This window comes from Chelonoidis abingdonii, chromosome 21 (genome assembly GCF_003597395.2).
Source record: "Chelonoidis abingdonii isolate Lonesome George chromosome 21, CheloAbing_2.0, whole genome shotgun sequence".
Taxonomy (NCBI): domain Eukaryota; kingdom Metazoa; phylum Chordata; order Testudines; family Testudinidae; genus Chelonoidis; species Chelonoidis abingdonii.
In genome coordinates, this window is record NC_133789.1 from 4507916 (window position 1) to 4651525 (window position 143610).

The following is a 143610-nucleotide window of genomic DNA, read 5'->3' on the forward strand; positions in this document are numbered from 1 at the left end:
TTTTTAACATTTACCCTGGGGAAAATGTAACTTTTTGACAGCTGTGATGATTTACCTTGGGCAGATGGCTAAGCACTGAAGGGGCCAGGAAGATTGCTGGCTTAGTCTGTGCCATTTTCCAGAGGAATCAGATGACAAAACATGTCAGGGCTTTGCTCTTCTGTTCACTCTGCTGTTGTCCTACTCCTGCTCTCAAGAGCGCTCACCCGGAAGAGAGGGGTGAGAGAGATCACCCAACGCTGGGAAAAAATAAGCAGATGAGGTGGCCTGGGCCTTTAGTAGTTAGTCCTCTTTTACCTGATTCAGGAAAACCTCCTGCATCAGGACAACATTTAAGCATGTGTTTAAATCCCACTGAAGTCAGTGAGAATTAAGCATGTGCGTAAGTGCTTTCCTGAATCAGGGCCGGCGTCAGAACTGAACCAGTGGGGCCCAGCATGGTTTTGGGTGGTGTATTGCTGCTGGAGCTGCCTCTTGTGGTTATTACAGACCCTCAAAGGCATTTTCCTCAAGAGAAGCAGGAATTGCTGTACCAGATCAGCCACCTAACCTTGTTTCCAACTGGCCAGCTGCATCCCAACAAGATGCAAGAAACCCTGCAGCTGGCAGTTTTGGAATAACCTAGCCACAGAACAATTAATCCCTAACTCCAGTTAGACATATGAGTAGAAGTGTTAACCTGAATCAGATAACAGTGTAACTATGTTCTGCCTCTCTAAAATTTCCCCTTAGTTTCAATTGGATAGGTCACTAACCTTTTGTTCAGTGTAGCTGTGGGCTGTTAAACAGCTGCTGTGCTCCACTCTAGAGCTGGCTGCATCTGAGTAGTCGTGACTTTTTCTAGGAATGCTTTATACGAAGTAGATCCTGCTAGAAAGACACCATGTTATTCCTGGACTGTTCTTGCTGTGGCAGAAATGACAATTAAGTGAAAAAAATAAAATAAAATACAGAATTCACTTTTTTTTTGGTCCTACTTTTTATTTTTTGGAAATAACTTGTTTAATAAAAGAACAAGGACTGCAACAATTTCCTGGTTGTACAAATACATTAATGATACAAAGACGCTCTTATCTGCATATTACACAACAGAGAGAATATGAGGCCCACTGAATTCTTTTATCACTGACGGCAGAGGAAGGGTAAATAGGAGCAGTTTTCTGTCAAAGATATTCCACTGCTATTTAGCACCTGAAGTGGGGTTTTGTCCATAGAAAGATTTTTTTTTAAAAGAGTGTCATCCCAGTGAACGTTCTCCAAGCGAAAACGGAATATGCCTGGTTGATGGCAGTCATACAAACATTATAAGAAAGTTAGCATGCTCCTGGCTATGACTCTGGACCCAAAATGAAAACCTTTTTTAGGGAAAAGAATCACCAAAATATCTGCTTATGGTTTAAGCTTAAGCATAAGAACATAAGAACGGCCATACTGGGTCAGACCAATGGGCCATTGGAAAATGGTCCTCTGGAAAATGGCACAGACTATCCTGTCTTCCGACAGTGGTCAATGCAAGTGCTTCAGAGGGAATGAACAGAACAAGTAATCATCAAGTGATCCATGTGCTTGTGCTTAATTTTAAGGATGTGTTTTAGTCTCACTGAAGTCAAAGGTCAGAACACATTTAAGGGCTTTCCTGAACAGGGATGGATAAGGATGTCCTTATACGTTTTCCTGAATTGGGGCTTTTGCCAGCAATGGAGATATAGCTAGTTGGGGTCTCAAATTTGGATGGACATAGTCTGTAGTATGCAATGTGATATACAAATAAGGCCCTGTCTACATTAAAAAAAAAAAAATCAAGACCAGAGTAATTCCTAGATTTTAAAGCCAGCAGAGGCCATTGGATTATCTAGTCCAGGGTTTCTCAAACAGGCCCAGAGCAGCGGACGGAGCAGGCCAGTGGGAGCCGCGATCAGCCGGACCTGCGGACGGGGCAGGTAAACACACCGGCCAGACCCACTAGGGACTTTTCCTACACAAGCCGTGACCCGTTTGAGAAACCCAGATCTAGTATGACCTCCTGTATAACACAGTACATGGGATTTCACCCACTCACCCCTGTATCGAGTGCAATAATTTGTGTTTGACTAAAAAAAATGAAATAATCTACAAAGGCATCCAGGTTTGTAGCTGAGTGCAAATCACACCATAGATACCCTGACATGGTTGACTGGGTTAGATTATCAGATTAAGCTGCAGAGGCTGTAAACCTGCTTTTGTGTCAGTGCGAATGTATCTACATTAGGGATTTGCCCTGTTGTAACTGCCTCAGGGAGATTACAGCAGCCCGAACTTCCTTAGTGATGTAGACGGAGCCTATTGTATTTGATGTCTGGGATCAAACTCAGGACTTAGCGTTGGTCTACGCTTTTATTTTCAGTCGTATTTTCACATGTTGACTAACCCCACTGTCAATTCCACTGTAGATGTGAAACAAACACTTGTTCCAGGACCTGAGGTTTACGAATTTTCAAAATTTAAAACAAAAATTGCAAATTTTTCTGTTCCCATTTTTTTCAGCCCACGGTAAAGCTGGTTAAAATTGTTTCAAAGTCTGACAAAATTTAAAATTTAAAAATAGTTGAGGGGAAAGAATTGCCTGGAATTTTTCTTCCCCAGTCGTGACCCAGTGTTTGTGCCCTCCCAGTCGATTGCAATTGGCGGAGATGGGAAACCAATGTTGCAAATGCAGCTCACGGACTTCCCTGTGGGATCCATTTTAGATGAACTTGAACCAAAACTCTGTTTCACAGCTCACAGTCCTCTTGGAATGAGTTTCAAACACAAAATACTTTTGTTAATTACTTTACCCCTGCCCAGAAAAAAATGGGAAGGCGAAATTTAGGAGGAACAATCCCAGGAAAAACAAGCTATCCATTTCCGAGGCCTTGGCTACAGAAAGCTGATTTAGTTAAACCGGAGCAAGAACCCTCCTGGATGCCCTTATATTGGTTTAAAACTGATCGTATGGGTTGAGCTTGCGTCTGTAAATTGACATGCGCAAGCTAAATAGATGTAAGACAGGTTTGAACTCCTGTTAGAGTGTTCACAAACAAAAAGACACTGGTTTTATGACATCGGTATAAGATCACATCTTCAGTTACACTGGTCCAACTTTGTGCCTAAAGTAGGCCTACTCCTAATTTAAACTGAAATAAGAGTGTCCACACAGCATTTGGCACCAGTTTAACTAAATCGGTTTAAAAATCAGAGTATGTCTACACTAACACCACCACAGTGGCACAGTTGCTTCCCTGCAGCATAGACACTCACTACATCAATGGAAGGTGCTCTTCTGTCATTGTCATAAACCCACTGAGGGGGAGACAGGTCGATGGAAGAATTCTTCCATTGACCTAGCGGTGTCTACGCTGGGGTTTAGGTTGGTTTAACTATGTCACAAAGGACGTGAAATTTTTCACAGCCCTGACTGGTGTAGTTTGGCCAACCTAACTTTGCAGTGTAGACCAGGAGCCCAGTTCTGTGTGTGGCTAACGCTTTATGGCAAAACACACTTGGAGTTAAGATGGTGGATTCAATGGGCGAGCATAAAAAGCAGTGATAGAGGATGGGTGTGTGTGTGTGTGTAAAAGAAAAGAATAGGAAAATTCTGGGGATAAGAGGATAGATGACATAGTGGCTAGGACTTAGGAAAATGAGGTCCAGTTCCCTGTTCTCACATACGCTCTGGAAATCCTTGGGAAAGTCCTTTGGCCCAGATCCTCTAGGGTATTTAGGCACCTAGCTCCCATTTAAAGTAATGGGAGTTAGATGCCAAAATACCTTTGAACCTCTAGGCCTCAGTTTCCCCATCTGTGCAAGGGGGATAATAGCCGTGCCCTATCTCAAGGGGCAAAATACATTGCAGCTTGCGAGGTGGTAAAGGGGATCTAGATTAGTACCATAGAAGGATGAACACTGTGGAGACCACAAGCGTTTGGGTCTGAACTATTCTCCCACTAGAGTGTGTCTAAGTCCGGAGGTTTGTTCTGTGCAGACACAGGGCTGGATATGCACAGGCTCTGCCCCCACCATCAGCACCAGATTTCCTAAGAAGACCAGTCCTTTTAGAGGCACCTTAATAAGCAACCAGAGCTCAAGAGAGCGCAGCACCTGACATGCAGGGCTCTTTGGAACAATAGGGCCATTTGTTTCACTGCCTAATTGGAAGCGGACTCCTTTGGAAAACCAGGTACAAGGGCCAGATATGCCAGCAAGGGTTTAGTTTCAGGCCCATCCCAGGTAGTGACTGCTCTTTCTTCTGTGGGGACTGGTCCACCTGCATTGGACCGGGCGTGGTGCTGAAGGGGGCCATCCCCCCACTTTTTAACAAAAGAAACGTTAAGTACAGAATTCATGTCCCCAACAGAATAGATTCTGCTGGGGAGGTGCACAATTACATCTTTTGCCCACCAGGGGCTGCTGTGGCACTAGAAGAGAGGGCAGCTGGCTCACTGCAGGAGCAGCCAGCTGTGGAGAGGGAGGGGGCATTTTGGTCTTGCCCTCACTCCCCCTCTACAAAGGTTCTGGAGCCTTTGACTGGGTCAGAGTTCAGGCTGTCTCCCTCCCCAGCCAGGCGTAAGATTAAGCCCGCAATCTCAGGACCACATGACTAAGCTGCACTCCTCTTTGCTAGGGGACAATGCTCTTTTCCCTCACCAGTTCAGTAGGCCAAAGCTTTCCCAAAAAGGCGTGCTACTTTTGGGTGCTTCCATTTTGGAGCTCCCAAGGTTAAAACACCTCAGATCCGATTCTCCTGAGGATGCCAAGAAGCCACAGCTCCCCATCACTTCACCCGAAGCTGCCTGGGTGCAGAGTGCCTGTGGAAACCAGGCCTATTGCAGCTCAGAGGTCAGCACCCAGCTAGCCCCAGTAAAGGCCGCACTCCCAGAAAGCGTCCCATATTCGGGACAGCGCTTAAGCAGGTGTTCAAGTCCCACTGTAGTCAATGGGACTTCAGCACCTCTGCTTGAAGTTAAGAATGTGTCCAGGTGCCATCCTGCAGAGGGATGGACTTAAGCATATGCCTAGGTGGTTTCTTTAATTAGGGTCTAAGACACATTGTAAATCAATGCAAAAGACCCTCCCCTGATTTCAACAGGCTTTGGATCACGTCCCCAAAGACCTCATTCATCACTTGAAAAATTCACACTTGGCTTTTTAAAAAAAAAAATTAACAATTAGCAGACATAACATTTTGGTCATACTTTATAGTAAGGTTTCATTTATCAATAGTTCGTAAGCGGTGTCATAAGGATGAACAGCATGTTTTAGAGAGGGTTATAAACACACCAGCAGAAGGTGCTACAGCTGGTCAGAAGCAACCTATTAACTCACTGGACTCTAAAACAACAAATAACAATTGATTAATCCATTTATTAAAACATCTATAGAAATGGAACCTTAAAATAAATTAGGAGCAACATTTTTTTTCCTTTTACACGGATGATTCAGACACTGTTGGTAGCTTTAACGGAAAATAAGATATTTTTATATTTTGCCTCTCCAATACACGACCCCCTTCCTTAGTTAAAATCTGAAACCCTAAATGTATCAAAAAGGTCTTCAATATTAATATTAATATTATTTATTATAATAAAGAACAGTCAAGCAGCGTGAAAAAAATATATCTTAGCTACATTACCTTAAATTGCCAAAAATATACACATTTTTCTCTTTTATTTAATAATAATAAAAAAAAGACACATGCAACATACTAAATGTGACATTAGCCTTAAAACGGGTAAAGAACCGTGTACCCCAGTGCAACTGAAACACAGATAATCTTTAGCTTTTATATTTTTTTCTCCTCTTCCTCTTTTTCACGCAGATACAAAGTTTAATGTTAACCTTCCAATAGTGGCCCTTTAACTCATCCTAATCTCCTGACAAGACCAGGCAAGGAGTTTACTTTAAAGGGACCAGGTGCTTTTCGAAGCCAAAGAAATCTTTTCTTTAAGTGCTATCTGTCTCTTCCTTCCTCTAATCCTCAACCTCACTCATGTCTGATCTACAAAGCTGCCTTAGAGCTCGGAGGCTTGGTTTGCCAACAAAAAAATATGTGTCAAATACACACAGGGGTAGTTAGGAATCCACCAAACCAGGCCTTGAATGGAACCAATACCAATGGAGACGGTGGTTGGGAAACAGACTCCTTGGATTCCCTTTCATTTGTCCTGGAGAATGAACTTGTTGCATCGTGAGTAGAACTGGCTGGAATGAAAAAGGGGCCAGGAAGTGAAATGCTCCCCCCACTGTGTTAATGGACTGTTGTCCTCACAGGGGGGTAGATGGCAACCTGGATCTGGAGTTCTACAGTAAAGGAACAAACCAGCTAGGGTGACTAGACAGCAAGTGTGAAAAATCGGGATGGGGGTGGGGGGTAATAGGAGCCTATATAAGAAAAAGACCCAAAAATCGGGACTGTCCCTATAAAATTGGGACATCTGGTCACCCTAAAACCAGCCCAGGATGGCAGCTGGCAGAATATTTTGGGGCCGGTTTTTGGCGCAGCCAGCCTCTGAAATTGCAATTTTGCACGTGCAGCTTTTCATGGGTGGGATCCCACAGGCCCACTTGGATCCTCCCACGCGCACGCCAGGTCGGCATCAGATCACCCAAGCTGCATGTGGAAACATGGCGCCCTGTATCACTGTTCCAGTGGGGGGAGGGCTTGCAGGAGGGAGTCCCCCACTTGCAGACGGGAAAAAAATTACACATAAAAAAGTGCAGGCACAGAATCGTGCAACTCGGGGTTAGGGGCAAACAAAAAACAATCAGGCGAGTGAAAAACGGAATTCAGTGTTCCAGGTTGTGACATGTACCAGGCCGATGGAAGTTTGGCACATCTTGACTCAATCAGGAGGTGGCTGGGGAGAGAGAAGGAACATTCACTTGAATCACATTTTGCAGCCTCTCCTATTGGTATTGCAGAGACCATAAGGATGACAGCAAAACTACCCTTTTTCTCATTTTCTCTTTTATAGCTGCCATCTCCATCCTTCCAGTAGCTTCTTCTTGTTTTTAAACAGTAGCTTAAAAAAACCCAACCCAATAGCTTTCCGAACAGAGAGTATTGTTCTGTCCGGTTCACAGAACAGAAAGCGAGACCCCTGGGGGGGCCCTTTCTGCTATTAGTTCTGCTCAGCCATTGGGGCAACAATCTTTAAAATCAAATCAAAGAACAAACGTGAAATGGGGTTTAATAGATGGAGTTGAACGGTGATGAGCTTTTTCCACCAGCATCAGCACAGACCCACCGCTGACAAATTTGAATAGTGCAAACCAGACGAGGCGGTGGGAGTGTGCTGAAAATCATCTGTATCCAGTAAGGTCTGAAAACTTTTTTAAGAGCCTCAGTGTTTCCAGTTGCTGGAGTCTTGATGTCCCCGTCTCCATGAGATCCAGATTTAACCGGGGGAGGGGGAATTCAAACGTTTGACGCTGATTTCCCCTCCCTGAACTGTCCTTCAAAAAAACCCAACCTTGCATTGTCCAACCTTAGAGGAAGCAGGTTTCTTTGCCACAGGTTCAGGTCTCAATGGTGGAGTTAAAACCAGACAGTGTGAAGCAATGAAGCTATCCAATGCCCTAGACTGGGAAGACTGGCCCCATTTCCAGGGCCTGGGCTATCTAGTGCCAGTGATGGGGGAGAAAGTTCTCTGCCAGAGTAGCCACATTCAGGAGGTGGGTAAGGAAGCAAAAGTAACAGATTTCAGACCCTCTCTTCCTCTGCCTCCTTGGTGCCGTTTTAGCCCTGGGAGAAGACAGCCTGGTTAGAATTCACCCCCTGTGGCGGGGAAGGCAGTGGGCAGTACTGGTGTTAGCCCTTTTCAAGTGGCAATGCTGGGCCTGTAGACTCTTGGAAGGACAGAACGAGAGTGTGAGAGGGAGGAATGTGCTTCTCATGTGGAAGGGACAGCACCCAGCTGACCAACCGGCGTCCGCCCTGCAGCTGGCGTAGAGGTCCCAGTAGTGTCTTTAAGGTTAATCTTTAGCAGAGGCACCCACCACAGAGGCTGGGGTAAGAAGAAGGTGGCATTCACCTCTGATGCCCAATCCCCTTCCAGAGCTCTGCCATCCACCTCTTCCCAAGCTGGATTGGGATCCAGTGGCGTGGTGGTTCCCGAGGGCAGAACATCTCCTTGAGGAATCACAAGGCGACAGGCAGGAGCGAAGTCCCTGCTGTAGGTTTCTGGCAGGGTTTTTACAGCTCATATTCCTCTTCGTTTCCCCATCTGATGGGACAGAATCTTGACTCCCTCCACCCCCATGGCCCTACCCCACTTTTCCAGCTGCGTCATATCTGGCATCCCCCCGGAGGGTGGTGCAAGCTGTCTGAATCTGTGCAGAAAACAAGCAGAGATGACTATTCAACCACAGTCTTGGCCTAGGATACTCTGTGGTCTTGGTTCAGGGCCCCATCCCGGAGGCCTCACACCCACGCACACTCATACACACACACACGCACTGGAGAAGAGGCCGGAAGGTGTCAGGGCACAGGCGAACTCTCGCCCTCTGCTTAGCAAGGAGAAGTGTAACTTCGCTTTGTGCAAGTGCGCCACAGATCAAACCGGCAGGGACTTCCCCCTGCCCCATCTCTCCTCTTAGAAGGGTACCCAATACCAGGTCTTGGCCGGAGACATGTTATCTTCTAAAGCACCACCTGGCACTTCCCATGGTCGGGAAGAGCTTCTCAGAAGCCTTGTGCTCATTGCTCTAAAGTATCCAAATGTGTGACCACGGAGAGCCGTGTCCCTGGAGCAGAGAGGAGCGGGCCGCTGGTCTGTTTGGGACGGCTTAGCCCTTGTCCTGGGTGACAGCAGCTCCCTTTTCACTCATGCTCTTTAAAAAAAAGACACAGAGAAGAGAGTCATCAGACAGGCAGCGACCCACAAGTGAGCGGAAATGAGAAAGCCCTGCCACGCTGCCGGCCTGCCTCTGCTGGGGCACGCAGACTGAATGAGGAATGCCTGCTTCTCTCCTAGGCTGAAATCAGCAGGGACACTTGATTTGGAGACCTCCCCACTCCCAATTTAAACAGACTCCTTGACTCTGGCATTTGCTCCCCGGCGCTCCACCAGGCTGGGCCTGCTAGGCCCTGTCTACAAGGCAAGAGCTGGATGGAGGTGGTGAGTTTGATGGGGTTTTGTCATAGCACATCACACCACTGGCCTCTCAAATCTGGAGTCCTGCCTCTGACAGCAGCCAATACCATCCTGTTTTCTCTGTGCCCCTGACTCTGCATATGCATCCCCTCTTGACCCCTGCTGCTCAAGAAAGCAATCCCCCTTGTATTTTACCACATGAAGCCACTAAGGTCAGCGCCTGTGAACAGTGGCGGATTAGCCACTGGGCCAACAGGGTCCTTGCCCAGGAGCCCCAGCCAACTGGGTGCCCCTGCACCCTAACCCACTCCGCCCGCCTGGCGCTCCTTCTGGGGAGTGAGGTCAGGGCACAGGGGCTTCCTCCACTCCCCCAGCCTGCCCGGCACTCCAATTTCCATCAGCAGCGATGGGTGGAACAGAGCAAGCCTGTGCGCCCTGCTCCCGCTCCCTGGCAGGAATGCCGGAGGGAGGGGACAGTAGGGGGACTGCAGGCGGAAGGGGCCCCCACTTGCTCTGGCCCAGGGACGGTGTTCATCTTTCGAGGAGGGGAAAGACCCTATTTGGACACAGACTGGCTAACCTAGTGAGGAGGACTTTAAATTAGGTTTGACGGGGACAGGTGAGCAAAGCCCACAGGTAAGTGAAGAACATGGAGACCTGGGAGATGGTCAGAAATAGGAGGGAGCGTGGCCTATAACGGCAGGAGAGAAAGGGGGATCAGGGCAAAACCGGGAGGCACAGAATCAAACCAGGATGTTAGATGCCTATATACAAATGCAAGAAGTATGAGTAATAAGCAGGAAGAACTGGATGTGCTAATAATAAATACAAACTATGACATTGTTGGCATCGGCTGAAACTTGGTGGGCTAACACACGAATTGGAATGCTGGTGTGGATGGGCACAGCTTGCTCAGGAAGTATAGACAGGGGAAAAAGGGAGGAGGTGTTGCCTTGTATATTAATAATGTAACACTTGGACTGAGGTGGAGATGGACATAGGAGACGGAAGTGTTGGATTCTCTGGGTTAGGCTAAAAGGGTAAAAAAACAACCAGTGATGTTCATGCTAGGAGTCTACTATAAGACCACCTAACCACGTGGAAGAGGTGGATGAGGCCTTTTTTTTAAACAACTAACAAAATCATCCAAAGCCCAAGATTTGGTGGCGATGGAGGACTTCAACTATCCAGATATATGTTGGGAAAATAACAAGCGGGGCACAGACTATCCAATAAGTTCTTGGACTGCACTGCAGACAAACTTTTTTATTTCAGAATGGTGAAAAAGCTACTGAGGCGGAAGCTGCTTCTAGACTTGATTTTTATAAACAATATAGGGAGGAACTCGTTGAGAATTTGAAAGTAGAAGGCCAGCTTGAGTGGAAATGATCCAATGAAATCATAGAGTCTGCAATTCTAAGGAAGGGATAGAAGTGAGTACGCAAAAATAGAGACAATGGGATTTCAGGAAAGGGCCGGATTTTTGGTAAGACTGCAGAGAGGCTGATAGGTAAGCAGTCCCATGGGAATCAAGGACCTGAGGGGAAAAACAACTGAGGAGAGTTGGCAGTATTTCAAAGGGACACTTATTTAATGGGCCCTAGAAGCAAGCTATTCCGCTGGGTAGGGAAAGATAGAAAATTGGAAAGACCAGCTTGGCTTAACCACGATATCTTGGTATTGGATGATCTAAAATTAAAAAGGAGTCACTATAAAATGGAAAGTAGCGTCAGAGTAACAAGGAGAATATAGGCAAACCACCAGGAATGCAGGGGCAAGATTAGAAAAGCAAAGGCAGCAAAATGAGCTCAAACTAGCTACCAGACATAAGGGAAACAAGAAGAACTTTTTATCAATACATTAGAAGAAAGAGAAGACAAGGAAGGGCCAGACCCTGACTCAGTGAGAGAAGGGAGAAACAGCTAACAAGACAAACTTGGAAATGCGCAGAGATGCTCAATGACTTCTGGTGTTTCGGTCTTCACTGAGAAGTCTGAAGGAAGGCCTAACGGAATAAACGTTTAATGGAAGGTGGTTTGGAAAGATGAAAAAACAAAAAAAGAACAATGTTAAAAATCACTTAGAAATGTTAGATGCCTGCAAGTCACCAGGGCATGATGAAATGCATCCTAGAATACTCAAGGAGCTAATAGAGGAGGTATGTGAGCCTCTAGCTATTATCTTTGGAAAATCATGGGAGACGGGAGAGATTCCAGAAGACTGGAAAAGGGCGAAAATAGTGCCCATCTATAAAAAGGGAAATAAAAACAACCCAGGAAACTACAGACCAGTTAGTTTAACTTCTGTGCCAGGGAAGATAATGGAGCAAGTAATGAAGGAAATCATCTGCAAACACGTGGAAGGTGGTAAGGTGATAGGGAATCGCCAGCATGGATTTGTAAAGAACAAATCACGTCAAATCAATCTGATAGCTTTCTTTCTTCAGCTGGGTGTTACCGTAATACTCCTAATTTACGCACCGTTCCTTTCTGGGCACTGCTGTCCACCTGGAGGTTGAGGAAGGGGTTGGTTTGTGTGGAAAGGACTGGTGGGACTCCCGCCCCTGAACTCATCAAGCTGTTCCCCGGAGCACTCAGGGGCGAGGCTGTTGGGGTCCCCATCAGGCTGTTGCCGGGGTTGAGCTGCTGGGGGGAGATGGATGCCAGGAGGGAGCTGCTGCTGGGAGGGGGCGGGGCGGCGGAAGTCATCAGGGCGGTGGCGCTCGAGTGGAGGAGGGGTGTGGAAGTGGCTGTCAGCAGATTAGTCATGGGCAGCTGGGAGGCGCCCGTCATCTGAAGCCGATGCAACTCCCTCTTCTGCTGGATTTGCTGCATCATCTGGAACACCAAGGCCTGCTGCTCCTGGAGTAGGGAGAGAGAGTCAGGCTGGATAAGGGGATAGGGCATATGGGAGGCTCTGCATACATGTACCTCACACCCGATTCATTGAGACAGGAGGTGGATTTGCTTGCCCCTCGGCCTCTCTTAGCTCTTATCCCATGGCTCCTCGCTGGTCTAGCGATGTTAAATTGTACCCACTAGGTTAATCACGACCATCTGGCACATTTTTAAGCACAACATATTCCTGTCCACATTGGGTGGCTAAGTCATGTTGAACATCTTGTGTTCGTGATCACGTTTTCAAACATGATCCATTTTTCTAGAGTAGATATGGTCCTGGGGAGGGAATGTGCTTGGTATCCTTCCTGACCTCTTCAGCCATCACCAGGCACCTTGAAGCATGAGATTGGATGACTACTCTTTTAGGATCCCTACAAATACACTGGCCCACAAATGTATTCAGCCCCCTTTCAATTTATCTGCAGTATTTAATCTGATGTCCAGCAGCCTGTGGCGTTCATTGCTATGAATTCTCAGACTGGCTTTCAGTTCCCCTCCCTTCTCCGAAACTGACCTTGTTATATTTAATCTCCTCTGGTGGAATTAATTACTCCAGGTGAGCTGAATCCTGGGGGGATGGAAGGGACCCAACTCACCTGGAGCTGGCAGAGATGTGCTCCAATCAAATTAAACCACTTTAGCTTCCACGGAAACCATCGACCAACAGAACACACCCGTGGAGTGAACTACTGGTTCCCACACACACAGGGAGCAAGGGGATGACATGGTGACATCAGCGACCATAGAAGAGAATCCCCTTGAAAAATATTGTTCTGATTATAAATAGTTAAACTGGAAACCTGTGTGTATCATGTAAGCCTGGCACCTAATAGGTGAGATTCTAAGCTGATGTAAAGCTGCATAGCTCCATTGACTTCAATGGAATTATGCTGATTTACACCAATTGGGAATCCGCCCTGAAATATTTTACACACTCACAGATCCTGATTGTTAACCCAGGATTAACTCTACTGACATTTCATGAGTGTACAGGAAATAGGAACCAGATCAATTATGCCCAGCACATGATGACAGGGTTGTTTGTGGTTTATATGAGTGCCAGTGAAATGTGGGGCCCGGCTCGGCAGTGACGTGAATGAGGCTATCAGTTACACACCAGCTAGCCAGAGAAACAAGTGAAAATGGAGAGGCCGTGCAATTCACACTCCTTTTTGCACACCACTGGATGCCAAATTGATGCAATGCCTGGCGAAGCAAATGAGACAAGATTGTAAGGTAAATAGTCTGGCCCCGCTCCGACACAAGGCCAGATCTCATTTACACGAGTGTAGAGCAGGGCTGTTCCCCACTGGAGTCAGTGGAATTCAACTGCTGTAAGTGAGAGGAGAATCAGGCCCTTGTTAGGCACGGACTTTCCCCCTTCACCAACTTTCCAGGCTTGGCGTGTCAACTGCACTGGTTCTGCCCACCTACCAAATGCCAAGTCTAGGTGAGCTGCATTGTTTTTCCGTTCATGGCACATGGATGCCTCATGTATCTGCTGACTTAGGCGCTGATTCCGGGGCTGGAGCACCCATGGGGAAAAATTGGTGGGTGCTCTGCATCCATCAGCAGCTCCCCACCCCCCACTCCTCCCACTCACCTCCAACTCCTCCCCTGAGTGCGCTGCATGCCTGCTTTTATTCCCTAGCTAACAGCGCTTGCGCCATGAAACAGCTGTTTTGCACGGCTGGGAGGGATGGGGGAGCAGGGAGAACGCAGCATGCTTGGGGAAGAGGTGGGGCCGGGATGGAGATTTGGGGAAGGGGTCCAATAGGGGCAGGAAGGGGGCAGAGTTGGGGCAAGGGGTCCAATAGGGGGAGGGAAGGGTGGCATCGGAGCAGGGCCGGGCACGAGCAGACACCGGCACCGGGGAAAGTTGGCGCCTGTGCCTGCTGATGGCTTCCTGGGACCTGATCAGCACACAGAGGGCACATCTACACTGTGATGCGAGCTGTGACTGCAGCATAGATAGACATTATCGAGCTACCTGTCCCTGAGTGATTGTCACTGCTCCAAACAGCAGTGTAGACGCGGTGCCACAGGCTAACAACACCCTGGGTTCCGGTTTGGCTTTCACAGCATGCGCTGAAATCCACACGGCCCTGTCTACACTGACAGACCCCGGTCATCAGCAGGTGGGATCGAACCTGGGACCGCTGAAGCTTAGCGCATGAGCCTCTACTGCATGAGCTAAAAGCCACGTGGCCCTTAGCTAAGGCTGTAGCAGAGTCATTAATCTCTAAGTGATTTTGGTGCCACTAGAGGGGATGGAACACCACACCCAGGAGGTGTGTGGGTTACACAAACATTGGCTTCGGTTTAACTAAGGTGTGAGTATAAACTGAGTTACTCAAAGTGGTGGAACTTTGTGTGTGACTGGGAATCAGTTTAAACTAACCCAAAAAAGAGCCAAAATGAGCAAGTCCACACAGGGTTTGCATTGGTTTAAGAACTGATTTTAGGGCTCATCTCCACAGCATTGGTCCCAGTTTAAAGATGTGTAGATAAGTCCATAGTTAAATTGGCGCAACTTGTGCATGTAGACAAGACCTTTAGCAAACATAGCGACGGATGCGCCAAGCCATGGTCAGTCTTTCTTCACTGGACTAAATCTCCCCCAATCCAAACTTCAGGTCAGGCCCTTGCTGGAGGGGGCAGAAACCCGGCACAGGGACACTTACCGGATTAAGCGGCTGGGACGTCAGGAGTTGCTGCAGCTGCTGCAGCTGGTGTTCGTGTTGGTGCAGGACGTGCCGCTGCTGCTCCGTCAGGGGACTCAGGCCTGGCATGCTACAGGGAAGACGGGATGTTAGCATAGCCTGCTCCTTTGCATTCCTGCTGAGGTATTTCCACACCCCCCACGCCCAGCCCCGAGGAGAGCAGCAGGCACAAACTATGAGCCAGGCTTCTCAGTAACGATACACAGCTGAAGTCATTTAAGCTGAGCTTCCCTTAGGGGTCAAACTAAGCTGCCTCTATGAGAGGCAGTGCAGTCCAGTGGGCAGGACGCTAGCTCTGACACTGACCACTTGTGTGACCTTGGGCAAGTCAACTGCCTGCTCTGTGCCTCAGTTTCCTCTCCCATCTTTTGTCTGTTTCTATTGCAAGTTCTTCAGGGCAGGGATTGTCTCTCTCACTAGGAGCACACGTAATTGAGCACAGTGCCTAACACAAGCAAAAACAGTCATACATGCGTCAGTATGTACTGTCACATGTTGCTTGGTGCATGCTTCGGGGAGTTAATGCACCCATAGCGGTTTGTGTGGTCTGGGATGTACATGTTTAGTTTGCCATGGACACACCTAATTTTGTGAGCATGCCTGTTTTCGTTTGCACAGAGAGAATTGCAGAGAGGCTGCAGTTCTGGAGGAAAGAGGAAATGAAGGGCTGGGGATCATAGCCCCGCAGGGAGACAGAGCCTGTGCTGTGGGGAGGAGGGTTGGACATGCAGGGATGACGGCGCTGCTCCCCCTCGGGATACCTGGGGGGCCCCTCTCACCTGCTCAGGCTGTTGGAGAGCTGCAAGGCGGGGGGCCCGCTCGCCTGCGTCAGAGAGTTCTGCGGCTGGGCAGCCGGAGCTCCATTCAGATTCCCCAGCATCCCATTGATAGGCACCTGCTGGCCTCCCGCCAGGTTCCCCAGCAGGCCATCCACCCCGGGCCCTGTGGACAGGCCATGACTGGCTGCCGCACTTCCCCCCAGCGAGCCGGTTGTCACCCTGGTCAGGCCGTTGACCTGCTGCTGCACCCCGGGAAGGGGCAGTGAGGTGGGGCTCTGTTGCAGCAGCGGCAGGGGAGGAGGGGTGCTGTGGAAGGAGAGGGACGAGCTGCTTCTGCTGGGGCAGCCGGAGTGCGGATCCTGGGGGAAGAAGCAGGGAAATGGAGAGAGGGTGAGAACTGAACCTCGGGTGCTGTTTACTGGCTGCTCAGTTCCCCTTACTGCAGCTGGGGTGTGTGCCCAGCTAGAGGCAGTAATGCTGCATGTGGGGTGAGGCTGGCGGGCTCTCACATGTCTGGCTGGAAGCTGACACCAAAATTGTCAGCATTCTCACTTCCCTTTGTACAGCACCTAGTGCCCACCACCATGGCCCTCCATGCCCTGGGTGGGGGCGGATGCACCATGGAGATGAGTCAGCAAAGCTTAAGGACCCCCCTGTTGCCCAGTCCTGGCCTCGATTTCCCTGACTCCACCTGCAGAAAGCCAGCCCCTTAGATCACAGAACACCCAGGGCAGTGGGTACGGGCTGGTTTCACCTTGCCGGACTCTCCCATTCAGTGCAGGGGCTCTGGCCATTGCTGTGTGCTGCTGATGGGGAACAGCGATATAGTGTGGGGGGGAGTCCCTGGGCCCCACTGCAGGGTCTCGGCGGCCACTGTACCTCGGAGGAGGTGGAGAGGGAGTTCTCGATCCCAAAGCTGTTCTTGCAGGGGGAGTTCTTGTTGATGCTCAGAGAGTCGCTGTTGCACACTGCAGGGGAGAGGAGGGAGTCAGGGGAAGAGCCTAGCATCACCACGGTAAAGCAGAGGGACAGCAGGTGCAGCCAATGGCTGGACCCGGCGTGGTTTTATGCACCATGATAAAATCCCTCTGTGGCAGGCTCCCGGGGTGGTGGGACCATTATGGATGAGCGCAGGGGTACCCCCCTAATCCCGATCCCAGAGGCCCTGGGCGAGGCGGCCCCTCACCATTGGCAGGCAGGATGTACTGGGCGTGGCCAGAAGGGCCGTTGCTGGTGGTCACCACTGGGAAGGGGACGGAGAGCTGGACGTTGAGGAGCTGCAGCCGCTCCTTCTTAGCTGTCAGGGTCATGATCTGCTCCTGCAGCCGCTGGTTCTCCTTCTGCAAGGAGTGCAGGGCCTTGAGCATTTCTACAACTGCGGGAAACGAAAGGGGGGAAGGGGGACGGGGCAGGGGGGCAGAGAGAGGAGGGGGGCAGTGGAAGAGGGAAAGGAAGGAAGAGGGGTGGGAAGGAGAAGAGGGGGCACACGGGGGTGACACAGTTAGAGCATCTACTGTGCAGGGACAGGGGCGTACCAGCCCCCACTGTCCTCTCCACCTCGGCACAGGTTAGCATGGAGCTCCCCTCCCCACCCTGGGAGGGGCTGTCTCAGCACCTCTCTACCCACCCTGCCGAGCCCCTTGTCTGCGGCCTTCCCAACTCTTGCCCCCAAACAGAGGGGAAGAAACCCACCCCTGTGCCAGGCATGGCTGGCCATGAAGCTGGTGGCAGGTCTCTGGAAGACCCAGCCCCATAGGGGCCCCCCAGCCCGCTCCCCGCCCGGCTCACTGTTTACGCCGGCTTCTCCGTTGCCTTGCTTCTCCAGAAGCTGCTCGATGTTGGGGGTGGCCTGGGGGACGTTCTCCAGCTGCCCGCTGCTGCTACAGGACACAGTCTGGTCGAAGAGGGTGGGGAGGCTGCTGATGGGCGACCTAGGGAATGGCCCCGGGAGAAGGTCTGTCAGAAGATGGGACTCGGATCCTTCACCCCTTTCTAGTCCACACTGGGAGGGGCTATCTCTGCACATCCCCACCCACCTGAAGACCCTCGGCCCACATTGGGAAAGCCTATATCTGCACCTCCCTCCCCACCCAAGCCCCTTTCCCCTGCCCTGCACTGGAAGTGACTGTCTCTGCATCCCTCTTACAGCCCCACGCAAGGAGAGTCAGTCTCTGCCCCTCTCACATCCCCTTTCCCAAGCCCTTCTGCCCCACACTGGGAGGGGATGTCTCTGCAGCACTCCACTCCTTCTTAGCCCCCGCCCACACATCTGCCCCACACTGGGAGGGGATGTCTCTGCACCGCTCCACTCCTTCCTATCCCCCCCTCCCACACACACTTCCGCTCTACACTGGGAAGTGGCTGCCTCCCTTCCCCGCACCGTGTTCCTCAGTTTCTTCTCACCCACTGGTATTACCTATAGCTCACCCTACACCTTGGTGGAGCCCTCTACCCCCCATGTCGGAGGACAGCCAAAAGGCACTCACATGGAGGAGAGGCTTTCCTGCGGGGAGGTTCCGCGGCAGCCAAAACTGCAGTCTTCCAGGTCGGGCTCTGGGAGGGGAAACAGAGGCAGACAAAGCATTTCTCCTCTGCCTCTAGCAACTATTAGCCTGGGCCAAAGGGCTGCTAGGGCCACAGCCTCCACTAGGTGGCAGCACAGAGCACTTTCCCCCCCACTGTCCTTACGTAACAGCCCCGTTAGCCTGTCTCGTGGTCTGGCAGCAGGGTCTGTAGGCTGGCCAGGTGCCCCCAGAATCACTGCCCCCCTTCACTCCTCTGGGTCGGGAAAGGGGCAGTGGGGCAGTTCAGGGAGCTGAGAGGAAGGAGAGCCGTTAGGGCCCTACCCTAGGACTTCAGAGGGCTGCATTCAATTCCCTGCTGGACCCCCGACTCGCTGTGTGATGTTGCCCAAGTCGCCGTGCCTCAGTTTGCCATCTGTACAATGGGGATAATAGTCCTGCCCTACTCCCCATCATCCCCAGGGGAGCTGGGAGGGTAAATACATTCAGAGATTGTGATGTGCTTGGATGCTGTACGTACCAAGGAGAGACAGGGCTCTCAGACATATTCTAAGTTGGAGCCACCCCCTTTCTGAGCTGGACAAAGCACTGTCCATTATACCTCAAAGGTCACTGCCCAGAACCACAACCCCTCCCTAGGAACGGGCTAACAGAGCCAGATGGCATGGCACTCAGATACGACAGAGAACAGCCCAGATAGACTAGATAGGATGGATTGTGGTGCCTGTTCTGGGGCAGATTGTTATTATTATAACAAGGCCCTCCTGGCCCAGCCAGTATCAGGTATCCTTGTGTGCTAGGCGCTGTCCAGAGAGCAAATGGCACACCCCTACAGTCTACTGCCTTGGTTGCTAAGGTCTCTCTCCAACAGTCTCATAGACTTTATGGCCAGAAAGCACCATCGTGATCATCTACCTGACCTCCTGCATGTCGCAGGTCACAGACCTTCACCCCCCTGCTTCTGTACTAGACTCCTGATCTCTGGCTGAGTTACTGAAGTTCTCAAATCGTGATTTAAAGATGTCAAGTTACAGGGAATCTGCCATTTACACTAGTTTAAATCTACAAGTGACCCGAGCCCCATGCTGTGGAGGAAGGGGAAAAAAACCACAGGGTCTCTGCCAATCTGACCTGGGGAAAATTCCTTCCCAGCCCCAGATATGGTGATCAGTTAGTCCCTGAGCATGTGGGCAAGACCTAAAAGCCAGCCACCCGGGAAAGAACTCTCTGCAGTCACTCAGAGACCACACTGTCTCTTTAGACCTCAACCTGTCTGGGAGGGATGTGTGGTCTAGGACTGACAGCTCTGAGAGTCAGGATTCCTGGGTTCCTTTCCTACCTCTGCTGGTGGCTTGCCTGGGAACAGCCAACAGCCTTGATCTGTAAAATGGGGTGTGAGAGTTTCCCTCCCTCAAGACTCTGTGTGTGTGGTGTCCCCAGCCCCCCAATAAAAAAGCAGATTATAATCATCAGCCAGGCACTTTCTCTTCCCCACTCCCATGTCTGCCACTCAGCCAGCGTATGTCCCCCATCACGCTGGTATGTGTCAGATGCTCTGAGCACCAGTCTGTGCCAGCTGGCCTCCTTGCGTCTCCTCTTCATCTCAGGAGCCTTTCTTGCACACAAGGATCCAGGACCTTTCCTGTGGGAAGCACTGCAGGGGTTGCAGGAGCGGGGTGATTTATGGTGTAATGCCCCAAGCTGGTTACTGACTGCAGCCTCCCAGGCAGCAGCCCTGTGGAGTCCCCTTCAAGAGGCCTTCCTGGAATGGGAGGTAGAATGGAAGTCCCACCTTCCCATACAGATAGGAGTCTTTGACTGTCAGTCAAATTCAACTGGCTCCTCCTCGTTGGGGAGACGTAGCCATGTTCTGAAGGTCACTCTGGAGGACATGAAGACATTTGAGCTACCAGAGAAGGTGCAAGACTGAAGAGGAGATTCGGGAACAGTTGCAGCAGAAGGTGGCAGTTGGGTCTAATTCATCCCCAGAATGCAGCATCAGGAAGAAGGGTGGCCTGGTGGGCAGGGTGCTAGCCGGAGACCTGGTTTCAATTCCCTCCTCTGCTAAAAGCCTCCTGAGTGACTTCAAATGAGTGATTTAGTGTCTCCCTGGCTTGGTGTCCCAGCTGTAAGAGGAGGCTAGTGGCACTGCCCTACCTCACAGGATAAATAGATGAACAATTCCTAGGTGCTCAGCTGCAACAAACAAATACCTAAGACCGATCAGGAGGAGATGGGGACAAAGAGATGACAAAAGGTGACAAGCAAGAGGTCCCTGTGGCAGCTGCTCTAAGAGGAAGTGTTTAGGGCCCTGTGGCTGAAGACACTGCTCTGGGATCATGCAAAGATCTCGATGAAGCAAAAAGAGCAATGCCAGAAGTTGACATTGAGAGTCAGATTTTAAACAGAACTCAGGATATCGGAGGACCAAAATCGAGCCCTAAGTGACTTGTCCAGGTCCCCCGAGTCCCAGCCACAAGACCATCCCTGCAAGTGAGCTCTTCTCCTTCATCCTTCTCTACCTGGCCAAGTAAAGGCAGAAGGGAGCGGATGTGCCGCTTCCTCCATCCCCCATCATGTTAAGAGGAAATACATGTTCCTGGACCATCCTTTTCTCCCAGACCAACTCTAGACAGGTGCTTCGCAGGAGGAAGGCTTATTCCATTGGGCCTTTAACTCTTGAGCTAACGTCAGCACCATTGTTACGCTCCTCATACACTCAGGGTACGTCCAACCGTGGAGCCAGAGGGATCATTTCCAGCCCAGGTAGACATACCCGTGCTAGCATGCTAAAAATAGCAGCGTTAGGGTTAGCCGCCCCAAGTACGTACCTAGGTTTCAGATGGGATGGTACCCGGGCAGCTAGCCCATCTCACCGCCCACGCAGTCACAGCTACATGGCTATTTTCAATCAGAGCTAGCGTGGGTATGAGAACTAGTGTGGGCACAGGAGCTGGAAATTACACCCCAGCTCCAATACAGACAAACAGCTCCCAAGGCACATGGACAGCCTCCCCCTCTACCCCTACTCCATGGCATGCACATATATGACATACCTTCTCCATGGGCTTACAAGTATGGAAACACAGGAGTAAATGTTAGTACATGCTCCTCACATAGACATGCGCTCTCACGCAGACAAACCAACGTGCGGCACACACAAGGGGCCCAATTTTCAAAAGGGCTCAGGGCCAGATATTCAAGGGATCAGCATGGGCAATGGGGTTCAACCCCTCAGCAAGTCCCCGCTGTGACACTTACTGCTAGATTTTCCCAAGAGTTCAGCATCCAACGTACTGAGCTCCTGAAAATTCTGGCCCCGAGGAGCGTGAGATGGTCACAACAGCCAAAGGTAAAACCAAAGGCTGGAAGTCAGGAGTGTGTGGACCCTTTTTGTGCATTTTCTTGCAAAGTACAAAATGGGCCCGCTGGGTTAGAAACATTCACTGCAATGCAGGAGGCTTCCCCTCATGAGATGGCCTTTTCTCAAAGCAAATAAGCCTCTTTTGCAGGGGGGAAATGAACCATTCCAAAGTCAAATTCAGCACCAGAATATTTTCAGTGTGACCATAGCTGGTTTTGTTGCATTTCACAGAGAAGCCAGAGTCGAAGGGGGACAAAATCACCCCAAAACAAAAGATGAACATTTGTAGTGCAAAATTTTGTGCCAACTTTCCAAAAAATGTTCACTACATTTGCACAGCTCGAGTGTGTAAAATGACAAAATCTCAAACCGGTCACATTTTTTCACCATTCTAGTACACACCCAGAGACACAGAGTCTCCCACGGACAATCCAGCATGTGTGCTCTCATCACAGGACCACCCCCACAGCTTGCTAGCTTCCCAGCCAAGTGCTCTGCTAATGCAGACATAGCATGAGCTGACAAAGACGCCACTGATCTCAACAGTTCATTCTTCCCAGCACACACCCTCAGCCATCCAGCTCTTGGGATGGGGAGACAGCAGGGGAAGTGGAGCTCAAACTGTGGACCTGGTTGTCTCAATTCTTCTGGGGAGACTCCTTCTGAGTTCTGAACTCACAGACCTTCTGATTCACGTACCTGCCCGGCTGGTTTCAGACTGGTTCAAAAGAGGGTTCATAGACAGGCCAGAGGTCAGGGGGCTTCCGAAAATGTGTGAAGAGGGGAGACTAAAGGTGGATCCTGCCAGCGAGAACACCTGCAGGTGGGAAATTAACAAGAGACACAGAAAACTTGCTGAACAGCCTGGGGAACCCGACGCTGCATTCCCACGCCTCCTCTGAACTTCCAAATGGGTCCCAGCCAACAAGGAAAGTATTAGAAAAGAAAGGCAGGGAGTATCACAAGAGAGCCTGCTTTTGACTGAGCTTCCCAGTCCAAGCAGTTCAGATGAACAGCTGAGTATCAGGCTGGTTTCTGAATTTAGAGAAGCAATCCCTTTGGTTAACACATCAGACAGCATTCCTGGCTAGGACTTTCTCTTTGTCTTAGGTACTTATATGGTCCCCATGACTATAGCATCTGTAGTACCATGAATTAACATTTTTATCCTCAGGCAGCTCAGGGCTATTAGCCACATTTTACAGATGTGGGAAACTGAGGCACAGAGCGGCTAAGGGAGTTAATGAAAGTCACACAGGGAGCTTGGCAGAGCACTGGGGCTCCCAAGTGCCAGGCTAGCCTCCTAACCATGGGATCATCCTTCTTCTGGATAGTCTGTGATGGTCTGGATGGTCCCTAACCATGGGATCATCTATCTTCCGGGTGGTCTGTGAAGGAGGAGGAAGGCCACCAGCAACGCTCCACTGAACTGAATCCCCGAGTCAGTGGGTGCTGGCAAGGTGGATCTCAGGGAGCAGCGGTGCAGGAAGTGAGGTCTCCATGCTCCCGCCCATCTGGTTGTGCAGCAACAGAGGTCCCTCCTCAGTACTGCTCCTAAGAGGGGGAACCCCTCCTCCCCAGGCTGCATTGCACTGCTAGGCTACTGGGCCAGTCCAAATCACCTCCTGTATTATAACTCCCCCTCTCTCCCCAGCCACATGCTCTTACCTGGGTAGTGGACACCGCGGAAGAGGAGGAGGCCGGGATGGAGCTAGCAAAAGGGGAGCGGTTGAGCTGTGGGAGCGAGGAGGTGCCTTGGTGTGCAAGGAGGCTGGAGGAGAGTGGGGTGCTGCACACGGCCCGGAGCACCCCACCCCCATGGGAAATGGGGTCCTTGTTACTGGTGTAGATCCCTGCATGGAAAACAGAAGAGGGTGGAGCAGTAAGAATTCCCTGCTCAGCATTCAGAGCTGCATGGGGATTAAGGCCAGAAGAAACCACTAAAAGATCTAATCTGACCTCCCGCCTAGCACAGGCCAGAGAACTTCCCCCAGTTTGCCCTGTACTGAGCCCCATAACTTGTGCTGGGCTAAAGCATCTTCCAGAGACGCATCCGGTCCTGCTCTGAAGGCCACCACTTCCCTTGGGCGTTTGTTCCGATGGTCAATCACCCACAATGTGAAAAATGTGCACCTTGTTTCTACTTCAAATTTCTCCAGCTTTCACTTCCAGCCGTTTGTTCTCATTGGGACTTTCTCCCCTAGATTAAAGATCCTTTTAATACCCGGTCATTTCTCCCTAGGAAGGAACGTATACACCATAATCAAGTCACCCTTTGATCTTCCTTTTGATGAGCTAAACAGACTAAGTTCTCCCACCGCAGTGGTCTATGACTGCACCCCGCCTGAGGAAAGACAGTCGGGGGCTGGAAGGTTATTGCAGGCAGCTTAGACTAGAATCCTGCTGGCCCCAAATCAAGTGGGAGATAAGCAAAACAGTCCTATCCAGGGACATGGAACCTCATTTTCATTTGGGGCCTAAAGTGTTTGTGTGTCCACTGATTTTGGGTGCCTCCATTTTGGGGTCCCCCCCGGGGTATGATTTTTCAGAAGGGGTCAAACACCCTCAGCACTTGTCAATTCATCTGGAACTCTGGGGGTGCAACACCCCCTGAAAACCAGGACAGAGGTGTCTCCAGCTGGGCTCCCCAAAACCTAGGGCACCCAGTAAAGAGTGGACACTCGAAAACTGAGGCCCAAGAGTGCCCCCTGCTGCCTGAGACCAGCTGCACTGAGCATCTTGTTTACTCTCTTGGACTCTAGAAGGAAGGGAGGGGAGACCTTCCGGCTCATGGTCATATACGGCCAGGCTTGGCATCTCCAGCCCCAGACTGCCATGAGCACTGGTGCCCCTTCAGCCCTGGCACACAGAGTGAATAGCGATGGAGCTCAGTCCTTCCACCTGAGGATGTCAAAAGTCTTTTGCAGCCTCATGATGCTCCCATTCTACAGACAGAGAAACCAAGGCACAAAGGCCCAGAATGGCGACTAGAACCCAGGAGCCCAGATTCCCTGTCTCCTACTCTCGACATGTGACCACGCTCCCATGGAGAAAAGCCAATGTGTGCCCCAGCTGACGCCCAGACGGCAAGGTGCGGTGAAGCTGGATAAATGAGGTAGAAAGGTGAGGAAATGACTGTCAAGGGAGGGGTTCCCTCTGCGGCAGCCAGTGGGCCCCAGGGCTTGGATCCTGCAGAGCCCCTGCCAACATCCTCTTCCACGAGGAGGAGAATGAGGTCGGGGAATGAGCGAATGGGAGAAGGGAGCCTTGCAACCGTTCCCCCAACTGTCTCTTTGTTGTTCCCTGGGGATGAGGGAAGAGGAGAAATATCACCCAAGGTTATGACTAGGGAGGTTGCATCAATTCCTGAGAGCTTCTCCCCAGACCACCGCCCCAATTCACCTCCCCACCACAAACTCTCTCAGGCAGCCCAGACAGAAAAAATCCTCCCCCCCACTCCATCTAATTTGACCTAAATAGGAGCATCTGCAAACAACCCACAATAGACTGACTCTGCTGCCAGAAGTGTCAAGCCTCAGAAGCAGGCTTAAGCGCCAGGCCCCTCCTCCTGCTCCCTTGCCTTAACTCTTTCCTGCCACAGCTCAGCACCACTGCCCTCCATTCTGGCAAGGAGGGTTGTAGGGCTGGGCAAGGCGACTCCAGTTTTGTCTACACATAAAAGTTGCACCTTTTTAACTATACCAGTCTACCCCTAGTGTGGGCTCAGTGGGACTGGTTAGTCATGTCGGTTAGTGAGAGGACTGGTTAGCCAGGTTATACTAGTTAGGCGTGTTTATGCCAGTATTCCCATAAGGGAAGGCGTATAAGCCAAACCTTTCTATCAGTATAACTTCCTCCAGGCCGCTGTAGCGCTTCAGGGTAGATATTTACTACAGCGACAGGAGTAGTAAATCCATCGCCCTGAGAGGCAGTAGCTAGGTCAATGGAAGAATTCTCCCGTCAACCTAGCGCTGTCTACATGGGACTTCAGTCTGTGTAACTACCCCACTCACGGGGCGTGGGTTTTTCACATTCCGGAGCGACGTAACGGGGTCGATCTAGTGTACATCAGCCCTCGGTCAATTAAAAAAAATTCACCTCCTTATGTTAAACCAGGCCTCAATGTCTAGCGCTTACTCACCCCGGGCAGCAGAACAGGTATTTGCTAGTTTAAAAAGTGGCTTTGCTTTAGAAAGGGGGACAATGTAAGATCTGTTTATCGATCCTCAGTCTGGCGCCCAAATCTCAGCTAGCTCTGGTTTTGATGCTGACCATCTCGTCCCTTCCCGATCTACCCTCTCCTTTGTTTATAAGCTCCAGTCTGGTTAAATCTGATGGCACCTGTGCAAATGTGGGTGTGAAATGCCCATTGGGCTGGATCTGCAGGAGGAAAACTTGGCCTGGATCCTCCTGTTCACCTGGAACGGATCCCAGGTAATGGATGGAAAGTAGGGCGGGAGAGGAAAACTCGAACTGGATTTCTAGGGCCTTCTGGAATGGATGTAGGACAGCGCTCCTCACTGGAGATGAACCTGACATTGGATTGAATCCTGTGCTCACCTGGGAGGGATTCTGAACCCCGCCTCAGAAAGGAGAAAAAAACATGAACTGGATTTCTATGGTCATTTGGAATGGATTTGGGGCACAGGCCTAGGTGGAGCAGGGGGGCTGGAAAGGAGAACTCGAACTGGATTTTTATGGACATCTGGAATGGATTCACACCAGAGCCCCCTGAGAGGAGAAGAACCTGAAGCTGGACTCCTCTGTTCACCAGCTGCCAACGCCCAGATCCTCAAAAGACATTTAGGGGCCTAACTCTGACTGATTTCACGTGCCCTGGGACGGGTGCTGAGGGGAACACACCTGAGCCCAGCAGGGGGGACTCCAGGCTGAGGCTGGGCAGGGTCCCGGTGTGGCTGAAGGACCGGGATGAGTTGCCGATGCTGGAGCTGACGAGGGAACCCCCGGAGAAGGGTGAGGAGGAGGTAGACGTGGACCCAGCCAGCTGGGTGCCCAGCATCTCCTTGTTCTTGCCTCCCTTCGGCCTGCCAGGCCCGTGCTTGCTTTTCTTGCTTCCTTTGTGCTTCTTCTCCTTCAGCACCTCCCCATCCTCGATGCTGAGGGAGGGCATGCGCTTGTGGCTGCCACCGCCAGTGCCACTGCCTCCCCCCGAGGGGCCGCTGACTGGGTTTGAGGCCTTGTAGTCCACAGGGGAGGCAACGCGGCCCCGCTGCTGGCTCACCGCCGAAGTGGAGAAGCGCATAATAGAGCCGAAGCCCGAGAATATGACCTTCTGCTCGAAGACGTCCCCTTTCTGTCCTTCGTACAGCGGGGAGCAGTGGGAAGAGGAGGAAGAGGAGGAGACGGGCTTCCGGTACTTCTCTTCTTCCTGCTCGAGCTTGGGGAATGTCACAAAATCCTGGGAGCCCTGCAGGGAGCTGCATGAGGTGCCTAGGGGGAGCAAAGAGGAACAAAGAGGTGGGGGCAGCAATTCAGAACTCAAATCCTCCCGCTGCAAAAGCCCGGATGCCTGAGCTAAAGGAGGATCGCCATCCGCAGTATAGGGTATAGGACACACCGTGCAGCAGTTCTCTCCAGCAGAGATATGTGCTAGCAGGCTCATTACAACAGTAAAGATCCCACTACATTCTTCTGTCAGAGGAAGGAGTTTGTCCCCAATTCCTACTCCCATCATGCAGGGCACTGTCTGTGGGGAGGCGACCGCCCCTCCAGCCTGGTTTGGGGTCCCATGGGATAAGAGACGCTAGAGGAAGTAATTTTTATTACAATGGTTCTGGTGAGGTCAGAGCTCCTGAGCTCAGATCCAGATCCAAGGCTCAGGGTGTCTGGATGCCGGGTTTTGGTTCAGGCCCACCTCGAAGTTAAGGAGGGACACCACTGACTCAAGGGGGAAAGGGCAGGTGCTGCACAGGCCTCCTCTGTGCATTTTCCTTTTTCTCTTCCCTTTATTCTGACAGATGGACTTTCCTTTCCTTGTAGTGAAGACAGGCTCATTCAAGAGGGCAACTCCAGTCCACATCTGGACCTGATTATTCCCTCCCCACATGGAATTAATAATAGTAAAACTCTAGTGGGACCTCAAGGGCTTTTAGAATCAGTAATTAATGAAGTTTTCTAACTCCCCCAGAAGGTGGCTCAGGATAATTTTAGCTGGGGGGAAACTGAGACGTGGGGGGAGGGGGAGCAACTTGCTCAAGGTCACCCTGGGCAAAGCCAAGAATAGAGCTCAGGTGTCCTGACTCCTTCTTAGCTCCTGGCTAGATCACACTCCCTGAGTTTTCTGGCTGAGGGGGTATTTTCACTTGTGTTGGGGAGCCTAAGCCTGCATGGATAGGGGTTCTCAGTTTGTACTCAGACAGCAACAGGAATTTAATAACGGGGCCTCAATTCCCCTCCACCCCCACCCCCCTGCTGTTCATTTCATTTAGCCCAAGAAAAGAAAGTCCAGGGGGGCAAACTGCTTCCCTGAAGCCGTGGAGCTGCACCAGGGATGAGTCTGACTGTTGCTTTTAACTCTTTATAAGCTGATCCACTCTGGTAACTAGAAGACCAAGAACTCTATGAGTGTATCTGCTCTCCACACTTTATATGCTGGACTTCTACAGTTCCCTCCTGCTTTGCCTTGTGAGCCATCCTTGCTCCTTTTGGCAGCATGATGCATGATCGTCTCTCTCTCCTCACTCAGTCTCTGCTCTCCTTTCTCCCTGCCAACTTTACCCGCACACCCCCTTACCTGCAGGCTGGAAAGTGCTGCTGGAGGGAGCTGAGGTGAAGCTGGTGGAGCTTTTCCCACTTCCTGTCTTTTTCCCCTTATGGCTGGTGCCATGGCTTGAGGACTTCTTCCCTTTCACCTCTGACCTGCTGACCTCCGAGGTCTCTTTGCTACCGTCATGGTGGCCAGTGGAACCCTGGAAAGCAGACAGACACAGGGGCCAAGAGTCAGGCCAGATGTGCACGCAGCTGGCTCTCTCTTTACCGATTTTCCATTTTATGTCATTTATTCCAATAACGGGATAGTCCAAGCATAGCTCATGACCAATTCTTTCTCCCCACTCAACACCGGGGAGAAGAGCAATATTCTCACATTCAGCTATTTTGGGGGCACTTGTTTTGAGAGTCCCAGGGCTTGATTTTCAGAGGCGCTGGATATTTGCAGCTCCTCCTGGCTTCAGCTGGACTTGTGGGTGCACAGCCTCTGAAAACCAGGCACTGCCCTCAAACTGGTGGCCGCCAAAGCTAGGGATCATTTGAAAATCTGGGCTTGTGTGACTTCCTCCAGGTCACATTCTGCGGGCCAAATTTAGAGGTGATGTGTAAGGTGACGTAAGTGATTGTTATTAGCAATATAATATTATTAACATTTTATTATTGATAAGTATTTGTTTTTATCCGTATCGTGGACCAGCACCCCACTGTGCTCGGGGCTGTACAAACATGGAACAAAACGACAGTTCTTGCCCCAATCCAAGGGTGAGAGAAGAGAGAGATGGACACAGCCAGATGGGGGAGCATAAGGGAGTAATGAGACAATACTGGCCTGCTCTTAGCTGGACTCCCTTAACCTTGGTAAGGCTCCCCTAGACTTACAAAACCCACGCTGCTGTGAATGGTGCCAGGGCATCTTCCGGAGCCAAAGGGATCTATTCGACTGGTAACAATTCCAAAAGGCTCAGAACATCCCGAGGCCTTTTGCCTCAATCCCGGTTATAACCATGGCTCAGAACTCAGCAGTGCTGTCTTTACATGCCCCAGCCAGAACAGACATTATGAGCACAATAAGAACCTCTGGGCGATAATTATCTCCTGTTGATTTGCAATTTGTGGGGCTGACAGCACTCAGAGCCACGGACTTGAGAGATGGGGCATTTTAGCCTTTCCCCTGGTGGAGCCAATGCAGGGCTGTACCCTGTTGCATGTTTTCTAATGCTTTGTCCAAGCTGCTATTAAAAATTCTCATGGATCGGATTGCCCACCACTGTCTTTGACAGATTCTTCCACAGTTTCACAGTCCTTGCTGTCGGGAAGTTTGATATTAACAAAAGGGAATGTCCCATTAGTCCTAGCTCTGCTCCCTTGTAATCTAAATAGCCTCTTCTTCCCTTCAGATGTTGGGAGACTTGCGGTCTCGCTTAGTCAAGCCATGTGTATTTAGGCTGGGATATTTCAAAGGGACCTATTGAAATCTAACGGGATTTGGTCTTCTAACTTCTGTATGCACCTTTGAAAATTGCAGGCTCAGGGCTTTAATTTTCAGAAATGCCGAGCAGGCCCCAACTCCAGCTGGAGTCCACAGGATCCGGGCACATCTCAAAATCAGCCCGTCAGCCCTTTCGTCTCCTCAGTCCCTTAGTCTTTTCCCACACTCTTCTCTGAGCTGGTAGCCATATCGTTCTTGCTATCTAGGTGCCCAGAACTGAATGCAATATTCCACATGAAGCCAGGCCTACACAGGGTGGGACTATGAAGTCCCTGCTCGGTGACATGATACCGCTGCATGTCAAGCCCTACGCTGCTCATCCACCAAGCATCCATTAATGCAGCTCCCTTCATGTCTCCATTGCACTTTGTTGCTACCATTCTGCGCCAATGTCTGGTCTGCCCAGGAACCCCAGGCTGGCTAACCTAGAAGATACCTGGAGCCTTCCCACTGTGTACAGTGGAGAATGCTTTTGCAAAGCTAAATTGGCAGGGCAGCTTTCTATGCTGCAGTGACCGATGCTAGAGAAAAATCCCAGAGAGTGAGTGAGAGAGAGAGAGAGAGAGAGAACCTGTGGTGTCCATCCACGTGAAATGAAGCAGACTACACAGATGCTAGGGAATCTGGGAGCTTGGAAGGATGGGCCAGGAAATGCAGTGGGCTGAACAGGAGGAAAGTCTGGTGGGTCAGGAACTGGATCTCTCATGACATCCGCAGTGAGATGTGGTGTTTTCAACCCTTCGCCAGTTCGAAGGCAGCCGCAGCCCAGTAATGTTTGCAAGTCATTAAGGGCGAGATTCTACTTCCACGGTCACTTTTCTGGCCACCACTGCAATATGACAGTCCCAGCCCAAAATAAAACACCAGTGATGCGACTGCAAACTCCCTGTATTGCCCCAGAGCTTGCTGAGGGGCAGATTTGAGCAAGATCTTGGCTCCACGCTCCCTGACTCCAGGGGACCTCCTCTTGGAAAGGGTAAAAAATAGGCCTGTGATGCAGACACATGGATGCTTGGATAAAAATCTATCCCTATTTCCCCCGCTTGGTCTAATCACTCCACACAATGCAATGGCTGGCAGCCTAATGCGGGCCACATGTGTTGGGAATATGAAAGACAGGAGGAAGGGAGTGGTGGAAATTGGGAAAGGGGTGGGGTGGGGGCATCTGTGTTTTCTCATCACTAACTTCTGGATGTTGAAGATTAAGCTCTCTTGATTTATGATCACAGAGGGAGCAGGAAAATCTTTCCGATCTTCCCCATCTGCGAGCTGAGGGCAGAAGGAGAGGAGGAGCGAGAGCGGAGTCTGGGAGCAATGAGATGCAGTGAGGCCATTCAAACGCCACAGGGAAAGCACACCTCTTGTCTCGAGCAGCTCCACCAGGATGCTGACACATGCCCCTTGAAACAGGAGTCAAAATGGGTGCAAAGCCCTCAAGACTGCCTCACTAATCCATCTCTTCTGATCCTCCTACCAGATGCACCAGGCTACCAAGGGGCAGAGAGAGGGAGATAACCCATATCAAAGAGCCTTCTTCTTAATCTAGCAGGCCAAGAAGGAGTGCAGGGAGCATCATGGATTAGCAGCACGGCGGGGTGAAATCAGCGCTGGCAAACAAATCTTGGTTGCAAAATTAAACACACAGATACAGTTAACAGAGGGGCCGTGCTGGCTCAGGGAACTGGCAATGGGCTACAGAGCCATTCACCTGCAGCACTGAAAGCCTGGCCCACAAGGAAGTACTGGATATTAGGAAAAACTTTTCCACTAGGAGGGTGGTGAAGCACTGGAATGGGTTCCCTAAGGAGGTGGTGGAATCTCCTTCCTTACAGGTTTTTAAGGTCAGGCTTGACAAAGCCCTGGCTGGGATGATTTAGTTGGGGTTGGTCCTGCTTTGAGCAGGGGGTTGGACTAGAACCTCCTGAGGTCCCTTCCAACCCTGGGATTCTATGAAGTCAATGGCAAAACTCCCATTGACTTCAGAGGGGCCAGGGTTTCCCACCAGGGCGCTGGATGGTTACTGGCAGTACTGATTGTGGGTATATTCGACCAACTGGTGGTCGCAGCCCAGATCAGAGCCATCCATATCACCGAAATAAATCCTCCGACCTCTCCCCGCACACACACACACATAGGAGAAGTCAGAAGAACTGGGCTCTGATCCCAACTCAGCTGGGTGACTGTGGGAAAATCGCTTCCCCTCTCTGTACCTCTGTTTCTCCTCCCTACCTTTTGTCCGTTTAGACCGTGAGCTTTCTGGGGCATAGAGTGTGTACGTACAGCACCGAGCGCAACGGGGCCTCGATCTCGGTGGGTGCTACCATAATACAAAGACTGAATAGACCCTAGAGATTTTAATCCCCTCTCATTCCTGGATGTGATCTGTCCTGCTCGGCCCTGATGCAGTTTGAAGGTGGGAAGATTTCCTTGTTGCTGTCCACTCTGTATCTGTCCTGTTGCTACACAGAGTCCTTCAGGCTCCAGGGCTGTCAACTTTCCCCCAGCACTAAATTCACCAGAAGAAGGACACAGGGGGCAAACTCCATAGGATGGGGGGAGAGAGAGAGAGAGAGAGAGAGAGAGAGAGAGAGAGTGTGTGTGTGTGTGTGTGGGAGAGAGAGAGAGAGAAGGAGAGCAAGGGGGGTAAACTCCATAGGATGCATTGTACGTGTGTGTGTGTGTGTGTGTGTGTGTGTTGGGTGGCAGGTGGAGCATGTTGTGGAGAGACACCCCACAGGGCTGAGAATGTGACAGATCCCTCGCAAAAACTCAGAGGTATTTACATTTTAAAAGGCCTGTTTAAAAAAACCACAAGGGAGAGGGGTCTCCCAGCCCAGCCAAGTCCATGAATCTTATGAGGAATCCAAATCTGCGGGTCCGTGAGCCGGGAGATGGAAGGACCAGACCAGACCCATACACCACATACACTCCCAGAGCCACATGCTACCCCCCATCACAGCTGTACCTTTTTCCCGGCCTCCGTCTGACACTCTGCAGCGTCTGAGCTGTTCATTCATTAATATATTTATCAGAAATCAGAAGAGCATCTCTTTGCGCTCTGATTGGTGGGATGAGCTGCTAGAGGGAACCACTGACAAGGAAGCAGGAGGAGGGGTGAAAAACACTTGTACAGAACTGCCTGCCTTGGATTAAACTAAAACTGATGGGGGGTGAGGGAGGGGAAGATGGGAACAGTGAACAATCCAGTGACAGCAGCAGCTTCTCCCCACCCAGGCAAGACAAAGGGATGCAGGGAAGCAGCCACCCAAAAGGGCCAACAAGAACCAGTTGCCTCTTAGAGATGGAGCTTTGGCCATGGCAGCGAGAGCCTTCTGCCTAAGGTACATGAATGGCTCCATCACCACAGAATCGGCGCCTCAGTCTTGAATGGATTTATCCTCACAACACCCTTGTGAGGTTGGGCCGTGCTGCTCTACCCATTTTACAGATGGAGAATGGAGGCACAGAGAGACTGAAGGCCCAGATTTTAAAAGATATTTAGGCTTTGCAACACCTAACTGATTTAGGAGCCTACATCGCATTTTCAAAGGGATTTAGGGGGGCACTCAGGAGCCTCAATCCCATTGACAGTTGATAGGATTTAGGCTCCTAAGTACCTTTTGAAAATGAGACCTGGGCTCCTAAACCAGTTAGGCAGTGCAATGCTGAGCACAGCAATGCCTAAATGCCTTTAAAAATCAGGGCCTAAATGGATCACATAGGGAGTTGGCGGTAGGGCAGGCAAAATCAACCCCCCATTTTCCAAATCCTAAATGAATCCCCAAACCACTGCCCCATCCCTCCTCTCCTTAGGAGAGCTCTAATGTGGTTGCTTAATAATAACAGCTGGGGGTGTCCCTCAGTGCTCTATTCCCAACTTCCAGTGGGACCCGGGCACTTAGCTCATTCAGGCTCCTTTGGAAAACCTCAGGTCATAATAATATGTTGCATTTCTGGAGCAGCTCCCCTCTGAGACTCTCAAAGCTCCTTGCAGCCGTCAATGAAGGACGCCATCTGAGGACACAGGTCAACTCAGCCTTGTTACCTCTATCTTCAGGAGGGGAAAACTGAGCAACCGAGATTCAGGGGCCACTCTGATGATTCATGGCAAAACTCCCACTGGCTATTTCTACCCTGTCTAGGTTCTTGTACCACACCCATCACCATACTAACTAAATGCCTTCTGGGCGCGGAATCGCATCGCTTAGCGCAGAGGTTCTCAACCTTTTCCTTTCTGAGGCCCCTCCAACATGCTATAAAAACTCCACCGTCCACCTGGGCCACAATAACTGGCTTTCTGCATATAAAAACAAGAGCCGGCATTAGGGGGTAGCAAGCAGGTCACTTGCCCAAGCCCCATGCCACAGGGTCCCCCCTCGAAGCTACATTGCTCAGCCTCGACTTCAGCCTCGGGTGGCAGGGCTCAGGGCCCTGGGCTTCAGCCTCATGCAGTGGGGCTTTGGCTTTCTGTCCTGGGCCCCAGCAAGTCTAAAGCTGGCCCTGCTTGGCGGACCCCCTGAAACCTGCTCATGGCCCCCAGGGGGTCTTGGACCCCTAGCTGAGAACTACTTAGTGCAAGACTGGAAGGCGCTCAGATACTGTGGTGCTGCATGATACAAGAACAGACTTCAGGATCAGGCCTGAAGTGACGTGTACCGGGACCCCAAAGTTCTCCCGATGGGCTGGGCATTACGTTTGCTGGGGTCCCTTCCCCCGTCCCATTTCATTTTATTTACACAGACATTACAGATGTTTGCGGGGGGGCCCCGGCGCTTGATTTCCCAGTACAACTGCCCCCCTTTTGTCACCCTCTCGTCAGCCCTGCTCTAGGTTGCAGAGAAGAACCCACTTCTCCTCACTTCGAGCCGTGTGCTTTTACCAACGGCCCAAGCTTCAGACCAAGGAAGGGTGAGAGGATCCTTACTGCAGGCTTCCAAGTGCTTAATTAAGGCTTGCTCTGATTTCCAGGACGTGGGGGGGGACCATGAGCATCTCCCCCTGCCCTCAATGCCCCTCATGCAATTGCAGGGATCACAAATCAAGATGAAACAGGCCTGGGGCAAAATTTCCCAGAGCTCTTCCAGGATGGGGCTCTGGCTCATGACAGACTCAGGCCAGCTGGTGTACAGCAAGACTCAGACAACACTGGGAAACCAGAAAGCTGCCCTGTCTCCCGGATGGAAATGTCCAATCAGATGCTTTCCCCTTCCCAACTCCCTTTTCCAGCACCTGACCTAGAAGGGTGGGTGAGGGGGAGACCTTGGCATGGATGACTTGCTTGGTTGCAGAATCCAGAGCAAGCCGGCTTTGCCTGCCAGATGTTGCAGCCCGAAGCATGTGCGATTGCGTGTCAACAAGTGATCAGGATGTCTGCAGCTGGTGGGAGAAAGCAGCTGGGGCAGCCAGGAATGGCGGCAGATTTACTGCAAGTGCACTAGGCAGGGCTAGGATGGCTCCCCAGAGGCTTTTGCAGGCAGAGAGGATAGACACAGCCGCCGTTGTGTACCGGGCTTGGATACCTGGGACCAAAATGGCCGAGCATCTGCTGCAAGATGAGTTTCTGGTCGCACAAACCGCCCAACTGGCTCCTAAATAGGCCAACCCAGTGCCTGAATCCTCCCCACCACAATTTCCCCTCCCCTAGCAACCCACCTTCTCTCAGCACCCTGTACGCCATCCCAGGAACACACCCGGAATCAGCTATCTATGCGACTGACATGGCCCTCCTCAGTGAGCTTTTATCCTAGTTATCCTCACTGGGAGCTCGGCCAGTGCTCTTCCCCCTCTTTGACAGGTGGGAAGCAAAGGTACCGAGTGACTAAGGTATGTCTACACTGCAGTTCACCCCCCGCAGCTGGCCTGGGGCAGTAAGTCGGGCTGTGGGGCCTGTTTAACCGCAGTGCAGATCTTCAGCCTGGGCTCTGGGACCCTGTGAAGGGTGGAAATCCGGTGGCTAAAGCTGCTGGGAAAAATGTGGGACAGACAGACGGAGGCTTTAGGAGTTCGAAAGTGTTTGCTCCTCACGTGGATTCCTTATCTCTGGCACCCAAATATCAGCCTGAGTTAACAATTCCCCACCCCCTTCTCCTCCCCCCACAACTCCTGTACTCATTGAAAACGCTGACAAGCTTTGATCCTGCCTGTCTGCATATTGCGACAGAAGCACAAATCCCATTGGAGATGTGGCTGCCTTGGCAACCATGCTACCAACTCCCACTCCTGGCCAAGCTGAAAGAGATTAGCTGGCAGCCTCTACCCTGGGTTGGATGCCAAGGGCTGCCCATGTGCCCCTTCCACGCACAGGGTGCCAGGAGAGAGGGAGGGTAGTGCCGCCTTGGAAGGGTTCAGATGCCTGGATGCAGACATCAAGCCCTCTTGAATTCAGGCTGGCCCAGGGTTACAAGGACAGCTCCTCCCAACATTGTTCTCCATTAGTCTAGTGACTTTAGGGTGACCAGACAGCAAATGTGAGAAATCGGGATGGGGGTGGGTACAAGGAGCCTATATAAGAAAAAAACCCAAAAATTGGGACTGTCCCTATAAAACTGGGACCTTTAGTCACTCTAAGTGACTTTCCCTGGATCACACAGAAGGGTGACCAGCAGAGAGCCTGGTTCTTTCAGACCTTGCAGGCTTTTCGAGGGTCCCGAAGAAACCCTCTCATTGGAACACAAGGCTCCATGGTCCCATCAAACTCTTGGCTTCCCTGATGAGACTGCCATAGAGAGGCCCATGTGCTGTGGCAGTGAAGAAACCCACCCAGCTTGCAACTTGGTCTGGATTCAAACTGGCAGCCAAGAGGCAAAGAGCTCCCCGTTGCCAATGCCCTGAGACGTCCAGCTCAGTTACCGCTGAGTCAGCCACGCTGCTTCCTGCTTTATACCAGAGCCCGCTCTCCCCCCAGTTAGCCCTCTTCACCGCTGCTGGACAGGGTGCGGTCTCTGTCCCCAGAGCCACTAGAATGCTTGGAATGTGGTGGGTGACCCCCCAGCTGCCAGAATAACAGCCTGAATCCAGGAGGACGGCTAGGTCAGCAGCTGCAGGAGAGGCTGCTCTGGCCCCAGCAGGGAGACTCTTACAAGACCTGCCAGGAGTGTGTTAGGGCTGCAGGGAAGGAGGAAGAAGTGAGCCCCACTGCCTTGGGGAAAGAGCCATTTCATGGGTAGACTTGGCTGGGGTTTGATGATAAGTGTGCAGCACGGTCGGTGCAGCACGGTCGCTGTCTCTTCCTCTGGTTCTACGCCATGGTCACGAAGCATCTCAAGCGAGGCAAAGCCACTGGTGATATCACAGTGGCGCTGAGGGGCCCAACTGAGATCAGGACTCCACTGTGCTAGAGTCGACACTGGACAGACACACAGCCTAAACAGGACTTACAACCTAAACAGGCCAGAGTGAGGGAAACTGAGGCACAGAGCGGGAAAACAACTTGGCCAAGGTGACTGTCAGCATCAGGAATAGAACCCCCCTCTCCTGATGCTTAGTCCCATGCTCTAACCACTAGCCTGCCCTGCCTCTCTCACTATAAATCTAAATGTGATGACAAAGCTCTACCAACTAGTCCATCCACAAATACCTTTTAGTTTGCCACCCACCCCCACAGATCTGAGCACTTAACTTTGTCCCAGACAAAGTCCAGTTGGGGTAATTCTACCCATCTCCACCAATCAAAGGGGCATGGTGGGGGCTTGGCTCCTATCTCCCAGAGATCCCTGGGTGAGTCATTTTTATTATCCCACAACACATTGCAAACATTTCTCAAAAGGCATTGCGCAGGACGGCAGCCCGAGGGACATAGGGATTCCTACCCACGGCGTACTGCACTTTGCATTGACACCAGCACTGCTGGTGAGTACGTGCCGTACTGAGGCAAGCAGCCAAATATGCACGCACACCAGCAATATACTAACTCTGGTGGTTGTACCGGGACGTAACTTACACCGATCTAAGTTTATAGTGTAGACATGGCATAAAGCCCTATGGGTGTTATTTTTGCATTACACCAGTGCACACTCCATGTAGATGCACAGCACTGGTGCAAGATGGAGCTTGCCCCAGCGTCATGTATCTCTGTTGGGAGTTTCCAGCTGTGTAACTGCATTTGTGTCGTCACACCAGTGCCAGTATCTATCACGTATCCTTCTGCAGTTTCAAACAGATTTTTCACTTCCAGTCCTGAACAGTTGTGCAATGCTGCAGCGTGCTGTTAAACAGCTGCTGCATTCCACCCCAGAAGTGGGTGCGTTTCGGTAGCAGAAAGCTTGAGCAATGCTTTAGACTCTGTGCATAGAAGGCACTTTGGGAATGCCACCCGTTATGAAGATTAATAACAACACCTTGTGGAAAGACTATGGCCTCGTCACTCAGCAACAGCCAGCGTAATCAGGATCACCTGAATTTCAGCTTACAAAGGTCCCTGTATAAATCGAGTTAGGCCCTTCCCCCCATTCGTACAAAGATCTGGCAGGACCCGGGAGGAGACAGTAGGCAATTGTCTAAGAGGCACTCTAGCTAGTCGGGAGCCAGGTTTTGAATTTCAACATGAGCTTGGAAATAATCTTCTTTGCACATCAGTCCCCAGCAGCTCTGTGAACTGGGGGACTCTGCCGCTCAGGACAGCAAGTCTAACTGCACTAACACTGGGCTGGAAAGAGTGCAAATAAGTGGAGTGCGGGATTCCATGCCCAGCTCAGCTGGGGCACCTTAATTGCACCCACCAGCTATTCCAGTCCTGGCTCCTGAGTCTGCTACCACAACTCAGTTCTGACCCGCATCTCCCCTGCTGTTCCAGCCCTGGACCTCACGCGCAACTTGGATAATTCCCTTCAATCCTGACCTGAAACACACCCCCTGCTATTTCAGTTCTGGGCCTCTCACACAGTTCGGATAGCTCGCCTCTGTCCTGCCCGGCTGCTATCCCCTCCCCACAGAGTATTCCTTGCGTGTAGATGCCATTAGCGCTGAGTATTCATGCAACCACTTTTAAATAGTCTTTCTGAGGGGGGCTGGCGGGCCGTGTTTTCTATAGGTTCTAGCCAGAGTATAACTGTACAGAGCAGGCTGGACTTACCTCCAGTTACTCTGGCATTAGTGAGAGGAGAATCAGGCTCTGGGAGTCAGGATGTCTGGGTTCTAGTTCTTGCTGTGACGCTGGGGCAAAACATGTCACCTCTCTGGCCTTGACTCTGCTCTGACCAAGCTCCACCACGTCTATGCTACTTATTCTGAGGCTTGGCCCCTGGCACAAATTAGAGCAGCCTCAGGGCTGTTCTAATTTACACTTGGCTGCAACAACCGCCTATGGGGCTCTGTATGCCCCAGCATGCCCCCAACACTGGGGCTGGTGTAGAGCCAATGTAGACAGTTCTGCACCATCCAGGGAAGCCCTTATAGTAAGGGTGCTCCAGAGTAGGGAGCTGTGATGTCTTTCATGAAGGGGCCTTAGGGCAGTAGGGACTCAGCCCATCTGTGCCTCAGTTTCCCTATAAATTAAGGAAATACAGTAACTACCTGTCTGCCCTACTGGGGTGCTTTCAGGCTTGGCTGGAAGGGCTTAGAGAAAGGCAAAGTGCCAGGATCTTGGTCTCCAGTTGTCCCTTCCTACCCTGAAATGGAGGTACCTGGGCTGCTCATCTGCCCAAACTGTTTACAGCACGGCTGCAGAGAGGGCAACACATGGCTGTTTCATCAATTGTACCGGAGCTTTAAACCCAAACATCTGCTGCCAAGCAGGCTAAGACCTGCCGCTCAGCCACTGTGGAGTTAGGCCACTGATTGGGTCCTCAATGCCTCCGGAAAGCGAGAGACAGCCGCACAGTGAAATTCCCAAGGTGGTTGTAGAGGGAGGAGTGAATAAGGGCAGAAGAAGGAAGAATGTGAGACAACAGGAATCAAAATAAAGGGATAAAGCCTCTCTTGCCCATCACTTCCCAGAGATAGCCCCCACCCAACAGCACCTCATGAACTGGTACCTTGTCAGCAGGGACGGGCACAGAAGACGGGGTGAGGCTGGTGGGAGACTCCGGATGTTTTTTGTGCTTCTGTTTAGGTCTTTCCTTGTCCTTCCGACTCTGCAAAGGAACCAAGAAAAGTGTTGAAAGGACAAGTTTTCCGCTGGGGTGGGAACAGAGATTGCAAAAGAAAAAAAGAGAAGGAGGTTTGTGCTGGGGTGGATTTACAGCTACCCATTTATCTTCCTCTCTCCCCCACACCAGCCATGCCTCCTCACACCACTTCTGGGAGCGTCCCACTCCCACTATCTCTGCCCCAGCTGCAGCCCACATCTGGCATACAGAATATCCACAGGATCCCCCAAATCAGTTTCTGGTAAGATGATACAGGGAACGGTTTAACATGCCCTGGCTGATTTCAAGAAACTTAAGCCCTCCTCCACTTCTCCCACAGGGCCTCTGTGCCCCTTTGCTTCAGCCCAATCCCCTCATGAAAGGTCTCAGACTCGCACAGCACTGCAGTTGGTGGGACAGTCCATCAAACTGTTCTCTGTACGGGGAAACATGGTTAATGAGATCAGCAGGCCAAAGTGGTGACCTAGGTGGCAAAGCTCAGGATCCAAAGAGATGACAAAAGGGGGAATTGATAGAGGTCTATAAAATCATGACTGGGGTGGAAAAAGCAAATCAGAAAGTGTTATTTACCCATTCACATAACACGTGTATCAGGGGCCACCCAGTGACATTAAGAGGCAGCAGGTTTAAAACAAACAGAAAGTACTTCTTCATGCAACACCCAGACAGCCTGTGGAACTCCTTGCTGGGGGATGTTGTGAAGGCCAAAAGTATAACTCGGTTCAGAAAAGAATTAGATCAGTTCATGGAGGATAGGTCCATCAGTGGCTATTAGCCAAGGTGGGCAGGGACACAGCCCCATGCTCCGGGCATCCTTAAGCCTGACAGCCAGACGCTAGGAGTGGACAACAGTGGATGGACCGCTTGATAACTGTCCTGTTTTGTTCATTCCTTTTGAAGCACCTGGCACTGGCCACTGTGGGAAGACAGGACACTGGGCTAGATGGACCTTTGGTCTCACCCAGTATGGCTGTTCCTATGTTCTAATATTCCCCCCAGTCTGCTTGGTTTGGGCCCCTCTATCAATGACAGCTGGATTGTTCAGGGCAAAATCCATCCTGGTTTCCATCCTCTAAAGCCTCAGTGAAGTCAGTGGGATTGTTTGTACAGGCTGCAAACCAAGCAAGGATTATGGCCCGAGAGGTACTGAGACCTTGCAGCTACCACAGACTTGCATAGGCATATGCTCTTCTTAGGTACTGATCCTGGCAAGATAAAATAACGAGTACTATACAGAGAAAACCAACTGAGCGTCCCTGTTGAGCCTGTACAAGGGGACACCACCTCTTTATTAGCATTACTATTTATTAGGGTAATGCTTAGTGACCCCAGCTGAGATCAAGGCCCTACTGTGCAAGGTGCTGTACATACATATAGTAAGTAACAGTCTTTGCCCCAGAGAGCTTACAGTCAAGGCAGACAAAGGGTGGGAGGGAAACTGAGGCATAGAGCGGGGTAGTGACCAGCTCAAGGTTGCAGCAGGTCAGTGACAAAACCAGGACTAGGACCCAAGTCTCCTAACCCCACGTCAGTGCCTCATACACTAAACATGATGCCTCTCTCTATCAACTTGAGACAGTACCATTAACTGGCCTTCTGTAGGTAGGCGTGAGAGCATTTGATTTTTTTTACTCTGGATTTTGACACACAGTGATGATGGTTATTTCTCATTCATTTTTCATCAACCTTATTTGTTTGCACTAGCAGGGGTTTAACAAAACAACCACCCTCAAATCCTGATGATAAAAGATTCAAAACTGAATGGGCCTGATTCTCCACTCAGACAGCCATACACACCTGCGCTAGATGGCTATAAAACACCAGCATATCAGAGTTCTCCACTTGCTCACTCGCAGGCATTGGTTTACAGGTACAAAGGACGATACAAAGTCCCTGCTGTAGAAAGCACTTCCAGGGGAGATTAGGCAAATCCAGTGTCTATGGGTATGACTCCACGGTGGGGTAATGTGCTGTAGGGGTGTGTGGTTTAGTGCACTAATTGGTCTGTGTAGACCCTGCTGGTGCTCCCTAAAGGTTCCCTAGTGCGCTTTACCATAGTACAGTTGCAAGCAGTGGTATATTAAAGTGCACCAGCAGGGTCTACATAAACCAAATAACATGTAACAAGTTAGTGTGGTTTAGAAATCACCCGTCCCCATAGAGTGCATGACCATACCATGTACACAAGCCCTGACTCTCTTTAGGAAACTACAATACCTTCCTCTTTGAAAAAACCTTTCCATTCTAGCATGAAGGACGCAACCTCAGGAATCTCTTCTACCCAACCCCTTCCCCCCCAAAACACACCATGAAACAAATAAATGAGACTCCTCAAAAAACCCTACCCCAAGCAGTTTTTACCTCAAAAAGGGAGACATGACAGACAATTCATAAAGTCCATTAGGGACTTCATTGTTGCTAATGATATTACACTGCAGGTGCTCATCTCCTGCAGTGATGGGTGGCAGAATAAAACCCTAAAACAGATAGACAGACAGACACAAAGCAGGGGACACTTAGGCTCTGCAATTCCAGAAGCCCAGATTTTTAACAGATTCGGAAACAATATCATCTTATCTGATGACAATGGTTCATAATAAATTGAGCTGGCTGGAAAATTTTAGATGGAACTACAGTTTTGGATTATGCAGTTCAGGTCAGCTTTGCTAGAATTTCATTTTGAAAATACACGCGGGGGAAAACGTTCTGATAATGTCAAAAGGTCTTGTTTTGACATCTTCCAAACAAAACGTTTCATTTATTTGTTGTGAAACAACTTTTTGTTTTGAATTTTTTTAAATGTATGATTATAATATAATTAGGGCTTTTGACTTTTGGCTTTAACCGATAAACACTGATAAAACACCCCTGATTAAAAAAACAACAAAGAATTTGGTGGTTCTCCAACAAACATTGCAAAAACACTAGAAGTGGTTACTCGTCTCTAAGGGCTTGTCTACACAGAGCATTAACGAAGACTGTGGGGATGTTATTTCTAAAGCGCACTAACTTGTGGCAGATTAATTGGTCCGTGTGTAGACTCTGCCGATGTGCACTAAAGTGCATTTTAACATAGTGTTGTTTGAAAGAGTACTACGGTAAAGTGCACTAGCGAATGTTACAAAGAGATTACTCATTACTGTATATACTGCTGTAATGAGTAAAGTACATAATGCTGCAGTATATACACAGAGATAGCACCAAAAACTCTTGATTTTTGGACATCTACATAAAACACAAAAATTGCTCAAAATACCCCCCCCATGAAATTAATAACCCCCCCACAACAGATGCCTTAAATACAATAAAAAAAATAAAAAAAGTTGAAATTGAAATGAAACATTTTCATTGACTTGAAATAAACAAAAAAAAATCAGAATCTTCCTTTGTGAAAAATTTCAAAATTTTCATTTTTTTGCTCCAATTTGGCAAAAAGCTAATTTTTCAAAATTCAAAATATTTTGTGAAACAGAACTGCCATCCTCTGCAGAGCTCTATTAATTATAATAATTTATTATTGATTGCCACGGATAAAGCTAACAGCTGAAAATGGAACTATCTGCAAGTGTAATACGACTATATGCTGCTATCTTTCTCCCCTAGTAAATTGTTGTTGTTTGGGGAATTCACTGCTAAACAGGGCTGGCTCTAGCTTTTTTGCAACCTCAAGCAAAAAAGGATGGGTGGACAGCCGAAGGAAAAAAAAAACAAAAAACCTCCTACTGCCTGCCAGGGTGGTCAAGGCAGCTTGCAGGGGGCTGAAGGGTGACGCTGCAGCCTGCTCGCAGCCGGGCGAGAGGGGCTTCCCCCTCCGGCCTTGGGGTGCTTCTCCTGGCCGGGCAGGCGGAGCCCCCGGGGGCTGCAGGAGGTGCTGGTTCAACCACTCCTTTAAAAGCAGCTTGGCCGGGCCGGGCCCAGAGCTGCGCAGGAGGCGGAGGTCGGTGCAGGTGGTGCGGAGTGGCGCGTCCCTGGGAGCCCGGCGGCATGGTGAGTGGCGGGGATCGCTAGTTCCTGCCCCCCAGGCTGGGGTCTATGCCCTGGCTGGGCTGGGACTGGCGGAGCACGGGGAGCCGGCTGAGAGCTCCGGAGCTGCAGACCAGGCTGCCAAAACAAACAAAACACGACAGGGCGGCCGGAATGTGCTGCCCCAAGATTGGCCGGAATGCTGCCCCTTACAATGTGCCATCCCAGGCATGTGCTTTCTCGTCTGGTTCCTGGAGCCCGCCCTGCTGCTATAGGATATTGAGGCCAAGGACTTAACAAGATACAAAGAGGGACTGAACGTTTATACAGAGAGCAAAAATATCCAGAGTTATAACCGTTAAGGCTAGCTTACATTTTGGAAGGGATATTAAACTTCATGCTTAAGTGAATCTATAACAGTGGAGGATGAGACCTAATGTAGGGGGGCAGTTCATCCCACATCTGCTACTGCAGGGTTCTTCTTACACCTTCCTCTGAAGCATCTGGTGCAGGACGTTGTCAGAGACAGGATACTGGGCTAGTTGTACCTTGGGTCTGATCCAATCTGGCAACTGCCAACATTTAGGCCTGAAATGAGCTTCATGTGTGCAGACCCCTGTGCTGCACAGAACTCAATGCAGGATCGGAGGTCTAGGGCTTACAGTTGAAACTGGCCAGTAAAGACCCTTGGATGGAAGATGCCTCTGTGTTTGCACAGTGCCAAGAGCAGTGGGATCTTGCTCTTTGACTGGGATTTCCTATGTGCTACAGTAATACAAATAAGAACTGAGAATTATTTATTATTACTTGGTATTATTATTATTTAAAAGGCAGCAAGATTTAAATATTTAAAGCAACACACTTTTTAATGAAAATAAATGTGATGTATAATTAATCCTGGAGAAGTTACTGCTGCAGGATATTGAGGCAAATAGCTTAGCAAGAGAAATGAATGCTTATAAAGTGCCATGAAGATGAAGAGGGCTGTCTGTGGAAGTACCAAGCACTATGACTAGGAATAATATTATTTTTAAAGGATGAGATTGCTGGAAGAGGCTCCCCTGTTCCCATAACTTCTGACTTTCTAGGCTTCCCATTCTTAAAATCTCCCATGTCAGGAGTAAAGCTACTCTGAAGAGCAAGGTTCTGATCCTGTGGGTTGCTGAGAACTTTCTCGGAGGTGCTGTGCACCCTTAACCTCCAAGGAAGCCACTGAGCCATGGAAACATTTGGTACCTTACAGGATCAGGCTTGGAAAAGAACTGTCTCCAGCAGTCAAGCTCATCGCTCTCTGCTCTTTCTGTTGTGTATTGATCTTGGTAGAGGGTGATAAGTATTTCCTTTGTGTTGAGTGTTCTGTGTGATGAATGCCCTGGGGCCAGATTCATCCCTGGTGCAACTCTGTTGAGGAAGCAGCTGAAAAAAGAAGGCATGAAATTGCATCTGCCATAAAAGCTCATAAACAGAATACTTATTCCAGAACAAAGAGGCTTTTACTCATGGAGTATCCACAGGGGGAGCAATTCCAGAATAGCTATGTAGGTTGATTCCCCCTGGTTCTCCAACCTGAACCCCTGGTAGCCTTCTGGATGTGTGAGTCATATGGGGCATTTGCAAGCTGGTCATCCAAAAATGGAGCTACCCAAAGAGAGTGGGGCTGTAACTATGTGACTTTCCCAAGGCTAGATAATGAGTCAGCAGCAGAGCCAGGGCTGTTAGTATTTGTATTATAGTATCACTTAAAAGCCGCAAACAAAATCAGGGCTCCATTGTCCTAGGCACAGTATCGTGAGAGGCAGTCTCTGCCTCAGTACTTTTACAGTATAAACAAAGGAAGGATCCACACGTCTATTTTAACAGTGGAGAACTGAGACCCTGGGAGACCAAGTGCCAGATTTGCAAAGGTATTTAGGAGCCTAAAGATGCAGGTAGGCACCCAGTGGGAGTTTCAAAAGCACCTAAGTGAGTTAGATACCTCATCCCATTGGCTTTCAATGGGAGTTAGGTGCCTAATCTGTTTAGGCATATTTGTCAGTCCACTAGGCATTGAAACCCCTTTGTAAATCTGGCCCTAAGTGACTTACCGTAGATCACACAGGGAGTCAGCAGCAGATCCAGAAACTGAACCCAATTCTCCTGAATACCAGGACAGTGGCTCAACCACAAGACCATCCTTCCTTCCAGCAAACCAAGGGCTTCTGGCTCCAAGCCATGAGTTCAATCCACTTGACCACAGGCTTGGCTATAACCAACCATAACATCTGTTCCTCTCTCTCTCCCAATCCATCCATCCCATACTTGTCATCTTATTACCCAAACACTCTTTCTTTTCCCCTCATCTCAACCAACTGGCGGGTCTGATGTGAAAACTCCCCAGGAAATTCGCTATGGACCCCAAACCGAATGGCTCCAACCCTGAGCAGCAGCTGGACAGGAGTCAAGATGGAAGGAAGGGGAGATAGGATTTCACACATGAAGAACAAAAGTGCCTTAGCTATGGGGCATTTAGAGCTAAAAAAGACTTGAAGATACCAGGGTCCTGCCGGTAGGTATCACAGAGAGAGGCAGCTCTGATGCTGGAAATGTCCTTAGCTTCCCCCATATGCTTCTCATAGAACAGGGGGATTCAGCTGGGCTGCCCACATGAGAAGAGTGCACCTCACCCCAAACAAATGGGTCATGTTAAAAAAAACCCAAACAGTTATCCATGAAATCACATGGAGTGGGAATACTGTGCTCGGCAACACCACTGGGTGTTTATGGTGATCCAGGGACTGCCTTGCACTTTACAAACACCTCGGCCAATGGTTTGAAGCCTGAGTGCAGTGCTGCCAACTCTCCTGATAGTTGTGTTGTCTTAAAGCCCCAGCTCCTGGAAGCAAGGGATTATGTAAGAATCTCAGCATTCACATAAAAACAAACAAACATTTCCACCTCTTGTGATTACCAAAAAACGCTTGCCAATGTGACCCTTAAAGACTCAAAAACCAGAAGGCAAATTTAAAAAAAAATCTATTATATTAAAATCTCATGGTTTTTAGCCAATCTCATGATTTTTTCAGAGCCTGATTCATGCTTTTTGAATGCTCTGTCTAGTAATATTGCAAACATTAATTAATCAATTAAGCCTCACAACCATCCATGTAGGATACACAGATGTTACACTCACTTTATAGATGGGGAAAGTGAGGCACAGGAGGGTAAGTGACTGGCCCAAGGTCATGTTGTGCATCAGCGGCAGAGCTAGGACTGGAATGAAAGAGTTGTGACTCCTACTCAATCTCTCTGATAAGAAAAATAAGCACTCGTTTAGTGGCTTACAGAAGAAGTTTTCAATGTGCTTGACAAGGATGGTTCCGTATATCTCCATTTTACACATGGGGAAACTGAGGCAAAGAGCAGCGAGGTGACTTTGCCTTAGGTCTCACAGGAAGGTAGGTAAAGAACCCAGGCATTCTGACTCCCAGTCTCCAGCCCTCACCTCCCCGCACCACTCATGACACCTGCAGAAAATGAAGCTAGTATTGGTCCAGAGGGGGGGGTCCAGAGGGCAGGGAGTCAGATGCATGAGTAAGACGCATTTTACCACATAGCTGCACCAAAGCGGATCCTGAAACTCCATGACTGCCATAGGTCATGTCCTGCGACAAATCCCAAATTTATTTCGGACAGCGTTACAATGTGACGATGCAAATGCTTCACGAGACAGCATTGTCATGAATTTACCCCATAGGTCATGGCAAGTATGGCACAAGCCAGAGCTAACATAGTAGCAGTTGTGACAGATCTCAGAACTTCCTGCTCCAAAACCACAGATCTCTCCTATCTGAAGTCCTGGAGAATCTCCTTCAGTTGTCAGCACTATAGAGGTTATGACAAATAACTGGGCAGTGCATCTGGCTGCATCTAGGAACGTGTATGTATATATGCACACGCACATCGCAAGCACTCAGCACTGGGACCAGATTTGTCAAAGAGCTCAGTTCCAATTTAGGCACCTAAAATAAGTGGCCTGCTTTTCCCAGGGCTTCCCAGAGGATTCAGGGGGCCTGGGGGAAAGCGGGGGAGCAGCGGCGCTTGTACTCACCCGGTGGCAGTCAGGGTCTTCAGCAGCATTTCGGCGGCGGGGGGCCCTTCAGTCGCTGTGCATCTTCGGCAGCACTGAAGGGCCCCCTGCCACCGAAATGCCACCAAAGACCCTGAGCAACTGAAGCCAGGGCCAGGGCTTGCAGGGCCCCTGTGGGGCCTGGGGCAAATTGCCCCACTTGCCTCCCCCCCAGGGCAGCCCGGGCTTTTCCAAAGAGCTCAGCACACTGGATGCTCAGCTCTTTTGAAAAGGTGGCCCCAAGTGCAGGTGCTGAGCAGTTGGGAATCTGGCTCTGAACTCTGGAAAATCTGCTCTGCAGAGGCCAGACTTTGAACCCTGCTTAAACTTACCCAGCAGCCACTTCCTGCATTAAAACCAGAGTGTTGCAAGGAGACCAGAAGTGGAATTGCAGTTCTGCTCCAAGCCAACACAAAGAGCTCCGGGCCATGCCCACAGCCACCTCCTTCTCCTCCCCTGCTCAGTTAGGAAACACTTCTACTTTTCAGGCTTCTGCGGGTCACTCACTCACTCCCCTCTTGGTGGATCAGAAGGCCAAAACGACCCGGTGGAACCTCAGCTCATGTTTTCTGGGTCTCAAACCCCTGCGCTTCCACTTTGCAAGTTTCAGGATGCCTGATTGCTCTGAGTCCCTTAGTGACACCCCAGGAAATGGACAAGTCAGGTTATTTCCTGATACTTTAGTAGGTCAGGTTATCCGGCTACTACCTGGGGCTCCGACACCCAGAGGGGTCAGGTTACCTGGCCACCCAGGGGCCTTGGCACCAAGAGGGGTCGCATTACCCAGTCACCCAAGGGCCCTGGCACCTAGGGGGGGTCAGATTACCTGACCACCCAAGGGCACTGGCACCCAGAGGGGTCAGATTACCCAACCACCCAGGGGCCTTGGCATCTAGAGGAGTCGGGTTACCTGGATAGCCAGGGGCACTGGCACCCAGAGGGGTCAGGTTACCTGGCCACTCAGAGGGGTCTGGCACCCAGAAGGGTCTAGTTTCCCAGCCACCCAGGGCCCTGGCACCCAGAGGGTCTGGTTTCCCAGCCACCCAGGGGCACTCGCACCCAGAGGGGTCGGGTTACCCAGCCACCCAGGGGCCCCCAGGTCTCTAGTTATTCATGGGTATTTTAGTGGTGCTGACAGACCCCCAGATAAGCTACCCTGTTACCTGCAGGCATGCTCACGCAGAGCCAGCTGGCAGCTCCCAGATCCTGCAGCCCTGCCCTGTCTCCACCTTTCTCCATTGCGCCGCCCACGCCCAGCTTGGCAGGCAGCAGCCCCATCCCGTGCCATCTCCCCAGCGCTCAGCCCAGGCATTTAAACGTGTCCATTCGCTCTGGGGAAAGGGAGGGGACAAGGAACACTACTGCTCTGAATGCTTCCTGCAAGAGCCACCACTGACTGCACCACCTGGAGGAGAGCAAGCGAGGAAGGGCACAGCCGGAGCCTGCTCTGCTTGCCAACCCATGTCCTTCGGTGCCCAGCACCCGCTTCTGCTTCCCCTCCACATAGAACCCCCTTTTGCAAATCTGCTTTCCAGGAATCTTGGTGTGCAGCCCTGATGAATCGCTGCCAGTGGTTCCTGCCTGCCTGGGGAACTTGCAGTGGGGGAGGGCCAGAAGTTGAGGCTGGCAGAAAGCAGCTTCACTGGAGAAGGGGGGGGGGGTATATATATGAACAACCCACCACACACACCATACACACACACCTTGCCTCGAAAAACAAAGTACCCCCCTACCTTCCAGGCACTGCACGCTCCCTGCAGGGCTCTGGGGCGAACATGGACCTCCCCCAAAGCAACCAACTTCATGAACAACACATTCTCCCCAGGCAGGATTTAACAGCTGGGGATTGGCATCTCGGCATGGAGCAGCTCAGAGACTTGACTGGGGAAGGAGGGGGGAACTGAGCTCGCATAGCGGGGCGGGACTGAGACACACAATCCAACTTGTAGCTCTCAAACGGCAGGCGGAGTGAAACAAGATCCCTTTGCTGCCAAAAAGGGTTTCTCTGGGGCGTTTATTCCCTCCCCCCTCCAATCCACACACTCCACTCCCTGCTCTGAGCCCCACTCCTAATCTGCTGTGGGCACGAGCAAGCAGACCATGAAAAGCAGCTTGGAATGGGGGAAGGAAGAAGAGGCTCCCAGGGGGGCTGGGATTTTAGTTTGGAAGAGGCGAGCGGTCTCTGGTTTTTACTCTCTAATAATCCAGAAATCAAGGAGGCCAGGATATGGGTGCAGCAGCAGGAAGAAGGCAGAGCAAGGAAGGAGGAGTTTAAAATGTTGCCCCAGTGAAAGCTACAGCCTCATCCTGCTCTCTCTTCCACCAGTAAAAAGAACAAGAGGACTTGTGTACTCCACGAAAGCTTATGCTCAAATAAATTTGTTAATCTCTAAGATGCCACAAGTCCTCCTGTTCTTTTTGCAGATACAGACTAACACGGCTGCTACTCTGAAATCTTCTGCCAGTGTCACCCTGTTCATTGCAGTGGGTTTCCTTCTGAGTTATACCAGTGTCAGAGAGAGGGGAAGCTAACCCAGTGACTGCATAGGGTATAAGTCAACCCAGATGGCTCAGGTTAGCTGTTTATCCATGGGTGCGAGCACCCAGATGGGTCAGGTGAGCGGGTTACCCCCTGGATTTCACTCAGAGGCAGCATGATAGCACCATCTGCTCTTAAATTGTTGCTGCTCTATGTATTTGCTCCAAAGAATTTGCTGGGAGGGACGGGCCAGACAGTGCCCCCTAATGAAAGGCCAAAAGGGGTGTCATTCAGCCTGGGATCTGGATCAGGGCTCGGGGTGCTGGGTTTGAGGCTGAAGCAGGCTTGGATCTGACCGTACCAAAAATATCCTGGATGCTGATCTCACAAGTATTTGGCTGCATTAAGAGGAAGAAAGAAGGCTGTTCCCCTCTTTGGATCCAACGTGGAAACAAAACGATCCCTGGCAGATTTCGTGCTGGTACAGATCAGAACACTAACACGTCCACCAAACATAAAGGGGTTTGGATGTGAGATCTCACTGCCTCCCCTTTTTCTAACACATGCTGGGACCTAGATATACTGGACTAGATCCTTAGTTGGTATAAACCCCTATAGATAAGCAGTATGGTCTAGTGGTTAAACCACTGTTTTACAACTCGGAAGGGAGCTCTATTCCCAGCTTTTAACACTGAGCTGCCATGTGACTTCGGGCAAGTCATTTCCTTCCTATATTTAGATGATAAACTCTTTGGAGGCAGGGACTGATTCTTAATATATGGATGTAGAATACCCAGCACAATGGGGCCTTGACCTGGGTTATGACAACTAGGTAGAACTGCAATATGAATAAGAATAACAGCAGTGGCTGAGGATCTGGCCTGTTATATATATTTTTTAGAATGTCCACCACTTCACAGAGGAAGCAGTCTCTGTTTCCATCCATTCCTGGGAACTTCAGGTGCATAGAAAACTTCAGATACAGAGCATGGCTGTTTTTTAAAGTTTTACAGCCGACATATGGGAGATGGGGTGCGGGCGTCTGTACCTCATTCAACATCCGGATGTCATCTAGCATTTTCTCATCACTTAGCATTGTTTTAAAAAAATGCAAACAAGCTCCGGAAGGGTTAAGCAATGAGCATGTGCTTTGGAAATGCCAAGGCAAAGAAATAAATGGCGGTGCTTTTGCTAAGGCCCTGGGTATGGTTGGAGAAAAAACCCAAACTGCCTTAAAACAAGAGCAACCCATTTTTGGACCAGCACAAGAGAAAGGAAATGTTTGGGTTGCTGAACCCACGAGCGCTTGGAGGTTCCTGAGAGGGACAGACACACAGGCTAGCAGGGCCACACCATCAGTGTCTATTGTCCCAAAGGGTATGTCTACATGGCAAAGAAAAACCCATGGCACTGAGTCTCAAAGCCTGTGCCAATGGACTCAGACTTATGGAGGTCAGGCTGTTGGGCTAAAAATAGCAGTGTAGACATTGCCACTTGGGCCAGAGCCCCAGCTCCCAAGTGGGAACGTCTATACTACTAGTTTTAGCCCCATGGCCCAAGCCCTGTGAGTCCAAATAAATTGACTCAGGCTCTGAAACTCAGGTGCCGGGGGGGGGGGTTCTTTCCAGTGTAGTGAACGTTCCTTACAAACTATGAGCCTTTATTTAGCAAAGCCCGGACACAACCCCTAACAAATTCAGCGGGCTAAATCCTGAGCTCCTTATTCTCTCTCTACTCTGTTTGGACCTCTTCACTTCAGCCAGAGCTTTGCTTCAGTAAAGACCAAGTAAAAAGTCATGATTCTAACGTTACAAACAATTGCTGCTGGGCAGTGAAGAGTCCCCTACAAATCAGTGGGATTAAGCACATAACAGGAAGCACCTGCAGCTTTCAGACCCACGTAAGGATCTTGGCGTATGGTCCTACGCACATACAGCTCTGCTGAAATGCAGCCATCTCTGGGATGGAAGGCACAGCAGGGGAAAGTGGAGAAAAAGGAAGGAAGATTTTGCCCAGCAAATCCCATTTACTCTGAAATGTGCCGTGTGGCCCATAATGACTATACAACAGCTGACAGGATCCCCTCCTTTTAGGATCTCATCTATGAGAGCTGTCCCTAGTACTCAGTGGTCAAGATCCACCTCTTGTGTAATTTTGTTGAAGACTACTGACTCCAGGGAAATTACATCAGGCATAGCTGAGTCGAACCGTGCGGCTAAGGTAATCCAGCTAGTTCCAGCCCCAAGCTACGTCCAGCATGTGAGCCAGTGCTGATTTCCATAAGTCCATCACACATTCACAGGACAGCAAGAGTCTCACATTTTTCTGGGGCACCCCAAAGCAGCATGACCACAAAATGAGGATGTGTCGTTGCGCTGTGATGTAACGTGTTGCGACATGACTTCCTCGGGGCTTGGAGCAAGCGTGGCTTGGCAATGTGACAAGGGCTGATGCAAACAAGGGGAAACCCTTCTCCTAAATCTGACTGGGGCTTTTCATTTGAGTCCTTCCTGTCCAGGGCCTCCCTACTAAGCTAAAAAGTGTGTAATGGAATTAAGGCTCCATATCACTGGCTGCCATGGGTACAAATTCCATAGCAATATAATGTCTACTAGGGATTTCGCTATTGCTATCGATTTTACTTGGAAGACACTCAGATACTAGAGTGAGTGGCAGCAGTATAAAACCCTGTGCTAGCCAGATAATTAGCAACAAGGGATGAACCCAAGGTCTACCAAGGCTTCAAATCCTCTCCTGAAGGCCAGAGGGGAGGGCAGGACAGTTGAAGGCCTTTATCAGTATAGTAAGGTAAAACCCTAATAACACCCAGATCCCTTTCATCCAGGCTCTCAGAGACCTCTGCAAACATGAATCATTTCACAATGCTCCCTGAGAGACAGCTCAGTCTTGCAATGCCTGTATTACAAATGGTTAAGAAGTAGGGGGAAAGTGACCTTGGCCAAGGTCATCTGTAAAAGCAGGCATAGAACCCAGGAGTCCTGAGAGCCAGTCCCCTGATCTAGCCACTAGATGCTTACTGTGGAAAGGTTTGGGGAGTAACAGATCTGAACTAGAGCATTAGACATTCTTTAAATGGTACCCGCACAATCTGTATTCAGCAGCAATTCTTTCAATTCCAGCACCTTAACAACTAACTGGGGCCGGACCTGTATGTTGCTGAGCATCCATGACTCACACAGACTTCAATGGGAGTGGAGCGGCAAGGCCGGGTGCTTCATGACCATTCTCATGTCAGCTGCTTCATCCTCTCCGAGAGAGGAGGTTTACACTTAGCCCTCTTTGTGCTTCAGTTTCCCCATCTGTATTGGGGGAATGACTATGATTATGATTATTTATTTGCATGGTGGTAGTGCTCTAGGAATCATAGGCCAGTGCCCTACTATGCCAGAGGCTGTACAAACACAGCAATGATCCCCCCAGGGCTGGGGGGAATTGTGGAGCTGAGTCCATCCATGTTTGTGAGGCACCCAGACGTGACAACAGCAGCAAGAGCTGCAGAAATACCTGTAAACAAACATACATTCCTCCTGCTTTGGCGTCCCCTCTGGTGCCAACCTGTTTTCAAGCCTCAGCCTGGAGACTGGCACCACCTAAGCTCCTACCTGCCACGCACATGACAATGATCCCGCCCCTTCCACCCCGCTGCCAAAGTCTATGTAAATACAGGAACCGTCTTACAGTCCCTGACCTTTGCAGCGTCAATCAGTTATAATTCCAGCTGGGATCTCCAAAGCTCCTGTCAATCACACTGATCCTGTCCCCCTCCCCCCACCCCTCTGGCTGGTCCTGGCTAAAAATAGCACTTTCCATTACAGCTGTTTACCCTGTGCCAAGCTCCAGCTCTCTCTATCCATGAAACAGAGGCTCTTTCTCTCTCCCTCCTTCCCAGCAGCTGCAACTTATAAGAGGAGTAAATATATCCCAGTGCATCTTAGCTTTGTCTATACCAGGAAATTTGCCCATTAAGAGTCAGCAATTGGGTGAATGCGAATTTATACAAGCATCCCTGGAAACTGACGTCTCCCCTGTTTGACTACAGATCAGGTATGGCACGGTGCTTGCACGTACTGGCTGGTGTGTCTCAACCCATACCTGGAGAGACCCCTCAATAGGGACAAGAGGGGAGATGAATCTTCACGACCCACTCAGTCCCTCTCGGCAGGGACTATCAAGAAGGAAGTCAGGTGGCATGTTCACTGCAGCCATGTTGCTTTTCTAAGGTGGACCTGCCTCCCCACTGGGAACTGGGCTGAGACCCACTCAACTCATTCCATAGAAATCACCCAACAAGCCATCAGGGAGTTCTGGAGTTTGGTTATTACCAGTTTGTGCTGGATTTGAATTGCTTTATTTATTTAGGGAGGGCTGCAGTATTAAAACAAGACAAAATAAAAGCTAGCAAGCCAGATATCCCCAGACACCACTCATGACAAGACCTTAGGAGTTCCTGCTACAGTTTGCATGTCACCATCAGCTGCATTTGTGTAATGAGCTAAATTCTGCTCTAACTGAAAGCAGAATTTGATCCACAAAGTCTCAGAAGACATCAATGTGGTCAATAGGAGAGCACATCTCTGTCTCTCTCATTAACATATAATACTGTTGTGATTTCGGTGAGCACATCTTATTCATTTAAATAACTATCATTCCAGACAGACACGGAGTGTCACATTCTTCAGAATAATCATTTAACCAAAATGAGATATTTCCTTGGTTAGTTTTGCACTACAGGGCAGGATCCATGTGACTGTGCTTAATCTGACTAATTAAGCACTTTCCTTGCTATTATGAATTATTTTATTGTTTACAATTAACAACTTGGCCAAAGTTCTATGATCCATAACCTCTTGGTCCTTGAAAGCAAAGCCTCCAAAGTCTGTGAGCATAACAATCTCGAGCATAAGTCACCAGCTACATTTGAACCCACTGCTTTTCAGCACCACAGCACAGACTCTTCCCACTTGAGCTAAAGGAGTAACTCTGCTAGCGGGCAGCAGCAGTAGACTGTTGTCCTCCATATATAGCAGCCGCTAGGAAGGGAGGGGAAGCATGTTACATGGGCACCTCTGCTGGCACGTGTTCTCTTTGTACGTGCAGCGTTTTACATGCACCGTGGCTATGCTTCCAAATTTAGCAGGTATTTCTAGAGTACGATTTGAAAACGCAGCCCAACGGGCAAATCTCCAGCTGTGAACACCTTTGGATGGCAATGATACATCAGACAGGATACCGGTGTCCTCCACACCCTCTTCTCCCCTCTTTCACCCCATATGATCAAGTCCTTGTTCTCTCAATGCACAGAGCATACCCAGGGGGACATTACCTTCTTTGGCCTCTCATGGTGGGAGACAGGCTTCTCCTGAGCAGGTGACGCAGACCGGCTTCTTCTCCCAGCGATGAAGGAGCTGCCTCCAGAGTGACGCAATGTCTTCTGAGATAAGCAGGGTGGGGGTGGGGGGGAGGAGATGGAGAATAGACAAAAAACAAAGAACCAACGGTGAGTTTAGGGCCAAAGCTTCAGCACTACAGCAAAATCATGACTAAGGTCTCGGCTACACTTAAAATGTAGATCGACCTAGCTGTGTTGCTCAAGGGCAGAGTGACCAGACGTCCTGATATTTAGGCGTTTGTCCAGCCTCCCGACCAGTGTTCTGTCAGGATGCAATTTGTCCAGATATTTTGCACTCCTGCTTTTTTTTTGCTCCACCCATGGGACTCACCCCCCCTTTCTCCCCAATGTGTCCCAATATTTTCTTCATACCATCTGGTCACCCTACTCTGGGGTATGAAAAATTCACACCCTTGAATGCTGTAGTTAAGCCGAGGCAATCCCCAGTGTAGGCATGGCTAGGTCAACAGAAGAATTCTTCCCTCATCCTACCTACCACACCTCAGGGAGGTGGATTATGACGGGGACAGAAAACCCCCTTTTGTCGATGTAAAAGCATTTTACACTACAGCTCTACAATGGCATAGCTGCAGCTGTGCCACTGTAACACCCGTAGCGTTGACATGGCCTAAGACAGTGGCACATGGCCCTTTGCTGGATCTGCACATGTTGGACCAGTCTTGGGAAGGGAGGATGGAGGCGTTTCACCCTTTCACTAGAAAGAAGATTATAAGCAGGATAATCTACAGCTTGCCAACCTCCTGGGCGAGCTGAATGAGGACCGGGGATTAATGAGACATGCTTTCCCTTATTTCCCTTCTCTATCTGGTTAGATGAACAGCCCTTCCCCCACCCTCCGCTTCTTATATGTGGCTCCACTTCACATCTCTCCTCTTGTGCCTTTTGTCCTTTACACAACAATAATGGCGTGAAGAAAGCATCCGGGGAGCCCAACAAGTGCGTTTAGTACACACAACTGACATGCCAAGCCTAGTTGCACATGCATACTTCTGCTCTGAGTGCCACTACAGCAGGAGTCTGCAACCTTTCAGAAGCGGTGTGCCGAGTGCTCATTGATTCACTCTAATTTAAGGTTTCGTGTGCCAGTCATACATTTTAACATTTTTAGAAAGTCTCTTTCTATAAGTCTATAATATATAACTAAACTATTGTTGTATGTAAAGTAAATAAGGTTTATTTAAATGTTTAAGAAGCTTAATTTAAAATTAAAGTAAAATGCACAGGCTCCCCCAACCCCGACTGGTGGCCAGGACCCGGGCAGTGTGAGTGCCACTGAAAATCAGCTCACGTGCCGCCTTCGGCACGGGTGTCATAGGTTGCCTACCCAGGGCTGGCGCTATCATTTAGGCAGCCTAGGCAATCGCCTAGGGCGCCAGGATTATTCGGGGGGGGGCATTTTGCTGGGGGGGTGGCAGGCGGCTCCAGTTGACCTGCCACAGGCATGCCTGCAGAGGGTCCGCTGGTTCGCGGCTCCAGTGGAGCTGCCGCAGTCATGCCTGTGGGCGGTCTGCTGCTCGCGTGGCTCTAGTGGACCTCCCGCAGGCATGCCTGCGGCAGCTCCACCGGAGCCACGGACCAACGGGCCCTCCACAGGAATGCCTGCGGCAGCTCCACCAGAGCCATGGACCAACGGACCCTCCACAGGAATGCCTGTGGCAGGTCCACCGGAGCCACGGGATCAGCGCAGGGGGCGGTGAAATGGCCGTGCGCCTAGGGCGCGAGAAACCCTAGCGCCGGTCCTGTGCCTACCCCTGCTCTAGAGGGTTCACAGGCTGCTTCAAGGGATACTATCCAATTTCTGTATGCCACATGGCTAGGGTGAGCAGATAGCAACTGTGAAAAAACGAGACGGGGGTGGGGGGTAATAGGCACCTATATAAGAAAAAGTCCCAAAAAACGTGACTTTCCCTATAAAAATGGGATGTCTGGTCTCCCTGCACATGGCCAATGAGGCGGAGGAAGTAGCTAGGCCCAGCCTGGGTGTGAGAGCTTTGTAAGAAAGTAGGAGAGGAGCTTACCTACGATGAGGAGGTGAATTGTGCCAGAACAGCACTCTGACCTGATTTGTACCACCCTAAACCCTTGCTTAGCTCACACGGGTAGATATATACGACATGAAGAAAAACCAGTATAGATAGGCCCAAACCAGACCCGACCCCCCCCCCCCACTTGGCTTCTACATCCAGGCCCCCTTCCCAGCTAAGGCCAATGCTCTTGAGTAAGACGTTGGGTGAGGGAGGCTCTGTTCTCAGACCCCTGGTGAGGTGGCTGCTGGGGAGCCCTGCCACCTATCAGAGCGTTGGAAAAGTAGATACAGGACCATGGTTGCCCTGGGTGATGAAGGGACCCACATAGCATGAATGTGGCCTCTGGTTTGACTTTGGGGAGGAAGCCAGAGATATTAGACACTGAATGTGACAGCCCTGATAAGCGGGAAGGAGATTGGGAAAAGCCAGCAAACAAAGGAGGGGCCAAGAGCGCAGGGGATTAGGTGTCCTTTCCAGTAGCGTTGGAGAGAGGGGTCTCTAAATTGGGAAGGGTCCCTCAATCTCCTATTCCTTTTGTGATATAATGGGGAGGAGCCCATGTTCGTCTTGCCCCAAATCTACCCTGAATGCCGGGAAGCGTGCCACCCTCCTCCCCAGAAGTGGCTGCATTTTGATGGGGCTGTATAGATAGATAGGGCCAGATTCTGTACTGTGTCTCCTGGGTGGCTTCATGCCATCTTTGGGCGTCCCCAGATTCTAGGCATAAATTAGGACAGCTCTATCTTACAGCAACCTCTTCAGCAAGGCATATGGTCTGGACAATAGCTCAGAAACCCCTTAGTACCAAGAGTCCTGTAGCACCACATTCCCTCCTGCCCCGACACGTCCCCTACTGGTCCCAACACCACTGCCTAGGCCAGAGCAATAATGAGCAGTTTACATCAGCCCTACCCTGCTCCTGTACCTGGAGAATTTCCCCTCGGCCCCTTAAGGCTTATTTACAGCCCTTCAGTGCTCCCAGAGTGCCCTACAGGGACAGGAGCAGGGGGCCAGAACCAGCCCCATAGTTTTAAAGTGCTTTGGGTCAAAGGTCAGGGAGGGTAGCCACTCGCAGGCTCTGCTAGCCCTGTCGGAGCAAGAGAACCAGGGAGTCGTCCATGGCACAGGCTGACGGTCTTGCCTGCATGTCCTCAGATCCTCTCCTGCTGCCAGGTATTGGGACGATCCGGTGTCAACCCCCAAGACGCTGCCTCCCCTTTCAACCGGGAATAAGCCCTACCAGCGAAACAAAGGGACTCACCATTTTGTTGAAGTGATACTTGCAGTACCCACAATATTTGACATTGTCGACTTCCAGGACTTCCTCTTCACACAAGAGACCCGCCATCTGGGCACTGAAATACACAAGATTGGGGGGCGGGGAAGAGCATAAACCTCAACAGGCCAGGTGCTGAGTGCTTTGTTCTATGAAGGGCTGGATGCCTCCCATCCTGGCCTGTTCAATAAATGGTTTGTGATGGGGGGAGGTAGGGCGACTTTAAAAATGTTAGGAGAAAATTTTAACTAAAATTCAACACTTTGGAACCATTTCAACCTCTCTCTAAGCTGGTGGGGAAAATTTTTGCAAAATGTTTTAGTGGAAATGTTGAACATTTTCTACCACCTCTATTTGTAATTTTTGCATTTAGCTGGGGCCTAGTCTGAGCAATATGTGATTATTCCAAGGGACAAGATCTCATAAGCCAGGCTGTTCCCAGCACAAGGCAGGGAATTGCAACCTTCCCGCGATCAACAGGCTCTGAGGGTACATGATAGATGGGACCAAGGTGACCAGATGTCCTGATTTCATAGGGACAGTCCTGATATTTGGGGCTTTCCTATTATCCCCCACCCCATCCCGATTTTTCACACTTGCTATCTGGTCACCCTAGATGGGAAGATCACATATTTCTGGCTAAGCTCTTCCAGGCCCTGTGCTTGTGAAAAAGCATCCCTGGGTTGTGAGGCAGCCTCTCTATCATTGGATTTCACCCAGTCCTAGGGAATTCCCCGTCACTCACCGCCCCGCCCTGGGAATGCCTCCTTCTTGTGAAATTTCACACAACCCTGGGGAATCCCCTCCACCTCTGGTAGTTGTGGGGGGATCCCCTCCCCAAATATAAAGCCAGTGTTATTTGCCCAGTTCCCCTTGGAGTGGGGCCTTGTCTGTTGTTTAACATGGCCTCAAGGCTGTGGCAGAGAAAACAGCGGACGGGGGTTGCTACTGCAGCGACTCACCAGGTGACATGGAAGGCTTGCCGGCAGCCATGTCGATTGCAGGTCATACAAGCCCCAGAGGCTGCTTTGCTCTCCCTGCCCTGCTCTTCGCAGATATAGCAAGTCTGGGGAAAGGAAACGGAGGGCTGTGAGCCATCCCCCTAGCCCCATGGAGGCCATGCAATGGGCAGTCAAAGGACGAGCCTTCCCCATCCCATGCACACTGCTCCATATGCAGCAAAGATCTTCCCAAACTCCTCTCCACTGGGCTGTGTCAGTTCCTTCCTTTGACACTGATACTGGTTTCTTTTTCAATATTCCACTCAGCCTCAGCCCCATTGATCCCAGTAACAGCCTCCTTCCCCTTCCTCCCCACACTTTTCTCCATAACCCATCAGTCAAAGAGAGCTTCAGCCCACAAATTCCTCATAACATGTGGGACAATGGGAGACCCATCCCCATTCTCCCTGCAATGCTTGAGGTAGATGAAGCTCCACTCCTGACATCCCCTAATAATATGAGGGGGACAGATGCAGCCTAATCCCACTCATATTCTCTCCCCCACACACAATAACAAGTGGTTCACACCACAATATGGGGCATTGCATACATACACAACGAGAAGTGTTCTCTGGGCAAGGGCCGGGTGAGGGCAATGGGAATGCAAAGGCACAAGTCAGAGGCTGAGCCATGACAACGGAGGGAAATCAAGGTAACTTGCAAGAATTGCCACAGGGTGGGACAAGAGGAAATGGATTCAAACTACAGCAGAGCAGATTTACACATCAGGAAACACCTTCTAATGGTAAGAGCCACAGGATAATGGAACAGGCTGCCTAGAGAAGTCATGAAAACCCCTTCTCTGGAGGTTTTCAAAAGGAGGCTGGATAGCCATCTGCCTGGGATGGTTCAGACACAACAAATCTTGCATCTTGGCAGGGGACTGGATTAGATGACCCGTGTGGTCCCTTCTAACCCTGTGATTTTAGAATTCTAATGAGACTTCACTTTAGTATATGTTTTTGAAAGGGAATAAAATACCTGGAAATGAAACCAAAGTGGACAGGAAATGCAGGGAATTAGAAAAGGCCCAACAAAGACCATATGGAGGTGGGGGCATCTGGAGTAAAGAGAGAAAGGACTGACAGGGACCTCCTGGATCATAGAGTCTGTCCTTATGTCACAGGGTAGTTGGCCCCTTTAAAAGGAGGCAGGGCCCAGTCTACCTATGAATGGCTTCTTTAAGGAGAATGAGCCCAGCGCAGCCCCCTGTCAATAATTAACCCTCTTGCGCCTGATAAAAAGGTAAGAGCTCAGCTGAGGGAGGGTGTGCCTAGAGAAAAGAGGCTCTCATGGAAAGCAGCATATAGAGATGCTAGCAGGAGGTAGAAGTCTACCTGGCTGAGTGCACGCAGGCCCAGGTGGAAACTGTGGGAGGAGGCCTGTCTGAATTAGCTCCCAGAAGAAGGGTGGATCTGAGGAGCTAAGGAGTTTGTACTCTGTGCAAGAGTTAATAAATAAGCCTCCTGGGGCTGGCGGGGGGCAGGGGGAGAATCTTGGTCTAAGTACTCTGGTCTACTAGTAAATCATTGCATGACAAGAGGAAGAGAGAGGAGAGGGCACGCAGGGCTTAATTTGTAATTAAAGAGGTGCCAGGGCTCAAGGAATTTTTTTACTTTCATAACTAACACAGCAAGCCTAGAGACGCCAGCGCTGAGCCTGGGCATGAATTAAGCTCTGGGGCCATGCCATGCCACAAGGGGGTGTGCTCAGGGGTTGGCAGGCCTGTCATATCATCCTGTTCATAAGTATATCAAGCTCCATTTTAAAACTAGTTAGGTTGTTTGCTCTCCCCACTGTTCTTAGAGGGACTCCTCTGATTGTCAGAATCCTTCTTCTATCTGCCAGCCTAAGTTTATTCATGGCCAGTTTAACCCCATCTGTCCTTGTGCCAACCATATCTTTTAGCTCTAATAACTCTTCTTCCTCCTCAGGCAGCCTCACCTTGCTGAAACGGTCGTGAGGGACGTACTGCAGGACAATCGGCTCCATGGTCAGCACATTGGCAAACTGCACCTCAGGGATGTACAGAGCACAGACGACATGGGCCCAGCCTGGGAAGGCAAATGGGAGAGAGAAGATCACAGCAGGCCCTTATGAGATGCCAGAGACCTGGGGAGGACAGCAAACGGGCAGCGGGATGGAATCAAGGTTCAGGGGAGGCTGGAAGGGAGGGAACTAAACTAAAACACATCTTGGCCTTGAGATTTTGATTGTAAAAATTTTGTTAGGAACTCAGATCCTATGGTGATGATCAGTGCATGGGGAGAGAGAAAGAGAGACAGACAGGACTGGAAGGGACCTCAAGAGGTAATCTTGTCCATCCCCACATGTTGAGGCAAAATGAATTATACCTAGACCATCTCTAACAGGAGGTTGTCCAATCTGTTCTTAAAAACCTCCAATGATCGGAATTCCACAGCCTCCCTCGGTAGCCTGTTCTGGTGCATCATTATTCTTAGAGTTAGAAATGTTTTCCTAACATGTTTTCCAGATTAAGCTGATTCCTTCCTGTCCCACCCTCGTGAACATGAAGAACAACAGAGCGCCATCCTCTGTAGACAGACAGATGGCTAGATACCACCTTCAAATTTTAACTAAAGGGACAGAGATTTCTTGGGGGGAGCAGGTTTAGAATGTCCACTCTTCCCCACAAATGACCCACTCCAGATCTGAAGCCCAGATCCTTGCAGACCAGCCAGAACCACCAGCCACCTGGGAGAAGGACAACTCTCCATAAGATGTGGCTGGGACAAGTCTGGAGGAAAAGTCCCCCTCCATTTCAGAAGCCCCCCCCCCCACCCTTCCCACAGCTTGATAAGTTCCAAATCCTCAACGGAATCAGATGCAGAAGCAGAATCTCCACCCTGCCTAGGACAGCATTAGCTCAGCGAGACAGTTAGGGTCCCTCTCTACTAGCTAATCTACCACGTTGGGAGGAATCTTGGTAGCACACAGTATGGTCTGGCCCATGTTGATAGGCCCAAACTCCATTGTTACAGGATCATCTTACCACCCTGTAAGCAGTGGGGCTATCACACTATCCAGTGACATGGTTATAACACTTCTAGTTCCTGTTGGCGGAAGAAGACTGTCATGTTATTACAATACAATCCCCCAACGTGGTACTTTGGCTTTTGCAGTTGTGTCCTTAGCCTTGTGGCAAGGCATCTATTGTGTAGCTGGCTCTACCTAATGGTCCCACCACCTTTAAGGTCCCTTCTCTGCAGCTCAGGGGACCTCATGAGCTCCTTCCCTAAACTGGGAAGACATAAGAGAAAAGCTCTCTGTTTGATCCAACTCCCTGATGGCCTCAGAGCGACCCAGGGGCAGGCGCACCAGCACTGCAGGGAAATAAGCAGCTTTGAAGAAGTCACAGTCACTCTGCAGAGCTGATTACATTGCTGGCTGCAAGCTGTGAGCATTGAGACCAAACTCCATCATGCTTCGAGGCAGCAAGAGGCTGGGGACATCTGATAATGGGGAAGGAAACTCTGCAGTGTGGGACAGCTCCCTTTGCTTCCTTTCATCTCTCATTCTGAGGCTTGTGAAGACCAGGGTGGGCGCTGTCCACCCTGACTGATCTGAGGCATGCACCATCTCACCCTGCCTGCTCTGCATCCAATGAGGCAGACATTTCTCATCCAGCCTGCTCTGGACCAGCTGCCTCTGAGACCAGCATTACCCTCCCCATGTTTTGGACACGTCAGTTCTGGGACAGGCACTGACCATCCTGCCAAGTGCCTGTGTGGGAAAACTGGACAGCTGTTCTTCCCCTCTTCCCACCCTCACCCATGCCTAGTCATTTGCCTATCTCAGCCCTACATTTCTCATGGCTACTGCAGGCCAGAGAACAGAGCAATGAAGTTCCAGGGGAGCCTATGCTATTGCCAGTCTGAAGGCCAGCCAGCAGGGGCTGCTATGTTCCAGAGGTACACAAATCCCCTACACCCACTCCTTCCATACCAGAGAACTCCTGTACCTGAGCCACAAATTTCTTGCAGGTCAGGACCATGCTTTGCCTTCCAGCCAGCAGGGGCAGATCATCCAAACCAAAAACATTTCACCTTAAAAAGAACTGAACTCTTTCAGGTTTAGCTGACTGGCTCAGATGTAGCCTAGGTGATTCGTAGGCTTGGCAAAACTAAATTTTTATATTTTGATAACGTCAATATCTACTATCTATGTTTATTTTTAAGCAGTTCTTTTCAATTGTTACCTATTAAAATTTTCATAATGGAGAAACATTTTTGGGGGGATCAGACAATAGCAGAAGTTAGACAATAATTATTTAATGACTCTAGGTATTGAGATTCATAGACTTAAAGCTTACTAACCATTCACACAAAAATTGTCAACATCACATCAAACCATACAAAGTAAATATCCTTAAATCAAATTCTAAAAAGTTCTCAAGCAGCATTTTTTTCTTACTTTGCCTATCTGTGCATTTTAATTATCGATGGAAATATTTTTTCATCAGTTTGTGTGTGTATGGTGAAATCAACATTTACTGACATTTACTGATAAAAATCTCAACCTTCCACATCTATTCATTAGTAACTGCTGCCACCTGAGGTCTCTTCAGTTGTCTCTGTGCAATGAGTTGCAGGGTCTCAGTCTAGTTCCTTGGGAACAAATACCCAAGTTGAACCATCATCCCAACAGCCACTAGTAATGATGATAAGACTACCTAGCTCTTATTCCTCCACAGATTTCTAGGCATTTTACCAAGGAAGTATCATTTTCCCTATTTTAAAGATGGGGAAAAACTAAGTTACAGGAAGGTGAAGTGATTTGCCCAAGGTCACCCAGCAATCCAGTGACAGAACCAGGAACAGAACCTCTTCTTTATCCACTAGGCCATGCTGCCTCCCCACAAACCAACTCCTTTGCTGGAAGTCTCAGCAGAGAGGGCAAGGATTGAATAGCTCTCTCAGAGAATCAATTCCTCTCTTATCCCTACTGGGAGGTATTCTCTCCAGCATAATTGACCTTTGTAACTCACTGCTACAGCATATGATTGAAGTAAATAGTTTAGTAGGTTATATATTTATATGAACAATAGCAGCATCTTCAGTGACACTAGCTTAGGTGAAAATTACAAAGGCCATCCCCATGCTTCAGGGCATAAACCAGAATATCAGCTGGGGGTCAGGAAGGATTTTTCCAGAGAATAGTGTTGCCTTTGTAGTTACATTAGGAGGTACATGTGTGTATGATAGGGGAGATGTTACTCCTTCCTCTGGCACATTCAGAATTGTCCTCTGGTTGGCAACTTATACAGCATCCAGCACTGGCAACCTCGATGGACAATGAGTGCAGTAATTTCTGGGTTGTTAACCACTACTCTGCATCTGGAAATGGTGCTGCCATCACCCCAGCAGACAATGCAATGAGAAAGCAAGCTGGCTACACTGTGCAGGGGCATTTACCTCCATTGTCGGTCCGTTTCAGGGCTCCGTCTTTGTGGGGACACAGCTCACATCTCTTGAAATCAAACAGAAACAATGAGGTTAGTATGATTCCTGGTAGGGGACTGGGGACAGAGATGTTATCATTTAGCACATGGCTGGATTATGTGGGATGATGTTTTCTGCAGGGGAGGCAGGATGGGAGGGGAGAGGTTACTTGATAGCAGAGCCAGATATTGTCTTGTCTGCAATACCAAAGTGTTTTAAGCGTTGTAGCTGTGTTGGTCCTAGGACATGAGAGAGGCAAGGTGGGGGAGGTAACATACTTTATTGGACCAACTTCTGTTTGTTGAAGGTATGAACTTTTGAGCTACACGGAGCTCTTCTTCAGGTCCGGAGAAGGAAGTAAAGTGTCTGAGTCACTCTGCTTCCTTCCCTCTGAGCTGTTCGGCTTCCTGTATTGTACTTACATTATGTACTTACATACAAAACTTACATACAACTTACATACAAAACTTACTTACTTACTTACATACAAAACTTACTTACATTTTGTACTTACATTTCAGTATATAGTAACAGAGAGCAGTATAAATAAGTCATTGTATGAAATTTTAGTTTGTACTGACTTTGCTAGTGCTTTTTATGTAGCTTGTTGTAAAACTAGGCAAATATCTAGGTGAGTTGATGTACCTGCTGGAAGACCTGTGCGTACCCCCAGGGGTTGAGAACTACTGGTATAGCTCCATAGATTTCGGTGGTACTATGGTGATTCACACAAGCTGAGGATCTAAGCCAGGGTCACTTTTCTATTTGCCTCATGGTGATAATACACTTGGTGGAAGGAAGCTAGCTCAGGGGATACAACGTCTTTCATTTCTAGGTCACTGGTCCAGCCTCAGTCAGTAGTGAACAAGGAGCAGATTTTTAAAGCTATTTCGGTGCTGCTGTGGTCAGCGTTGCAACACCTAAATCCTATCAATTGGCAATGCAATTTTAGCTCCTAAGTGTCTCAGTCCCTTTTGAAAAAGAGATTTAGATTCTTAAATCAGTTGAAAGCCTTTACAATTCTGGGCCCAAGAGCTATAAATGACTGTGTGAAATGAGCTTGGAGTTTGAGTTTGAGCTCAAAGCTTCAGCTCAAAGATGGGCAAAACATCTGCAGGAAACAATTAATTCAAAAAATCCTGCACCTCTTTCTGTCCATGGTTTATCAGGGTCCAGGCACCAATTTTTATACCTGTAATGGTTTTATGGGAAGATATTTCACATAATATGGGTTGGTCATAAAGTGCTCTCAGTAGCTACCGCTTTGAGTGTAAAATCCAGCAGCATTCCCGACTCACGAGTATTTATCACAAGTCTCACAATGTTTGACGTTAAAATCCGAGCTCCTGTAGTCATAGAATTACATTAAACTCCCAGCTTTTTTTTTAAGTAAATTTCTGGCCCCTGTGGTTGTGGAGAAACCAGGACTCAAGAAGCTGCAGGCAAACAAAAAGAACCCAAATGGGCTTTAAAATCATCTCAGGATTTTTCAGCCAATTCTGTGATTTTGGTTTGGCTTGTTATTTCTGCAAGTGTGAAAAATCCGGATGGGGGGAGGGGTAATAGGAGCCTATATAGGAAAAAGCCTCAAATATTGGAACTGTCCCAATAAAATCAGGACATCAGGACTCTAGCGCAGGCCTTCTGCCCAGGGCTGTAGCTCAGGGCCGCCCAGGGGTGGGCAAGTGGCGCAATTTGCCTCAGGCTCCGTAGGGGCCCCCACGAGAGTTTTTCAGAGCCCCTGGAGTGGGGTCCTTCACTTGCTCGAGGGCCCCGGAAAACTCTCACGGGGCCCAGGCCCCTAGAGCTTATTCCGCTCCGGATCTTCAGTGGCAATTTGGCAGTGGGGGGTCCTTCTGCTCTGGGACCCACTTCCGAAGTGCCCCGAAGACCCGTGGCGGGAGGTCCTTCCGCCCTGGGACCCGCCGCCAAAGTGCTGGGTCTTCGGCGGCAATTCGGCAGCGGGGCCCCTGAATCCTCTGGGCGGCCCTGCTGTAGCTCACCCTGGCTGCAGGATTCGGACTCACCAAAGGGAGCCCCGCCCCAGCTCTCCTTCTGACCAATGGCTGGAGCCCCCCGCTCACCTTTCGCCATCTTCCCTCAGCCGGTCACTGAGCGGGCCTCAGTGGGCGAGGGTCGGCTGGGAAAGGGGCAGGCAGCCCAGAGAGTGAGGAAGCGGCCCCAGAGATAGTGCAGTGTGGCGGAGAGGGGGGCTGGCCTCATTGAGAGAAATGGCCATGGCGGACCGGGGAGGAGACAAGTCCCAACTCAGCCCCGGACCCTCTCCACAGCACCACCAGCCCCCAGGACCAACTCCCTGCCTCACACCAGGCTGTGGGTCCTTCCTGGGCCTGCTTCCCATCTCCACCAGCCTCTCCGGAAGCAGGAGAGGGAGCCCCATGACCAGGGAGGCTGCGGGAGCCAAAGGGGGCTGAGGAAATGCCCTCCAGTTGTGAGGGGAGGCAAGACCTGCCCAAACCCAGCCAGCCCCCTGCAGTTCCAGCAAAGGAAGCCGCCAGGAGGGAACAGACCAGAGACTGGCTCAGGAACACACACCTGGCTGCACTAATTAAAAGGGCCGGAGGGGACAATGGAAGTGGAGACTCATTAACACACCCTGCCCTGGACATAGGAGCCACCCAGTACCTCACAGCAGATGGTGAGTCCCAGTAATAATTCTTTCCTCACTTTTTTGTATCACTGGCTATTTGTATCTGACTATTTGTGACAGGTGAGGGCTCACATGGTATTTTTCCTGCTCCCTGGTTGGACGATCCCAACCCACAATGAGCTTTCAAGATGGCTGGGCCAATACTGGCGTGGATGCTACCCCAAATGCATATTCCCAGGAGCGTGTCTGATCCTGGCAAACTTGTGCCTCCAACCTCTCGCACTAATGTTTGCGAAAAGAGGCTGCAGGAGAGAAATTATTTTTTTTTCCTCCCCCGAAAAAATTAAAGGCAAACAAAATGTATTTTCTATTTTTATTGCCATTTTTCTTTTAAGTTTTTCAGGTTTGGGAAGAAAAATCCAAACCCTGAAATTTTTCAGTGAAAAACTGATTTTTTTTATTTTTATTTTTTGCAAAAATGTCCATTTTGTTGAAAAAGCCATTTTCTGTCCAAAAAAAAAATGTTTCCATTGAAAATTTATGACCAGCTGTTGTTATGGGGGCGATCAACATGAGCGCGGGGGGGGGGGGTGGTAGTAGATGTGGGTGGGGTCCTTGTTTGGGTTATCTGTATGTAACAAGCTGTAGAGATTCCACTCCTCAGGGAACAGCGTCCCGAGTTAGAAAAATCACTATCACAGTTAGCAACAAACAATTGCTCCCTTTTGGCATTCTCGACAAAAACATCTATAGCTGAAGGGGCCATGGAGATCCAACTCCTCTCTGCCCCCTGGAGGTAACCTCTTCTATAGGCTTCAGCTCTTTTCTACAATGGGGTGTTAGCGACTGTGCAGATGTGCTTTATGCTGGTGGGGACCCACACAATATGACCCAGGGCAGATTAGATCCATTTCAAGACAGAGGAAATCATGCTGCACCAGTGCAAACTGTGTCGACAGGAGGGGTTTGCAACAGGGTAGCTGCACCAGGGCCTGAATCTGTATCACCATGCACTTTGCACCAGTGCAAACTGGGCGTCAGATCCTACCACTCCGATTTGACAATGTTTCATACCCACTTTGCTCTGGTGTCAATGACTGCAGAAGATGCATGACAATGGAGAATCAGACCCTTACTCTGTAATCATCTTGTAGTTGTATTTGAGCAGCCGCTAGCATCACAGGGGCCCTGGTCTCTGATCTCCAGTGCAATACATATTAATATGTGTGTATAATATAAAAACAGCCTAAGAAATTATTGGTCATGGGAAGAGTTTGGGAAGCTTCTGCTCTCCTGGCCTATGCTGTACCTGCTCTCTGGATAAATAAGAGACTGAAGTCTCATGAGTTGTCAAACAGGCAACTTTCACCTGCGCTAAATAATATTAAAAATAATAAGAAACATGGGGGGAATGGCAGAGTCCATCAGGAACTCAGCAGTCAGCCCCGCCCCCCACAAGAATGAAAGACACTGGGTATTGCTTTGGTATTTGAATAGTCACGGATGCATTGCACACTGCTGCTGACTGGGTTGGGATTGCCAGGGAGGGCACTGGAGAGCTGCTCCCATGATCCGCATGGAAACCCCAGAAAAGCCCAGAGAGAACAGAGTAAACTGAAGCCCTGTAATAAGAAATTTGCACTTGAAAAGGCCCCTACTCTCTCCCCTCCAACCCTTAGATCAAAGTGTCTCTCCCACCATGCGATTAGCAAAGCTCTGATCATAACAAGAGGGGTTAACAGTCCCACACAAGACTTTTAATAGCCTTGCTTCTAAAAGACATCTAAAGCTGCCCTCTGGGCCATTGCAGCTCACTGGGCTTCCCAGATAATTTGATTACAAAGTGGAATAGGTTTTCAGTTGCTTACTGTAAGCACACTAATGTCCACAGCATCCTTTAGGGACCTGCGAATTTGAGGAGGGGTTCTGAGTAGGGATCAGCAGTACTTCTTCCTTACATTCAACCAACATGGTCTCTAGTTTAGCCTCCTGGGTTCTCCTTCCAGCTCTGTGAAAGGAACAGAGCCTAAAAGTTAGAGCGGGGGGGCCTAGAAGTTAGGACTTCTAGAGCGGGGAGTACAACCTAATGGTTAGAGCAGGGAACTGGGAGTGAGGACTACTGGATTCTCTTCCCAGCTTGAGGGAGTGTGGTCAGAGTAGGGGTATGGAATAAGAAGATCTAGGTTTTAAAACCTTGGGCAAATCATATATTTCCCTGTGCTTTAATTCCCTCATTTGTAACGAGGCTATAAATAGTCACCCAATTCATGTTTTGACGGGAGGTAAGGTTTAATCTTTATAAAGTGCTTTGAGATTCTCATATGGCGAGAGCTATGTAAGTGCAAAACCTTATTAGAGGCTGGCTGTTATTTCTCAGTCGAGTTCAGCTCAGAGCCAATCACTGCAAGTGAGATATGAATGCCAGTGGATCCTACCACTGGGATACTAAGAACAACTTGCACTTCTACAGCAGTGTTTTGCAACCAAGGCTACCCAGAGGCAGATAATTTTCCTCTTAAAAAGGAGGAAACTAGGGCACAGCAAAGCCACCAGACTATGGCAGTGCCAGGAACACAACCCACGTCTTCTAGGTCTCAACGTACTACCCAATCCACTGCGTTGCGGTACACAAGGCCACACGGTAAATAGCTAGCAGAGCTCAGCATAGAACTCCCAAGAGCTGAGTCAGTCCCTCACTCTGATCACCAGATGCACAGCTTCCTACATCAAAGGACTAGACTCTTTCTAGGTATTTACCCATCTGTGCATCTGCTGTTAGGACTGCTGGCGTCTAACACACATAAGGTAAGAGATTTAGATAGGCAGTCACCCCGTGCTCTTCTTAGGAAATAAGATTATCACTGTCCGGTTATTATGGAGCCAGGATTGAATGTCACATGAATGAATGGCATGACTGAAGCCCACTATGCATTGTCCAACAGATTTCACCGAGGGTGAGTTAAAAGAAGAACCACCTGCAGGGCCATTATTCTCCTGCTATCCTGAAAGTAGATTGCGGGGCATAGTCTCCTGCTGAAACATTACAGTCCTTGCCAGGTTCACAGGTGAGGGGCCCCCCTGAGGAGGACTTGCATGTGCGTGTATATTATTTCAGCTTAGACACTGTTTGCATTGTAACTAACGCAACAGGGTGTCCTTCCCTCCGCACAGGCGAGGGGGAGGAGGGGCGTGAAATCCAAATTGTCGTTCCTGTCCTGACCCTCTGTTAGGAAACTATTTGCATGAGATAAAACCACCTTCAGGCACATTTCATACTCTTTACCACAATGTATATAAAAGCAGCATTTCCCAATGGTTAGAGAAGGGTCGAGGTCTGGGAGTCAGGTCTTGTCTGCAGTCCCGGTTCCAAAAGGGGGTGGGATCTAATGGTTAGAGTTGGAGTCTACAAGCCAGGAGACATGGGTTCTCTTCCTAATTCATCCACTTACTACTTTGCAGTGTAGACAAGCCCTTAGCATGAGCTCTTTGCCACTCACTTCACTTCCGTGTGTCCATCTGTGAAACAGCTATAATTGTATTGCCAGGACCCCTACAATCCCCAGTTGAGACAGGGGGCCCTACTGTGATAGGTGCTGCAAAAATACATAGCAAGGGTTTGTCTACATTAGTTTAACTAAAGCTGTGATTTAAAATAATGTAGTTAAACCAGTGAAAAAGTTTGCATGGGCAGTCTTAAACCAGGGTTATATTGATTCTGGCCTTGTCTATACAAGGTGGGTTTGATTTAAATCAAGCAAGGAATTTCAAAGGGAGTTAGGCACTCAAATCCTATTAAACTTCAATAGGAGGAAGAACATTTGAGTAACTTGGCTAAGGTTATCAGCAGAGCTGGGATGAGAACCCACATCTCCTGAGTTCCACTTCCCACCCCACTGGACCACTCCTGGGGAGTAAACGGGGAACAGAATAATCTATTCAGTGTAAAGACAGGTGTGATTTGTACTCACCACCCTGGCGGCTCTCTCTTGAGATTCACATTTTCGACAGAACCAGGGTCCGGTGGGAACCTGGACAATTCCATAGCAAGCTGTGAGGGGGAAGCAGGAGAAAATTAATTTGGCTTTTTCATTGTTTGTTTAAATTATTCAGATTCATACACAAACAATAAAAAAGGGGGTGGGGGGCTGTCTCTCCAAAGCTATAGGCAGCCAGACTTAAATTACAAGAGCCAAAATTAAAATTAAACAGCAGCTTATCCTCCCAACTCCCACTACCAGGTAACCCAATACAATACAACACAACACAATACACCCACCTCTCTCTCCCACTCCCACCCCCACCAATCTGTTATAGAACATCCTCTGGCTCTGGTCAGACCTGCAGACCTTAGTGCACTGTAAAAAGAAAGCCAGTCTGAAGGCCCAAAGGGACCATTAGATTATCTAATTCTAGTCTGACCTGCAGTATAACGCAGGTTGTGGAGTTTCACCCTGTAAATACAGGCACAAGGCAGCAACCTGACTTGCCTTACTGGCAGAGTGGGGAATAAAATCCAGGATTGTCTGGCTCTCAAACCTAAGGCCTTGCTACAGGACCTTAGCAGCTGTCTGGCATGCAGTTAGGCTGCAGAGGAGGGCTTTAAGGTAAGAAACATTCTCCTTAGATCCTCAACTGGGGCTAGATCTTCAGCTGACCTCAGCACTTAAATAAGTGACCAAGTTTTCCAAAGTACTCAGCAGCTTCACTGTGACACTGCAGGCCAGACTTTCAGAAGAGGTCAGCACCCAACATGCAGAAAGCTTCTGAAAAATCTGGCCTGAATGAGAGCTGAGCTCATTGGAAAATCTGACCTAAATGGAGTGGAGAGACAACTCCCACAATCCCCAGCCAATTTCAAATCCACCCAGTTCTGCTTTATTTAGATTTAAAATAATTAAAAAGACTCCTATCCAAGGCTCTAGGTGCCCTAACCATCGTTAATAATACAGTAAAATCACAGCAGCATTAAAGCAATCATTTCACGAGGAACTTTGCCAGCCAGACAACTATAAAATCCCTTCCATCTCTTCATCACTGTAAGAAGCATGCCGTTAACCCTCTCCAAAAACCCTGTCAAAGAGTTGCCTTTTTCAGCATGCCAGGAAGGTTACCAAATCTGGGCTATTTTGGACCAACGTGGGGAACAAGCTCCACTTTAATGTAACAGCCTCCAGCAAGCATCCAGGAAATCTTCATATTTTCACCCTACTCTTATCAAAGTGTTCCCCTCTCTTTGCTTTCCCAGCATGACTGATTGTCTCCAGCTCCTTCTGTGTCAACAGAAGCTCTCTCCATTATAATCGGCCTACTTCCCTTCTGCCATGGGGCAAGCCAACATCCTGGCCATTATAATTCTTTCCAAGGACTGGCGATGTCACTTGAGGATGCCCTACCTCCTTCAGCAACAGTGCCTCTATCTAACCCATCAAGGGATGAACTTGCTGGATTTTAAGAAAGTGTTGCTGACTCTGGAAGGATGCATGTGGGTTTAAAGCAACAGAAGCAAAGAGAAGACAGGGGTAAGGTCATTCATGCTCCAGCTAGGATGTAGAAACCTGTCAGCAAAGAACAAATTACATCCTCCTTACTCAACCTTCAAAGCTGAGGTGACAGTTGGAATGGAGTCCCCACCATTGAAACTAGGTTGGACAAAGCACTGAAAATATAATGCTGGAAGCACTCACCTGATGTTCCCTGGGGACAGACGGGACAGGACCACAATAAGTTTTCTCCATTTCTCTAATGTCTGAGATTTTATGTGAGTCAGGGGGAAAAAATGGGGGTGGTGGAGTTAAACTGAAAGGGCTGACTCACTCCAGGATGAGCCAAGGCATACACATAAGAAAATAGAAACTATATAAAAGCAATGACAGAGGAGTGCCTTGGGTCCATCTTTAGCAATGGGCTTACGGACAGAGGCAAGCACTCAGCTGAAGACATGATTAGTTTCCCTGCCTGTTGCTTGAACAAGAAGAGAGAAGGAAAGAAAATATAAACTGGACACGGACCAGAGTTTAAAATGTTCTTAATTTGCTTTTGAGACTTTTGTTGAAAAATGTAGTTTTGAGTAACAAAAAGGGACAACATTTTAATGAAATTTTTCACAAAAAATTGCATTCCATTTTTTGACCAGCTCTAACGTGAAGTTTTAAAGTAAGCTCATTTTTGGCTCTATTTTATTCATGCAGTCAAAAGCTAAACATGGTTTACCTTTGCTGGTGTTGAAAAAGCCGAAAGAGATAAATTAACAAAGTAACTTTATTTGGAAGAGAAAATTTAAAGTATGCCAAAATCATATCCGAATACCATGTTCATAGGTAGCGTAGTAAGGGAGGGTGGCAAGGATATCAAATAGGTTGCCCCTTAAAATTATTATTACCTGAAGGAGGCAAGTCTTCCAGGTCTAAATATCTAGTTTGTAGGATACTTTATACACTACTTTATGACTCAGGCTTTTATAAACTAAAAGTTGGTTTTGCAGGCCCTACCAAAACAATGTTCTGTGCCTGCTCTGCTATCTCTGCAGCAAGTAGTAAACATATACAGTCCCAATATAATTGCATTGGCTCGTACACAAAGACATTTAAAACTCATAAAACACTGTAAACGTGGGAACTGTCCTAGTTACCAATTAAAAGCATATGTGTTAATGTTCAGGGCTGGGGGTGGGGCACAGAAGCCAATGCCCTTCTTCCCCCCATTCCCAATAATCAGTAGTGAAGAAAAATATCCTCAAGTTTCTGGTATTACAAAAACAGGAAGTAGAAGAGTTACATCAGTGACATTAAAACAACAAGCCAGTGACATTTCAGAGTGACCAGCTACATGCTAACACATCATTAGAGGCATCCTGGAATAAACTCTTTTATGACAGGAGGCACTGCATCTGTTCGTGAGGAGAATTCTCCTGCAAGCTCTGCTTCTTCTGTTCAGGGCTGCCCAGAGGGGGGATGGCAAGTGGGGCAATTTGCCCCAGGCCCTGCAGGGGCCCCCATGAGAATATAGTATTCTATAGTATTGCAACTTTTTCTTATGGAAGGGCCCCCCGAAATTGCTTTGCCCCAGGCCCCCTGAATCCTCTTGGCAGCCCTGCTTCTGTTTAACTTCCCCTTGCTTGCGTGGTTGCAAATGACCTCTTTTTACAGGTGCGAGCATGGCATATAAGCCACAGAGGAATGCCCAACTTCCCCATCACAGCAACCTGTATAAGAAAGTCTAGAAAGAAAGAGAACAAGAGACAAGGAAATATTGGGGTATGACAGACATTAGCTTATGTATGATAATGATGGTTATTGACTTGTGTATAATAAGGAGAAAGAGAAACCAGGTGAGTGAGGTAATGTCTTCTGTTGGTGAGAGGGACAAGCTTTAGGGCTTCCACAGAGCTCTTCTTCAGGTCTGGGAAAGGTACTGAGTGTCTCACAGCTAAATACAAGGTGGAACAGATCAGGAGTTAGCACGTTAGCACATGTTACAAGAGACCATTCAAGGACAAGTGGGCAGTCTTCATCTCTGATGTCCTAGGACAAAGGAGGATTAGTGAGTTACAGACTGTTGTTATGAGCCATAAATCTGATGTCTTTATTAAGTCCGTGATTTTTGGTGTCTAGCGGAGTTACGGATTTAAGTTCCGAGGCTTGGCTTTTGAAAGTGTTAGGCAGATTTCCTTTAAGGAGGACTCAGAGCTCAGATACAAAGTGATCACTTGGGAGCAGGTTTACCCAAGACGGCTTCTGTCTTTTTTTCTTTCTTTTCATTTTGCTGTGTGAGTTCACTGGAGAGTGTAGTGACTGTCTGGTTTCACTCACCTCCTTGTTATTGGGGCAGCTAGGACAGTGCGATAGATAGATAGATAGATAGATGGGGGGTGTATGATGATAGACTGGCACCAGGTGAGACCAGAATACTTTCTATTATTAAACAAAAATCACGTGATAATCTTATTCTTCTTCAGCTTTTCACCATCTCTCCTTCTACCGGGCTTCCACTAAAACAACTATTTCCCACCGATCTGAGGAGGGCAACGTTTTCAGGTCAGGTGTGTGCTGCCCTATCTGTAAAGCCATGTACACATGCAAGTGATCCTTATTGGGGGTGGGGGGCAGGATAAGTGGGCCTGCCTCCCTCTGCAGGACCCAGCCTGTGAGAGGGTCCCGGTGCTGCCCCTCGAAAGGGTTAATTCATTCCAGGGAGGCGTTAATAACCCAGCCATGCGCAGCAGGGAGCTCAAGACACACTTGTCAAGAGGGGTCTTTTAACCCCCTTCGCAATCCTGCGGCCCGCCCGCTCCCACGTTAATAATCCGGTCCCTTTCCTGCCTTTCTGTCACCTCTGCAAGCCACTGCCCTGCCTGCAGAGCGGGGTCTGCACCTCCCATCAGATCCCACACCCACAAACACACACACACTGTCCCTAAGGATCTTGTCCCCACAGACGTGTCCCCCCCCCGGTCCCCCCTAATAAACACACAGTCCTCCGGAAGGAAGCAGGGGAAACGCAGCCAGAGGTCACTGCTCTCCGCTAAGGACTCCCAGAGTGTACCCTGCTCCTAAACATAACAACAGCCAACAGTAAACAATCCGGGAGCCTCCCGTTTGAGTGCTGCTCCTTTCGTGAACTCCCCCCAAAAACAGTACCCGAGGCTAAGAACCCACTCCCCACCTAGCGCCCCTCCCTCAAAAAAAATCCCACCCACCCCCTTCACTCCCACCCCAATGTAGACACGGACCAGGGTCCCCAAACCGCTTCTCCTCCTGCCCCCTGCTCCGCCACCTGGGCATAGTCCCCTACACCGCAGCAGGGCCCATCAATAATACCGTTATTTCGAACAATAGGGATAAAACAAAGCCCCCCCACCCATTTTTTTCTTCCTCCCCCCTCCCCCCACTGGGGATGGCTCAGAGCTTCCCATCACTGTTCTGTGCCTGGAAAGGAGGGGGGCGGGGATCTGGGTTTTTCCCCCCTCCCTTCTCCCCACACCCCTTCCACTCCCCACAAGCCCAGCCCAGCTCCGGGGAGAGGGGTCTTCCCCTCCCTGCCTTACCTTGATGTACAGCCACGTTGCAACCGTGTCCATCGCAATAGACCAGCGGGTTCTCTGCCCATCCTCTCTCGTCAGAACAAACACAGCACCCTCCCACCATCTCCTTCATACTTCCATGAGGGCTTCCTTTTTTCCACCCCTCCTCCTGCTACGGACACACTCCTCCTCCTCCGTGCGTTGCCCCCTTCTTGCAAAATCTGCCTTTCACACGGTTTGCAGAGGCGGGGACAGGATTCTGGGACCCCCAGCGCAAACCCACATTGTTCCTGGCTGGCTAAGGGCTCAGGCAGGCGCTGGAGGGTGGCACATTCCCATCCACACACATAGGCGCACACACACACACACACACATACACAGAGTCATACACGCACACACATACAAGCTCCCCAGTCTATACAGCAATCATGGCTACGTAGAAGCTCTGTAAAATCTTAGGTTCAAAGACAGGAGCCTGATGGGTAGGGAGCTTTTTTGTTCTTCTCCTCCCCTCCTTCCTCCCTTTAGCTTCTTTCCCCTTGGAAACTGACCAGGAATCTAAATGTGCCCCCGTACGTGTGTGCAAAACTTGGGATGCTTGCCCACTTCAGTCAGTTTGGATATCTCCGGAGTGATCAGCTAGGACCATTCCCCAAATCCTATTATCTATACAATTCCTTCTTGACAGATAGGGGCACCGCCAGCGCCACCATCTGGCATGCATTGGATCCTCAAAAGCTAAAATAAGTGTTTGTTAACCCACTGGCAGCTGTTAGAAAAAGCACCTTGCCATGGGAACAGGGAGGAAAATGGCCCTTCGAGTTTCACATCCATTGCATAAGGGTATCTTGATGTTAAATACTAAAAGTGTAGCTGGAAAAGCATAGTGTAAGGAGCACTATTACAGTACACTGGGTTAGATTATTATGACACTAATCGGAGTTACCAACACCAGAGTTAGGAACTCGCCAGTCAACCACACTTCTCTTTTGGAACCAGAAGGACATAATCAGGCAGCAGCAGAGACAAAAAAAAGAAGAAACAAATGCAGTACATAAGAACATAAGAACGGCCATACCCGGGTTAGACCAAAGGTCCATCCAGCCCAGTATCTGTCTACCGACAATGGCCAATGCCAGGTGCCCCAGAGGGAGTGAACCTAACAGGTAATGATCAAGTGATCTCTCTCCTGCCATCCAGCTCCATCCTCTGACAAACAGAGGCTAGGGACACCATTCCTTACCCATCCTGACTAATAGCGATGTATGGACTTAACCATCATGAATGTATTCAGTCCTCTTTTAAACGCTGTTATAGTCTTAGCCTATAGTCTATATCACAGAACTGTGTTAAACGTAAACTACTAAAAAAAAAAGGAAAGCAGCATTTTTCCTCTGCATAGTAAAGTTTCAAAGCTGTTAAACTCAATGTTCAGTTGTAAACTTTTGAAAGAACAACCATAACTTTTTGTCCAGAGTTACGAACTTTTCAGAGTTACATACAACCTCCAACTGCCCATAAAATATGACAGTCTACATAGTCAAAGGGTGGGGAAGAAACTGAGAGCAGAAATAACTTGCCCTAGTCATACATCAGGTCAAAACCAGGTCTCAAAACACCCAACCCAGTGCCCCATGAACAAGGCCACACTGTCTGTCCCAGACAGTAAAGCACTAGAAAGTAGCCTGGACAAAGCAATAGAAAAAAGTAGAGCGCAGGGACAATCCTATACTGGTTTAGGAGGGGCCTAATAGGTAGGTGTCCTTTTAAATTGCTCAGTTCTATTCCTGTACTCGTAGTATATGTTGCATAAGAGATCAGAGTTGGCTGAGGAACAGAAGAGGGTAACCTCAATAAAAAGAGGATTTTAAAGTTGGATAGTTGACATTAAACATACTTCCCTTCCTGTAAATCTCTCTTGTTGCTCTTCTTGTTGTTTTGTTTTTAAAAGAAATCATGTAAAGAATAAGAAAATGCTGCCTCTTGGATAGAAGCTTAACCAAGAAATCACTGAACCATACAGGATCTTTGCTTGTTATTTAGTCTTTGGTTGGTTGCTGAGCCATAAGGACAGATAATCTTGAAAGTTCAGCAACTTCAGAGAAGGGGAAAAAACAAACTTTATCTCAACTCCCACAAAGATAGACACACCTAAAAACTTTTGCAGCCTGTTATGCAAACTTGAATGGCTAGGAGGTCAGCTATTGTTCTGAAGTCAGTCCAGGGAATGGCTGACATTGCTGAGAAAAATAGCCAGTCTGAAATGCAGCACAGTGATCCTGATTCCTCTATCACTCCATTGATTTCACAAGAAATATTCCTGATATACAATGCCATAAATCAGGACGAATATCTTTTAAACAGTCAACTTTCTTTTTCTGTGCAAACATAGTATTCTCCTTAGAAGAGGTGATCTGTAAAAGACCCATCTATCCCTTAATACTGTGCCTTTAAAAAATATTCACATCAGACAGCAGAGAGGAAACCTTTTCCAACAGCCCTAATAATCACCAGTTTAGCATCCTTTATATTGCACTTGTTCAAGCGTTACATCAAGGGGCTGGAAGGCAGACGGCTTCCCTAGAAGTTGCCTGCTGGGCTGCTGTCTTCCTTTTATTACATTCTTTTGAGAGTCACAGGAGCAGACAATATGTTTGCCAAGTTGCTGGAAATTCACTGAGCCTTAGCTCACTTTTCTAGGAAGGTTTTTCTTGCCCCTTCCCTTTTATCTATTGTATTATGAATTTATTTAAAAGGGAAAAAAGTCTGGTCAGTTGCCTTTATAACTTGACAGAGACCTTTATAGTTTAAGGAAATAGGGTAAAATGCGAAACATCCCCAGTTTCTTCATGGTTTTGGTTCCAGTTGGCCATGCAAACAGGCACTTGGACTTGAACTGCAAATTTGCCTTTAGGGGATTAAGTTCCAATTTACATAACTAATCCCTGTGGTGAGGAAAGGATAGGCCAGGGAAGAAAGAGCATATCTGTGTCTTGAGCAAAATCAGGGAGAAACTGCAGCCATAAAAACTGAGGCCCGAAAATGTTTCATTTATATTATGCATTTGTTATTTCCTATGATTTTTAAAATGTGGTTGTGCTTAGAAAAGGGGCTAGGTAGAAATGGCACACACAGGCACAAGAGAGCAGTATAGCTAAGTCATAACTGCTGACGTGAGTTACAAAAATGAGTTGTTGCTACTGTTAGTTCTGAAGAAGAGGGAGCCAGATTCTACTCTGGCTCAGGGATCATGAATAGAATTCTTAACGACGTTCCAATTGCAGAATCATTTGTACTGGTGGTCATGATCCCAGCTTGACTGGCAGAATGTACTTTGAGTTTGAAAGTAGTTACAAAGAAAATAATTTTGCTTGTAAACTGAATGACTTCATCATGGAAGCCATAAAGATACAATAAGCATGGCACCTTACAAGGCTGTAGTTTCAGAGTCACTATTTGGAATATAACTGCACATTAGTAACATTTTTCAGATTGCTCATACTGCAGCTACTTTATTTTAAAATATAAATAAATAAAATAAAAATGGAAAAAACTTACACAAGAATCAAAGCTTCTTATGCATGATTGTAAATTATACCAAATGCTCCAAGAGAACATGAAACTTTGTCTAGATTTAAAAATACTTGAATTTAGGTCAGGCTTACCTAATGTCCTATGTGACATTGCAAAGTGTTGGAGCAAGGATGTATTGGGCTTCATGTATTTGGTGAGTTGTAATGATTAGACTCACATAGCTGCATGGGATCTTAGTCTTTTCTTCCACCTTGTCTTCTAAAGCTCTTCCTTATATCTAGTTTTGCCACTAATACCTGCTGCCTGCACCATTCCACTATGGAAAATGGAGGCTGGTAAAACTAGCCCATGAAATTGCCATTCCAAGTTCAGAGCCAATGGTAAGGATGTATCGTAATGTATCTGATTCCAAACAGGGCAGGACTTGGGAAAGAAAATCTGTGCCCCTGGTTAGTGAAAATGCATCTTCAAAGTAGCTCCTTCTGTTGGAGATTTTGCCTACTTCCCCAGATGGTGGGAAGGAAGGGAGTCCTTGGATTTTAAATTGAAGTGTAATCACCCTGAGTCATGACAGAATCTAGGAACTACCACTTCAAAGCATGAGCTAAAGAAGGCTTTTGGTGTGGGGGCAATCTATCTGTTCTGTTTGTACAGTACCTAGCACAATGGGGGTTTTCGTGCATAACTAGGGCTCCTAGGTGCTGCTGATAATAATAAAGGGGTAACTCCATTAGCTGGTAGCAGTCTGAGGCTCTTACCCTCAGCCTGGACCAGCCACTATGAGAGTCGCACAGTGTGGGCCATGAGGATGTTCTGCAGCTCCAGAACACTCTTTACTATTCTCAATCCCTCCCTTAAAAATGTTATTCTTCATTTTAGACCCAAAGTCACTTCCTTCCTGACAGGATCTGGTGGTATCTGCCTCTCTTTTGTTACTGTAAATAGTTACTAGCATGAAGGAGTGAGTATAGGTGTTATTTAAACTGAAGAGATTAATCTGACTTCCTTTAAAGTGTTGCATATGATTATTTCCTTCAGATCTCTTGTTTTGGATCTCATTATGTCCCACATTCAGGAAAGATGATCCAAACTGCCAGCTCCCAGACCTCTCAAGTTGACCTCCTTTGAATTAACATGAGCATCCTTTTTAGGCAAAGAGGCAGTGTTGGCTCCTGGCCACGACACTTTATTGGGAATCAGGAGAACCAAGCTCAGTCCCTAGCTCTGACACTGACCTGTTGTGTGAGCTTAGGCAAATCACTTCACTTCTTTTTCAGCTTTTCTTTCTTGTCTGGTTCCATGTACCTGTTATGGGCAGGAGCTGTCTCTTAGAGGGCATTTGTACAATGCTTAGCACAGTGAGGCCTTGATGTCAGAAGGGCCCTCTCTATGGCACTGTAAAAATAACTAAGCATTGCTTGGCTCTTTGTTTCAGTGAGACTTTTAAAACCACACTCTTTTTTTTAAAATCTCTCTCCCTTTAAATTGTCCCAACTCGGCAGTGCTGAACTTTCGGTTTCCTGCCCTAAAGTCGATGATGCTTAGAAACCTGCTAGAGAACATGTAGGTATTTCTAAAAGGTGTAATTTCCCCTCACCCAAAAAACAGTTTTGTTCCTTGGTAATAAATTGTGTGCACCCCCCAAAGCAAGGTAGGAACGTTAGCAGAGGGGCAGGGCTGGAGTGTCATATCCCACCCTGACCCACAAAATGGGAAAATGGAGATACCCATCCTCCAATATGGTGAGTTCTCCAATGTAATGAGCCGTAGGTTTTAACCTGTTCCACTCCACATAGGGTCACAGAACACAATTTTCCCCACTGAAATCCACATGAGGTTCTAGTATCCTGCAGGGGGGAAGTTGGGCCCCAGACAGCAATTAGCAAAGTCAAGTCTCTGTTTGAATAGGAGCTTCTGCTATCTTTGTAGTGTGGTGCTTTAAAAGGAGAAAAACAAGAACTTTTCCTCTGCTTTTCATCAACTCCATCCACCAAGAAACAATTCTTTCTTACGTCTCTGTCCTTCTCCTGTCCCAGACAGGAAACGCGTTACCAACACTGCCGGATTTTCTAGGAACACCTACTTTTTTTTTTTTATTAATAACATTTATTCTGCAAAATAAGAGGGAACTGTACACTAAAACAGACCTCTGCACCAGTGTTTATATCTAATTAGCAGGTTTACTTTCATGCTTGACAGAGCATAGGTTGAATCCTGCATTCCTATCATCCACAAAGCTTGTAGCATTCTCAAGTGGTAAGTGTTTGGAGCTATGAATCACCATAGATGGGTACTAATGACTTGGACAAGTCTTTTCATCTCCCACTGCCTCATTTTCCCAGTCTGTAAAACACTGATTCCCTCTTGCAAAACCCTTTGAAAGAGCTGTATAAACAGCACTAGGTAAGCACACATTATTCATTAAACAAGGTCATTAATAGTTGCAGTGTTGTTGTCACCATGTTGGTCTCAGGAGATTAGAGAGGCAAGGTGGATGAGGTAATATCTGACCTGAAGAAGAGCTGTGCATAAGTTTGAAACCTTGTCTCTCTTACCAACAGAAGTTGGTCCAATAAAAGATATTGCCTCACCTATCTTGTCTTCTAATGTCATTAATGACTTAAAAGGTAGCAACTGAAATATCCTAAATGCCTTCAGTTTTCTTTAAGCACTTGACTCAGATAAGCAGTAGGTCAGTTTTGTCTTCCTGGTTCTGTCTAATTTAAAACAATAAAGTCAAGGAATATCATGTGTCATCCTTATGCAGGAATGCAATAAGTTTGGTTGAGGTATAAAACTACTCTTTTACTGATGAGAGTACTTTCAATGGACTTTTACAGTCAGACTGATTTTCCTTTTCCTTATGACCCTCGACTCCCACATTTTTGTAACACACTGCCTATACATTTCTGTTTGCAGCATTTTATCCATGTTGGCCCCAGGATACACAAGAGACAAGGTGGGTGAAGTAACATCTTTTACTCTGAACATCTACTCTGAACTCTTTTATTAGATCATCTTCTGTTGATGAAGAGACAAGCTTTGAGCTCCACAGAGCTTCACCAGAGCTGAACAAGGGTCCTGTGGAGCTTGAACGTTTGTCTCTTTCACCAACAGATGATGATTCAATAAAATATATTACCTCACCCACCTTGTCTCTGTTATACATTTATGGACCATTACCAACTTACCTCTCTTTCTCTTCCCCACCTGCCTCCTCCACCAGGGGACATGTGGCTTCTGAAGGTCACATACTGGAAAATAGTTTTGCTGTTTCCTCATTTGTTCCATGACAAAATATATCAATACCTGACCATTAACAGAAAAATGTATGACATGATCTAAGTCCAGAGACCTTATAGATCAAGATGTTGAAAAGTCCATACTTAAGCACCTAAATAAGTGGATTAATTTTCAGAAGTTCTGAGCACTCAAGAGTTCCCTAGCCCCTAATCCTGCTACTATGGAAGCAAAACTTCCACTGACAATCCATCCTCTGAAAATCAGACTAATTTATGGACACCACCACCAGCCCCCCAAAACAAAAACAAAAATGGAGGCAACCCAGAGCCACTTGCTGTTTTTGAAAATCTTGGCCATTACTTATACTAGGAAATAAAATGTATATTTGGATGTGGCTTGGTCTTATATTCTAATCTTTTCCAAGCAAGGAATGTGCATGAATGCGTGTATGCGCATGGACCGCATTGTTGGTGCTACTGGATAGCAAATAATAGATATCAAGAAGCAATGGGAAAGTGTTTTTTAGGATGGTAGTAGTGGAAACCATGCTTCTCCTATCTCTGTCTCTTACACCTGCTCGCTCACCCACCCACCCCATGTTTTGTATCAGATTGTGCTTGTACTTACATTGTAAGCTCTTCGGGGCAGCATCTTTTTTGTTGTGTGTTTGTACAGCACAACAGGGTCCTGCTCCATGACTGCGGCTCCTAGGTACGATGATAATATGAAATAATTAAGGCTCTACTTGAATTGCGGGATGATGGTCAAGTAATTGTGGATGAGTTGAGGACAAGACACGGAAAATCACAGAAAAGTAATAATGGACCTTTATTAATTGCGGCAATTTGAAAAAGCCAGAGAAGATCTATTTGTTTAAGAAAAATTCTCTGGAACAATATAAACACTTAAGTTATACCTGATCTTTTTTTTTTTTTTTGATAACCAGACATTTCGTTGCAACTATATTATAGTCTTTAATGTATGGGGCTGACAGTGAAAGTCCTGCCATGTGCGAGGCTGACAGCCCAAGCCCTAGACACTCTCAGCTTGGATAAGTGAGATTCTACTGACTAATGTGTGTATTGCAAACCCCAAAATTGCAGACTGCGCAATGTAAGCTAATTAAAATTAAAATTATGGTGGAAGCCTAATATTGCAGGATCCACAATTTCTGCAATATCGCAAATTAAATAGGGCCTTAATAATAATAATAATTAATAATAATAATGATGATGATGATAAAGTATTTATTTATTTAATAAAAAATTGGCAGACACAACAGAAAGGCCAAGAACTGCACCGGCTGTGAAGACTGAACTCCCCCAGTTATCTTTACAGAAAATCACACACATTAGGTCTGAGGCATGTTGGCAGGGCAATCTACTTGGGAAATAGTAGATAAACTGCATTTTGTATCCAGTAGAGCTGTCAAACTGACAACTCGCGGGCAGTAAATTCACATAGTTGTCCCCCCCCCCCCGAAGTTTTATGCGAATATTCAAAACAACTCAGTATATAATATTACCTAACCTGTCACGCAGAGAGCCGCACAAAACTTGGCAGTTCTGCACACATGCATGGCTATGTGTTTATTTCTTCCTCTGGAGAGGAGGATGAGTGCTGGGTGGAATATTTCCCCACATCTACTTCCCTAATTGCACCAGTCTAGATCAGTGTGTCTTCTGGAACAGCTGTGATTAGTCCTAGTAGCAGATCTGCCTCTGAGCCTGGGTCTTTTTTTTTTTTTCCTCTGAGCTGTTGTTTTGGCCCCGGGAAGCTTTGATGTGTGTGTGTCTCTCTTTCTCTGTGGTTTCTCTGTCCCTTGCCTTGCCACTGGGAGGTGAGGCTCGCTCGCTCAGAAGAGCTGGGGCAGATCTGGCAAACAGAAAATTGTTTTCTCCCACTGACCTCCTCCCTTCCACAGCTACAAGGGGATTGTGGGGCTGAGCGGAAACTCGACATTCTCTGACGCCTCCCCCCCCCCCCGCAGGGGGTGCTATCTCCTTTGCAGAAGCTGCAGCTGTTGCTCCCTGTGCCTGAGATCAGTTCCCAGCCTCTTGCAAAAAAAAAAAAAAAAAAAGCCACCCAAGACATTATCAGGCTGAAAAGGAAGGAGATGCAAAAAAGGCGTCACCTAGGTCTCTGTTTCTGAGAATCCGCCCAGCCTGTGAAACCTCAGTGACTATATTGACAGGAAATGATCGGTGGCTTTTTTGGTTCATAGGTTCCCAGCGTCTAGCTCTGAGATTCAAGCAACGACATCCTGCAGTGTGTATGGCTGGGGTCTGGGGGAGGATGCAGGGCTGTGACTGTTTTGCTGAGTGATTGGGGAAAAGACAGAGAGTGATGAGGGAGAGAGGCAGATGTTTGTGGGGGCGAGAGACATGCCTTATATAAGGAGACAGAGCCTCATATTTGGGCATCCATCCCAGCACAAACCTACCCCTGGGATGGCCCTACCTGGAGAGAGAACCTGGTGCCTCCTAGTGACAAACACCTCAATCCACCAGCCTTCCTAAATGAGATACGTCCAAACCCAGCCTACAACCTTGTCTCAAATAGGGTGACCCGATGTCCCATTTTTAAAGAGACAGTCCCATTTTTTGGGACTTTTTCTTATATAGGCATCTATTACCCCCCACTCACATCCGTTTTTTCACAGTTGCTATCTGGTCACCCTAGTCTCAAATATCCTGTGTCACCAAGGACTGCCTGAGAACCCATATGCTTTGCTTCACAGAGTCCCACAAAACCTGTAGTCAAATCTCTCTCTCTCTCTCCTCACTACACCTATGCCATAGCTCAAAGCCTAATTTTGTCTGTCTCCATCCCTAGATCCTAGAATACTGATCTATCTATCCTAAACACCAGAGGGTTACTAACCCTCCTTAGAAAAACCACTCTCTTGTTTTATATAAGGACCATTCATACATCAGCTCAAACATTTCACATGCCATGGAAATCAAAATGGGCCTTGAACTAGGAAAGTTAAAATATGCTCCCAACTTTGCCCCCTTGCAACCAACATATTTTTAAGAAGGCAAATATAACATATGAAGTAAAATTCATGCATGATGCAATATGCTTGATTTCAGCGCAATTACACCATGAATTAATTTGGGTTATAAGGATTAATTTTTGACCTCCCCCCGCATGCCCTGTGTATGAGAACTGTAGAGATGGAGTTAAATATAAAAGGAAAAAAGACCAGGAATCCCCTGCAGACCACTGTGAGATTTTTTGAGCTGCAAGCATCTTTTTGGACATGCTAGAAAAGATGATGGGGCTGTGTTTTTTAATAAGAGTTACAAAGAAAAAAAATTTCCGTTGTGTCTTGAGAAATTTGCATGCACAATTCTCAGATGCTCAGCAAGTTTACTAAAAATGTGCTAATTATCTTATCAGAGGAAGCAACTATTTCCTCTACTGATATTCTGTTGCCTTATCATGGGCACTGGCACTTCTAAATTGCTGTTAATATTATTCTTTAAACCATGTGTCCGTCTGGTGTGCTATTAAAGAAAGGATTTGATGTTCTTGTTACACGCCCTGTTACTCATCACAAATTCTGAGGTTGTAACTTGTTACTCAGATTATAGTCACTGGTGAATCATAGATTGTCCCCTAGGAGCTGGCAGACAGTCAAATTCTGACACCGTTACTCTTTTAGAATTGCAGCACACTTCAGAAATAGTCTTGGTAAAGCCAATGGAGCTACTTGTTCAGAAAGATGCTATCTAATTTGAGTCAGGGTGTTGGAATCCTTCCAGTCCAGAATATTTTGCACCTGAACCTGCTTTCCCTGGACATCTAATACTAAATTTGCCAAGATTTTCAAAAGCAATTCATGATTTTCGGTGCCCCAGTTTGTAGGGGCTCTTCATGAGATACCTTAAAGAAGGGACTGATTTTCAGAAAGTGCTGAGCACTTTAAAGAAGGGACTGAGTTTCAGAAAGTGCTGAGTCCCTCTGAAACGCCAGCACCTTTAAGGTGCCTCAAATTGGACATCCAAAATCACTAGCCGCTTTTGAATATCTTGGACTGTTGGGTATGCAAGAAATAGAGGCTACACATTATAAATCTATTAACATGACATTTGTTCGCTGTTTTGTTTTAAATTTACAAGACCGCCTTTAATGAGACTTGGTATTTTATACAATTTCATCCAGACTCTCACACGTTACACAATTAAACCTCACATAATCCCTGGGAAGTCAAGTAGCTCTTTTATTATTCCCTTCCCTAGATGGAATACCAGTATAAGCACCTTTAGACTAGTATAACTGTGTCCACACTGGGGCCTGGTCTACACTAGAAAGTTTTGTAGGCATAACTATGTTAGTCGAGGGGATAAAAAAAACAACTCAAAAAGCCACACACCCTACCCCAAATAGCTCTGATGGAAGATCTTCCAGTGTAGACACAATTATGCCAGGAGGAAAGGGCCTTGGTTGCATAAATTGAGCTGAAGTTGCGTATCTTAGATCAATCACCCCCACATCCCCAGTGTAGACCAACCCTGGGCTATGGAGGTCTGACTGGATACCTACACAGATACAGCTGTATCAGCAGAGCCTATGTAGTTAGTGTAGACAAGTCCTTGAGAGTGGAGGAGGAGTTTGCACCATTTAACTATACTGGTATATTTAAAGGGGTATAACTTTTTGTGTAGACAAGGCCTTAGTGGCAGAATCAGGGAAAGAGTCTCAGCCACAAGTTATGCGCTTAGTGCAAGAATCACTTGGTGAAATTCCGTGGCCTGTGTTAAGCAGGAGGGCAGACTAGATGAACATTATGGTCTCTTCTGGCCCTAGCATCTATGAAACTATGAACCCAGAATCCTGGCTCCACTTCCATGCTTTAATTACCAAGCAACACAATGTGGTTCTCCTTCCACTTTCTTCTAATCCAGTGGTTCCCAATGTAGTGCCCATGGACGCCATGGCATCTATGTGCGCCCGCGTACTGGCTGCCGGACAAGCATCTGCTGAAATGCTGCTGAAAAGCGGCATCATCAAGAGGCGTCACTGCCAAAATGCCACTGATCTTCGGTGGCATTTCAGCGGTGACCCCTCTTGACGTTGCCGCTTCTCAGCGGCATTTTGGCGGATGCTTCTTCACCGGCCATGGTCCTTGGTGGCTCATTGTCTGGCGCCCACCACCCTGAAAAGGTTGGGGACCACTGTTCTAATCAGCGCTCCTTTGTGCCATCAAACCTTATCAAGGGGAAATAAAGGGATTTCCATACTGGAGCATCCCAGCTGTTCAGTTAATCTAGATCAGTGGTGCCCAAATTTTTCCTGTTGCGCTCCCCTTTACCAGTAATGGACTCTGTCTTCCCCCACCCCCAATTACTGCACAGTAGGCTCAGCAGAGGAGCTTGGGCTGAAGGCGGAGCTGGAGCAGAATTGGGGATGGAGGAGGAGCTGAAGTTAGAGCTGGAGGTGGCCTGGAGGTGGATCAGAGGGTGAAGTGGAGCTGTGGGTGGGGTTGAAGCTAGATTGGGGACAGAGCAGGGCTGGGTGGTACTCTCTCCCTGCCCCCTGTAGGGGCTGGCCTGGGCCCCACCGTGTGCCCCCCCAGTCTTCTTCCACACACTGCTAGGGGTGCATACCCCACAGTTTGGGGACCTCTAGTCTAGATTAACACTGTCCCCACCAGGGGCCTATTCCCAATTCTTCAAAAAAAGGCAAAAATTATTCTTAATGCATTGAACTAAGTGCTTGATATCGTCTGTAATGGTGTGGAGGAAGGGGATTATTGCATGTTTTTTGTAGCTAGTCAGTTTTTGCCCTGGAAAATGAGGGCAGATAATCATAACCTTTGTAACTTCTTCACCTAGGTAAGTTGCACATGTTTTCTTATTCACGTGTAGAGGATTGCAGTTACTTTTAACTACAAGGAGTCTGAAGGGTTTGCAATATTCCGTTAGGTTAAGAACAAAAGAAAAAGCCTGGTATTGGGTGCAAAATTTCTAAAATGATCCATTTAATTCCTAAACTAATTAACATGTTTACTTGTAAATTCTCAGGAATTGTATTCTGTACTATAATAATAATTAATAATTAACAACAACAAGAAGAACTCCTAGTTCTTATGTAGCATTTTTCATCAGTAGATCTCAAAGCGCTTTTCAAAAGATTTGAGTATCATCCCCATTTTACAGATGAGGAAACTGAGGCACAGAGAGGGGAATCAGTTTGTCTATTATCACCAAGCAGGCCAGTGGCTGAGCTGAGACTGGAACCCAGGTCTCCTGAGATCCAGTTCAATGCTGTGTCCAGGAGGCAGCACTGCCTACCAAAGAACAAATTCTGCAATTTTTGGGGAGGATGCTGTGTATTTTTCATACATAACAAAGAGGTCGAGTCCCTGCTTTCTGTGAAAAACTCAACTCTAACTATAGAACCACAGTGTTCTGTAATAAAGATCTGATTCTTTTCCAGTATCTCCATAGATCTGGATCAGTTGATTTCCTGAGGCAATGAGTTCTAGAAGTTAATTAACAACTTTGGCATGGAGCATGGTTTCCTGTTGCGTTAGTCAGGATTACAACTTTCTGACAATGCACTTTCTTTTAGTCTTTGAACGTTTACCCGGCAATCAGACAAACACCTATTGGTTTTTCCTTTCAAGGAGCAGGGCTGGCTGGACCTTCCTTAGAGTGTGGCGTATTCTTCCCAAGTATGTCTACATTAGAGATTTGCACTGGTGTGTGACTAAATCCATTTACTTAGACTGGTGCAAGTTTTCTAATACAGCCAACCAAGCCCAAAGTTTGTCTTTTGCTACTTAACTTTGGGTCTGGAAAACTACTTAGATGACTGGGAATTGAAAATTAGGCCTGTTAAATGCACAGTTGTTGTATCACTGTAAATGTGTCCGTTTAGGGGTGTGATTGTTTAACAGACACAGTTTTACTAGAACAACCTCTAATGTGGATGCAGTTATACTGGTATAACTTTCTGTACAGGAAGAAGCTATACAGTGGTACATTTTTTGTGTGTAGACCAGCCCATAGGGGGATGAGGATAACACTAGGATCTAATGTAATTCCTGATTTGAACATATTCACATGGATTAATTGAAAGATCATTCTAGTTAGTAAAGGAGAAGTTCAAGAATGCCCTAAAGGTGGCTTTGGGGATGGCAAATATTAGCAAACTAACACGCAAAAAGACAAAGAAAGTCACCAAACTGAGAACATTTGATCAGCCGCAGACCTGGTGCAATGCTCCATCTGACAGTCTGGGCCCATGATATGCCACATTTCCAGGGTCTTATCCTAAGAAGTTCTGCAGTCGATTTCAATAGCAATAGGAGCAAGCTCGTAATTATTGCAAACCAGGGCTCTTTCCGTTTGCACCTCAGGATGCAAGAGGCATTCAGTACTTCTTGCTCATGCCTGATTGAAAATAGCATTAACGTTTGTGGGTGTTTCTATGGGAGGTGTTTCTGTGTCTGATTTTGCTCCTAGTTACACCTCTGTAAATCAGGAGTAACTCCACTGAAGTCAGCCGAGTCACAACAGTGTAAAACTGGGGTAAGTGAGAGGAGAAACAGACCCAGTTGGCCTGATTCCTCGTTGTTGTAGACCCTGTAAAGTCATCTACATCAGTGCAAAAGGGATGAATATGCTACCATTCTGATCTGGGTAGTGTTTTGCATGCTCTTTCCACTCACATTGTACTGGTGCCAATGATTTCACAAGGTTCAGGGCTACAGAGACTCAGAGCCTATTAAAGGCCATCTGCTCATTTCATTGACATCAAAACTGCCATTCATGTCAGGGATCAAGATTTGGGCCTACAAATGTATGTTCCAAATTTGTTCCTGTATTCCTGAGCTTTGCACCTGGCAAACCTCTGCATCTTCATACCATTTAAGGTATATTAATGCAGGGGCTGTCTGACATTTTCATAGCATGTGGACCACATCTAAATAGACAGCTTGCCTCCTCCCACCCATTCGTGATCACTGAACATTCCTTCAGCAACAGTGGAAAAGTAATGTGAGGAACGTGCTCCTCTATTTTCAGCTAACCTAATGCAGTGTAAAACTGCTCCTGATTGTTTTCCTCATCGAGTGTTGGGGCGGATGCACTGATGACTATGGCATAGAGGTTGTTGCTAAGCTTGAGCTGAAGAGTCATGAGATGCTCGTAGATCCCCACAGGAAGCTACAAAAGACCATATAGTATCTCACTGAGAAATGACACTAAGACTGAGCGTGCATGGCTTCCAGTCCCTGTCAGTCCAGAATGATAGACCGAGGTAGGATCTTTTTCCCTCCCCCCCATGGGCTCCTGTTTTCTTTTATTTCAAGAAATTGAAATCATTAGGAGCTGCTTATAGGTTATAGTTGCAACAGGTTCTAGAAGTCTTCACTTCCAGTGCCCTGCACAAATCACTAGATTCACTGTCTACTGCAGTTTTGTTAAAATAATATTTTCCATCCCGCTTTCAGGTGGCCAGCCATGCTGTCCTTGTGCCTCTCGTACTCCCATTAACTCCCCAAAATTCAGGGGTGTTTTGAGCTAGGGTTGTGGTTTGGGGCCCATGTTTATGTGTCATTACAACTTTCACAGCTCACCAGTCCCCATGCAGGACATAAACAAATTACCTGACTGCTTTGCCTTATGAATTTCAACTACTGCAGAACAACACTGATACCCATAGAAGGGTCTTTTGAACCCAGTTCAGGATGGCAAGCATGTTCTGCATCAAGCATTGAGAGTGGGAACATGTTGATTATGCCACCCCCTTGACATAACCTAAAACCTGCCCTACTGAAACCTCCAATGCTTGTTTCTCTTTCAATTCCTCTTCAGGAATGGGCAGAAAGGATGTGCTCATTTCCTTCCTGCCTGCCTGAGCACTGAGTAAGTTTAATTTTTAAGGCCCTCACTAGTCTGTTTTTTAGCTACTTTTCTGGCCTTCCAGCTTCATGCTCTCTTATGTCTCAGGGGATGGGGCTATTGGTGCCTTAGTCTTGCAGGGAGCTTCAGAGGTACTATCTGTGACTGCACTTGTGACCCTGAATGACTTAAGCAGTACTATGGAATTAGCCTCCTATAAAGCAAGCTCTAAAAATTTTACATCAGAAGTGCTTTTGACACAAGGCAACATTTCATTTGATGTTTTATCATTGGAGTTATTTTTAGTCTTCTATAATTATTATTTAGTCATTTAATCTGTATTTAATATTATAATGTTCTAAAGAAGCTTGGGGTGCCATTGGATCAGAACCAGAATTCCTGATTCCAGACATTTGTCTCAAAAAATAAGGGCTTGTCTACATGGCGAGGTTTTACCACTTATACCTGTGAAAAATTGACAGCCATTAGGCCCCTAGTATGCTGAGACTACAGACTGTCAAGCTGATTTAATAGTGTCTCTGTTTTTCCTTATACTCCCCAGTCTGTCTATCTGTACCTGTCTGTTGCCACTTACCTTATACTTAGATTTGAAATGTTTTTTTGGGGGGGGAACTATCTTTTTGTTCTGTCTTTGTACTGCACCTAGCACTGCAAGGTCCTGGTCCATGTCTAGGACTCCTAGGTGCTACAACAATACAAATAAGTATTTGTACAAAAACTTATGCTCAAATAAATTGGTTAGTCTCTAAAGTGCCACAAGTCTGCCTGTTCTTTTCATGGATACAGACTTACATGGCTGCTACTCTGAAACAAATAATAATAAATACTATCTCAGTATAGTTAAATGGATATAGTGGTATAGCTCCCAGCATGGAATGAGAATCTTTTTTTCATTTTAGTTTAAACTTCCTCCAAAGTGACATAATGTAACTAATAAGAGGGCCTTTGATACCAGAATAAGAGTGTCTACGTGTGGAGTTAGACTGGTACACTTATATCTGTCTAAATTCACACCCTGGCTCATATTGGTATAACGTTCCCATGGTAGACAAGTGACTTGCTGCTTTGGATCAGGATTCTGGGGCCATATGCTCTTCCCTCTAAAATGTGCTCACTTGTAATCCCCTTGTATTTTAAGTTCAGATCTGGATCTGAATACTGCTTTTCAGGCTTGTCTCTAAAAGATGGGTAGACAGATTCATAGCCAGACAGACTCGTAGACAAATGGATGTGCATAGCCATAAGGCTGGATAGATGATGTGCCTTGGGATGGATGCGTAGATAGATACTTTGCAGATGGATGGAAGGGTGTGCACAGGGGAGAGAGGAGAGAGAGAGAGAACTCAGGATTCTCCAACCAGGTATCAGCAGGGCAGCATCCAGGGGAGATTGCTGCCTTCTGGGTCATTACTCACTGAAAGCCCCCTGCATGAATAAAAATCTCTTGTAAGTGTTTCAGAGTAGCAGCTGTATTAGTCTGTATCCGCAAAAAGAACAGGGGGACTTGTGGCACCTTAAAGACTAACAAATTTATTTGAGCATAAGCTTTCGTGGGCTACAGACCCACTTCATCAGATGCATGCAGTGGAAAATACAGTAGGAAGCTATATATGTACACAGAGAACATGAAACAATGGGGGTTACCATACACGCTATAAGGAGAGTGATCAATGAAGGTGAGCTATTATCAACAGGAGAGAAAAAGAACTGTCTGTAGTGATAATGAAAGTAGCCCATTTTGTACGTGTGTTTCATGGGGGAAGATGCCCTCTGCTGGGCAACGCTGAGAAAATCCCTTTCTGCTTGACATGCTCCCGTCTCTTGTGAGGCGCGCGGTGTGATACCTGCAGGGGGCGCCAACATCCCACATTTCTTCCCCATCCCACTGGGGCGTGTGGCTGTGGGTTCTCAGCGGGGTGGGGGAAGTAACGTGCTCACAGCTCAGCCCGGGGTGAAATGCAGCCGCTAGTGAAGCCAGTTGGAGTTTTTGCCATTGATTGCAATGCTGGGGGGGGGGGAGATTAAGGGTGGGGGTGCAGGAAAATGGCTCCGAGCGGCTGTCGGTCTGTGCGGAATGGGACTGGGACCCTACGCCGGTCCGAGGAGGGGGAAGGCTGGGGGCAAGGGGGAGTTAGGTGCATGACACATGTAGCGGCGACTCTTCCGCTGGAGATGAGCTAGTCGGGAAAGCCCAAATCTCCCGGGTTGGAGGTGCGGGAGCCGGGCAGCCCCCGGAGGCGGAGTGCTTGAGGGATGCTGAGGATGTGCAGAGTCCGGATGAGAGCCAGGACGATCCCCCGGAGCACGGCAGAACTGGGGTTCCCCTTGACGCTCTTAAATCGACCCCAGGACCTAAGCAGCCTCTGCAGGGGCCCGTTTTGCGTGGCCCCTGTACTTTGAACCCCGTCCACCCCAGGGACCCCAGAGTGCGCTTTGCCCCTGGACACCTGGTGCCTGCGCCCAAGGAAACGCTCGTGGGGCTCAGCCCAAGTGCAGGAGTGGTCCGCCGCTCTCACCTCTCCTGGCGCATTAGGGGTCCTGGCCCTGGGGAAGGGGGGTCCCTGGCATAGACCATGTGTCCCAAGCAGGTAGTGCAGAGGGGAGGGAAACCCGCAGCTTAGGTGGGAGTGGACGGGTGGGGTGGGGAGAAGCAGTTTATTAAGTGATATGAACTCTTCCAGAAATGTAAATAACAGATGTGCCTGGTCTGAACGGAGACTGAGTGCTGAGTATGCGGGAAATGAGACAGATTTTCTTTAATCCGTTTTCTGTGTCCACCCTGTATCCTGCCCTCTCTTTTACATCTACAGCATCTAACTCTATGTCCTTTCCACTGCTTCCTCGCCTTTGCATCTATGTATCCCCATACATATCTATCTATCTATCTATCTATCTATCCTTTACTCTGCTCCCTCTCCATCCTTTACTCTCCCCCTCTCAGAGCTGCCCCCCACCACATATCTCTCCTTTGCAGTGGAAAAGGAGGTTAACATTAAAAAGAAGTCTCTCTGCCCCTGGAAGTGTGTCTGTATTTGATATAAAAGCGAAGTTGGAGGTTTGGGTTTCATTATAAACAAAGGCAGGCGGCAGCCGCGGGGTGAGACTCCCCCGGAATGTGCCTGGCTTTTGATACCACCGGCGGATGACACTCCACCCCCCCGCCTCAGTCCTTTCTGGGATGCAGCCAGAAAAGAGGTCCTACCCCCGGAGTAGCAGGAATCCCTGGGATGCAGCGCCGGGCCCTCTGGGATGTGAACGCTGCTGCTCTCCAAAAGGACAGAGCTCCTGCTAACGGGCTCGGACCAGGGGGCTGCGAGAAATTCCGGCTTCTGCTGAGCAGGAGAAATGTGGTTGGGGGGAAGGCAAGGAACGAGGTGGTTAAACACTCCGCTGGGACAAAGGCAACCAGAAAAGCACCCGCCTGGGGACAGGGAGGCGAGGGGCTTGAAGGGGTTTCCAGCCTATACAGAGTTTACAGTTCGGTTCAGTATTTTTCAGCCCCCACCCCACAAACTGTACAACAGCACCACTGGGCATAAGGGACGGGGACTGAACTGAGGGGGATGGGACAGGAGGGTTAAAATTGGAGGTGCTGGCCTGGCGGGGGGCACGTTGGGATGGGGATGCTGGAATAGAGGGGCGGGGAGGGGGTTGTGATGGGGCGGGGCTGACTGACCCAATGCACCGCTGCCCTTCTGCCGTTTTGAGGATTCACCTTATTCCAAGTATCAGAGGGGTAGCCGTGTTAGTCTGGATCTGTAAAAGCAGCAGAGAATCCTGTGGCACCTTATAGACTAACAGACGTTTTGGAGCATGAGTTTTCATGGGTGAATACCCACTTCGTCGGATGCATGACTTATTCCAGTACCCAGCGGATAGTCAGGGGGGCACAGAGCCCCCCCCCAGCACGTGTTACTAGCCACAGCCCCCAGAGCGCCGAGCTCTGCAGATTGCTAGGGAGGCTATTGCATGCCGAGGTGCCTATGGTCATCCTCTGTCTCGCCACTCTCTCTGGACAATATTCCCGTGGCTGTCTCCGATCCCTCTTCCTTTCGGTGCTTATTATTCAGAGGAGGGAGGTCATTATTGTCCTGAAGGCTGGGGATCAAAGATTGCGGTTACCGACCGCTGGTTCGGATATTGCCGCTTTCATTTGTATCTTTGGGCCAGAGCATTCGGTGAAAGACAGTTTCAGTTTCGGTGAAAGAATTCGGTGAAAGACAGTTTCAGTTTCATAAATGTATGTGTGTGTGTGTGTTGAAAGTACGCCACCGCCCTAACCTCTTCTCTAGCCCCCAACGAGATCGAGTCTATCTTAGCGATTCTTTGAACACGCAGCGAACGTTTAAATCACATTTTGGAGTGAAATGAAAACACTTCCTCCCTCCCCCTTCCTGGCTTCCTAGAGCGATGCTTTCATTTTCCTTTCAGTTCCAGGACCTGCTAAACCGAGAGACTTGGCAGCTGAGAGTGAGTTTTTGCGTGGGGAAATCATCATCATCATCATAATAAAGACAATCACGCAGAAGTACAATGGACTGGAGTGATTTTGGGAAAAGTAATTTCGAACAAGCCTTCCAATAACTTTTTATGACCAGATTCCCCAATTTTAGCCCCAGACCAATAACGGCCCCCATCTTGCAGATTTCCAGGCGCTGTGGAGAGAGACATTTAGGGAGCACATTTGGGATAATGGGTGGGTTTTTTAAAAAAAAAGTCTGCGGGGTGGAGTCCTGGAAGGGGCCATGTTTTATCTTCCATCCATTTCCCCTGTACGTGTATATATACATATGTAAATTTCTGAACTTAAATATCTATACTCATGTCTGTACACACAGACACACAAGGACATCTGTGCATTACACACCTAGAGCCAGGATTTCTTGTGTATATGCGTGTGCCCACATCTTTACCTATATACCTCTAGATCCAAGATTTTGTCTCCATCTTCCAGATCTGTTCCTTATCCATCTGGATCCACTAGTGTGGGTGTACACACAGCTACATTACAACCATTTATTTACTGAAGCAGAAAAAAAAATATGAACAAACCCTGAACTCCTAATGAACTCATTGAAAGTCTGAAGGATTCTCCCCTATTGCAAGAGATTCTTTGCTTTTCCCAAGGACTAGAGAACTTTACACTACAGATGTTTTGGAATTTGCTGGTGTGGTGTTTATGACGAAATCAAACAGTATCTCGGTGTTTTCTATTCTGACAGCAGCTCGCCTTCCAAAGAATGCAGGTTGCACTTTGGTTTATTCCTATCTAACCCAGATGTTCCGAGTATTTCCCACTGTTGACAGCCCTTTTCTTCAAAGGGGTGTCTTCGGTGAAAAACCCATTAGGGTAAAAAATGAGCTCTCATCCTCCCGCATTTGTTTTGGGAAGAGGAAAATTATTTAAACAACCGCATCTCCATGATATGGGGGGAAGTGAGAGCGGAAGGCAGAGCCTCCTGCTGTCTGAAAAAATTGAGTTATTCTGTTCCAAGAATTCGGTGAAAGACAGTTTCAGTTTCATAAATGTATGCATATATATACATATACACACACAGATTGATTATTATATTATATATTATATTATATTATATTATATTATACCCATAAATCATTCCCTTAATAACAATAATAATTAATAAAGCCTTATTTTCCACAGAATGTAATTATCCCACTTTTATAGGAAATAAGGCTATATCCCTCTGACTGCTGATATTTCTCACTAGATGTATCCACAGCAATGAAAGGGATATAGCCTCATTTCCTATAAATGTGTGTGTGTGTGTGTGTGTGTGTGTGTGTGATTGAGTTTGTTCAAGTTATAGACCCCAGCCTCTCCTCGGGAGGGAAACAGTGAGAGAAAATAGAAAAGATCCAGACACATTTAGCTGATAAAATAATTTATAATTTTATCAAATCTCATAAATTAAGGGGGGCTGGGTGTTTTCTCTCCTCATTTCCCTCCTGAGAGGAAGTTGGGGTTTATCATTTGAACAAACTCAATGACTTCTTAAAATCGATTAGTAGCCGTGGAATAACAATCAGCCATTCAGGAGATGTATCAGGTAGCCTTCCAGTCTCACTATTTTTTAATTTGTAGCCAGTTCGGCACATGTTGATAAACATTTTGTAAAGAGGACACCCTGTCTGCCGCATTTCCCCTGCAGCAGACAGTTGTAGGTCTTTGGACCATGTTCCTTTAAAAATCCTTTTGCCCTTTTATTTACAATAAACACATTTTTGCTAATGAAACCCTCGCCCACTTGCAGTTTCCACCCCCTCCCTTCCCCAAACTCCATAAAGGCCCTTTTTTGCATATCTGAGCCCTGTTCTGCTGCGCTGGGTTCCCCTGAGGTCAAAGGGTCACTCTGGGGGCAGCAGGGTCATTGTATAGCCATCATGGGTCAATAAGCAACTGGTCAGGCTCTCAATCCACATCAGGCCTTGAAGAGGACTGGGAAATGGGAGAATCCATTCATAATAATAATAACCTTGTCAATCAATAACAGGCATGAGAAATACTTTGTAAAAGGTAAAAAAAAAAAAACCACACCGAACTTTCCTTTTCGAAGTTTGACAACATTAAACTTTGCCAAGAATGTTATCTCCAGCACAGTTTAAAAAATGCTTCCCAACTGCCTATTCTTGCTGCTATAATAGAATTCCTCCCCCCCAAAAAAACAGATAAAAAAAGATTAGGCATAAAGGGGAAAATAATTGGAGAGATGATTTTTCTGTGTGATTTACACAAGAAAGAAATTATATATAGAGAAAATATTCTTCAAGGGGAGAAGGCAATATGGCCAATCTTTCCTTTGCAAAAATATGTATTTCTTAAAAAATAATTAAATATGTGCTTTATGCCTTAGCATGCCCCCTTTAGATTTACATATATTTTGTTTTGATTTTGTAGTACAATTTTAATTGCAAGCAATAGTTTATAGTATAATCTTGCACTACGAGCAAAAATGTAGCTGTCCAACATTGTTTTAATCATAAATTAATAAACAAAATAAAATACTAGAATCAAGTCAATGATTTAAAGGAAATAAGAGACGTTTATGAGATTTTTTCCTTCTGATCTTTGTGGACCAGATTGAATAATCACAGACTAGGATTTCTCCAGATGAAGTTTGTTAGAGAGAGAAAAGTCTGTTTTTATCATTTAATATCCTGCAAACTTTTTTTTAATAAAATGAATGTTTCTGTCTAAAAGGTGCAGAGGCATGAATTTAAAAAAAAAACAAACAGAAGAGAAACAATTAAATCACAGTGTAATATGGAAAACCTCAAAGGCAGATAGAAAAAGTGATGTAAATTCTCTTCTGGCTTGAAGATTGATGCATGAAATCGTCTTGGGAATCTACAAACTCATTTTTCTTGTCTTTCTATTTTAGAGGTTTGCTATTCTTTGAAAAAATACTGTTCTCTCCATTCGCATCAAGAATAATGTTCAAAGGCATTGGGGGAAAAACAGGAGTTAAAAATGCAGGAAAATTGAAAGTTCCCGCTTCGAAATTCTCATTGCTTGCTCCAAACGAGCAGAAATTAACAAACATTTCCACCAGGTTTCTAAAAAACAAACGAAAGTTTTCCTTCAGGAAGAAGGATCTTTGTTGACACCATTAGGTTTGATCTGGTTAGGAAAACAAACAAACTTTTTTTTAAGTGCTAGTGTTTATTACTGTATAATGCCCTTCAGCTGTTCTCTAGGAAATGGGGTTTCTTTTTAAAAATATGGTGAATGGCTATTTATTAAAAAATGAGATAAAGCAGAAGGTATTAAAGGGCAGCCTGGGTTGTTTTCATTTACTTCCATGGATGATGCGTTTTTTAATTCACAGAGCTTCCCTCTCCCTCAAATCACTAAAACATGCCAATGAACTATGAAGACAAATAAAACTAAAAAGATACATTCCTGGTAAGAATATAATTGCATATTCTAAACCATAGACTGTATTGATTAACTCCTTTGCTAATAGGTTTGAACATATCAAATTTAAACAAGAACAGGACCTGGCTAGCAAAACACAGCTATGGTTCTATTATTTGTTGCTGTTTATGTCCAAGGTCTTGGTTTTTACTCCAAGCAAGGTTTTTAATGTGTTTAGAATGGCACCATTTGGTCTGAGGCAATCTGGTTCTCTGGCTAGGCCTTTTCCCTCCTTTCAATCCAGCGGTTTGGATTCTATTACCCAATCTTTCTATTTCCTCCCTTGTCTTGAAACACTGTTCTCCCAGCCAAGACTAGGAGATAGATTTTAACAAATAATGGGACCTCCACAAATTTGTGAAGCAAATTTGAGCGTGTGAAGAGAGCGATTTTACAAAGTAATTATCCTTTTCTGCCGATGTACACAAACAACAAAAACCCAAGCAGACCTTGCAGCTTTATGATTCGCCAAGAAGAAGAGAAGGTGGTGGAGGAGAGGGAGTGTTGTCTACACATTAATACCTAAGACAAAAATGTTGCCGTAGCCTCCCCTCACCCCCCATAGATCCAGGATACGCGAGAGCGAGAGATGAGGTAGCTGGGGTGATATCTTTTATTGGACCAACTCCTGTTGGTGAGAGAGACATCTTTTCCAGCTAGCTCCACAGAGCTCCAGTAAAAGATATTACCTCGCCCACCTCCTCTCTCCAAGAAAAAAAAAAAGTTCTTCCAGTAATAGTCATGAGTTTCACAACACAAATGAAATTACACAAGCAGCCTGACACACAAACACACACAACGAACTAGGAGCTGAAAGAGTCGCTACACTAGTCAACTTCTGTTGCTTCCACACGCAGATTACTGCTATGGAAATAAGCAGAAATACTTTCTAAGAATTAATTTTAGAAGCTTGGTTCGATTAATAGGATTTATTGCAATCTTATTAAATGCTGACAATGCTCTTAAAGGTTCAAAACAAAGAAGATGGGCATTTTGCAGCTTGTCCTGATTAAATTGTTAAATGGACTCACTACAAACTGTCCACCGGGAAGAAACTTTCTGAGTAAAATAGGCAGCGCCTGGGCATAATTATATTTTTGATGTAACATAAAGGGTATCTTTACTGCTGAATAAGACTTGACAGCATTTTAACAGAGTGCATGTGCAGCTGGTAGCATAAAGGTGAAAGCCTGCGAAAGCGGAGGTATTTAAAAAGTTACATGCAGTTCAAGTGTGTGTGACACTTCTATTTAAGGAAACCTTTCAAACCCACCCATAGCATTCTGAAAAGTTCGATAGCTTCACCCGAGCAACCCACAGAATTGGTATGGATTTGAGGGTTTGTGTGAACCGTTTCTCTTAACTCACAATTTCTTCAATTTGTAAAATGTAACAGAAACTTTTTTAAATAGCCAGGGTATGAGGTGATTTGTAGAAACATTTTCATCCAAGACAGCTTAAGTATCTGTCAGTAATAATTGCCCCTGATCCGACTATTTAAATGTCTTAAATCTTGCCTTATATTCTCAGACAGTGTTTAGCTTTTAGGATTACCTGCATAAATGCTGTAGATTAATTCACACATCTTTAAAAAAGATCTTAAATTAAAAATCACAGTTGCAATATTTTCCTGGACCTCCATATTTAAACAGAGGGTTATTTTCCTGTCTCCTGGGATCTTCCCCTGCTGTGCGTCTGGGTTCTGTAAGAAACTACTGGGTGCTGAGTACTTTTTGAGAATACACCCACTTCATGTAAGTACCTACATGGGGACTGCTGTATGAAAACCTAGACTCGGAAATCTCTGCTGGAAAGGAATAAGGTCAAGTTTTCCCTGTTTTATGAGGCTCTTCGTGGACTGGTCTTGGCACTACACAATTTAGCTGCTTCACAAGATTATTTTCAGATGAAAAAAGGAAGACAACTCTCCACATTTAGGGTGAAATCCTGGCCCCACTGAAATCAATAGGAATTTTGCCATTGAATTCAATGGAGCCAGGATTTCATCCTTAGCTTTCAACCACAATTTAGATTTGCTTTTTTCGCCCTTGAATCCCTGAACTTTTTATTAAGCACTGGCTCTCTTTGTAAATTATTCACCGTATGTGATACATGCACACACACTCTCATCCAGCTGTGCTCTTGCTTGCACCTGTTTTTTTTGGTTTTTGGTTTTTGTTTTAACACATCTCCTCGGTTGGTTGGTTTGTTTATCTCCGAAGGGTGTTGAACTTGAGAGATCTGCAAATGAGTTTTCAGCTGTTCGAACACAACAAAACAAAACAAAAAAAGAAACAACTTGTTTTTATTTTTATCGCCCACATCTAGTTTAAATAACCAAAAAAGGAGGAGGGGGGCGGGAAGTTCCAGTGTAAACAACACCAAGAGAAATTCCAGTTTTAATCTGTGGGTGTCTTAAAAACGATCATAACAGACACATCTTGCTTTTCTATCACTTTGATTCAAGCCAGGTCTATTATGTCCGGTCAGATTAAAATTAAGCAAGAAAAGCTGTTTAAACCTGCCCCAAAGTAGATTTCCTCCTCTTCTGGGACGATCGAGAAGCAAATCCCAGTGCATCTTTTTTGACATAGTTACTATTTACAACTCTGTTTGCAACGCTGATACCATTTTCGGACAGCAACATTTACCGTCGATGCCAAGCTTGCTGAGTTCGCTGCTTAAATTCCTTCGGTCCTCCACCCATTTACAGCCCCAACTCTTAAACGTGTGTTCCTTTGCACGTCTGTGATTTGGTGCTAGGAGCGCCATAATCTTCTTTTGCACTACTAAAGCGATCCTGTTTTATTCTGACAATGTGCTGCACAGGGATGTAGCCTTGGCTGACAGCATTAATGTATCTGAGGAGAGATTACAGAGCAGAGTCTAGATTCCGGCTGGATGGACTCCATCTATAATGGGAATCCTTCGGAGATTTTTTTTTTTTTTGGAGGAGTTGTTCTGTCTATAAACCCATTTTAATAGCTGCCCTGAAGTTCACTTCATTAATTGGTGGCTGGGTCTGAATAGGAGGGGGAAGGGAAGCAGAGACGTGTGAGTTTGTGTTTCTGTATGTGTGTGTTTGTAACTGTGTGCATGTGTGTGCTAGAAATATGCACGTGTCTGTGTGTGTGTGTTTATAATGCAACGCTTACAGAGCACCTCCATATGCATACTTTTTTTTTGCACTTCCGTGGCACTAACATTTGTGCATGATTTAAACCTCAACCTTCCTTCTGCTTATCAGCTCTCTCCTCTTTAGCACCAGTTTGATGGCACATGTATAAAATTTATCAGCACAAACTGGATCCTAAAAAGGGGACCAGACTGAATCAAAGTCTCTCCTTTATTTTGTCAATCAACTGCAGCTGCGAATTTCCTTATTCCCCAACCCCTCAACAGGCACGTAGAGGTGGTGGTGGCGTTGCCTCTATCGCATCCAGCAGTCTCTAGTGGCCCTTGCAAATGTGAATCTCCCCAAAACCTGGTCACTTTTATTGCTTCCTGCGGAAACAGGCAGACCTACCAAGTCTCAGGGAGAAATCTCCCAGCTCTGCTTTATGAATCAACATTACCGCTTGAGATCACCCTGGCCCATTGCCCTTTCCATTCACGTGCAAGGGAGTGGGTGAGAGGAGGTAGAGATTGGAAAATTCACCCCCCCCCCACACACACACTTTCCTCCCTTGCCCGGCATTTAGAACTATCGACACAAGGGAAGAAGGTGCTGGGGAGTCCTCTGCCCATCTTGCAAAGCACAGTCACTTGCAATGATTTCATCTTCTTGGCTGGAATGACCCATCGCCCAAAGAAGTGTTGCACGAGGAGGAGAGAGAGCCAGCGAGCAATCCATTTGGTGTGGGCGCCCGTTTCGAATCAAGAAGGGCTCGGATGACCCTAACCCTAAATATCAATCACATATGAAAGCCCGGATCCACCTGATAATGGCCAAATCCTATACATTTGTAATTCAGCGCTCAACATGACCCAGCGGGGCAGGGTGGGCTCAGGATTGTCTGTATAATAATCGACCTGTGGCGATGCGACCAGTTAGCCTTCAAATATAAACTTCAAATAGTTTAGAGGAGGTTAAAATGTTTATGTGTGTACACATCAAACCACAACGTAGTGTGTAAAACACCGCTGTGTTTTGATTTGTACACATACATACACGTACACATTCGGTGTGCACACACACACAGAGAATACGGGAGTACACAGATACAATATACACAGACACCGCGTGTGCTGGTGTGCACATACACATATGCAACATTTTATCAGCCTCTAAAACATTGTCTGTGTATGCTTTAAGCTTGTCAGTCTGCATTACCAAGGGTCAATTACTATACATATAAACACACATTATAGAACGATAGATATAAAACTTTATCGACAGCTAAAATATGGTATAATTAGGCTCAAAACCTGCCTCCTTATACCCCCCTAGATCTATTGTGATATGTAATATCTCTCTATTTTATGGCGTCTGGCCTATCTCGCCTGCCCCTCAGCTCTGTTCCGATTTTCGATGGAAGATCTCAGCCCCCCTTTGCCGCCAGGGGAAGTTTGTGATGTGCTGGAACTTCCCTTTTCATAGCTGGACCCCTCCCTCGCAGACCATGAAACTGTGAATTAGCCAGCTGGAGAGGGCATTAGATACCAGCTCCCCATCCACACACCCCTCTCACCTCCTGCCCTCTGGGACAGAGCCCTGCTTAACATGTGGGTAGAACGGCTCTACATTTCCGTGGAAACAAAAATCCCAGAGATCTCCCTACTTATTTGCGAAGGGAAGCTCCCGCCTGACTGACCCGTTTCATGCAAACCGCTTTTTTTGTGATCATCCCCGATTTTCCCCACTTCTCCCCCTCCCCTCCCACACACTGCAGCAACAAGCTGCATTATGCACTAACTAGTCCCTTTCTGTCCTCTACGATCTTAACTATCCCCCCCTCCCCCAGCCAAACAAAGAAGAATTTTGTGTTTGTGTTGGATGGCGGAGCTACACTCACAGGAAACTCGCTGCATGTACAAACCGGGGCTGAAAAGTGGTATTTTAACACAAGGGGACGTGAAGAATGGGACGGTTTTTTTCTTAGCAGGGCCATTAGTTTGGTTGTGTGTGTAGGTTATTAAAGGCAAACCTCTCCATATCGATTTCTGCTTAAAAATAGGAGGGCTTCGGGTTAGGATGCGGGGTTTTGTACCGTTTTAAGTAACGGGTCAGCAAATTACATTGAAATCAGGCGAGAACAGTCTCAAATTCAAAACTACATTGGGTTTCTTTTCATTTTTCCCCCCAACACAGATACTCAGGAATGCGGCCCCTCCTCTGACGGGGTTGCTTTTAAATGAGGATAATTTGTGGTCGATCAGACATAGAGGTTCACAACTTAATACAGAAAGAATAATAATTTATTGTATTATTACATGACTCATACCGGGAAAGAATAAACACAACCTTTCATTGAAAGGAGGTTAAAGCTGGGACTTCCCTTCTCCCAAAAATTTCCGAGGTAACTAAGCCCCCCAAATAAGTGGCCTCTGACAAAGAATTCAAACTCCCTTACCAACCTCGATGGCGTCAGTCAAAGAGCGCGAGCAGGTTTCAGGTTTAGAAAGAAATGGGTTCTGATGGGACGATTTCTCCTTTAGGATAAGCATGGATGGGTCAGGGGTACTAGGAGCCAGGCCATCACATGCCAAAGAAATCCTGGGATTTTAAGTTTGCCGTGAAGCCACTTTCCAGAATCATTACTTCTTTAAACATAAGTAAATAAATCAAACCGAATCCAGAAGTTTGGAAGGAAAAGATGAGAAAAGAGGAAAAGAAGATGGGTGAGTGAAAAAGAAAAAGGAACGCATCTTCGCTTGTTATTAATTATAATAATTATTATTATTATCAAGGCTATCATCGTTCAGAACAATTAATATAGTAACTGGCAATTAACAAGCATTCTACTTCAGTTTAAACGCTGAACGGTTACAAAGTCAATCCTGAACTCAAAGCAGTAACATTTCGTATTTTTAAAAATAGGTTTGGCTGAAAACCTAGGAAAATTGCACTTTAAAGAGAAAGGTAAAATCTCGTAAAATAATTCTGCGTAAAGAGGCTAAAATAAATACAGTACAAAACTACATATAAATGCACCTACAGCTGCTAAAAAGGTGATTTCTTAACAAGGAAGACAGCATTAAAATTACCATGAAAAAGCAGCATACGTGTTTTAAAATAGTGCATCTATGAATGTATGTGTGTGTTTTTAATGTCAGCATGCATATTTATATAAAGAAGCACCTCTATTTTTCCAGGCTCTGTGCATATACAAATACATTATGCATATATACCATCTACATCAAATGTACCTACAGGCACAGAGTCAAATCCGCCTCTCCTCATCTAATCCCGCAACACGCTTATGTACCGCTTGATATTTGTCTGCCTGGCAGCAGCGTGGCTGTTAAATGAAAGGGTTTTTTTATGAGTGTTTTACATGGGGGTGTGTGTGAAATGTTGGGGTTTTATGACATCACATGGCTAAAGTACCCAATCAGCTTCCAGGTTTGAGAAATTATTTGGTGGAGCGTTTCCTCTCATATACTGTACTCTGGGAGCTTGTCTTTAAGAAAGAAGCCCAGCAAAAGGTGGGAGCTGCACGAATTAGTGTGGTCCCCCCCCTACAAGATTCCATTTTTCTTCCACCACCTCCACCTCTCTAGCTTTATTTTCTTAGCGGCTAACTGGCATAGCCCAGCGAAAGGGGGACCTGCCGGCTGGCTTCTTCTCGGAGAGAGGTTATTTTTGAAGCGGAAGGTGAGGGGGGTGGGGAGTTTTGAAGGCGGCAAGATGTTTGGCTTCATTATTTTTCTTTCTCCCTCTCTGCCTTTTTTGGTTGGGGAGCGGGAAGGGGAGAAATCTAGCCCCAGCGCAGGAGGAGGAACCGGGTATTTGGAAGATGTCACGAACCATTGACTGGAGCGTTTGAAAGGGAAATCCACAGAGGCGCAGCTTCCCCCCAATACACACCCCTCTTCTCCCCTTTTTTGTGGGCTGGAGTTTGTGATCGAGGAGCGGGAACGCAGATGCCCTTCTCCCCAATGACCCCTGGGGAAGAGGCCAAGTGAATGCGCCTTGCAACATGTTCCTGACCTGCGAAGGGACCTTCGGAATGGTGCCAGCCACCGTGGGTTACAATGGGGAATTCCAGACTGGCTACCAAGAAATCGAAGGGATCAACCTGGGCTACTTACAGATCAATGGCACCCAGATGTTTGCTTTGGCGCAGGTCCTCAGCGACCTGTTTAAGGACATCCCCAGGACCACCATCAGCAAGAAGATGGAGACTCTGAAGATCAAGAGACGCCGCTGCGATCTCAGGGAGCTCCGGACCCTCAAAGCCATCAACTCCGTGCCCACCCGAGCGGTGAAATGCTCGCTCATTTCCAAGGCAGACCTGGAGGCGCTCTGCACCTCCTGCAAGAGCCTCAGCCCCAGGAGGAGGAAGAGGAAGAGGAGAGAGCAGCTGCTGCTGCCGGGCCCCGCGGATCTGTTCGACTGCCCCCGGCAGCCGCTGCGGTCCTCGTGCGGAGCCGGCCCCTACTGCACCCAGGAGCCGGGGAGCTGCGGCGAGCTGGCCCCCGCGCCCCATCACCCCGCGGGCGGGCTCTTCCAAAACTATGACAAAGACACCAGAGGCCGGAAGGGCTATGGCCTGGGGGGCCGCGGGGGGCTCTTCGCCGGCGTGTTGAGCGCCTACCCCAGGGACCTCCAGCTGCTCCACTCGGCAGCCCGCGGGGCACACGGAGCCGGGCAGGCGCATCCCCAGCCGGAGCCCGGCCGGACCAAGCGCTGCTCCAAAGGGCTGTTCCCCGAGGAGAAGGGCCAGGGGGCTGCCAGGACAAGCCGCCTCTTCCCGGGCTGCAAGAGGCAGGGCACCTCGGCCGGCTACTCCAGCGACTCGGATTCCAGCCTGGACTTCGGGGGCTCCAGCCCTGCCACCTCCAGCGACTCGTCGGAGGAGGAGGAGGAGGAAGAGGAGGGGGACACGTCGTGCAGCAGCGAAGAAGGCAGCTCCTCGGAGTCGGAGAGCAGCTCCCTGTGCAGCGGGGACTCGGTGCAGAGCACCCGCTACAGGCAGGCGGCTCTGCCTCGGTTCCAGCAGCTACCCCACCCCCTCAGAGAGCCCATCGGCGACGAGAGGCTCCCGGAGCCCCACAAAGCAGCCCTGCGCCCGGATCCCAACCTCCTGCTCCTCTCCCAGCAGCTCTGGGCCAGGACTCTGCGAGCGTCAACTTTGGAAAGTTTGAGGCCGCTTCCAGCCCTGGGAGCCGGGGACCAGCAGCAGCGGGAGCCGGAGCTAGCGTGCGCAAAGCAGGAGCCCCCCTCCTCCCAGTCCTCCCCGGGCTGCAGCTACTCTGTGAGGGACCCACAACAAAAGGCGGGAGACCGTGGGGCGACAAAGCCCTGCGCCCAAGGGGAGGATTTGCACAAAGACGCCTCCAACAATGCAGCCTCGTTAGGCCCCAGTGATCAAGCAAAGAGGCAGCTCGCTGCTTTAGCCGGGCGATCTGCTTCCCAAGAGCCAGCCTTGGGCTCAGCTCCTCCGCCCTCAGCTCAGGAATTCGCAGGGAGCCTCAGCCCGGCTCCCCAGAGGGTCTTAGGAGAGCCCAGAAGGGAGCATTTCGACAGGCTTATCAGGCAATCCAAGCTGTGGTGTTATGCAAAAGGGTTTAACGCGGATGGGAAAGGTTTGCGGCCCGGAGGGAGGACGGAGCCGTGCAAAGAGGCCGAGCTCCAATGCTCCGGCTCCAAAAGCGCACCGAGCCCAAGCCCCTTGTCAAACAAAGCTTTGAAAGGCAATGGCTCGGAAAGGAATTCCAAGCGCAGACGCCTTGCCAGAGGCGCTGAGGCAGAACGGCAACAAAACTCTGCTAAGGGGAGGCCACAAAAGACTCCGAGGAGGAATGCCGCAAAGGGAAAGACTCATTGCAAACGCCTGGCCAGCGCCGGGCCAGCACCAGGCAGGAATTCCTTCAGCCTCCTGGGCAACTTCCCCTGCATCCCTTCGCTGGTGGTGGGGGAGGATGGGGATCTGCGTCCCGCTGCCTCCCTGTGCGTAAAGAACTCCTGCGCGCTCTCCAAAACGCACCCGCTGTGGAGCTGGCAGGTGGGCGGCAGCGCCCTCCCTGTGCCCCCCAGCCTCAAATTCCGGGGCTATGGCCTGGAGGGTTTCTAAACGAGGCCCGATGAATGTTCGCCAGCCAAGTTTACATGCAACAGTTGAGAGAGGGGGCGAGGGAGATGGGAACCGGCTTATTCCCAAAGGCCCTAGGGATCTGAAGTGCCCAAATATTCAGGAAGGGTTGAGCACCCCAACTTCTCACCCACCCCGAGCGCCCTTTAAGGTGTCCGACTCCCCCAATCAAATGGACCCCCCCAAATCACGTTAGGAAACTTTGGCCACATATATCTACTGCTGGAAATATGGAGAGGGGAAGGAAAGGGATTTCAACTCTGGCTGAGGCACGATTTCTTTTCTGGGGGGAGGGTCCAACATTCGGGGGCTCTGTGCGAAAGTAAAACACCCGCCCCGAAACCAGGTCAGCGGGAGGAATACCTCACTCCCTCTGCATTCGGTGGTTTATTCCAACCAGGGTGATATGGACTTGAACACTTGAATATTGAAGTGTTCAAGTGGTGCTGCCCTTCCTCCCCTCTCCAAGTTAAACGAGAACTGTCCCTCCCTTCCCATTCACCCCAAGTTAATTGTATATTGTCCCTTCCCACTTCCTCTGCGTTTGAGGGAGAATTTAATGCTGTCAGCCCAACACACATGAAACTGGTCTCATCAAAGCTTTCTCTTAAAAAAAAAGCCTAACCAAGAAAAGAATGGATCTAATTTCTCCTTTCCTTGATACATGCATTGGGTTAAAATAATAACAATCACATGCAGAGAGAAAGAATGATCTCGCCTATGGAAGAAATACCCCCTCTTTTGCATTAATCAATCTCATACGAAAAATTTGCAAGCAGCTATTTAAACGAAATAATCTACTTTATCTACCAAAGAGAGAAAAAAATCCGCCCCCCCAAATGAATAGGGAGTTCTGCCTGCAAAAAATATAACAGGCGAGTTTCAGAGGAAGATATTGGAAACTGCTGCATGTAAATGAAAAGGAAAAACGGGTTGTTTGCTGGATACCCTAGGTCGGATAGCCTAAAGGTAGCAGGCCTGTAAAAGCTTTATTGGCGCAAGAAATAGGAGCCAGGAGCATTAGGAATAAAGTGCAGATGGACAATTTGATCTCTCTTAACTTCCAAAGTGGAATGTGGAGAAGAATGTTGAGAGAAAGTTTCTCTTCTCTGTAAAGAAAATCATCTCTCCGTCTAACTCTTCTTACAAACCAGTGTCTTTGGAACTGGCCCTTTCGACTCTTTCTGATTTGGCTTCACCCCTCTCGGCCATCAAAGTTCAACTGGCTCTAAAGTCTGTTCTGTTTTGGAATTGTTAGACAAATGAAAGCGAGTGTGAGGTTTTTTGTTTTTCTCCCACTCCTTTCCAGCAGAAAATATTTTCAACAAAACGCGGATCTGACACAGTCTGAGACCATGGATTCCCTCAATTTCAACACATTGGTGTGAATGTTTTAATTCCTCCCCCCCCATAGTGTTATAATTGACTCCAGCAGACATCCTATACACGGGGTTTTACTTCCAAAAAAAAGAAAGAAAGAAAGAAAGAAAGAAAGAAAAAGAAAAATTGTGGATCATTATAGAATTATAATCATAGCAAACCTGGACACCGGTGATTTATATTTTTAATGTCATTCCATCGTTGGTGGAAAACATTATCCATTACAGGCCAAAAATATTTTCTCTCCAATAATTTTTTTCTATTAGGCATACTGAATTATTTTGATGCTAAAAACATTCGTCTGTGGGTTTTTTTCTTTGTTTTGCATTTTTAATTGATTGGGGTTTTTTTTCTCCATTTAAACAAAATGCATGGGATTTCTCCTATGCCTGTGCAATAACTGTGGAAGGTTACAAAAATCTGCTGTCTGTGTGTGTGAGAGAAATACCTGTTCTGTTGGAAGTCTCTCTCCCTTCTGCAGTTTGCTCTTTCTAGCAGACTAAATCCTTGTCTGCAGTGTACACAAGCGCACAAAAATGGAGTCTTTTCTTCTTCGCATACATACACTGCTCTGGTCGGTTGTCCTGGCTGCCCGAACAGGGGATTTGAAAAGAAAAGCCCATGAGAGAGGAAAAGAGGCACACATCTAGAGAAATAATCTTGGTTGTTTTCCTTTGAATGTCTTAAGGGGAATGCAGTTCTCCAACGCCTGCTCCAATCTGCACATTTTGCCTCCGGACTCGTAGCTGCAAGATCCAAAGCAGATTTTTAAAAATGTGTTTTCCAGGATTTGTTTGGGGGTTTTTTTTGGGCGCGGGGAGGAAGGAGAAGGAATTTGCAAACAGATTTGTGGCATTTGTTAATTACAAACCTTTGTTGTTTATGCAAGAGCTTTGGATAACGTCAACAAAGACGCACACACAAAGAGAGGCAGGGAGGGAGAGAGAGATCAGTTTGAAATATTCAAAAAGTCTGCAAAAGGGGTGCATGGCTGCTGGGAATCTCAGGCTCCATTCCGAACGTGTTAGCTAGTTTTTCTTTAATTATATGCCTGGTCCTGAAGCCCTTGGACATGCAGATCTCCCAGTGAAGAGAAAATGAGAGAGAATTTGTCTTTTTTAGCCTGGATAAACTGAGCAGAAAAGAGACACTTTGGCTATCAATGTTGCTAAAGCAACAAACAGTAACACAAATAACTCAGGAATATTCTCTAAGGGATATAATCACCTCAAAAAGTGTGTGGATATATATGTGTGTGTTTGTGCCTGTGTACATATGAAACACACAGATTGCATACACGCACTATTGTCTATGCACACACATACATACATTATACAATGTGATGGAGGCTGTGAATACAATATACCTCAAAACTTCCTCTTTTCCCCACAACATGCTCGCCTTGTATACTTAAGCAACAGACACCTTGTTCTGTGCTAAAGAAATACGTTTTCCCCAACTCTTAAAGAAATTGATCCCAGCCAGAAACGTGAAATAATCTGCATAGCAGGTCTCCATTTTCTTTCCCAAAAGGTTTTTTTTTTAAGGTTTGTTGCAATGCAATACAAAAAATAAAAAGGAAAGGCCAGCCGTGATTTGATATCATGTGGTTTTAAAATAAACACACAAATAAAGAAGCAATTTAGTAATAAGATCATGATAATAAAAAGAGTCGATGGTGCTTTATCGAAAAGAAGCAAAACCTCCTGGCTAAAAGTCACGAGCACAAAAGGCCCCGGACGATTGGAATGTTGAGGAGTGTACTTGTATTTTCGAACAACAAATAATCAGTTTGCACCGCTGGAGTCCTTTAAGGGTTAAGCTATACAAGGCTCCTTTATAATAAATTGGATAACGTAGCTTTGTTTCCAAAATGTGTGCAAAAGGAGGAAGAACCGATTTTTTGTTATTCCATTTTGTTTTCCTAAAAGCGTTGGAACAGATAGGAGGAAAATCAATGGCAATATCTTCTTTAAAAAAAACCCATAACTTTTATAAATGGCTGGCTGCTTTTTTTTTTTTTTTTGGTTTTGTTTTGTTTACAAAAACGCCGTTAGTTTTAGACTCAAGGAAAATCTCAGCGTGGATATGGTGGGTTGCTGCGTGATTTAAGGGTTTATTTTGGGGAGGATGGGGGCTTACTGGGTTTTCAAAGGTTGGGCCCTTTGCTCTACCTCTGCATAATTGGATATGCAGTTTGGGAGCAGAGCACAGAACAAGCTCTCGGTTTTCATTTAAATCACTTGAACTCCGCAGGAATGGAGGTGGGTTAAATTAGACTTGACCTGCTTTGCTGATCAATCCAAAAAGGGGAGGGGGTGGGGGGAGTTCTGCACACAGGATTTAAAGGCACAGCTCTCCGTTTTTCCTGCAAAGGGGAAAAAAACCCACCAACAACTTGTCAATAATAACACACTTTTCCCCAGTCCAAGGAACTAGAGAATCGGTGTCATTTCAGAGGTGCTGAGGTGGGAAAGTTTTTTCTCCTGGACATTGGTTCCATAGATAAAGTTTCTCTTTATATATAAAATTTACCCCCAGAAGGATTTGGGGGGAATTATAATCTAGGCATTTACCTCTGTGAATTCTTACACGAATCAGGCAGAGAACTGGCCACGTCTGAAATTGTCCCCCTGCTGTGATGAACTTTTATCCAACTTCAGAAACTGCATTTCCTCTGATTGCCTTCCCCCGCCCTTCAGTTTGAAACACACGTTTACAAATATAACAGGAGAGGGAGATGTCTTTTTTTCCCCAACCCTATATTGGACTTTTTCTTAACTTTATTTATTTAAAGTTGCTGTAAGTATATGACGATGAAAGAGTGCTACTCCCTGCGTGCAATATGGAATTGAGGCTGAGGAATAAATATCTTTTACAGAGCTAAGTTGTATATGGCCCTGGTTTGTGTATGTTAGGGTAGGGGAGAAGGGGAGGGGTTGATGGTATGTGTCTCTGTGCAGACAGAAGGTGTGTGCATATTTCTGGATCTTTACTTTGTTTATGCGGGGGTGTTTGTGTGCACACACTTGGAGGTGCGTGCCTACAGGAGGCGTTTGTGTCAATGGATGTGCTGGATTTGTGCGCCTTTGTGTATACCGGAGGTGCAGGGATAGCCTTGGGTGTTTGCTTTGTTTTTGTGTGCCTGCATATTTGTGGGTGGTGAGTGTACGAAGAGCGGGTTGTGTGTATCCTCTGCACTAGCCAGCAATGCCATTGCTTATGTTTACCTTGTGTTTGTACGTGTTGTGTCTACGTGTGCATATGACTGTGAGACGGGTCTGCATCTGTGCTTGCCTGTTGTATGTGGATGTGTGAGAGGGAGAATGGTTTTATGGAAGCTTGGGGTCGATTTGATTAGCTTGTGTGTGTGTGCCTGGCTTGCATGGGTCCAATGGATTGTGTGCCTGGCCGTTTAGGGAAGGCTTTCTCTGGACAAATGTCACCTGAATGAAACATTTCCCCTAAACATTCCATCGCAAATCGGTAGCCACTTCCCCCTGATTTGTAGGCCAGCCACGAATAGTCCCAGAATCCAGGAATTTCTCTTCGAGGGCCAGGGGACTTGCTGCCTCGTTTGCAATGAGCGAAATCTTTTCCCCCGGAAAACCCACCAAAGAGAGAAAGATCTCGGTTCCCGAGTCTAGCAGCGACAAATGTAAAAAACCCCACCCCACGGTAATAAGAAATAATATAATAAACAGTGAATCTAAGAACCAAAGAAAACACAGGGCTTCTAGGCGGGCATGGGCTTCAGATAATATTGCCAATACAAACTCTGAACCTCAGATTCTGACCCGGAAAACGTCCATCCAGTTCTTTTGTTTCCCAGTAGAAAAGGAATGAGGCAATCGGGGGGCAGGGATCCCACAAATCTTCACGCGATTATGTATTTATTGGGATAGGGCGCCACCAGCCTATGCCCTGCCTTAGGCAGGAGGTCAGGCTAGATCATCACACTGCTCCTTAAAAATAGGGTGAACCTCACAGTCGGGATAATCGGCAGCAAAGATTCCCCCGCGTCCCTTCCTCCTTCAAAACTCCCTTGCACGGAGCGAAGGAGTCAATGTCAAAGTTATTCCCCCTCCCCCTCCTCGGTTTAAAACCTCTTCCCATCTGAAGGCAACGCTCGGAAACAGCCAGGGATCCGGATCCATTCCCAACCCCGCGCGAAAGGCCGGTTCTGCCGGGCGAGAACGCTGGGACTCTGCTGCTGGCGCAGAGCCTGGAGTGGCAGGCTCGTCTCAGATCTCAGCCAAGCGAAATTACCCCCTGACTGTTACTAGCTTTTTAAAAGGGGGTTATTTAATAAGGATGTTAATTATCTGCACACAGCTTTCCAAGGGAAAGGGGGGAGGGCTGGAAAGGGGGAGGGGAGAATGCACCCACCAGCCCTCAGTAAATATTTTGAGATATTTCAAGTCAAAGGCTCATGGGGAAATACAGGGGCTAAGGGCAAGATAGGGAGGTGGATTGTAGGGAGCAGTTTCATTTATTTAGTTTAGTGTCAGGTTGTTAATGATAAATTAGATTGCTCAGGGTGGGGCTCGGGAAAACACCAAGCTGGGAGAAAAAGAAGGCTAAACACCTGTAGGATCTGTGTGTGTGGGGGGTGATAAAGCTAGGAGGGGGGTTGAGGGATTAGATGTCACTATAGAGGCCTTTAATTTATCATGTTTACATGCAGTCAACGGAAGGGACTGAACAAGGATTTATTGTGAGTTATGAGGGTCTTTCTAACTTCTATGTTTTCAATATGTCCCTATTTAAAAAAAATGTAGTGTTTTTTTTCAGGTTATCTGCAAACTTTTCCTGGAGGTAGGAAAAACAAATCAACTCAACAATCGTACTTCTGAGGCTCTCTCAGCGGTTGAAAAGCAAGGGTAGAGTTGATGCTTTTAGCAATTGAGAGAAATTAGCCTAAATGAGGCCATATAGGAAAACACACCCAGCAAAATAAAATAAAATCAGTGAAAAGATTTTGTCCTCCTCATTCCTTAGCAGAAATCGGGGCTGCAAAGACAGGACAGTAACTTTTTAAACTCCCAACAACAAACCGCTGCAAACCCCAAAACGTGGCCTCTGGTTTAACACATAAAATAACCCCGCGGTCCTCAGAGCTGAACCCTCCAAAAACGAACATTGCTCAGCCGGAACTGGGCTCCCCGAGCTCCTGAGCCTTTTAAAGAAAAAAACGCAGAAGCAGCAATTAATTCAGAACCGTTTTTTAAAACAAACAAACAAACAAACAAAAAAACTCCCAGTGGAAACCTTAAGAGCCGTATTTGGCAGAGTTCGGGGAGAAGCAACAGGAGCACAAGAATGGAAGGAAACTGATGATAGTTTGTAAAAGCAGCAAAGAGTCCTGTGGCACCTTATAGACTAACAGACGTTTTGGAGCATGAGCTTTGGTGGGTGAATACCCACTTCCTCAGATGCATGTAGTGGAAATTTCCAGGGGCAGGGGCGGGGCTTGCTTGCATATATATACCTGCCCCCTTAGCTATTTAAACATGGAGATGCACTCAAAGGAGGGCAAAGCACAACAATGCTGGAAACAGGTTCTCCATCCAGGGCTGAACAGGAAGGAAGTATCAGTAATAAACACTAGATCTACAAAAATGGCCCTGTAGTTTGTAGCCAACTACAAAAGCAGTTTCTCCTCCCTTGGTTTTCACACCTCAACAGCTAGAAGAGGGCCTCATCCTCCCTGACTGAACTAACCTCCTTATCTCCAGCCTGATTCTTCCTTGAATATATATACCTGCCCCTGGAAATTTCCACTACATGCATCCCACGAAGTGGGTATTCACCCAGGAAAGCTCATGCTCCAAAACGTCTGTTAGTCTATAAGGTGCCACAGGATTCTTCGCTGCTTTTACAGATCCAGACTAACACCCCTCTGATACGTGTTAGGAGAGGACAACACACATTTATAATAGGCTAGATTAGACTCCAGAGATAGAGAGTGACTCCAGAGGGATGGATAGACAGACATCCAGACAAGTAGTGCTGAAATCTAACATGACTCCGGTTCTTATCTAGGGTTGTTTCTTCTGGGTTGCTCCTGCTCTCAGACTTGAGTTTTCATTTGGCCTCTCTCTGTTTCTTTTGAGACTAACCCTTTGGATCATGTCCCTTCTCCCAGCTGCCGGCTTTCCTGGTTGGTTAAGGGTTAAACATGCTCTCCTGGTGAAAGCTTTTTGCAGTTGCAAAGAGGGTGAAAAAAAAATTCAAGCCCTTAAGGTTGATAGTGACAAAGGCCCTGGGAGGTGCAGTAAACACAAATAGGTATACCTGCATCAGGTTTCAGCAAAGAAAAGAACGAGGGTGGGTTTTTTGGAGGGGGGGTAGTTTAATTTGATCATCTACACACAGCTCCATTTTTTTTCCTGTACATTCGCTCCCCGTTTTGAAAGCGAGATGTCGTGTTTAAAACCGACTGGATTCTTGCATCTGTCCAAGTCTAGAAAGAACCTGGTTTTTAAAAAGCAACTCCCTTGTGTCTTAAACTGGTTATTTAGCTTAACCTGAACCCCTGGCCTGAAACTTGCAAGCCCCTTTCTATTGTTCACACAGGCACTGATAGGTGAATGTCTTCAACAGCCACGAAGGCCTCCTAATAGGTGGGAGACAATAGATCCATGGAAATCAGGCTCTGTCTAATCCTCTGCTCGCTACTTTGAGAGTTGCCATCGCCAAAGGGAGGAAACGAAAGATTAAGATAAGAAGAGGCCTTTGTGATGGCTTTCGGAAACACACCTCGAAGCACACACAATAAACACACTGTGGGGAAAGCCCGTCTTCATTGAAATCTATGGGAGATTTGCCATCGATTTCAGCGGGGCCAGGGTATTTCTCTCTCTCAATCTCTCTCTCTCTCTCTCTCTCTCACACACACACACCAAGAATAAAATAAAATAAACCCAAATCAAACCACCACCCTTGTTGATTTGAACGGCATCAGGATCAAGCCCAGCCCAAGACTTTGCACGAGGAAAGCTGTTTTCGCTACAGAACTACGGGGGGAGAGGCGTTGACATAACATTAGGAGAAATCGTAGGAACTATAAAGGATAAGAGAAGAAAATCTGTCAGGCCTCAAGAAAGCGTGTAAATGCCTCACCACTGGGGCGACCCTCTGCATGTTGCACCTTTCACACTCCAGAGAAACCTTGGGGGAGGGTATATGAATGAAAATATAACTGTCCCTGGCCTCTTTGGGGAGTTAAATGACTGTTTTGTAGCAGGGCACATCAGGTTATACCCTAGCCGTGTGGATTTAGCTTTCTCCACAAGAGCTCAGAGCCAGGTTTTCACAGGACCAGGTTTAAACACCAGTGCACCGCTTCGTGTGCTGCGGTCTTTGGAAAATCTGATCCCAGTCCTGGAAATATCTGGCTAACACGTCTCCACCCTGAGCCCAGACTAGTTCCTAAGGCTGGGGCAAGGGGTTAGGGATGTAGGCAGAATCCTGGTGGGAAGGAACTTGGGACCCACCCACAATTTGGGATATGATTTTTGTGTTATTACTATTTTCACTCGTGTTAAAACAGGTTAAGAGCCAGGCTCTGCCATTTTAGCCCGATTTCCCATTGATCTCAAGGGGTATTTAGCTGGAGAAATGACTATAAGGTCAGGGCTAGGTGTGGGGAGATTCACCGCTGAAGTGGAAGAATGTTGCAAGCATTTCTTCCTTTGAACTGGGGCAGTGGAAGAAAACCTGACCGCTTCTTCACACCCCCCTCTCCAGGAAACAAGGAGTGACATGGGCACTGTGGAGCCCTATGCCAATAGTGTCTCCTAATCCCAGCTTTGGGGGATAGAAGAAATCTTCTCATCCCCCGCAGCCCTCCAGAATGTGCATGGATAGGTGGTGGGTGGGTGGTGTGTGTGCAGAAAGGGGCATTGAGCTGGAGTTTAGTGGGTGTGGTGGGGAGATTTAAAGACAGAATGTCCTATCGTTTCTCAAACCTGCGGCATCTATTTAATTGAGCGAATTATTGTAATGACAGGAACCTTGGAGGCGTGATCCCTGGGACGGAGGCAAAACTGCTGTGCAGGAGAGGGGCTGCTTTCCCCAAAGAACCTGGCGGCGCTGAGCTCTTTTGAAACCTGGGGTAAAATCCTGGCTTTAGGGAAATCGAGGGAATTTTGCCATTGACCTCAATGGAGCCAGGATTTCCTCCCTGCTTGTAAGGGGCACAGGGCGCCCTGGGGAAAATCTGCCCCCTTGTTTAGGTGCCTGGCTGGGAGCTGGGAATCTGGCCCTACAGCTCTAGCTGGCTCCGGGCGAGATTTCAGCTGCCTTTCAAACAGGCTCTTGCATTCTCTTCCTTGGGGGGTGCCTGCGCTTAATAATGAGGTGGCAGGATTGGAAAGTCCAGTTGTTTATTCTAGCGATAGGGCAGACCGGGGGTGTCAGTTTTCTCTCTATCTTCCCCTCAAATCTTTGCAGTTTGAACTTTGTGAACTCTTCTCATGAGAACAGCTGGGCTCGGGGAGAATGGCACCCCCTCCCCCGACTTTGAAACATCCAGCTGTGCTCTTTGGGTGGGTGGGGGTGGTGCGGAGGGAAGGGAGGGGGAGGGCATGTAGGGAGCGGGAGGGAAGGGAGGGAAGAGGGGGAGGAATAAACCCTTTTCATTTGGTAATAGCCCGATTAACAATGCTCTCTGGGGGCTTCCCATCAAATTTATCACCCTATAATCGCAGAAGGGAAATAGTCATCTGTCTCTGCCTGGCCCACGCTCAGAAGCCAGTTCCCCTGTAGAAATATGGCCTTCTCCGGCTTCATACATACACCCATACACGGGGGCTTGCCGGGCCAAGGTCTCCCCCCTCGTTTTTCCAGCTCTCACGTGTTAAGAAGCCAGGGTGGGGCCCGTTGTTTTCGCTGCGATTTTCGTGCATTTATTTATTTTGGGGCAACCACTTTCAAGATGAGCCGGCGGCTGAGTCTGCAAAAGCGCAGCGCTTTGGTGAGGAGGACGAGAAAGGGAAGGTGATGGCAAAGACAATGGGAGCAGGGGTACATGGTCCTGTCCGGATTGTTTCTCACGGAGTTAGGGCAACACACTCCAGCTGAGAATCTGCCCTGCGCTCTGTGCCCAGGGATGCTGAGGAGGGGCAGAGTAGGGTTCCTTGTCTCACCTGCCTCCCTTTGAAATCTAGTTGCCTTTGTCTTTTGAATACATCCTCCTTTGCAGCAGAGAGTTTTGGCTGCTGGGGTGTTTGTTTGGACTTTGGTTTTTCCTTGATTGCTGGTTTTTTTTAACAGCCAGTCCATGAAACCAACTCTGCCACCTGGATTCTTTCAAGAGACGCCCCCGCACGTGTGGCTGAAACCCCCTTTGGGGGAGAAAAAGAGACAGTTCCACCAATAGCCCTTGCTGACAGATCATCCTCTGGTGTAAATTGTCCCAGCTCCTCATTTCTGCGGGAGCTGAAACAATTCAACTCAACCGTTTCCCTCTTTGAATATCAAGAAAGACAATTCAAATTCGAACTCTATCAGAGCTGACCCACACTCTCGGTACCCCCCCCCCTCCAAATTACCCCAGAATATAAATAAGAGGGACACAGTTTTAAACAGGTCTGGAGACACAATAACATGAGCATGTGTAAAACGTTTAGAATATTTCTCTAGGTAGGTGTTTACACTCATATTTGTGTCTACACACACATAGAAATGGATACAGATATTATTGGCTAAAAGGTGGAGCCAGTTGGCTCTTAAAATTGTTTAAGAAGCCAACTTAGCCAAATGTATTGTCCAAAGCCAAAGCAGGACAATATGCAAAGGAAACATGCAGACCCTCCTTCCAGGAAGCAATTCTTGTTTCCCAGCATGTTCGTCTTACACACAAGTGTGTCTCAAAGATCTGCATTTCAGCTAGTAGTGTTTATAGGATGATTTATGGCACAGTATGATTTTACAAGTTACAGCACTCCTCACTAGGCTCCAAAATCCAACCCAGCAATTTCATGTTGTTCTGTTCTGGCCTTTTCTTATCTCTGTTTTGGATACTGCAGCTGGTGGTAGAGATGCACCCCAACCTGTGCTAGACACACCACTCATGTATCCTGGCTGCAACAGGCTTCCCATTTTCTAATGCCAGAGCTGATTTCAGCTCTGCAAAGTGCAGGGGCATACTTGACATGGGTGAACAGAATTGTGGGAAGAGCATAATACATTCAGTTAACCTAACTTCCTAACATCTATCTATCTATCTATCTTTTACTCTTCTCCCACTCCTTTGCATCTATCTCTCTATCTAATGTATATTATATTAATACCATGCTCAAAGTTTATGGGAGCCACGTTTGTATAATTTTAGTAGTGCCCAGAATGGGTCCAAGCAGAACCGTCCCATCCATAGGACGGACTGAAGCAACCGCACCAGGCTTTATGCTTTGCGGGGCCCCATGCTTCAGGGGGATGCGGGGTACAGGGCAGTCTGGGAGGATAGTAGGGGGCCTGGTGCCAGCAGCAGCAAGTGACCCAGCTCCAGCCTGCCTCTGCTTTGCCCTGGTGGCTCCCAGCATCACTCGGGGGAGGGAGTGGAAGCCTAGGGTAACCAGATAGCAAGTGTGAAAAACTGGGTCAGGGGGTGGTGGGTAATGGGCGCCTAAGTAAGAAAAAGCTCCAAAAATCAGTACTGTCCCTATAAAATCAGGACATCTGGTCACCCTATGGAAGCCAGAAAGAAGTGGGGTGGGGACTCGGGGGAAAGGATGGAGTGAGGGCAAGGCAGGGGCCAAGCAGGGAGGGCTGCAGCTGGGTCACTCACTGGTGCCAGTGCAAGGCTCCCCGCTAACCCCCCAGGCCACCCTGGACTCCATGTCCCCCTGAAGCATGGGCACCCTGAAAGTGTAGGGCCCCCCAAAGCAGGGGGACTGGGGCTGTTGCCCCAGTCCATCCTATGGACAGAACCCCTTTGAAAATATAAACCCAAACATTGGTGGAGCCAGGCCCATGGGCCCATATAACTAGTCCCCTATGTGCTCAAAATATTCATTAATTTAACGTATACTACACCTAAGATATAGAGAGGTGTAGATCTTCAATATCTTTTAAGTACATGTGTAGCACCTGGTAAATATCTCTAACTAAATGTATAGTGTTGTAAGCACAACCTCTACTGCAGGCTCCCAGCTCCTTTCTCCATGCTGTATGTATTTGTATTTACAGAGCTCTCATGAGTAACTCGTCCCCTGTCACTCCAGACACAGGAGAAGAGGGTGGCAAGGTCTTCTGTTAGGTCCCAGACACTCTCAAGGAAACTGCGAGGGGAGGAAATTTCTCCAGGGAAAGCCCTCTGCATTTATAGGTGAGCTAAGGAAAGAGAAACGTGTCAATGCAAAAAATATAACTGCCATCTAGGAAAATCAAAGGAAAGCCTCTCCTCCAAAAAATAAAACATCCCAAGGGGGCAGACCTGTCTCTTCTAGTTTAAAACAAAACCAGGCAGAGTCTTGGGGGTCAAAAAGGAGCTGGGGGAGGGCTTTGCCGGACCTACCCCCAGACAAAGATCCCTTTGAATCTAATCAAGCTGAGAAAGAAAACGCTTTCCTGTGTGTTTTCACAGGAGGGGAGAGGGGTTAGGGTTGCCCTGGAAGGTAAAAGGAAAAGAGATCCCATTTTTGCTTCAAACAAAGAGATCTTTATAAATGCTTGGGGGAGGAGGGGGGAGGAATCCCAGATAGGAAGGAAAAGATGTTGCTTTTTCTTTCTAAATTAACAATGCAAAGAGGGGTGGGGGAATTGTGTGTGTGTGGATGTTTGAGAGGAGCAGATGTGTGTTGTGTGCTATGAGGTTGTATCTGTCAACAAATGCACAGGCTTACTGCGGACAAAAGTCAGTGCATTCTAATTCCAAATGGTTTTCTTAACAATGATTTCTGATTCCGGGCCCCCACCCTGCATAGCAAACCTTGCCTTCCCTGGAGAAAAATGCAGGACAGGAACAACCATGGCAGGATCTGGCCCAGCATGCTGGTGAAGAGTACTGGAGTGTGTAGATTTCCACCCTGAAGCACCATACAAAGAGAGCAGGAAGCCTCACCTGAAACTCTGGTTTACACTGTTTGTGCAGTTGTGAGCAATGGCTGAGAGAGAACAGACGAGTTTGGCAAAATAGCAGTGGGTCTGGGAGCCCAGACTATCAAACTGACCTTTTCGTTTTCAGGACAAAGAGTTTTAGGTAGGGAGGGTTGGGCTGTTTTCTTTTCCTATTTGTGATTTGTCCCGACTATGATGGTAATTTTTGGTTTGGGAGTTGAAGATTTTGCTTAATAAAGATGACCAGAGAGAGCATGCGCCTTACAGGAGCTCTGTGCGATACAACAGGGCCCTGACCTACTCCCATCAGAGCAACAGGGGGATTTTGCCATTAGTTTTAAAACATACCTTAGCCTGCCAAAATCCACATGAGGGGGACACACACAAAAATTGTGCAAGTGGGAGACTTAAATGCTGTCAGATCCCTTCCTTTGCTGTAACTTTTTCTAGGGGAAGAATGGTTCAGTGGCTAGGGTGTTAACCTAGGACTTGAGAGACTTGGGGTCAGATCTCTAGAGCGGGGTGGCCAACGTGAGCCTGAGAAAGAGCCAGAATTTACCAATGTACATTGCTAAAGAGCCACAGTAATACATCAGCAGTGCCCCCATCGGCTCCCAGTGCCTGCCGCCCACCGGCAGCCCCGCAGATCAGCGCCTCCCCCTCTCTCCCTGCACCTCCTGATCAGCTGTTTCATGGCGTGCAGGAGGCTCGGGGTGGGGGAGAGAGAAAGGAGCGAGGGCACGGCAGGCTCAGGAGGAGGGGGTGGGAACAGGTGGAGTGGGCGCAGGGGCTGGGGCAGAGCCAGGGGTTGAGCAGTGAGCACTCCCCGGCACCTTGGCGCCTATAGCTCCAGCCATGGAGTCGGTACCTATACAAGGAGCCACATATTAACTTCTGAAGAGCTGCATGTGGCTCCGGAGCCACAGAATGGCCACCCCTGCTCTAGACTCTCTATGTAAGCTTTGGGCAATCATTTAGCCTTGCTGTGCTTCAGTATCCCATTTCTACAGTGGGGAAAATAGCAGTGCCATGCTTCACAGGGGTGGTTTCAGAGTAAATCCTGGGAGGTGCAATGGTGGTGGGAACCATATAAGTACCTAACCTCCCCCCCTAGATCTATCACCTCAGCTTTGTGATTCTTTATTTCTGAGGCAAATAATTTTCAATAATAAAACTGTGTGCGGTACAGAATCTGGATGGAAGGCTGAAGCCTGAATGGTAGAATGGCATAAATGACTGCACCAGGTGCAGGGGTAAGGGAGAATCAGACCCTGGGGCCCAGTTTATATCCCAATTTAGTCCAATTGGTGCAAGAACTGTGTGTAAACCAGCCCTTACACTGGTTTAGATCACGGTTTTAGTAGAAAGCTCCCATCTATATTTATTGCAAAATTACTGCCTAAGGCTTGTTTTTATATGAGAGCTTGCATCACTATTAGTCCCTTTATTCCATCAGAAGCTACTTTGGCCCACATGTTCAAAGGTAATTAAGTGCCTAATTCCCATAGGAGCTACTTACTACCTTGGAGGATCTGGGCCTTTGCATCTACACACAGATTGTTTTATATTGATATATCTTCCGCCTAAATCAAAATAACTAAACTGCTTCACTACTAAGGCCTTGTCTACACAAGAAAATGGTAGCACTGGTATAGTTAAAGTTGTGCACCTTTAAATCTTGGTCCAGACAAGGCCTGTTTCATTTGGAAAATATCAATGGTTCTCTGTAGCTTCTGAGCCCCTTCCAGCTGTGCATTCAGCGATGGGACTAACATCTGTCACATGTTGTTTGTTCTGTCATCCTCTCTCCAGGGGGAGAAGCGTGTGTAGTGGAGTGCCGTGTTTTGGTAGGGTTTGAGGGGGTTAGTTGTTTTTTAAAAATACATGTTGCTCTGTTAGAGAAGGGGAGGTCACAGAAGTGCACCCAGCACTTGAAGCAGAAGGAGGAGAGGTCTGTGACGGTCCTTAGGATTTAAATTGATTTAATGGCAGTGTGAATACTTTGCCTTTCCAGTATACCCTCACCAGGGCAGTTACTGCTCTGTTTCGAGGCCTGGTCTACATACAGTTTTTGTATTGATTTAACTACTTTGGTTAGTAGTGTGATTTTCCACTAAACCAGTTGAATCAGAAATTCTGCAGTTCTCCCTTGCACAGAAATACCTCATTCCCCTTGCAGCAGGAATCTACACTGGTACAAGTATAACTACCTCCACATGTTGGGTATTGTGCCACTTTCACTGTTCTGGGCTAGTTAGGGGCACTTTTTGTGTGTAGACAAAGTTTGATCACTTAATAGTTTGAGGGGCGGAAGAAGTCAGAAAGAGCCATTGCAGATGCCTCCTGTACTATCCTGAAAGAAGCCCTTATCTTCAGACAGGCCTCTTCCTGCTTCTCTGATTGCTGTTTCCCTTGACAATTTGGCTGACATGTCCCCATGTCTTAAGAGGTGACAGCACACCAGGGTGAGTTCAAAATAAAGCGACAACAAGATTGTGGATTGTTTTCATCCAGCCATTTCCCTTGGTGAATACTGGGAAGGGAGGGAAATTTCTTTCATTTTTGACTGAAGAAAAAAAAAAAAAGAGGTGAAAAATAGTTTTAAAGCAATGCCTTTGGAATTCTCTCCTCCCCCTTGGCCACAATTCCTCAAATCAAGGGTTTGTGGTTCTTTCCCCAGAGCAATATTTAAAGCCACTTAGCTCCAAATTCTTGGAAAATGGGATTTTATTTGATAGCAATGGAATTATATATAGAGAGAGAGAGACAGTGAGCTACAGCATTGGCACAGCTGAACCCACACAGGAGGGCTGGGAGCTAGGAGACTGAACTGCTGCTGGGAAACTTTGCACCCCAGAATCCACCTCCCTCAGGTGGGGTCTGTCCTGCAAATCAGCCCCCTCCCCCGAGGTGCAGCTCTGTTACTGGCTGCAAAATGCCTCAGTCTGTCCCCAACTGCCAGTCGCCATTTCCCCCCTCCCTGCTTCTTCCCACCCTCTATTGTTCAAATCCCAAATCTTTCCCTTGCTCCTCTCCCTCTTTCCCTAGCCCCCTTCCCAATTCAAACTCCTGTCTCTCTCTCATGACTCCTTTGCAAGGAGAGGGGAGAAAAGAAAATGACCCTCTCTGGACTCTGCAACACAAAGGTTCCTAGTTATTACCCCAGGACTGGCCAAACTCACCCACTGATTTCAGCCAGTTCGAGTTAACAAAACACAGATGGTATCAGGGAATGTCTTAACCCTTCCCCCCCCACCTCCTTTACAAGGTTCCCAAACACCTGAATTTATGAAGCATTTAATCATCCACCCCTCTGTACTACCACCGCCTCCTTTCAGCTGCAGAAGTTCAGCTGGGGTCAGTGTTAATACAAAAGGAGAGGCAGAGAGGGGGGCTGTTTTAAAAAAAAAAAAATTCCCCATGTGGCCTGCTCTGGGTTATTTTCCTGGTGATCAGGCTCTAAAAAGTGAGCCTTATTTAAAAAAAAAAAAGTGAAATGATCCCTGCATGCCCAGAGTACAGAATCAAGACTCGCCTCGCATTCCACACCCTGGATTTTCTCAAACGGTGCAGATGCGGGGTTGTTTCCCCAGTGGATTGGGCCTGATGCGGGTTCACAAACCCGAGTCTTTGGGCGGTTGTGTTTAATGACCCCTTCAAATGCAGCAGCTGATCAGGGAGTCAAAAAAACTCTGCAGCTCACACAGTCCAGGTGTAAGGGAGAAAGGGTTTGAAACAGTCCCAGGGATGAAATAGTTCACAGGAATGTGGAATGTGAGAAACTGCTTTCTCCAATTTAGCACTTTTCTGGGTGGGTGTGTGTCTGCTTGCCTGGGGTGGGGGTGAGGGCGGGTGATGAGTGCCCATAGAGGAGTTAGCCGTGTTAGTCTGTATCCACAAAAACAACAAGGAATCTGGTGGCATCTTAAAGACTAACAGATTTATTTGGGCATAAGTTTTTGTGGGTAAAACACCCACTTCTTCAGATGCATAGAGGAGTGTGTCTGAGAGTGCTAGCAGGGGTCTGCTTTGTTGGCAAAAACACCAGCCCCTCTCTGGATTGTGGGTAGCTCCTGGTGAGGGATGTGATTGGGGCAGAAGCCATAGGTTGTAGGACTTGATTCTATCCTAAATCTGACACATATACCCCTTAGCCCAGGCAAGGAGCTCGCTCCTAGCAATTTCTGTGATGCTGAATGGCCTCCAAAAAAAGATCCCACCCTGTCCCCAGCTGCTGCTGCGTCTAGAGTCACCCGACGTGCACATAAACCCAGAGCTACAGAGCCCTGCTACACAGAATCAGAAACCTGCAGAACTGGCTTTGTGGGCGTCCAGCTCTGGAGCTGATCTTTGCAATCTGCATGGAGACAACCCAACACACCTTTAAGCCCTTGTATTGTGAGTGAAGGAAAAAGGTCAGCACTCACCCTTACCTCAGGACCTGAGAACCCCCCTGGTAGGATACTGACTCTAGAGACGGACCCTCAAAGGTTTCATTGGAAGGTTGGGCCCTAAAATTCCTTTGAAGCTCTGATCCCAGGTCAACCTAGAACCTTAGAACCGACTCCAGTCTACCTACTCCCCCACGTCGTTCTGTTCAACCTCCCAAGCACCGTCCCCTCCCTTCCAGCGGTGAAATACTGTCCCTAGGAAATCAATGGGAGTTTTGCCAAGATTTCACCCCCATCAGACACCTCTGGAGCTACAGAAATTAACCAAATGCTAGGAATTATCCTCTTCACAATGAGAAGATGGGGACCCTAGTATTTTTTGAAGAGACACTGTAAGGCTAAAATACAATTTCTCTCTTACTATAGACACCCGAAATTATTAAAGCTAAAGACAGTTTTTAAAAAAAATCTTGTTTGTTTCTCGCTGTCTTCGCTGTTTCTCCCTCTCAGACTGGTTAGTCAGTTTCCAAAGGGTCTCCTGCACGAATAGGGGATGCAACAATCTGGGCTGCCGGAGAACATTTAAAAGCAGCTTTCTACTTGACTTGTCAAAAAATACTTGCAAAACTTTCTGTTGGGGGCGGGGGAGATATTCTGAATGTCGTGCCCCGTGAGTCCGATCGAATGCCCTTGTCATTTCTAATTTGTCCATTTGCAGGACAAAAGGAAATCCCCCATTTGTCTCCAGCCCATCAGGAAAAACAACAACAACCCATTCTTCGAGCAATTCATACTCACAAGTTTTAACCTTCTAAGAGAAGAAGCTAATATATAGGACCCCGTTGCAAAGCCCAGGGAAGTTAATTTAAACACTCCCATATAACTTCTAAGGCTTTGATACCGCACCCCCTTGCCCAAGGAATAGTCTGATGCTGCAAGGGAAGAAAGCAAATTGAAATGCTCTAGAATGAAAGGGCGGGGAACTCAAATATCCGCTGCATGAGTTTAAATATCCTCCCTTGTGATCCCGCTCAGGGCTGGGTTGGGTGCCTTTGCCTGGGAGCGTATTTGCCATGCACTCGGGAGGGTCTTTTTGTTCTGGGTGTATGAAAAGTTTCTCCCTCCGTGCATTTTATTTCATGTATGAGGGAAGGGAAAACAGATGCAACACTTGGCAGCCTGGATTTCCTACCTACAGGCAAAGAGAGTCCAGCCGGATGACTGTCCCTCCTGCCGTGCTAAAGCGTCCTAATTAAACCGCTCCATCCCACTCAGAACTTGGCCAGATTTCATTCAGGGGCCAAGTTCTCCGCTGGAGAGGCCTGGGTTAGTATGTGTTTTAGCCCCCCCTAGTGACCGCGGACGGACACTGCAGGTTTAATTTCTGGCTCAAGCAGGTTCAGATGAACTAAGGGGGAGGGTGTCGTTTAAATAGGAGCCTTGATTATTTTTGACGCCCCATCCCCACTCGGTAAGTAGAGAGCTCGGACAGTCCCTTCTCCGCCTCCCACCATAGTGCAAGCCCCATGTAAAAAAATGTCCACAGGCTCATTCCCTGGGAAATGGCACCCCCTGACCCCCAGAGCAACCCAGCTCTGCGCAGGGGGCTGGGACAACTTGTGTAGGGGGGTGCTGAGAGCCATTGAACCAAATGGCAACACCCCTCTATGATGGAACCCACTTCAAGCCAGGGGGAGCGGCAGCCCCCAGCACCCCTAGTTCCAGCATCTCTGGCTCTGCGTGTCTCTTCCTTGGTTGTTCTGCAAAACCATCTCAATGCATCCTTGCACTTGCCTACCTGTCAGGTTGTGGTTGCTGCCAGGGGACAGGTTAGCCAAGCGCTAACTCCTATCACATTGGGGTACAAACATATCCCCAGGGCCCTGGCTACCCGGCACCAATGCTACATTCACCCATAAGGACACTACTTTTAGACAGATCTTGTCTCCCTTGCCCCAGATCCTCTTAGCGTACCCCATTCCATCTGCACATACACCCCCTTTCCATTCTGGCTCCCCTTGTCCACTCCCTCCAGAACCGTCCCTCACCCCACAGCTCCCCATCTTTCTTGGCTCCTCGCTATCTTCTTTAGGCCAAGAGTGCAGGGAATTTCTCCCACCCCTTCCCCCAAGCGTCGGGTGCTCAGCCGGCACCGTAAGCTCAGATGGGCTTGGCAGAAGAAATAGGTGGATTCCTTTAGGGCTGCCTGCTAATTTCCCCTTAGCTCAGGGGGCTATCCATGCTGGAGAAGGGTGTATGTGTGTTGGGCAGGGGGACAGAAAGCAGAGCCAACGCAGGCTGGAGGCAGGGAGGGGAGCTGTATGGAAGGGATGGGGGATGGGAGAAAGAATGGGTACTTGGCCTATAAGCTTTTTGTGGCAGAAACCACCCGTTTGTTGTAAGTTTGTGCAGTGCCTAGCGCTCTGCGTCCTGGTCCGTGAGTGGGGCTGCTCGGCACTCCCACAACACAAATAATACATAATCATTAGAGCTGTCAATTAAGCGTCGTTAATGCAAGTGATTAACACAAACCAAAATAACTAGATTAAAATAATAGTCACGATTAAGGGCAGTTTTAATGGCACTGTTAAACAATAATAGAACACCCATTTAAAGGCACTGTAAACATACATTTTCAAATATATTGATTTCAATCACAGCACAGAATGCAAAGTGTGCAGTGCTCTCTTTAGAATCTTATAATAAAGTTTTGTGAGGTTTTGTGAGGCTGGAAATGATTTTCCCTGGCTCCTCCAATATAATTTCCTGGCTTTCTCCTTTTCTGCAGCTGGGAGTCTCATCCCCAAACGTTGTCCTGGCTCCTGTACCCTTTGTGGTTCCACACTGCTTAGCCGTGACCAGGTGAGTGGAAGGGACTCGTAACTCCTCCATGGTGGCCTTTCCACCCATCCCCCGTAAAGAGAGGTCAGGCCCAGGATCAGCTGATTTTATTATTTATAAACCTGAAGACCCCAATCCTGCAATCAAATTGACAGGGGCACGCCCTTGCAGCCAGGAAGTCTGCGGGACACCATCCAAGGAGAAAGTCCTACCATTCCATGCAGTTCCAGTCGCAAACCTGGGGCCTTTGTAAAATTGATATATATTTTAGCTCACATGAGCTGAATCTTCCTCTGCATAATCCAGCTGTCCAGCAGCAGCTTCTCCTTTGATTGTGAATTATTCTTTCCCCTAGGTTTGAAGGGACAATTATGATAATTTATCGATGACACTGTATTTGTATGGCCCCCATTACGGGGGATCTGGGCACAGTCCAGCCTTTGCTGTACTATCCTCATAACAGCCCTGTGGAGGTAGGACAGTGCTGTCATCCCCCCTTTACAGAGGGGCATGTGGGCCCATGGCAGAGCAGAGAACTAACTATGGAGCTCCCAGCAGTCTGACCCCTGGGTCTCAGGCTTCCTTGCCCACTAGAGTGTCTGCCTGTATAGTACAGGGCGTAGAATTTCACCCTGCACCGAGCCCAGCACCTGTAGTATAGCTTTCCAAAGGAGGCCCACTCTTGTATCATACTGAAGAACCACACACTTTCCTTTAGCAATTTACTCTTTGTCATTAGATGCATGCAAGCTCTCTGGCACAGAGGCTGTCTGTTCTATGCATGTACAGCTCCAAGCACAAGGAGACCTCTTGGTGCTAGGCCAATGGACTGATTAAATAATAGGGTTAGCACTTAAGCTAGGGGTATGTGAAAGGGGAGTTTGGGGGAGGCAGCGTGGTCTATTAGTGTTTCTCAAGGACTGGTCCATGGACCCGTGCCAGTCCCTGAGATCCCCCTGACACAGTATTGTTAGGCAGCAAGCTGGTCCCTGGTATCAAAAAGGTTGAGAACCACTGATCTATTAGATGGGAGTGCTGGACAGGGAGGGAGAGGACCTGGATTCTATTTCCAGCTCTGTTGTGTGACTGCTTCGCCCCCTCTCTCTCTGTTTCCCATCCCAGGCCATGTCCATCTTTACTGTTTAGAATGGGAATGCTTACGGGCAGGCACTATCTCTGTATATACAGCACCTAGCACACCAGGCCCCTGGTCTCAGCTGGGGTCTGTACAACGCCTGACACAATATAGTCCTGGTCCATTTCTGCAGCTCCTGAGCTCTACTTAGAGGTTCTTCCTTAGAGGTTTTTAAGGTCAGGCTTGAGAAAGCCCTGGCTGGGATGATTTAGTTGGGGGTTGGTCCTGCTTTGAGCAGGGGGTTGGACTCGGTGACCTCCTGAGGTCCCTTCCAACCCTGATATTCTATGATTCTACAGTATACAAATAATAATTGATAACAGTGGAGTTCTTTTTCAATGAAATGCAGCAGCTGGTGGCAGCAGCAATGGCCACAAGATGGCATCCTCTGCATGGCTTGTGGGAGAGACTCCTAGGAAAAGGATGGAGCTGGGTGAGGGTTGGCCATGGAATTGAGGGCTGGCTATTTTGCTCTGGGTGGCATTGCTCGTACAGTCAGGTTTTATTCGCTCAGCAGTGGAAATGTCTCTGCCTCGTTCCATTCACTCAGCAGAGTGGTAATGTTGCAGCCAAGAGTCCAGCGGCACCTTAAAGACTAACAGATTTATTTGGGCATAAGCTTTAGTGGGTAAAAAACCCATTTCTTCAGATGTGTAACACAGGGGATGGCTGGTGTGGGAGAAACTTGGGTGGTGGGTGCTTCCCCTGCCCAGCTCCCAGGCATAAGTCAATTCCCAGCTGCTCTTGGGAGGAAATTCCCATCCCCTCTGGTTATTCTCATGGTTAAAGACTGCACGATTGGCCAGGTGCATAATGTGCCTGGGCATCTCTCTGGGAAACATCTCGGTCAGGCCACGTCTGGAGTCAGGAGCCTAGACGAGCGGGACCTTTGGTCTGTTCCAACGTGGCCCTTCATCTGTGCCACTCCTCCATCACTCCTGGCAGTGACTTCTGCTGGTGGACAGGCAGGGAATGGCTGGAGAGGCTGAGATCTCCCTGGGAGCGACTCCTGCTCCCCAACAACCAGCATTGCCACACCGGACCCCACACACCAGACCCCTCCTGCTGGGGCAGACTGGAACTGGAGTAGCTGCTCAATCCCCCCCACAACCAGCACCCCAGCTGGGAGAGACTGATACTGGAGAAACCAGGAATATTCTCCCTCAAAAATTTAATTTACCTCTAGTTAAAATATATAATTGAAATGGGGTCTGCAGCAAGAGCCAATGGAGGGGAGGAGAATAGGAGGTGAGAGGTGGAGATACCCAACTGCACCCCTTTCCCCCCAGCTCTATCCCCTTCCTCTTGCTTCTAAGCTGCATCGCACAGCCTGCTGCAAAAACCCAATGCCATGGAGTGAGTGGTTCCCACTCCGTGGGTGGTGACAATGGCTGAAACAGGTTGAGCATCTAGATGCGGCAAACAGCCGGAGGGTGGCAGGTGACACATGTCATGATTGGCCTCCTCTCCCAGCTGGAGTTGGGAGACCAGAGCAGCCCCACCCTCTGTCTTAGCTTCCCTCCTGCATGGGCACAGCCTGGTTGCTCGTGCTATGGGGAAGGCTAGGGGCCCAGAAGGGAAGAACCCTTTCCCAGTAAAGAACGGCGCTGTGGTGCTGGTGTGGGGGCTCCGATGTAAGCGCTCAGGGCCTGTACCTCCATGAAGGCTGAGAGGGTGGAGTCCCCCCAAGGAGCAGCTCCAGTCGCTGCCCCTTTTCCCACCTGCTGCGTTAGCAGAGGCTGGACTGAGTGGGTTTCTTAGCATTGCCAAGCTGAGCGACAAGGTGGGGAATCCTCCAGGGCAGGTTTCACCTGCCGGCAAATCTCAGGGACCTACCATCAAAACTTGAGGGTAGCCTCTGCTGGTCGATGTCAGCCACAGCCATATGACCTCCCCTCCTGGGCAGGGAGGTAACCATTGGCCTGAGTCTACACACGGCCCACCTGTGGGCCTTGCAGAGCCTCTGGCTGGCCCTGTCTCTTTTCTTCTCCATTTCTAGAACATAATGGCTGTACTGGGTCAGACTAATGGTACAGAATCCTGTCTTTGGACTGTGGCCAATGCCAGATGCTTCAGAGGGAATGAACATAACAGGGCAATTATTGAGTGATCCATCCCCTGTCATCCAGTCCCAGCTTCCGGCAGTCAGAGGTTTAGGGATACCCAGAGCATGGGGTTGTGTCCCTGACCATCTTGGCTAAGAGCCGTTGATGGATCTATCCTCCAGGATCTCATTTAATTCTTCTTTGAACCCAGTTATTCTTCTGTCCTTCACAATGTCCTTCTGTCCCCGGCAACGAGTTCCACAGATCAACAATGCATTGGATGAAGAAGTACTTCCTTTTGCTTGTTTTAAACCTGCTGCCTCTTAATCTCATTGGGTGACCCCTCTTCCTTTCTACCACCTCATTTCTCCCCCATCTCGATTGCCGCTGTCCCCACCCCCACTGTATAGCTCCAGTGCATCAGAGAAATCTACGTCTCTGGGCTCATTGGCACTGGAGCTTTCAACCATCGGTGCCCAGCTGTGGCTATAGCTGCACAAGTGCCAACAGGCAGAGCCACTTTTCGCACTGCTCTGTTTTCACACTGGGGTTAGGCTGCCCCAGTGCACAGAGTAGCTGTGCCTGTCTGCACTAGGGCTTTGCATGGGTGCAGCTGTGTAGGTGACCAGGCAGTGAAGGTAGCAACTAGGGAAAGCCCCCAGCACCTTCGGCATTTCATAGGATGCCAATCGCCGCAGCTGCTACATGTGACATACCAAAATCCATCCCCTGTTCTTAATTCAGTCTCTGGGCTTGGATGAAGTGGGCGCCTGACCAAGCAAAATCCTCAGGAATCTAATGGTGCAAATTAAACGTCTCAACCACTCACTGAATTAAGGCCTAATGTGCCAGTTATTGCAAAATTTAGAAGAGATGAATTATTTAGAGCCATATACCCAGGCTGAGGAACTCCCCAGTAGGCTGGTCTAACCGAGACTCGTCTTTCAAGCTGTTAGCGAGAACTGGGAGGGAAACAGTTTTCCCAGCCCAGGAGAATTTTTGAGATAACAAACTTTTCCCCCTTCCTGAACCAGGACAAAAAGTCTTAATCTTGACAATTGTTGTGAACCAAAAATTCTCTCCCCAAACCCGGCTTGGGTCAGTGGCCACGTTTTGTTCCGATCACTTTTAAACATTTTGATTTCGACTCTTTAAAATCTGTCTACTAGACACGAACTTGGATTGGAAAATAAAAAATGATTTCAAACCACCACACGGAATTTTGCAGTTAAAAAAGGTCAAAACAGGGTATTTTGACAAGTTTTGCCATTTTTTTCTCCACCCCAAAAATGTTCCAAATGGAAAATCGGTCAAATTGACCCAGTTGCAGGAGCAGTTTTGGTTTGGATGAATTGGCATTTTCAGACAAAAAAATGTTTCCTTGACAACGTTCTAACTGGCTTTACTGTCAGCTGCTCACCGAACTGTTTAACAATCAGTCCAGGTTTATTAGACTGTCACTGCCACTGCTCCAGAAATTGCAACCTGGTGCATGGGGTGGCAGGGCCATTCAGGTTTGGCCTGGCTGCGACGGAGAGGGAAGCTGGGCAAAACCTGAGTGACACTACAATCCCACAGCTCTGTCACAATGACACTTGGTTTGGGGGCCCACTCAAATAGGGGGCCTGGTGCAAGCTGCCCCTTTGCCCTGCTCCCCATGTTCACGCATATTGACCACCCACCTGCTATGCCCTGGCTTTGGATGAGCGAGTGAGTGCGCTCTGGCGGCAGGTCCTTTAGCCTCTCTCTGGGTTCTGCTAGAGGAGCTCTCCAGGGGAAGCGCAGGGGCCTTCTTGTCCCAAGTCTCCATGTGTGTCCATGAGACATTGCTGGGTCGATTGCATCCTGTGTTACTTGCTACTTACGCACCACACTCGGCCCTCCTCAGGAGGAGAAGGTGCCACAGCCACAAGCCAACAGGTCAAATTTGTGGGATTCCAGGATCATGTGTAGCACACAGAGGTCTCAGTCAAGATCAGAGCCCCATTGTGCTGAGCTCTGCCGCATACACATGGTGCGAGACAGTCCCTGGAGAGCGAGAGAAGGTAGGCAAAGGAAGGATGATTATCTCCATTTTACAGGTGGGCAACAGAGGCACAGAGAGATTTGCCCAAGGCCAAGCTGGCAGTCAGTGGCCGTGGAATTGAACGCAGGCTTCCTGCATCCCAGCCGTAACCTGCAAAGCCGCCCTTTCTCTCCACAGAGCTGCGGTGGGGATGACATTACCCCACTGGGTCCTAACCACAAGGCTGCAGGCAGCCTGGAAAATGCCGTGTCCCCAGGTTTACTGATGGAGTGGGAGGGTTTCAGTTCATCCCCACTTATTGGACCTGGGCAAATTCCCTGATTCTCCCCCACGCCCCACCCCTGCAATGAAGCTTCTGAAATAAAAGCCACATCAAAACCTGGAATAAAATTAACTAGGGGGAAGAGGGAAAGTCATCTCTTCTCGAGAGCGCCAAATTCCATCACTATGGAAACCAGAGGAGAAGCCCGGTAGCTGGCGCTCTCCTGGGGCCTAGAGGCTGGAGGTACGGGGCGAGGTGCCGTCTCATCTGTCTTTCTTTTGCTTTTTCTTTCCTTTTCTGGTCCATTTGTTTTTCTCCTCATTTGAAATTTTGTTCAGTGATTTTAGCGTTAGCCCTAAGTGCCAGACTGGCAGCTCTGGGGACCCAGCCCTTTGTTCATCCGCAAAGCAGGTAGAGCAGCCAGAGAGAGAGAGTCTCTCTCTCTCTCTCCCCCCTCATGTCCCGGGAGGGCTGAATTAAAGGAATCTGCTGCTTTATGTGTGGCCCCTGGAGGTCCATCCCTGCAACATGGCTCCGCCTCTTTTTGGGGTGGCAGCAGGTTTCAGAGTTATGCTACCTGGGGCAGCACACACCTCTTGGAGCTCCTGTTTCAGGCTGTCTGCAGACTCAGGCAGGCGTCTGTTACACTTGGTTCAGGTTTTCAAGTTTTTTCTTTGCGTCCGCAGGGGCTAGGAACAAACAAAGCTCAATTTTCTTTTTAATACAATGGAAGCTGGGATTCATCACGTGACTCGAGGAGCTGGGGCCCTAGACACAGGCCTGTTGTGGTAACGCCTCACTCCAGCCCTGTCTGTTTTTGGCTTGCTGCCCTAACAAACCAGGATCTCCAGAGCCTGAAGCAGCCTCTCCAGTGACTCCCAAAAGAAGACCTCCGCAAGGGGTGTTGGATAACGTCCCCACTCAGTCTTAGACAGCCTGCGGTCAGAGGGGCCCATTATCTTGCTGTATGTGTGTAGGTGGTTGGGCTGGGGAGTCGGTCCTGGCTTCCTGCAATACCCTGGACTCGGGTAACGCCTTTCTACCTGAGGGGCTCTAGCTACGAGGGAACACAGCCAGGCTGAGGGCGGTAGAGCAGGAGGTTGGCCTTACAGCTAAGGCATTGGTGGGGGGATCTGGGATCAATGCCTCGCTCTGCACCCAATTCCCTATGTGATCTAGGGCCAGGCAGCGAGATCCCCCGCGGTGTTTTTGAAAAACCCGCCACCTGCCTATCTGCATCTGTGGGCACCTAAATAGCTTGAAAAACCTGGCCCTGACTTTCTCTGGGCCTCCCTTCCTCAGCGTCTAGTCATGGCCAAGCTGAGACAACGCACCTAAGATCAGAACTGGGGAGTTCTGTGCCCCACCCCCGGCCTGCTCTAGCCACTGGTCTACGCAGCCTATTCCCTCCAGGAGCTGGCAGGGTCCTTGAGCGTGTTAACAAAGTGAGTTTTGGGGGTGGGGGATCATCACACAAAGTCCAGCTCCCGTGCTGCACTATCACCGCTCTGCGTGTCTCTTTGTTTCTCTCACTAATTTTCTGAGCCTGGGCCTCCCGCCTTGGAGGCTGGTACGAGAGAATGGCTAACCCAGCGCAGATTCCCCCGAAGGCTCCTTGCTTTGCTGCACCTCATGCATGTCCTCTGCCTTCCAGAGAGGCTGGACCTAGGTCAGGCAAGGGAGAAATTCTGTGGGAAGGGTAAATCAATCAATAGGAGTGGCTGGCGTTGCATGTGTCCTCCCACCTTGGCAAGGACCTGGGCCTGGTCGCCTCCAGACCTGGACAGGTAAGAAGCTGGCATCCACTAGCCCTAAGAGTCTCCACATGCCGTTCAGGTTCTCCTAGGCCTGGCCTGGCTTCTCTGCCCTGGGGCTAGTTCCCAGCCCTCCAGGCTGCTGCTGGCTGTATCAACACTCTCAACTTTTGGGAGCCATTGGTTCAAATCCTGCCAAGGTCAAGCTGGCCCTTTATCATTCCAAGGTAAAATCTAGTGCGGTGGGTTCAAGTTGTTGAGCAGAGAGATTTCATGTGACCTTGTGTGGGTCTTCCTGATCACCAGAGCAGGAGTTTGCTTTCTGCACTTAGGCAGCCTTTCCCCTCCACCCCAGAGATGGCTACATTGCAGTGACTCTGCCTAGAGCTGCCAAAGCATTTGTGGGAGGGGGAAAGTGCTATGTCAAATAAAACGTAATTAGTCCAAAGTGGAATGTTGATTGGCAGCCTTAATTCCAAGTGTTGCTGGCGCCTACAGCATTCAGACTGTGCTCAGGGGTTCAAAGCTAATACGTGGGTCACGTGACCATTGCATAGGTAGGGGCTGTAATACAAGGGACTGGACGGTGTCTGGGGGAAGGAGGATGGGCTTGTCTGGTGAGTTGGGAGATCTAGGTTCTCATCCCCCACCTGCTTTCTCTGGTGCCTCATTGTGCATGTACCTAAAATGGAGTTAATGATACTGAGCTGGCCCTGGCTTTGCTAATGAATGTGCCCCGAGATCCTAGGATGAAAGGCGGCTGCATTTGCTGTGTCCCCAAAACACTCTCCCCCAACCTGGCTGCATTCCAAGCCAGGCTGTACCCTCAGGGGGCTCAATTCTGGCTTGACAAATCCGGGAATAGAAGCTGGGTCTGGTGCATCATTCCCCAGGTATACGGCCTCAGGTATTTAACGAGCCCAGGGTACGTCTACACTGCAGCTGGAGCTGTAAGTTCCAGTGTGGGAGACGTGCGTGCGCTAGTTTGGATTGGGATAGCGCACTAAAAATGCCAGCCTGACCACAGTTAGCATGCATCTGCCTGCCTGAGCTGGATATTCCACCTCCAGCTGCAGTGTGGACGTGGCCTAAGATGCTTACCTGGCTGCCAATACTATAGGCTCTGAGCACCTCACAATCTTTACTGGGGTTATCCTTAAGCATCCCAGGGGGGCAAGGCTACTTTACCCCTGTTACAGATGAGGAACTGAAGCACAGAGAGACTAAGCAACTTGCCCAAAGTCATCCAGGATGGGGAATTGAACCTGGGTCCCTGGCTAATGACCAAACCCCAGCCCCAAAGACATTTGCCTAGGGATAGTGATTGTAGAGTCTTACCTTATCATCTAGTGGCAGCCTGCCATCCTCCTGGGCGCATTGCGTGCCTCCTCCCCTGCCCAACTGGTCCCGTCAAGAGTAAGTTGGGGTTCTTGCTAGTGTCACAGTGGGGTCCTCTTCTCCAGGAGAAAAGTGGAACTTGGCTCCGTGTGTTCCAGTTACCTGAGTGCCTTGGGATCCACATGCCAGCACTGGAGCTGCCAGGTGGGGTCCCAGCCTCTGGGGTCTTGCCCTTTAGTGGGCTAGTAACAGGATGCCAACCCTGCTTCCACCTGGAAACGCAGCACAAGCCACATGTCAGGAATTCAGTTCACTCAGGGAGCTAGCAGAGATCCTTTTGGTGCCATGGGCACGGATGACGTGTCCAGTCAGCATCTTTAGCCAGGCAGAGAGAGCATGTGCAAACACTCGGGGAGTTGGGAGAGTCCATGCCATCCTTCCAGCAAGGCACAGATCGTGTGTGCCATCTGCCCTGACTCTACTGGCCAAGGAGAGCAGGTTCTTTTTCTTGCCACCCTCCACCTCTATTGCCACCCCAGGGTAGCAGGCAAGCAGCAACTTGGCACTTGACTGGGGGCATCCATCCCCTTCCCATCTCATCTCCATCCTCCAGCAGCTGGTTTCTATAGCAACCTGGTACCTGTCTTCCCCCACGGCCCTGCCTTGCACCTGATTCTAATTCACCACATTGTTCTCCTGAGGCCATGGGGCTATAAATAACTCTCCACACACACTCCGAGCAGGCCGGGCAGAAGAACAGGGTGGAGGGCTGCGGATGCACACACATCTGGGGAGGGGGCAGGGACTGACGCTGGGCTGTAGCAGCGCTCCTCCACGTTCACACAACACACTCTCTCTTGCATACTTACAGGCCTGCACGTGCAAATGTGTGCACAGGCTGCACATCCCAAGGAACTTTCACAGCCAGCTTTGTGCCTGGCTGCCATTAGCTTTGGGTGTGAGCTGGGATGGCCCTGGACTATGGAAGTCCTGGGCAGAACAGGGCTGAATGAAGGAGCCCATCCCCTGGGATAGGGCTTTCTTTCCAGAGACGCTACATCCTGCACTGAGTCTGCATCGCCGTTCTCTGGTAGCAGAAAGGCCCTTGGCTGCTTTACAGATAGCCTCAGAGTCAGAGCCAGTGGGCCTGCAAGTCAGGAGCCCTGGGCTCCCCTGGGTTCGGCTGGGTGACCTTGGGCAAGTCAGGTCCCTGCTCTCTGCCTCAGTTTCCCCTCCCACCCTTTCTGTCTGTTGTCTGTTTTGAGCAGGGGCTGTGTCACTTTCGGGATGGACTGACCCTTTCGTGGAGTTATCTCTGGGGGGGTTGGTCTGATTTCTTTACTCAGTGCTCCCACAACCATTACATCGCAAGCAAGGCGCTGACAAGCTGCACACGGTTCAATACAGTTGGTCAAGAGAGAAAGGCCTGGCCGCCCTAGGTGTTTACAGACTAACCGCAAGACACATGGAGAACTATTCTGGAAGGCAGAGAGAATCATGGCAGATTGCACAGACCCTACACAGCAACTGCCAATGCCCCTCCAGGGCTGGCCCAGCTCGGGTAGGCCCTTTAAGGGACTAATTGGGCTTAGTTCCCACCAGAGTCTAATCTAGCTGCCATCCAGGTGCTAGGGCGGAGTCTGGGGTGCACTGACAGCCAGCAGACTGTTAGTTAAAGGCCAGGCAAGCAGCTCAACTGGAAGTGAGAAATGCAGAGAGCAGATGGGTTCCTGGAGGAGGCACTGGCTGGTTTATTTCTGTGATTTGGTGCTGAATTGGTCTGAGCTGGAGAAACAAAGCTCTCCTTGGCAGGAAGGAGACTGAAATCCTGCTGCTGGTGGACGTGTTACTTAATGCGCTGAGTGGTGAGCCAGCCCCAGTGTCTTAAAGACTCTCTCTCGATTTGTACTCACAGGACCCTTGTCTCAGGATGTCTACATGGGGAGGGGGGAGTATGCTTGTAACTAGGGTTAGCCCCCCCACTGTTCATTAACTTGTGTTAAAATAGCAGCGAGACATGGCAACTCAGTTGAGCAGCTTGACTTGAAGCCTATATGGGAGCCCAGGGTTGACCCTGAGCCGCTAACCTGAGTTAAAAGCTGAGTTGCCATGTGTTAAGAACACACTGTGCATTGGAGTGGACGCACACTCACAGTTGTGGCCTCTAGGTACTACTGTAACATATGTAGCAGCCTTGCTAAACTCTCCCCATGGCAACCCCCTTCGGCTGATGGAAGAGCCCATTCCTTAGGGGACAGTTGCTCCGTGTAGCTGTGAATCCCTCTGTGTGGACAAAACTGGCATGTAATGCTGAGGCCTGATCTACACCAGGAAATTTGGTCTAATAAGATGGGAGTGGCCAGACAGGATCAGACCAAAGGTCCATCTAGCCCAGTTTCCTGTCTTCCAACAGTGGCCGATGCCAGGTGCCCCAGTGGGGATGAACAGAACAGGGAATCATCAAGTGATCCATCCCCTGTTGCCCATTCCCAGCTTCTGGCAAACAGGTATTCCCTCACCTGCCTTGTCTCTCTAGGCTCATGGGAAATAGTCCTGCTTGTCTCTTCAACAGTAGAAGCTGGTATCACTCGATGCAGTGGTGCAAGTCTGCCATGGATCCCTTCGTGGTGATGGCTGGAAGGATCAGTTGGCTGGACTCCCCAGGGTGCCCGAAGCCCAGCAGCCATGAGGCGTGTGTCCGCTAGTGGTGCATGAGAGAGCGTCTAAACGAGCAGTGCAGTTTGCCAGGTCTTTACTTCTCATCTGCCTCCCACTCCCTCATCTCAGCAGCTGCAATGTCTTTCCTCCCAGCCAGGATCGGAGCCCTGGCAGCTTTCACAGGGCAGCGTATGGATCGCCAGGAGAAGAAATCCGTCCCTGAAGGAAATGAATAAGAGTCTTGGCCCTGCTCCCCCTGCAAAGCTGCCTCTTCTCTGAACTCTGCTGCAGGTCGTAGTGTCTTCCACTTCCTCCAAATGCTGCAGTCTTGAGCCTCTGCAGCTGGGAACCTTTCACCTCCACTACAAGAGCAGTCACTCAAAGCTGCAACATCCTGGATAAAAGGTCGCTGCCGAGTGCAGTGTGCATTTGAACTAAGTACCTGAGCTAGGCTGACCTGATGTCTGCATAGAGAGATGGAGAGAAAAGGCTGTCCTTGTTCTCTGCCTGCTTTATGTGTCGTTCATCCTTTCCCATCAACCCCCCTCTCTCTTTAACAGTAACCCTCAGCTAGCATTTCTCAGCCATACATCTCAAAGTGCTTCCAAAGGAGGTCAGGACCATTATCCCCATTTTACAGATGGGGAAAGTGGGCACTGAGAGTGACAGGGGGGAAACTGAGGCACCAAGAGTGACAGAGACTGCAGAGCCAGGAACCCAGATCTCCTGAGTCAAAGGCCACTGCTCTATGCACTAGGCAATCCCCCCTTTTCTTAGTCCAATCTTTTTTCTTTGCCTATCACATCATCTGGATTCAGGTGACCTCTTCCCCTCAGGGCTGCACTATGTACGGATGTGTTGCCCTGTCTCATCCCATTCCGGCTGCACCGGAAGAGCAGGTGCAGTCTGTCTCCTGTAGCTGTCTGTCTATCTGTCTCCTGCCTGCTTTCAGTTCCCAGGCTCTGATCACTCAGTCTGCGGCTCGTTAGACTGCGCCTCTGATTTGCACAGTTAATATTTAATCGCAGATCAACCCGACAGATTTCTCTCTTCAGCAGTTTGTAATCTAATGATTGTTTTGTTTCTGAATGTCGGCGTCACAGGAGGCTGTTTGCTGATAATTTGGTGGAGGAAATGCAGTCTTCCGTACGCACCTCAGTTCTGTTGAGAGGTCTTGGTATTTTTTTCAGCAATGTTTTTTCATATTCAGGAGGGTTGGGTTCTTCCTTTCCCCCCAGCACACACACCTGACTGTTTGATTCTTGACTGCCCCAGGGAGGTTAGATACAAACAAACTCACTTCACACAGGCTGCCCCACAGCCTTTGGCTAGCTCTGCCTTCTAAGTTGGGTTGGGCTCCTTGATTTGTACCTGCTAGCTCATTATTACCCTGTGAAGTCAATTAGTCTATCCCCCTCCCCCCACAATCATTCTCTGGAAACTGTCACTCAAAGGTTTCTATGGTGGGGAAGGTTTCGGTGCTTCGGGTCTGCCTCATGTCCCTGAATAAGAACACAAATGGAATCTGCTCAGTCCTCGAGGAAGCATGGGGAACTGTGTGCAGACTCGCAGGCATTATGCGTCTCTAGGCTCTCAGCTCTCTGGAGTGAGAACTGTTTCTTTGTTCTGCTTTTGTACAGCTCCTAGCGCACTGGGGACCTGGTCCATACCTGGGCTCCTTGGTGCTACTGCAACATAAATAATAAAAACTTGAAATCCGTGATGCAAAGGAGGGGTCTGCTCCAGGCTAATCTTTAAACTGAACCCAGACTTGAACCAGACCCAAGCCCACCCAA

At 48.1% G+C, this 143610-nt stretch overlaps 2 protein-coding genes across 5 annotated transcripts; one reads left to right on the forward strand and one right to left on the reverse strand.

Annotated features, from left to right (window-relative positions):
- Positions 1-5193: 5193 nt before the first annotated feature.
- MLLT6 (MLLT6, PHD finger containing) lies at positions 5194-77514 on the reverse strand. Of its 4 annotated transcripts, none has more exons than XM_032791346.2 (20): positions 77100-77514; positions 72025-72104; positions 65419-65473; positions 61928-62037; positions 59945-60048; positions 58968-59061; positions 55593-55697; positions 39588-39686; positions 28153-28327; positions 26262-26849; positions 23067-23251; positions 22098-22215; positions 17999-18065; positions 17301-17443; positions 16699-16887; positions 16392-16480; positions 15513-15871; positions 14695-14803; positions 11591-11971; positions 5194-8847 (listed from the first exon to the last, which is right to left on the reverse strand). In XM_032791346.2, exons 1-20 carry the CDS (start codon positions 77206-77208, stop codon positions 8803-8805), a joined length of 3204 nt encoding a protein of 1067 aa, XP_032647237.1. In that variant the 5' UTR covers positions 77209-77514; the 3' UTR covers positions 5194-8802. The 4 variants fall into 4 exon arrangements, with proteins under 4 accessions (XP_032647237.1, XP_032647238.1, XP_032647236.1 ...); XM_032791347.2 differs by having other exon boundaries at positions 16699-16881; positions 55593-55700; XM_032791345.2 differs by having other exon boundaries at positions 55593-55700.
- Positions 77515-107702: 30188 nt separating this feature from the next.
- EPOP (elongin BC and polycomb repressive complex 2 associated protein) lies at positions 107703-111409 on the forward strand. The gene has a single exon (XM_032791359.2). The coding sequence runs from the start codon at positions 107807-107809 to the stop codon at positions 109901-109903; it is 2097 nt and encodes a 698-aa protein (XP_032647250.1). The 5' UTR covers positions 107703-107806; the 3' UTR covers positions 109904-111409.
- The last annotated feature ends 32201 nt before the right edge of the window (positions 111410-143610 follow it).

Excerpts from the sequence above, each read along its gene's own strand:
- MLLT6 (XM_032791345.2), bottom strand. The coding sequence starts at position 77,208 with ATGAAGGAGATGGTGGGAGGGTGCTGTGTTTGTTCTGACGAGAGAGGA. Across the intron at positions 65,474-72,024 it reads AAGAGAGAGCCGCCAGGGTG|AGATGTGAGCTGTGTCCCCA; the intron begins GTGAGTACAAAT and ends TTTGATTTCAAG. Across the intron at positions 15,872-16,391 it reads CCCTCTCCACCTCCTCCGAG|GATCCGCACTCCGGCTGCCC; the intron begins GTACAGTGGCCG and ends TTCTTCCCCCAG.
- EPOP (XM_032791359.2), top strand. The coding sequence starts at position 107,807 with ATGTTCCTGACCTGCGAAGGGACCTTCGGAATGGTGCCAGCCACCGTG.